The sequence below is a fragment of the Rhea pennata genome, chromosome 4, assembly GCF_028389875.1.
Source record: "Rhea pennata isolate bPtePen1 chromosome 4, bPtePen1.pri, whole genome shotgun sequence".
Taxonomy (NCBI): domain Eukaryota; kingdom Metazoa; phylum Chordata; class Aves; order Rheiformes; family Rheidae; genus Rhea; species Rhea pennata.
The window spans coordinates 10,021,283-10,165,461 of NC_084666.1; the positions used below are offsets into that span (position 1 = coordinate 10,021,283).

Here is a 144,179-nt window from a genome sequence, read left to right on the forward strand (position 1 = left end):
AAATTGGTCAGTGGATTAAAAAATTCTTAGCAGGGGTCTGAGAATCAGCTCAGCAGGCAAGGTGGCAGTCTAAGTGCTGGTTTCTTTTGCACACTAACTTAGAAACATAATTTTGCTTATAGAAATAAGCTTTTCTAGCTGCTTCAGTACTTAGTCTAATATGTTCTTCTACATCCAAGAACTCCATTCCAAACATGGGACATGTCTACTGCATGGTATAGGATGGTTCAGATTAATCTCTCCTCAGCAGCAAAAGCAGCAAAACTTTTTTGGGGGCCAAAGTGTGGGTTTCTGCCTTGTCCTGCACTGTGTCATGTAGCCATCTGGGTTGGTGCTAGGTCTCTGCACTACACCTGGTTGTTGAAAGAAGTCAGGCTTGTGGGTATTTGAGTCCATTCCTGTGCAGGACCTACAGCCTTTTGACAGACCTGTCTGCTCTAACACTCTGCTCAGAGTGGGTAAGGAAATAAGGACAGGCATATTTCAGAAAACCTGGGGAAGAGAGAGGCTGAGATCAAGAACTTGAAGCACCCAGGATTATTGGTCCTTGCTAGTCCGTCTGAACAAGGTGCCCTGGATTTGCCTTCCCGCTCCCTTGCAACTTCCAAAAAAGCAAGAGTGCCCTCACCTCCCTGCCGTTCCTTCTTTTCTTCTGGGCAGTCGTCTCCAGGGGAGCATTGATGTGCCTTTCATTCAATTAGCAGCAAAGCTGTCAAAACATGAAACAAAGAGGGAACATATTCCAGATGCATGAATTGACACGGGGCTTCCTGAAGCCGGTAGCAGATAACACACCGTGGCTTGGGTGCTCCAGCCTCCCGGCCTTGTACCACTAACCATGCTGTCTTCACCCACCAGGCAGGGGCATAGCCAGCACAGCTGGAGCTGCAGAAGTTAACAATATTTTAACAAGGAGGGTAATTTGCCTCCTGAGTTAAACTGCTTTAGTGGCCATGTATTCTCCATTACTCAGTATTTTTAAGTTGGGACCAAAGGTCTTTGTGAAAAATACACTGTTATTCAGCAACTAATTTGGGATCAGCTGAATAAGTGAAATTTTAAGAATGACACCAAAGATGGTCAGATATATTGGGCTTTTCTAGACTTGAAGTCTCTGACTGGACTGTTGAAAGGCCTGAGTTTTCCACTCCTTTCTGTCCAACCAGGACGGACAAAAGATGCTCCCTGCAATTGCTGCTAATTCACTAGTGTCCCGCTGGTGAAGTCATTCCCTTCTTGTACTGCCTCTGCTGCAGTCAGAGAAAGGTGGCAGGAGTACAAAAAGAGCCTTCTTGCTCTGGGTTCAGCTGCCCTACAAATGGCAATTAAAATTTATGAACTTGATTGCTTAGAGACTGCAGCAGTTTCTGGAGAAGGAGCAGAGAGAAAAAAATCCCTTTTCTCTGCAGGTTTTCTCAGACAGTGTGGGAAATGTGATGATCCATGAGCTCTGCTGAGCATCCTCATGTTATGAAGAGATCTGCTACTATAACCACAACTCTGCTGCATCATTTCTCAGTGACAGGAAAAAATAAACTCTTTGATAGAACTTCTGTTCTCACTGATGAGAATGTGAAGTGTTGAAATGCAGCTGACTATTCACTCCAGCACTGAATTCTACCTCTCGGTGTATTTTGAAGAAAAAGCTGATGGCAGAGCAGTGAGATGTTCTTTTTTTTTTCCACCTATGCTGATAAATTGAAAAGCCAAATAATAACAAAAAAGAGCTGTAAGGAAGATCCACAAACTGCATCGTTCATTTTAATAATGTGAAAAATTCAAGATCAATGAGTGCAAAAGCAGAATGTGCTTCCATCCCCACGCTTCAAAATTAAATTAGAGACGTGCTAGTAGGTGTTAATGGCTACCAGGATGCAGGTTCTGATCTTTCAGTAGTCATACTCTCATTTAAAACTCATGGATGTATTAAACACCTTTTAAAAGGTTAAATGAAAGGGTCGACAGAACCCTAAGCCCCTTTTATATAGCAGTAGCTGGAAACAGAAGAAAGACGACTTGAATAATTCTGACCTGACGGGGCCTGCACCAGAACAACCCCACAAGGCTGGGAGATCTCTCGGGGACTGGCTGCAAATGCTTCATTTGAAGGGTTATTTGGCAACCTGGGAGTGAGAGAGGCAGAAGGCAGAGGAAGAGAACAGGCTGTGGGGAGACCTCTCCACGCTCACTGGTCACAGGCTTCAGCAGAAGTGGAGAGCTTGAGCTCTCCGAGGCACAGACCCGGCTGCGAAGACAAGCTTGGAAACCGTGAACAAGGCAGCTGTTGCTCTTTGTTCCCACTGTGTTGAGACTTTGTGAATAAATAGGCTCAAACTACGGAAACGTCCCCTTCACTCCGCCAGCTCACCAGCAAGGCTCCGAACATGTTGGTTAACACCTGCAATGAAAGGTGGAAATTGGATTTTCTTCTGAAACTCTGGCTGTGAGAGTAAGCTTGATCCCCCTTGTGCTTTATTTTAAGGGTTGGGAAGCATCTGAGGGCAGACTTGTCCGAGCCAGTCTGTTTCATTTGGATCTGCTGCTGGTATCGCTAGAGGAGTTATCCTCCAGCTGTGTGCTGGCAGCCTGCAGGTATATGCCGCTTCCTATGCACCAGTATATGTTATGCTCTTATTAGTGTAAACTGCAATCAGTACAGACTCCTAACATCTTCTATCTTAGTCCTGATGTGCAAAACGCCTCTTTGTAACTGTGTTTTAATAGGCAATAAGGTAGAGCAATGTGGTTTTATAATGCAAAAAGGTACAATATTTCATTATGTAAACTGTCAGTTTGCTCAGAGCAACACTAAATGACATAACCCCATACATCCAGTGGCCAGATTTAAACAATGCCTTATAAAATGCAAGAGATGTTTCAGAAGACGTTCATCTGAACAGGCTGAAAGATATTTTCTCTGAGGAGGGGGAAATTAAGAATCAAAGGAGTATTGAGAAAAGGTACTGAATTAAAATAAATTTAATAGAAATGTAAGTTCTTGTATTCCTACTGTAAGAAACAAACTTTTGTCCAGTGTATTTACTGAGGCTTTCAGGGGCAAAGAATTAAATCACCTGCTTTTGTGCTTCTGTTTTTATTCAGGTTCAGCATAACACATAAGTCTTTCAGCACTGGCACTGTGCCAGTGGCACCCAGATATCACGCATCTTCTCAGCTACAGCAGGTACCCTGAGATAGGCTTCACTGAGATACTGTTCTCCAAGGTGGATACTTTTGAACAAATCCGACTTTCTGCAAGACCTCTCTGCTTACAGCATTAAAAAACACATTGTTTAAGGACCGGTGAAGAGTGCCTAGCAAAAATCCAATAAACATAAAGCCGCAAAGCTACTGGACTCAAGGTTCATTATACAACAGGTGAGATTTCTTTCATTTTGCTCTAAACCTTTTCAGCATTAGACAAAGTATTCTCAGCTGAGGCATCTGGCTGCGAAACAAATTCCAGAGGGGATTAACAGAAACAGAATTTGGCCATCTAAAGGAAAATCTGCAGTCCTATGCTTTCTAGCCTTGCTAGAAGAACAACACTGATGGCAACGTTCTTCAGCACACTCCAACCAAGCAACAAACCTCCCTCAACCAAAGACAATAAAGCAACAATCTTATCCCAAGAACATTCTTGTCTTTGAAAAGGAGGACATGCCTAGGACTCCCTGAAAGCCATCCACGAATTTGTTGTCAATATCTATTATATGCAAAAGCAGCTCAGGCCCTGGCAATGAGAATTGTCAATGTTGATTAAATGGCATTCAGTATAGACACATGCTGTGCTGCTGCTTCAGTGATCTACGTGACGTCCAGTAATCATGATGCTATTACTGTGTGACCACAGATAGACCTCTTCCATGAGGCCTCGGTGACTTCAAGGTGTTTTTCCAAAGACTGATGGGATTAAGTTTGGTTTGTTCATCATGGAGGGGGGGTCTCCCACTGTTACGATGATCCTCAAACCAGAGTGATAGAAACGCAAGGCTGGAAGAGACCCACCTCGTCCTTACGCTGGTCAAATATATTAGGTCACCTCAACCCAACGTGGGAAGAAGACACAGAAGCCTCTAGTGGTGAATGACCCAGTAATGTCACAGCCCTGTCAATAGTCATATGACAGGAAGTGTCTTGGGCTCAATAATTTCTAACTGTTTTTACTTGTGTGAGAATACATGCTTCCCTATAGACACACGTACACGTTCACTCTCCTGTAGAGAAGGCTTTTATAAAAGTAAAATTGCTCCTAACATGACAGCTTGTTGGACAGCAAAGACAAATTAGTGCTAGTTGCAGAATAATTACATTGACAAATTGCTTGAGTTGTGTAATATTAATTTCTATGAAAAGCCCCAGGTTCTCAACAAAACTGTACTAATCAGAGAAAAATGGAGAGAACATCAGGACCTAAAACTAAGTTTTGGAAATGTAAATTAAAAAATAGTTCTGTAAACTGGGTTAATTGGAGAACGGTGGAGAACAGAAGGACAGCTTTTAACTCTTAGAGCTGTCTTGCACATGCATTGCTCCTTTGACCTCAGTGTATTATTAATGTCACTAAGTAGCATCTGCAGAACTGGGATCTAAATCATTAAGTCAGTGCTCCTTGAAATTAAAGAAACCCTTAAATTTTAACCTCCTTGGCACAGAAACTATTATTTTAAGAATAGTAATGATTAGTAGACCTCTTATTTTTTAATTACAGTTATAACTACAAGTTCAGGGGTAAAATTCTTTAGATCATTGCGTGTACAACAGAGTCCAGCACAAATGTTCCAGGGAAGCAGTAAATCCATCCTGAGTCTTCCCAGGCACCTCTGAGTTTTGAAAGCAAAACCTGAAGGTAACTGTGACCTGCAGAACTCTTCAGGCAGCCTTTCTTTGAATTTCTGCCTCATAGATGAAGCTACAATGCTACCAAAGCCTTGCTGGTTCAAAGGAAGGCCATTTGAATGCACTGCAGTGTTCTGCACTGCTCACGCAATGAATTTTTATAATTTATTGTTCCTAGAAAATTTGAAAAAATTTAGCTGTGTAAGTAATTTCTCCCCTCTGGTCCCAAAGGATGTTGAACTATAATGCCATGCTTATAAATGAACAATGAGGCAAATTAAAGCTCCTTCGCTCAAATGACTGAGTTTATTTTCTTAGAGATGGAGGAACACTTTAAGTAATTTGATTCAAGCAAGGGCAAGAAACTTAGCTGTAGGTCTTCACAGCAGTCAGATTAATTTCCTCTCCCTTTCGCTCTGGTTCATGTAAATGTTTGAACCTACCACCAAACTGGCAAGTTCATTTCTAAAACAACCTCCTGGCTCAGCGGTTAACTGCTGGTCAAAAATAAGGGGTGCTGGCTGAGCTCTGCTCAAAACCACGGAGACACTTCATTTATCCTGAGTACTGGTATTTACTTGCAGTTTTAGAAGGCGGCCCTGATCCAGACAGTTTATAAAAATTTACCACCGTGCACTGGGAATTGTCATTAATATTGCAAATTGAACTTAAAGGACGACCTGGATGACACTTGTTTTCTGAAGAGCAAAAGGAAAACCTCGATGTTCCTACGAAGAGAGAACTGGAATTAAAACGCTGTCAGTTCAGAGCAAGCAGTACTACTTTAGCCGCTGCGCAGTTGAGCGATTTTACCGTAGCCCTTCCTCACAACAAGGCTTTTTATCTGTAGCGCCCAGGGCACGGGGAGCCTGCCCGAGCCGTAACCTTCCATCTGAGACCGCGGCCTCGTGTAATCCGGGGGGCAGACAAAGCCGGCTCCGCGCAACCCTGAGGCGAGGCGCGCCGCCATTTCAGGGGGGAGGCGCGAGCTCCGCGGGCAACGCCGCCCGCCGGGCCGCTTCGCCGAGTCAGCGCAGGTTCGTGCCCCGAGGCCCCGCGTTCGCGCCTCGGAGCAAACGGCCGCCGCGCCGCCGTCGCTTGCTCACTCAGCGGCGCCGCGCGCTGCCCCACGGCGAGGGCCCTGCCCCGACCCCCCACGCCCTCCCGGCCCACGCGCGGAGCTAACGCGCGCCCCCGTCACGGCTGCCCCCGCTCCCGACACCCCGGGGCGGCCGCGGCCCTTCACGCGGGGCCGCCCGCGGCTCCGGGGAGGGGCCGCTCGCGGCGACGCTGCGCCTTTAAGGCGCGGGCGCGCGCGTCACGCGGTGCGCGCCGGCTCCCGGGCGGCGGTGTAGTCCCTTGACCAGGGTGGCAACGTCGGTCAGCGGGGCTCACGGCGGCGCGGAAAACTACCACTCCCAGGGGCCCCCGCGCGGCGGGCGGACGTTACCGGCCGCGCCCAGGTGCCGCTCGCGGGGCACGCCGGGAGCTGTAGTCCGCCGGCCGGCAGGGCGGCGGGCGGCGGCGCCGCAGCACGGCGGCGTGGCAACTACGCCTCCCGGCGTGCCCCGCGGGGCGGGTTCCCGTCAGCGCCAGGGGGAGCCCCCCGACGTAAGGGGGGATCACTTTCCCCTTGTGTCCGCCATATTGGACGGTAACTCTGGTCAGCGGCGCTGGGGCCGAGGGAGTCCCCGTTGCCGTGACAGTTGGTGCGCTCCGCTCCTCGGCGCCCGCGGCGGCCCGCGCCCCGGCCCCGCCCGGCCCCTCCGCTCGCGGCGGCCCCGCGCCCTGCTCCCTTCCTCCTCCTCCCTCTCCTCCCCCCCCCCGCGCCCTCCCCCTGCCCGGGTGTCAGGCGCGATGAGTCCGGCCGACGCCAAGCGCGGAGCCAAGCGCCGGAAGAACAAGCGGGGCGGCGGCCTCGGCAGCACCGGCGGCCCGGGACCCAGCGGCGGCGCCGGCGGCCTCGGCAAGGCCGGGGCGGCGGCGGCGGGAGCGGCCCCTGTGCGGGCTGCGAGCCAGGCGGCGGCCGCGCCGCCGAGCGCGGTGAGCGGCCTGCTGACAGCGCCGGCAACGGCCGCCGGCAGCGGAGCGCTGGGCGCCGGCGGCGGCGGGGCCGCGGCGGGACACGGAGAGGTGAGGGGGGGCGGGGCGGGGCGGGGGGCGGCGGCGGTGACACGGCGCTGCGGCGGGCCCGGCGGACGCGGAGCCGGGCGGGCGGGCGGCGCCCCGGGCCCTTTGTGGGGGAAGGGCCGGGGCGGCGCGGGGTTGCTCCCGGCGGCGCGGCAGGAGGAGGCCGCGGGGGTCTCCGCCCGGCCCCGGCGCGGGAGCGGCGGGAGATGGGCGGCCAGGCCTTGGGAAAGCAAAACGTGCGTTTATCCCCCCTCCGCCTTAGCATCGGAGCCCTCGTATGCACTGGGCAACTTCATCGAGCACAGGCGGCTCATTAGCGCTGGGATGCGGCTTGCATTCTGCTGCCTCAAAATAACGTAGAGCTGTTGCTGTATTTCATAATATAATTCATTGTGAGCTGGTTTTTAGGTACCACAAGTCCCCCATTTTTTTTTTCCTTTTTTCCCCCCCCAAGAAATTACGCAAGGATTAGCCTTTAGGAGGTATCCTGCTGGCTCAGGTGACAAAGGAGCAGCTAAGTTTACCTCCCTTTCTCTCATAAAGGTTGTCCTGAATTTTTTGCTGGTTTTACACAAAGGATGTGTTTAGGTATCATATTTGTAAAAGGATTTCCTGCTGACAGCATGTTCTCTTCAGATTTCCATGTGTATGTCAAACAGCCTGCTCTGTTTTCTCCGTTGCTCTCACAAACTTGTTGTACACATGAGGGGAAATAGAAGAAATGTCTTTTGTGGTGTGGGGTATTTGAAATACCATGATGTAATGAATGGGATATTTGCTCTCCATGTAATTTTGTGCCTGTTGTTTTGCTAGGTTAACAAGCAATTTGGTAATTGTAGATTTACTTACTTTTTTTTCCTTTTTTATTCCTTTTTTTTCCTTTAAAGCTTGTCTTTCTACTCTCTTAAATTTGTTTACCCAGAAATCTAATGTGATTTAGATTAATCGTTTTTGTATGTCAGTTTGCTAATCTGACAGAATTTTCCATTTGGGACAGTCGCACTAACATGATGAGACATCTAGAAGAGTGATATGCACGATGGTGAAGAGATACGGAATATGCTACTTGTAACTTGGCAAATCATCACCAAACTCTATTCTAGTGTTAAAATCTAGCAGAAAGATGTGTGTGTGTATACATATATATATATATTTTTTTTTTCCACTTCTTCTTGAAATGTCTTACATTGCAGGCCCTTCCAGGCTCAAGTTCCTATGTATTGTTGGAATAAACATGATAATAGGAAGGGAAATAAGACAAGCAGAAGAGTGATATGCAGAATGGTAAACTGATGTGGTTCAAGTAGGAGAGGCACTACTATCCTTGATATTTTGAGCTGCTTGTCTTGTGGTTAAGTATAGTCCAGGAATTTGATTTTAAACTAAGCACAGTCTATCAGATAATATTCTGAAATTCATCTTAGAAGATCACATTTATAGTTCTTTCTGCTTAGTGGTTCTTTTTTCTTTTAGATAGTTTTAACAGAAAGTTACTAGTATTCGGGAGTCTTTATTTGAAGAGGGTAAGTCATATATTCAAAATTAAATAGTCTTTCAGCCCTAAATTCCTGGAAAATAGTTTTGTATCTAATTTGCAGTGATATATTGTTCATAATTCAATAATCATGTACATATTATTTTGATTGCATTTATAAAATTATCTTAATTTGTCATTTTCCTGTACTCTTAGATGCATAGGCAATTTATCAATTCTTTCCGTGTGTTACTCAACAGCATAATATTAAGGATTCTGAAGACTGATTGAGAAACACAGAATTAAGATATCTGTCAAATAGACCAGTTAGATAAGACAGAATAAACCCTGAGACAGACCTTATTTAATCAAAGCAGTAAACACATTAGAATTGGATCATAACAAGGACCAATAAATCCCTGTGCTCAGTTTCCAAAAGGTAAATAACAACAATTTAGAGGGGCTTTTGTAGGTAACTTTCTTCGTACTGGATTCAGTGACCTTTTTCTTGATGTTTTCAATTCTTCTCCAACAGTGGCGATATATGAAAGTTGCCAGTACTTAAAAAGTTGAATGATGATCTTGTTTCAAAGATGAAATACTCGAGCATAATTAAATGACAATTACCAGTTCTAAAATATGATATCCGTAATAGTTAATCATTTGCTAGTTAAGGATACGTGGTCAAAACAAGACTCCGTTCTTTGAGCAAAAGACTAGCATATGTTGCTTCTGGACAAAGTTGAGAAAGAAGTCTGTGTGTTTTACATGACTGATCGCTTCTAAATTGGGCGCAATATTTGTTTTGGCTGGATAGAGAATAAGCAATGCACTAATAGCTGTAAAGTAGTAACCAGACTTGCTTTACTTTCATCTTTGCACAGAATATTGTGAAGTTCCCGTTAGTGGTGTTGGCCAGACATTCTCTGCTGGACAAACTTGAAAGATTTTTATCTTTTTAGAAGATACGGTATAAAAATGAAAGTAGAATCTCATATGTGCTGCACAACATCGTATGTTTTCCCTTTGTTAGCATGCCTTCTGTGTCCAGCTTCTGTCACTAGCCTGGTATTAGCACATCAATTCTAGATGTTATGGGCACATCCTCCTATTAACGTTTAGATGCTTCTTTCAAAATTTGTTTAAAATATACAGAATGAGACAAGAAGTTTAAGGAATGATCCCTTACGTGCTCTGCATTCTTGTGTGTAAATAATTGTTTAGACTGTAGAGGTATATTTTCAAAATATTTTGTAAATAGATTGGACTGAGTTTTAAAATGGCTATATATGTATATATATATTTATATATATATTCCCAAGCAAAAAGCCGTTGTACCAGTGTTGAAATTCTAGCTGAGTGTGTTATGACTAACAACTATATTGTAATTGAGGTTTTTGTCTTATCTGAAGGGGGTTTTGTTTGTTTGTTTGTTTTTTAATGGCCGATAGGCTGAATTCTGCTTTAAGTACATGCTATGTCTTGTTCTGGGATGCAAGGGGGCAACTTCTAATGGAATCTTCCTGGAAGCTGCATTGCCCCGTGCACATCAGGATTCCTGCTTTGTAATGCTGTCAGATGTTTTAAAGTGCTAGTGAAAACAAGGACGCTTTGGCTAGGTTTCAGTGAAAGAGGGTATCTCTATTTCCAAAAACTGTAGCTATATCTAATTTAACTAGCATTGGTGCTACTGCAAGACTTCCCCAGGTCTTTTTCAGGTATATTTCCTCTTTACAGAACTAACTACAGCAGTGTTAGGAATTGGAGAGTCCAGTATCCTATTAATGACAGTAATTTGTAATCTGCAAATTAAGTATACATTTTTAAGCTTAATGTATATGTTTCTTTCTAGTTTGGTTTTTAAATTCAGCACTGCATTGCATTGGGCCTTCATAACTCATCATTGTGAGTTTTTCATTGATAGTTAGGCTCTTGATGCTTTAAGATTATTTTTATCCACAACTGCACAACTCAAAGGCATAGTGTAGTAAAGCTGGCTGTTAAGTAACATACTTGGGTAGTTTTCAGGGAACAGTTGTAGCTGGTCAGCCATTGACACACAATAGTTTTGTTCTACAGGCCTGGCTGAATTTGTATTATTAACGTAGATAATTTAGTAGCCGTTTTACATGTCTCTTACTTGCAGGTTTTCAGAGCATTGTTTGTTTGTAATGTGTAATTTATTAAATCTTCCTGAATTTGTGAACTGTATCTCAACAACTGTGTTGTTGAGAACAGCAGACATCTAGCTTTTGTACTTCGATGTAGCTTAACGAGAAAAAAAAAAAAGCAAACATTATTTTGGTTAATTCCTGTCAAGGCTAAGGTAAACTCGATAAATGCCAATAAATAAGATTGTTACTTTTGCTCTTCAGGCTGAATAAACAATTCCAAGTATTTTTAAACACTCACATAACAGTTATTTTATGAAAGAGAAGTCTTTTAGTCCAGTAGTACATTTGTTCGTCTGACTAAATACAGTTTGCTTTTTTTTTTAATATAGGTGCAGTCCCTACCCTGAAGAATTTAGCTAACTTTTTTTTTTTTTTTTTTTTTTTTTTTTTTATGATAAAAGGAGATGTAACAGAATAGGATTGAGTTTAGCTGGTATGGTTGAGTTGAGTTGCTAATTTAGAAAGAATCTATTTTGACTTAAATGAATCTAACACTTGACTTTAAAACAAGCTTAATGGTTGCATAACATTCACATTAAAAGTTCTTTCTTAGCTTCTTCCTGTGATCAATTAAGGCGTTGTTTAGCTGATAGATCCGAGACCACAGGCACATGTATTAGTGGTTCCTTCAGCTCTTGCAGTGCTGCTCTTGGGAAGTGTGTGCCTGTGCGTACTCATGACCTTGATATGTTCCGAATCCCTGATCGCTCCGTTTCTCCCCCACCTCCTGCACCTGCTGTATTATGGTCAATTGATAACAAGAATAATCGTTTGTGAATTGTTAAATGAAACATGCAGAAACTGTATCCCCCAAAAAAATTGTATCTGGTTCAACCGTGTACTTATGTTCATTGTACTGGATAAATATCCTACTATAGTTTTGCTAGGAGACATTTGGTTCTAAGTATGAAGGCAGAGAATTTTTTTTTCTTGCCGTTTTGGTTGCAAAACAATTGAGAGAGATTAAAAAGTAATTCTGACTCTTTAAAAACTATCATGTCATCTTCTGCTCTAAACTTCTATTTCCTAATTGTGGAGGATGAAGCATTTTGAATTTAATTTAGTACTATATTAACGTGAAAAGTTACATCTGAAATAGGTGAATACCAATGAGGATATTCAGAGTTTTGTCCAGTTCAATTTTTTGATTGAGAGCAGTACCTGAAGTCTCATTTGGGTTCAATACTGCGTTTTTTTTTGTTATGGCACTTACTCTTTTGTAGCAGCATCCCATTTTGAGGGGATCCCATCTCCTTTCCTGTCTGTATTTGGAAGAGATCCAGGGCTGTCTGTTTTTCTGTGTTTGGAAAAGAGAGCTGAGTGGATGTGGAAATTCAGTTTGCTGGTTTTCGGTGCTTACAAGACAAATCTTTAGCAAGAGGTGGTCCTTAACAAATACAGGTCTGCTGAAGATGTGTTGTTGAGAAGTTATTAGGAGAACTAGCTGGGAAACAAATTTGCTTTCCTTATGGTGTGAGGAGTTCGTGGATGTGCTAGGCAGTGTTCCATGATGTACATGGATCCAGGTAAACAAAGAAGATTAAATATTTGTTGGGGCTCCAAAACTTGTGGTAAAGGAGGTCATTTATCTTTTATTAAGGTGATGCAAACAGGTTCTACATCCATCTTTCTTGTGGTAATTTTTTATTTTACTAGGGACCTGGGTAGCTTTGGACAGCTCCATTTTTGAGAAAGAGTATTCTGCATGTGAAATTTTTCTAGAATAATTAAGTAGAGGTAAATATTTTAGTTAAATGGATAAAATAATGGTGCAGTTTAATTATTTCTCTGTTAATATCCTAATTTACAAGTTCTAAATTTCTTCTGCTGCAAATGAAGAGTTCAGCCGGGAAGTGACATTTATAATGCTGCTCTCAATATTGTTATCAGAACTGCCAAATTTGAGTCTTGCCTGAGAAAGCAATAAACTAAGTATGCCTTTTTTGATATGAGTTATTTAATTTTATATTGTAAGAATTCAAGCCAAACTGTGACATTACTGACCTTCGTTTCATGTGAGGAAATACACCAGAAATAGTATTAAAGGTATGTCTGAGCAAGGCAGTAATTCTCCTGAACTGTTTATATTCTTAGGGTAAGTAAGTTTGATATGATATACAGCATCTTACTGGTGTAGATATTAATCTGAGCAATGTTATAGAAAGTGCATTTCAGGGGAAAAAAATTAATTGGATTGCTTGTGAGCCTGTTTGAAGCTGTTGAACTGAAGCTCTTGATGTTGAGCTGGTAGTAGTGCTGGAGAAAAACTTTCTTGGAGTATGAAATTTAATCATACTCTTAAATAACTTTAGAAGATCGGACTTGTCTTCTGTTGTACAAGCTGTATAGCTTAGGAAAATATAGTTCTTTACATCTCAAAAATTTTAGCAATAGTAAGATGTATGTACATGTCTGAGAGGGGAACACTTCTGTTCTGCGTTGCTGTAGAAGAACCATCTCTTTCCACCTTTTATTATTGGAAGCCTTAGGGGACTTTGTTACCAAGCTGGGAACCTAAAGTTGGCTAGTATAAAAATCTCTGTAGGAGGCCAGGTTTAACTTCTACTTGCTTATTCAATTATGACTATTTCTTAAAAAAAAAAAAAAAAAGTTGGAGCACAAAAGCAACAAAAGCATAGAGATGATTGACCCCTTGGGTCATTTCTTAAAACTGAAGTAGTAGCTTTGCTTGTTAATAGGAGGAAAACAAAAAAATTGACTCTACTGTGCATTTCTTGGAAGAAAAACTCTGGGTACTTCTGTAAAATATTGCTGTTCCTATCATCTTTTCTCAAATCTACAGAAATAGAAGAGGCTGCAGATGAATCTATAACGTTACTTCTAGTAGAACATCGTGAAATAAGTCCTCATGTACAGTAGATCTTTATAATAGTAATTCTTTAACACACTGATCTGTTGAACTGGTTTGCAGTAGCCTTGACAAATGTTTACTTCTGAAGGAACTTCAGAAAGATGAAACCGCAGAGATCCGGTTAGATAACAAAGTCTTTGCTGGTTTGCAAAAGTCATTATTCTGGATCCCAGAGCTTTGGACTGCCTTGATGTAGAGCAGACTTGTCAGCTGTGGCATCTAGCTTTGGGACTTATATTCTTCTCCCAGCCTCAAAACATGTCTGAGGGATTTGAATTGCTGTAGCAGGAGGGCCAGGAGCCCCTCTGCTACAAAAAGGAGTGAGGAATAATTTCTGGGAGTGTGCATGGGTGGTAGTTGCTCTTAGAAAAAGCTGCTGTTTTTTTTTTTTTTTTTTTTTTTTTTTTTAACTGCTTTGGCAGCAGCTCAGTGGTCTGTGTTGAGCTGTGAACAGATGGAGGATGTGATCAGCTGTTGGGGCAGTGTTTGCTGCTCTAAATAGCTGTTCCTTGTCTTCTCCAGGGAAAGGTAGCAAGCTGGCTAGAAGTGTCCAGCTGGCAGCCCAGGGGACTTCACTGTTCTAGATCTAAATTTTCAGATACTCATCTTTCCTCTACTAGATATTAATTATGCCTATGCTATCAAAAGTGTTAATTGATCATGACTTGCATCATAATATGAGTTTATTTCCAAAATGAACAATTACTGATTTAGAGATGAAAGTGAACTAACAGCTTCTCTGTTTAAAAATTAAAGCAAAAACAAACATGCAGAGAACTGGTTGGTTGTTGGTTTATGTCCAAAATTTGGGATTATGTTGAAAAGGTAAGCTTTCTAAATACATATAAATACATGTATCATTGAAATATACAACTCCTGTGGCTGATAACTGTTTACTTAATATTCTATGATTGATTATGTTTTTTTTTTCTATGTTAAATAAATCCAGTGGTTGCTCTGTGAATCTGGAAGGGGCTCCACATTCACAGAACTGTAGCTTTCTGAATTAAGGCTAAACACTGGTGACTTAAATCTTCACTGAGGTTTTTTTGATACTTAGACCTCTGGGGAACACACTGAGAATAACTGTGTGAGAGGTGTCTGTTTGGGTGTTTTTTTTCTCTCCACTTTAAGATCTACTCATTCACGCAAAAGTGGAGCGGAAGTATCTGCTGAAATTATTCCCCGAAGAGGATTTTGGAGAGTAAAACGTAGGGTAGTTGGCACATTTCTCCACAGCATCAGAAGCTGAAGAAGGGTTACAGTGGTGGGAATCCTATTGAGTTATAGCACTTAGCTGCTAGGAAGGGGGGGAAAAATACACATGGCATGCTGTGTTAGCGCCATCCATCTTGTGAGCCAGCTTTCATCTGAAGTTGCTCATCTAAGCTAATATATGATCTGAATCCATGATAATAAACTGCCTTTCGAGTGAACATTGTGCAGTTCTGTGCTGTGGCTGTCCAGCTTGTGCCTGAGCTGGGGTGTGATTGCTGGTCAGCCACATCCACCAAACACTCTCCTTGTTTCTCCACTGAGAACTCCTTAGGAGCTGTGAATCTGGTACCTACCAAGGCCCAGGAGCAGCATCTTTGTGATTTATATGTAGCAAAATCTTCTGTTCTTGGGGATTGGTATGCATCTTATCTTTCGGTCTATTTATTTTTTTCCCCTCCTACCTGTCAGAAGAAACAGATGATGTGTTTTTGGCAATTAAGGATCTGGTTTGCTCAAAGATGTGAGGGTCTGTTTTGTGGTTACTGAATGAGGATGGGCGTCTTTGGAAGGATGGTGAGGTAAGACTAAAAGGGCTTTTTACTTGCTGTTGGGTGATGCAGAAGAAGAGTTAACATGGATGAGGGCAGGAGGAGGCAAAAAAGAGCGAACATTACTGGTATTATATGAAGAGATGCTTAGCCTTTTGAGATAGGTGAGCGAGCTGATTATAGCCAGGATAGAAAAGACCTTCTAATACACTAACTTGTCAATGCAGCTTTCCTTCCAGGAAGGGGAGAGGTCTGTGTATGACATTATACAACAGATCCTTTTTCCTTTTCTTTTTTATCTTTAGTAGTAAGTTTTGGTTGTGTCCTTTGTAGGTTTTGAGTGTCTGTCATCAGTGATATATCTAAAATAAGCTTAATTATATTAAGTAAGATAAGGCATTGTAAGGTGAGGGAAATAAGAGGAGTTGAATCTCACTTATCTCACTTCTGTAAGAATTTATCTTTAATGGAAGCTGCAAGTCTTTAAAAATTATGTATTTCTTTATTAGGGCTTCTCTTGTGTGTGGCACTGAGTTTATTGGCAATTATGTTATGTAATGTACACATAATGTTCTGCAAAGTGCTCTAAGTCTCTGCCTTGACTCCTGTTCTGCCTTAAGCTTTGTACTGTCAGAATACATCAATGACAGTTCATTGCAAACAAAAGAAGCGGCTTTGCACGGAGGTGCCAGACTTGAATGCTCTCTGTCACCCGCTTCTTGACTTTGATGTCTTCTTCAAAGAGAGAAAACTAGTGCAAACAGCTGTATGTTGATGTGCTTTGAGTCAGTAAACTAACTGTGTTCATTACGAACTTTTGGCTTGCTTCTGTATTTTGGGACTAAAGCAATCTGGCTTAAAATTTTTTTTTCTTTTTTTTTTTTTTTTTTAGAAAGCCAAAGTACTTGGTTTTTGGTCTTCTACATGCAGAGAAATACGAGGTTTTGCTCTCAAAGCAGAACTCTCTGCAAGCTAAGAAGGTGGTTCTACAGCAAAGTAATACAAAAAATAGTTCAACTATTTATTAGTATTTAGTGTATTCCTCTTCCCCCCCCCCCCCCCATCTAGGTGCAACAAACTAACAGTAACTGCCTGATCTAGGATACACTGAGCAAATGAAGTTTTCTTAGCAGACTTTTAGTTTGTGACTGTTACAAGAAGTTCAGGAACTCTCTTTTAAAGTTTAAAAAGCACTTTAAACCCAACAGTTGATTGTTTCAGAACTGTAGGTACTATTTCACTGAGGTGGATGTGAGGCTCTATATTTGGATAACAATGTTGACATAAGCCCAGATACTTTTGTGGGCAGATCTGTGAGTGAGACTGTGTATATGTATGCTCACACACGTGTGTCCGTGTATCCAAGTTTTTTTTTTTTTTTTGAGCATTCTTGAGTGTGAGTTAATGACACTGCTATGTAGGTATAGGCATACAGTAAATACTTGGTATGTGTGCATGTTGATCTTTAAATGTTAAGGTTGCTCATAGACAAAGTTGATGAAACGCCTAAGTAAATGTTTGGAAGTTCTTCTTTACACTGGATCTCGCAGTGCCACTGTTCTTTGGATACAGGATAGTTCGCCTTATACAGCAGGTTTGAGCCACAGTACAATTCTGCCAGCCTTTAGTGTTTAATTGGTGTGGAGTTAATGACCAAAAGATTTCTTAATTGCCGTAATGCTTTCAGGCTGCTTATCTTCAATAAGCTGCTGCCACAACAGATGGCAAGTTAGTGATTTAGCTGAGGTTCACTAGAAGTTTTTCATCACTTTGTTTTAATGACCATAACTTAAGTGGCTATAGATAATGTATACTGGGGGAACAATCTTCATCCAAACAGGCTTCAGATAATTTAAGATGTTTTATTTTGTCACTGTGCAAGAGCTCGAACATTTCTTTGCTGTCAGAAGAAACTTCGCAGTATTGTGTGTGATCATCTTTATTTTACCTTTACTTCTTTTTCCTGGCTGTTCCCTAAGATTCATCTCCACTATACTGTCACTCTCCTGTTCTTTTGAGGAGTCCACAGGGAGTTGTACTGGTGTCTGCTGTGATTTGAGGCAGCTCGGAAGAGTAGGCTGTAGCTGACTGCTTTTTGTTAGTGTAATAAATGCCTAAGAGCCTGAGACGCAAGAATAAGGGTGGACAAAATAAAGTTTCTGTAATTTTAGATAATCTGTTGCTTTAAAACAACTTGTGCTTTTAGTGAAAAAAAAAAAAAAGATTTTTTTTTTCTTTTCTGCACTGAAAGCAGGCTACCATACTTGTGCAGTGTTCTCCCACTGGTTTTCAATTTGAAGCCTTATGCAGGAAGGAAAAGAACTTTTTATTGAGGAACATTACATAGTAATTAAGTTAAATATTAATTATTAATGTTTATTTAATATTTTAGGAAATAGTTCCATTGGCTGCCTAGTTTATTGTCTTTTAGAATTAGGTGAAAAGCAGGGCACCACTGCACATACTTTGAATATTTTGTAGACTGCTTGTTGGACTTTTAAACTTGACTGACACATCTTATGTCTTCATAACAAAAAAGGAAGAGAAACAGTCTTTTGCCTCTATTGCAAGTCATTCTGAGCTTTTTTTTGTTTTTTGTTTTTCTTAAAATCAAGTGAAAATTGTTACTGCATAAGGTTTAGTGGGTTGTTTTGGTCTAAGAAATTTATTAATTACTAGTAGCATCCTATTGAAATTTATTCTTTGATATAAATAAATCTTTCAAATAAAAACTTAAACCTTTTTGTCATAAAATAAAGAAGCAAGTGAACGTACTCAATCATTTGAATATGTGCTTGCCTTTTTGGCTTTTGACTAATGAAGTAAAGTGAGGATCTGTCTACATTTGAAGACATATTTTAGTTCTCAAGTCAGCAGGTTGCCCCTAATAATGCTACCTGTTAGTGAACTTGGCTCATTTTCTCTGTCAAAAAGGTATTTCTGACAATTTGGTGGCTAAGCTGGAAATCTGTGGTAGTCCGTGCTAAAGCCTAGGGAATCCTAACCGACATTACACCTCTCGCATACTGAAGATAGGATTAAAAACAAAAACAAACAAAAAGGTCATATAAAGATATTCACAACTCAGTTAACATTTCTGATAATCCTGAGAAAATAAACATACTCATCAATTTTTTTTTCCATAAAATACTGTCTTGGCAAAATGATTCATATAGGGTGTACTGTTACAGTATGAGGATATTTGAGCTGTTGCCCTAATATTAAATAATCTATTCCAGAATAAATGAGCTTTTATATTTTAATTATTTTTTCCCCAAATTAGGAATGAATCCTTCTGATGAAAAGATGATTTTCTAGGTTTTTGTGACTTATGTATTTCCTTTTTTTGTAATAGCAGGAAGTTTTTGTCATCACCGTTCTACTTTTCTTGTATTGTATTGTCCTGTCTCATAGACACTTCTACCACAAATGCAGTCTTCTGTGCAGCTTTCTTGGGCAACTTAACTTTTTCAAATTGAATATGAAGGTTTTTTTGCTCATATGAACTCCACTGCCACAAAAAGACAAGATGGTTTCCGCCTTTATGAATGCTTTAAATGCATCTAAAGGGAGGGTGTCAAGGGGATGGGGCCGAACTCTTTTCAGTTGTCCTGTGTCACAGGACAAGAGGCAATGGGCAGAAATTGAAGCACAGGAAGTTCCGCCTGAACGTGAGCGGGAATTTCTTCCCTGTGAGAGTGACGGAGCACTGGAGCAGGTTGCCCAGAGAGGTGGTGGAGTCTCCTTCTCTGGAGATCTTCAAGGCCCGCCTGGATGCAACCCTGTCTAACATGCTCTAGGTGACCCTGCTGAGCAGGGGGCTTGGACTCGATCTCCAGAGGTCCCTTCCAACCTTACTGATTCTGTGATTAGCTGATTTTTATCTATTGATGTCCTTGTCTTCATCTCTTCCAAGAAAATGAAAATTTGTAGGACTTAGGGCAGACTGTCTGTAACATGAGAGAGTTTGGATAAGCAAAGGGATTATATTGGTAGGGGTGTGTACACAGTCAAGGAGGTGTTGTCTGGTGTTTTTCTCTTCTCTTGTAGGCCTCCCTGTTTAGGGAGGCTTACTGGGGTTCAGTAGAGGAGGAATACCTTCAATAAAACATGAGAGGATCATTGGAGGACGATGTCTTTCTGGCAGCTGCTGCATCTGCCCCCACAATATGTTCACTTGTGATTCCTCCTGTCCTCCTAAACAACATCTTGATCAACACCAGTAACCAGGAACGGTGAAGATTTTCAACTGGAGATGACTGAGTGTAGCTCCTCTCTTCCTAGAGAGGGCTTCCAGCCCTCCTTGTGATGAGCTGACATCGCTGGTCTAGTTGGTCTATTTATAATGAAGTTACATTGGATAGGCTTATAACTCCCTGAGAAAATAGGGGTGGCAAAGGCATAAAGGATGACTCAGTTTCCTACTGCTACTTTGTATATGTTATTCGTATGATTAGGTTGTCTTTTTCCTATCTTTCTAATCATGCTTTTATTTGTTTTACATTTAGGAGAGAGCATGAATTGGGTAAGTGATAAGAGGGCACCGAGCTAGACGGCCAGTCTGAACACAGTGATATATCATGAGTTGGGCAGTTAGCAAGGAAGCTGAGCTGAGCTATGGCCCTGTTTTCTCCTCATAGTCTTTATTAAGTTACTCTGCTGACACTAGAGCTCTTTGTCTCTTAAAATACTAATGGACACCAGTACTGGTAAATATCTACCTTGATATTTATTAGAAGATGGATGATTCTTCTGGATGAATACCATTCATGTATCTTAAGGTTGATAATTTTACAGTTGCCATCTAGGAAGCAGAATAAGTCTAAAGATCTATGTTCTATAATACTGCTCATAACCGTAGTAACTTTAACTCTGCATACTTTACTTTTTAAATCTCATTATACGCAAATATTCAAACTTGCTAATGGTCTACAGTGGTTGCTTACTCCGTCTAAAAATGCTTTGCTGTGATCAGATTGAAATCCTTAGGTTCAGCCTGTAACAAAGGTATCCTTGCTGAATGATGTGAATAAGCACTGGCTGTTGCTTTTTTTATTTTATTTTTAAGTGTCGTTAGAACCTGTTGTTTTTCTTGCAAAGATATTTCTTTATTATAACTGAATTACCCCTCAACTTTTTCATGATCTAAACTCACTAAACTCTCAATCACCGCAAGTGTGTGCTCTGTCTCTTGGGTGGTTCTTGTGGTGCCTTTTGCAATTAAGTATCTATCTCCTTACGTTTGATACCAGAAATGAACATAATATTCCAGAATCTCTTATCAGTGTTGTAAAATCTTAGAAAACAAGGATGGAATGAACCTTGAAGTTATTTCATTCATTTATCCCCCCTTCTTGCCTGTGGACACAGGATTGGTTATACTTTTGTCAACTGTTCGTCTAACCTGCTCTGATAATAACCTCATTGACAGAGGCTCCACAGCCCCACTGCACTGCCTGTTTTTGTCCTGCGATACTTTGCTGTTAGTTTTATACTGTATAGTCTGCATCTCCTGTGCTGCAATTTTGAACACTTTATTACTTGTCCTTTTTGCTGTGGATACAGAACTGACTGTTCCTTCCCTCAATATTCTGATCTGTAAGCTCAGTGTCCCTAGTTGTTCAGTATTTCCTGGTAGGTCGTGTTGTCTAGATCTGATAGTCGTTCTCGTGTGGCTTTTCTCCAGTTGGTTCATATCTGACTTGAAGAACTGTGCTCAGAATGAGCTGCAGTTCTCCACTTAAGACTTAACTGTGTAACATTAGACGGAAGGATTATATCATGTGTCACCATAAGCTTTACATCCCAATGTAGCATTAGCCTTTTTTCCAACAGTATGACCTTGTTGACGCCTCTTTTGCATGTAGCCACTTAAACCTATTTGGAAACTCATAATAGTTTTATCTAGATCTTGTTTTTCAGTTTGGCTGTGAGAAAGTCCTATGAGTAAGCCTGTCAAAAACCTTACTGAAGTAGATTACCACCTCCCCAATGAAACTCAGTCGTGGAAGAAAGTTGCAGTGGTTTGATACAGCTTGTTTTTGACAAAACCGTGTTGGCTGCTCCTTCTTTCCGTATCTTCAAAGTGCTTAAACGTAATTGTTTGAATATGTTTGACTATAATTTATTTAAAGAAAATGAGTGTGTTCATCTTTTTCCAAGTTTCTGATATCGGCCATGGGTTTTCAGAGATAGGGCTATTGATCTGGGGACCCTCTGAGAAACTTTGCTGAATGTCATCAGATCTAGCCATCTTGAAAAAATATAAGTATGGCTGTTTCCAATGCTAGGCTGAGAATGGTTAGATATTTTTACTACTTTGGTGCTAATTGTGCCAATAACCTGCTTGTAGTCAATTATTCTAGTGAAGACTTTATTTCATAAATCTATCTTTGTTCTTCACTGAATAATAGACTAATTCTTGGTATCAGTAATATTTTTGCAGAATATTTTCTTAGTAGCCTCAAACTTTTGAGAATTACTTCATTTTGTGCCTTTCTGATTTGTCTCCTGTATTCTCTTGCCGTTCAGTTTGGTATGTTGCTCACTTTCTGTATGCTTTTTTGAGGTTAATGGACAATTTGATGTATCCTGTATTCTCTTGCTATGTTTTGCTTTGCTTGAGTTTACTTATATCTTCAATGCCATTTATTTAAGAAACTTATAGCTCTTTAGCTCTTCCTTACCTTCTGTGAGCTCTTATTTACTGATGTTCAATTTGTCTGTCTCTCTATTAATATTCTTCCTTTTTCCTTGTTAATAATCATTAACTCTCTGGTCCCTGTCAACCAAAACTGTCTTGCCTTTTACTGTGAACCACTTCTTACTTGCTGAGCACAGCTAGAGCCTAGAAGAGTCTCTGGTTGCTTTCTACATTTTTTTAAAAAAGGTCTGTAAGTTCCTTGAAGACCTGCTGGAGGCCCTGTGTTTTGCTGTGTTCCATTCCCAGTAGATGCCTCAGTTTTAGATATCTCCCTGTAACAAGAAGCCTCGTGCTTTTCATGGTTCTGCCAGCTGCTCAGAAGAAGCATCATCTGTGCTGTCCACTGTATGTGATGGTCTCTAGCAAACTTACTGCATGATAGTGCTCACGTGCTTTCCTACTTCCACTGTCTGTGGACTGCCAACATCTTTGTCTATGCATTTGTGATGTTTACATCCTTTATATAGAAAGCATAACACTCTTGGCTTTTTTTCTCTCTTTTATCCATGAACTAGCTATAGCCTCCTTCTGTTAGTGTTCCAGTTGGATGTGGACTCAAGCAATTGATCACAATCTTGATTGCATAGTAAAAAGTTTAGGTCTTTTACTCATGCTTTGTATGTTAGTATACGTACCTCTAAGACTGATGGTCTGAATGCTGGTTTCATACAAACTGTGTATGAAAAATTATTTTCTCTAGTCTTTAGACTCTTATCAGGTTGTCCTGGCTTGTGGTCTTTGGGCTCTTAATAGTGTAACTCAAATTAGCATCAAAGAAGGGCAACTTTTACACATTCATTCCTTGAAATCTGTTATGTTTTTGCCTACCAGCTTGTAGAACCTCATGGCATGATCAGAGAAAGCCAAAGCTGTCCTGTGGTACTGTGTTCAAAGACGTAGTTATCTACAAGATGAATTAGTTACATGGTGGATTAACTGGGAGCTTTTCACTTGTTCACCTCCTGCTTTCTGCAGAGAGCTGTAACTGCTTCTGATCCATTCATAGCTGTTGTTGATGGTGTAATTAGTACCTGCATGGATGAGCAGCAATGAACAGCAGTGGATGGGCTGAATGAACATTGGACAACTTCGTGTAAAATCATGCGGGTAATGCACATTTGCATACTGGTTAGATGTGATACCCAGGCTATCAGTTCTTCTCGGAGGTGGCTGCAGGCAGCCGCTTCTTTGATTTCTAGTGGGAGTGATGGCTGCAAATCTCATGGCCTGACACCATGTGACTTTTCCATCCCTCTCACTGGGCTGCAATTCTTACTTTTCAGTAGAGCAGCTGTACTTTTGTTCAGAGCAGTGGCTGCCCTCTGCATGGAGGGCAGCAGAGAGCACCTGGAGCGGTGTGCATCTCTGGGTCGGGTGACCAGACAGCTCACTCCGTAGAGTGGCTGCTTTTCCCTTTGATCCTGCTGTTCAGCTGCTTTTGTCTTCGGCAGTCTCTCCTCATGGATCCCTGCAAAGACATCGCAGTCACAGATGTCTCGGCTTGGCTGTCTCTTGCTTCTCTCTCTCTCTCTTTCTCTCTCTCTCTCTCTCTCTCTCTCAGTCTCTCTCTCTTTTATATATATATTCACATGTAAAAACACCCCACAAGTGCAGAGGGTTTATATGCATGTCTGGATGTCTTCATCATGATCTTCACCAGCAGAGGAAATGTAAGAACAATTGTTCTTGCAAGTCTAGTCCAGAGCTTAGGCTGGGCTCACTGTCCAGCTATAACCCTTACATTTTGGGGTCAAAGAATGCTTAAGAGTAGGATTTTGATAATGCCGCTTTTCCTTTTTGTTCTTGTTGTGTATGTTGGGATCCTGGTTGGCATCCTTCCTGTTTTTTCCCTTCCCCCATTCTTGAACTACCTCAAGCAGTTTTTTTCTGGCTTCTGATGAATAGACTCCTCTGGACTATCTGATATATGCTGCTTAAGTTGCCACAGTAAATCAGATGTGCTTAGGTCAAAGGACTTCAAGCTGTACATGTTTACTCAATTAGGTAAGCAAATTTCTGGTCCTTCCCATAGTGGCGGGTGAAGGACATAATGTGTTCTGCTTCAGTAGTGTATTTCATGTGTCCATAAAGAATTTAATACATGAAATAATGCATGCAATGTACAGTGGGTGTCTAGAGCTGGGCAGTTTTGAATAATGAGGCGTGAGAGCTGAGGTATGCTGATATGGATGTTAGTTTAACCTGTAATTTTTAGCCTGTAATTTGTTATCATTTTAGTGATTTGTTACAAAGAACTTTGAATGTAATTCTGACATTTTAAAGAGCCATGTTGCAGTTCCTTCCCCAGTAATTTTGCTGACTGCTTCTAATTCTACCCACTGAATTAGGGCTCTGCTGGTGTTACAGAGCTGAAGGGGTTTAGACCTGGAGAATTCTTTTCTCTTCCTTGCATTATGTGTGTCATGTCTGAGGACAGTATGTCCAATTTGGCTGAAATTTCTATTTCTCCGTTGTGGAAAAAAAACGTAAGTAGTTATAGTGATTCTATTTGGTGGGTCCTTCTGAAAATATCCTCTCACATGCACTGCTTCGCTGATATCTCAATAGCTTTTCTGTTCAGAGTGAGTGTGCTTAACCCTTTACCTGTTTGTCTCATTAAACAGATGAGGCCAGTTTCTTGTAACATCATTTCTGTAATACAACATCTAAAATCAAATCTTTAAAGCTTGTTCAAATTGTTCATCAATGACCTGGGTGAGGGGACAGAGTGCCTCCTCAGCATGTCCCCATGATACCAAGGTGGGAGGAGTGGCTGACACACCCGAGGGCTGTGCTGCCATTCAGGGAGATCTGGACAGGCTGGAGAGCTGGGTGAAGAGGAATGTCCTGAGGTTCAACAAGGGCAAGTGCAGAGTCCTGCACCAAGGGAGAAATAACCTAGGCACCAGTACAAGCTGGGGGCTGACCTGCTGGAGAGCAGCTCTGCAGAGAAGGACCTGGCAGTGCTGGCGGATGACAGATTGACCATGAGCCAGCAATGTGCCCCTGTGGCCAAGAAGGCCAATGGTCTCCTGGGGTGCATTGGGAAGAGTGTTGCCAGCAGGTCGAGGGAGGTGATCCTGCCCCTCTCCTCAGCCCTGGGGAGGCCTCCTCTCGAGTACTGTGTCCAGTTCTGGGCTCCCCAAGACAAGAGAGACGTGGAGCTGCTGGAGAGGGTCCAGCATAGGGCTACGACGACGATCAGAGGGCTGGAGCACCTGCCCTAGGAGGAACGGCTGCGAGAGCTGGGCCTCTTCAGCCTGGGGAAGAGAAGACTGAGGGGGGATCTTATCCATGTGTTCAAGTACCTGAAGGGAGGGTGTCAGGGGGACGGGGCCAAACTCTTTTCAGTTGCCCCATGTGACAGGACAAGAGGCAACGGGCAGAAATTGAAGCACTGGAAGTTCCGCTGGACCATGAGAGGGAATTTCTTCCCTGTGAGAGTGACGGGGCACTGGAGCAGGTTGCCCAGAGAGGTGGTGGAGTCTCCTTCTCTGGAGATCTTCAAGACCCGCCTGGATGCAACCCTGTCTAACATGCTCTAGGTGACCCTGCTGAGCAGGGGGGGGTTGGACTCGATGATCTCCAGAGGTCCCTTCCAGCCTTACTGATTCTGTGATTCTATAATTTTTTTCAAGTAATTGTTTATTCAAGTAATTCATTCCTAAATATTTTTTTCTTATGTGTCCTACGCTTGCCTTTGAGCGCTACTTACTATTTCATGCAAAAATGCTGGCATGCTCTAGGGTTTCTCATTTTGCATGTATCTTATTAACTTTGCATATTTCTGTTTGTGATTGAAGTATAAACAACAGATTCGATCTCTGACAAATCTGTACTAAGAAAAAAATGTAGATGCCAGGCTTTTACCTGTTAGGGCTAGCAGAGAGAATTTGGGGGCGTTTTTACTAGCTGCTCAGAAGGATTTTGGCCATCACACTAGGGAAAAGAAGTGCTTGAGCCATCTTGATGATTGGCTCGTGGTGTTTCTTAGCAAATGCAGCTGCATAATTGCTGCAATACTGCTGAGCATCTTTCTAGTGCAGGAAAGGCCGAATCCTGGTAGGAGGTAGATGGACTCTGTTCTGCTGTGTCATATTTGGCTACATCGGAGGGAAGTATTGCATGTGGGGTATGTTCTCATAAAGAATTTGTAAATGTGTATATTTAAAATAGAATCTTCTTCCCTCCTTTTTTTCCCCTGGAGAGCTTAGTGGTTGCACATCTAAATACTGCAGACCCAAATCTTTTTCACTCAAGTCTAAGCTTGTCCATACTTATATTCTGTTGTTTTGGATACCTGCTGCCATTTCACTTGCAAAGTAGAGAACAGCATTTTATGCTGTGCAGAAAACTCTTTAATTAATTACTATACTTTAAACAGTAAAAGACATGATTTTTTTTCCTCTTCTCTTGTGACTTAGTATTAAATCTAATTTTAATTTGGCTTCAGGCTTAGTTATCTTGCAAACTGAATGCTTTTACACAAAACTTAGCATTTTAAGTTTTTTTTATATTCTAAATAAAATATTAAATGACATAAGAGCCTTATTAAAAAAAAAAAAAAAAAAAAAGGAAAGGAAAAACTCAAACTATTGTAGGCAAATTTCCTTCTGTGCTCCCACCCCAACCAAATGGCAAAAAACCCCACCAAAACTAACAAAAAACAAACATTAGAAAAAAATAAGAAAATACCCAGAAGACACAAACATCTTGTAAATTATGGTTGAATTGCAAACATTTGGGTAGCTACAAAGCTTTTTTCCACATTAATAGGAATAAAAATTTGAAGGGATCTGGGCAATTTTTTGTTCCTTCGTATCTATAGAACTGTCATTAAAATCCATTTCATAAATTGATTAAACTTCATTTTGAAATGGATCTTCACTATCAGTCTTCAAGACTGTGTTAGATCCTTGATGCTGTCATCGATAGTTTTTTTTTTTTTTTTTTTTTCACTTAAACCTGCAGTTATTCCTGGATATTTTACAGTATTTCCCCATCCTTCATTTAATTCTTCTTTCTTCCACCCTCAGTGTATGCACCGAGTGCATTGCGGTGCTCGGTAGGCTGAAGGAACCAGGCTGCTTTGCCTGCTATCCCGTTTGGCTGTCACTGCACCTGTTCCAGTTGGTCACTTCTTGAAGGTGGTTGACCAAATGAGATCTCCTTCAGGACCCTGTGAAGCATCCATACTTGCCAGCATCCTTTGAAAATAGAGATACATCTTGGAATCATGATTCCTTTTAGTTATCTTAAAATTACTGTAACGACTGTAAGCTGTTGATGTAACCAAATCCTTCTCTCTAGTCGCTTCCAGACTAAAATATCCAAAATCTTGATGGAGGACTATTCTCAGAAAGGTGTTCAGGATTTCTAACTGCTGTGATTTTGCAAATTTAGCACAAGATACTTGTCAGGCCTTGGACTCATTTTTTTAAAAAATGCTCCATTGAGGTGTGAAACTTCTTGATTTGGAGCTGGAGATGGAGGAATTCTGATAATTGTAGATGTGAAGTGTGAAAGCTTACTTGAATAACTTAAGATGAAAGGATGGAAAGCAGTTACAAAAGTCTCAGTATAAATCATTAAATATGCATGTGCGGAAGTGATACTTAAAAATTAACTGATTTCTGATACATGTTTCGAATTTATGTGTGGAATCTCAGATCCATATGATGCAAAATACAAGTGAAATAAGGGTATGAGTTGCTGCTGACTTTTAAAACTAAAGTACTGGAAGCTTAAGGTGAATTAATGTTCTTATTAAGCTATATAATTGTTCACATAGCTATAAGCTTGCTGTAGCTTCTGGCTAGGCATAATTTAAGATGAGCTGAGAGATTTATACTTAATTGATTGCAATTTTTTCTCTCCTCATTAAATAAGTGTTTTTTTCCTAGAATAACAGCTAACAACAAGATGAGCACAGGCTTATGTCATAGTTTGCAGGCTTCTGATTTATATTTTATTTTTAATTCAGAATGTAGGTTTTTGCTTCTCCTCCTGTTCACCTCTGTCATGTCTTTACAGTGAGATATCTCTGTTTTACTAAGCTAAACACGATGCAACATTTTATGTTAAATCTCATTTTTACTCTCCTTCCCTTAGAAACTTTAGCATACACTCCTATGACCAAAACTAGTAAATTGTTATTCTCTTTGCAATGCTGTGAGGAAACCGCTTGTCTGTGAAGCGTGGCAATTTGTACAAAAAGTGGCTCTCTAGTTTACAAAATGAAGTTGGGCAAATATATAAAACTTCAGATGCAGACTTTTCTTCAAAGGCTGTGTTTTTCATTCATTGCAATACGGTATGGAATTTCAGTGCAGCAGGTAATATGTATTTCTTTATTCATTTATAGATTTAAATGTGGTGTAAATTGTGGCTCTGAGAATTTTAGCTTTTTGTAAGATGAAGACAGATGCATTTGAGTCCAGAGCAGATAAAATGACAAGATCAGACTTGCAAACATAGACACTTTTCACTGAATCTTGGATCGTTTGCTCTCTCCTGTAGCTCCGCTTCTGCACTGGAAGGCAATTAACCATTAACTACAAGAGACTTTTGTTCAGGCAGTGCAGGTTAACTATAGCATTAATAATCGTTGCTAGTAAGCCTACTTTTTTCCTTGAAAAAAGTTGTATTCAGGGCTGTGAGGACAGCTGGAGAATTTTATCTTTGGATTTGGGGTAATACTGCCTTTGAAAATTGCCTTTGAAAAAAAGTAAGAATGGCTGCAGTTTATTAAGACAGCTTTTGTGTGTGATAGAAATATTTTGTCCACAGATTATGCAGGTCTTCCATCTGTTTGTCTTTAGAGACCTTCAGTTATTAATTGGCACTCTTAAGTGGTATATATCTAGTGGGTTACAGAAAATGCTGGGTTTTTTTATTGTTGATTTGGAAAAAAAATATGAAATTTTATTGATAAAGCTTCCAGAGGATACAATGACTTGGAAAGCAATAAAAAGAGCACTCAGTTTGTATAGGAAAAAACAGTGTTTGATGATATGCTTGCTACAAATGGTATTCATGCAAGTGCAACTAAACTTAAAGTGATCTACCTAGAAGCAAAGAGCATTGCGCTTTCAGAAAGCTGTTTCTTTGAAAAAAGCCGGGGAAAGCTGTTCCTTTGTGGTTGCTGTGCTATCGGCTTGTGCTTAGCTGCATATTATTATGTATAAAAAAGGCTGGCAAAGTCCTTGAATATATTCATAACAATTTCAAATGGAGGAGTTGAGGGAGGTTATTTTGTATCTGGCATTGAATTCCTCTGGAATACTGTTTCCAGTTCTTGTGGCTACTTCTTAGGAAAGCTCATGATAATTTCCCTTTACTTTTTGACTTAAAGGCCTATTTTCTTACTCTTTTCAGTTTCTCTCTTCTTTTAAAGGCAAGATGATGTGCAAGATTCTCACACAGAAGTGTCTGCGTATAGAGCAGAATAGAAGTGATAAGGGAGGGTGAACAGATACATGATGAAATCTGATAGGTGATTCTGAAATTAGATGAATTCAATTTTGGATGATTTATCACTGGCAATCCTTAAATAGAGATTATGCTAGATCATATCATCTTGAAAAAACATCTGAGCAGGAATTAATTCAGGAAGATGTTTGGTCTTTATTATACAAACTACATCAAATCATGTGACAAGTATTCTTCTTCAGCACAGTTTACGTAGGTTTGGGTTGGGGCAGGGGACTTGTTTCTTTGGATTTGTTTGTTTATTTTAAAGACTGGTCTTATCTGGCCTTAAATATAAGAGTATTAAAAATAGTGGATTTATCTGCAACTCCTGTTTGTGCCTCTGGAAAAGCAATTATCAATACCTAAAACTAGATTTTGGAACTGCTTTAATTAAGAAATCACTGCAGAGATTATTCCAAAGGTCATGCCTGAGCTTGTGAATCGAGTGTTCCCAAAGCCCTGTGCCCACTTCCTTTCTTCTTTTTAGGCTGAGTACAGTTCATGTAAAGCTCTTCGGAACCAAGGGTTTGTATGTAAGTGGAACTTGCACTTGTTGGATTTGGATGCTTATTAGTTTAACTAACGTTACTAAATTACTCAAACCCTATCCAGAGCATCCTGGCATAGTAGTGAAATTGTAGTCCTACTAAAATCTGTAGGAAAATTGACTAAATCTCATTGCAAACAGCATTCAACACTAAAATGTCTACAGAGGTCTTATAGGACTTCTGTTGTGATCTGGACATTTCATTTTATGAAACAACTATGTATTTCTTATGATATTTTCTAATATTAATTGGTTTCTTTATTGTGTCAGAATCAAGTAAACTGTAGGTACAAGGTGGAGTTTTATTGACTTTAGAGGCAGGAATGAATATTCCCATCCTGAAGTTTCATAGAATTAATACTTGAAGTCAGCATCGGTCAAATTAATTCCAAGGAAGTCACTCTTTTGTCCATGTTTGATAAATCAAGAGATTAAAAAAACTCTTCTTTGGGTGTAACCTGACTCTTTCTTCTGGTTTGTAAGTTAGACGATTATAGATGATTTTGTCTTTTAATGGGATACAGATCTGAGTTTCGTCTTAATTTTGTTCTTTGAATTTTTTTAATTTCTTAAATAACTTGTTTTGTCTAGTTGTTGTAGAAATGGATAGAAATGTAGTTTTTTGATTATTTTTGTACTAATGCTTTCATATTGTTGGCACTATAACCAGTGAACTACTTATTTCCTGAAAGATGGTTCGGCTACAAGAGCTATTGAAATATGCACAGGGGGAAGAGCATAGAGTATAGAAGTTGCTCCTTAAAGCTCATTACAGGATAACAAAAACAAATCTGTTTTCTTTTGGAAGTACTACTACAAAGTATATTTAAGTATATGCAGTATATAAATATAAAGTATATTTAAGTATAGCTAAACCGTTTTCATAGGATAGTTTCAGACACTTTTAGTTGCAGTGTATCTCATTTAATTTAAGATTGCTGTTCCTGAACATAGGAGTGGTTTTTTTCATCTGAGATTTGATGGCTTTGTGGTTTGTGAATTTTAGTAGCATTTAGAATTTAATCTATTCTTGTTACTGTGTTGGAATAGGATTGTTCTGTCTGAGCTCTGAGGACCCAAAGGAAAAAAAGATAGTTGCCAAAAAAGCAGGTCTGAGTAATTTCATAGAAGTGTTGCTTATTTTCAGAGGACCTGCATCTTTAAAAAGTTTGAAGTAGAAAGAATATTGGTTTTCTTCTGAGTCTGCTGCTGCTGTTCGATGCTGTCTGATTTCCTTCCTCCCTGCTTTCCTTCCTCCCTGCTCTATTTCCGAGGCTTTTGTGTGTTGAGACATACTTAAAAACAAAACAAAACCTTCATTCCGTGTACTTTTAAAACAAACCTAAAGCTCTCTGTGCATTTGGTCTGGCAGATGCTAAGAGTGAATGACTAGCCCGTGATCCAGTAATGGGGAAAAAAATGCTTTAAGTCTTCCAGCTACTTATATTATGTCTATATTGGAAAACAGGGTTTGTACAGGTGATTTGTTGCCCTCGTCCCCCCAGACCTCGACGGTGGTCTTGGAAATGCTCAAGTCTTAAGAATTCTTTGGCACAAGATCTTCTTGGCCAGATAACTAAGACCTGAGCTTTGGCAGGGGTTAGTAGAGACGTTATCAGTAGTCTTGGTTTTGCTTTCAGGTATTTCACAAGCAGGGTGAGTCAGGGACAGCTGCTTCCACACAACCACCACTCACATAACCTTACTTTTAACCTATAGTTTTCTTTAAACCGGTACCTATTGGTCTTTTTGAACAAGCCCAGTGTTCATTTAATACTCAAAATTAGCATTCATCTGCCTAGATTGAACAATATAATGAGAAATGATTCCTTTGGAAAATACGTCCTTTGAAATAACTTCAGCTTTTACTGAAAACTATTCTGAAGTTATGACTTAGTATCAAAAGTCCTTAAAAATTTCATTGCTGGAAAAGAAGCAAGTCATTTTTGGGGGATCTGAGAAGGGAGGAAGCTATCATTTTCTACATGTGTGTGTGAGCTTTCTAGTGTAAGCTTCTCCACTGCCAACTCAGTTGACACACGCAATTTATTTTAGGCACACCTTTTACTAAGCTATAGAGATACAGCGTTGTGTTTACTTAAACTCAAGTGTTAATATAATCCTTGAAAACATTAAGAAACACAAGATAGTTTTTTAGTAATGTGACAATAATAAAGTTGACTCGTTTAAGGAGGAGAGCCTTCAAAGATTCAATCTTGCAGGTAGAGAAAACACTGTGGAAGTCCATATTACTGCATTAAATAGATTAGTGACATTTCCATTTTATATTTAATATTACTGAAGTCTTTGATTGTATGTGAATACTGAGCATCTCCCAGGAAATCACAAACAAGAAAAGCATTTGTTGCCTAAAAGCAGCTTACCTGGGATCTGACAAACTTTGTTTTAGGAGTAGCACAAGTCAAACCAAGTATAAACCATTTTGCTTATAAGCATTTTCTGTGAAGATGTTCAGATAGTGAATGTATAGTTTTGGATTACAGTGACTGTCTATTTTACCAAGTATGTATTAAAAGCTTTTAATAGATTTATGTTGTTCCTAATAGGTTGACGTAACATCACAGTTCACCTTTTGGAGGGCTAAATGAGTGACCTACTTGGCAACGGCCTGTTGGCTTCTGGAACTAGTACTTGATTTAGTAATTGAGCGTGATGCTAGTGCTGTGTGCTCAGCATTTTCTTATCTCTCGCTTATCTTCACAAACAAAGCAAGTGCAAATTCTCTCGAGTCAGATGAGTCAGCCTTTCCTGCTGCCAGCATTGTTTCTTTTCCTCCTTCCCCCTTTATAGGTTATATTTCCTGTATTTAGCCATTGAGTGCGTGTTTCCTGCTGGCTAAGCGTCACGGGGGGGGGGACGTGATGTGACGAGGTAGCTTGCTTTACAGTGATAAGATTTTTGAACCTATCCACACGTGTACACACAGGATCTTACAGAAATCAGTTCTAGTAACATACTGTTGGTTTATCGTAGCTGCCTGGAACACTTCACGGCATATTGTGTTTGGTGGTAGATGCGGTTTCAGTTCCTCCTCTTGGTGGAGTTTTGGCTGTTTTTCCCTCAGAGCAGTGTGGCAAAGTTAAATATTGGACTGTGTGCTTCCTGGTGTGATACTAATGATTTCTGCAAGTATTATGGCTATTTAACATAAATGTACCGTGTTTTAGTTACCAGCATAACTAAGGATTGAATCAACACATTTGCTGTGTTGATGGGAAATGGTTTCTGTCCTCTGGAGCCTCTGCCAGATTTCTCACTAATGCTTTACTCTTGGCTGTTGCTCAACTTCTGGCAACTTCTGCTACTTAATTACCTTGGATCAAAACTGGGAATTTATCTGTAATTATTGCAAGTAATGTTCAGATTCTGTATTGAAATTCTGGATATCACAAGTCACAAAAGCGTTGTGATATTTCTTGGAATGCTTTTTCTTCCACAGATTTAATTGTGTGTGTGTGTGTGTATATGTATCACCCTGTTAATTGATGTAAGGAGTTAAAGGTTGTCTGGAATTGTGTGTGGTTCAGTAGCTCTTGAAGAAGTACCAAGGGCAATACTTGTATCGCAGACTTGCTCATGGATGTGTTTTTCTCATCCTGAGAATTTGGACTATGCTAGAATAATAAAAACCAGGCTGGGAAAGGGTAACAACACTCACAAACGCGTTAAGTTCTCAAAATGGCATGTTTGGTAAAGTGGATTAATAGCCTGCGAAATTTATCAGGTGATCAGGTTGTGTGTTGGCTGACTTAATACAGACCTTTGAATTTAAATTATTTATCACCTTCTCTGTGCTTTTCCTGGCTTCTGTTTGGACCTCTGAAATGCCTGCAAGAACAGAGAGCTCTCCTTGCAGGAACCCCTCGGAGCTTACGCTGTTGTAGTGTCTTTCGGTTGGTGACATTTGCGGCTGGTAAATATTCACTTTTTCTGCCGGTGCCTCCTAGAATACTCGGAGCGTTCCTGGCAAGCAAGTGTGCATTAGCCAGTGTAACTGCCTTCTGGGCAGTGCCACTGGAGGGGTGTAATTGTCACACAAAACATAAGGTTCTTAACATCATTTTCTTAAGCCAAATGCTACTGATTCCGAATGAGAATTTCGTGGTATATTTTGTTCATCTTTTATCTCTGTAACTACTAAAACTATTTGGAGGTTTGGATTTGTATGTAGCCCTTCTCTAAAAGTTACGTGGTGTTTCAGTATTGTGTTACATTAAACTGCCATTATGTTTGGAAGTAGGGACCTCCAGGCCTTGCACCAATGCAAATCAAACATTTACTAGTTTACCAGTAATCACTTAAAAACAACTATGGGATTAAACTTTGCATCACTGATGACCAAAGGATTTTTCTTTTTTTAATGAAACAACAGTGATAAACTATAATAGTTTTTTGAGTTTCTTGAGCACTGCTGTGCCTGTGCACCTGGGAGTGTGTCAAGTATTGCTGATTGTTTTCTTGCCTGTTTTTTGGGCACCCGAGTGTTACTTTCTCCATATTGTAGTGCTAGAAAGAAAGCTCTTCATTTAATCTTTTTAAAATACGATTTTAGTGTGCTCTTTGAAATCAGCATGTCTTTCTCTATAAAACATTTAGTATTATTTGGGGTTATTTAACAATGCAAAATAAGAAATTTCTATACTTCTATTTTATCCTCTATTAAAAAAAAAAGTCCTATTCAACTGCCGCTTTGTCTTCAAATTTTCATGACCATGGACAGTGACTTTTAGTAATCTTACAGCAGGCTGCTGTTAACTGACTGCAGTAGGCCCTGATGCGATGAGTCCGTGACCTCTCTTACATTTCTCGAGCCTGTTGCTATTGACAGTAAATATTCCTGACAACTTCCTGTGGCGGCAGTAGTAGTGGTGTCATCATCTTTGAGAGGTTTCCAAAATGTCGTTCTGGATGACCATTCATCTGATCCAAAAATGTCCCAGGACAGTTCCTTTCAGTGTTAGATCTTCAAAAAAGGACCTTTTTTTTTTTTTTTTTTTTTCTCCCCAATAATGCAGGTAATACTGTGCTTTATCTGGCATGTGTTTTGTTTGGCTTTGTTTTTGCAGTAGTTGGTATCTTGGTATGTTACAGTGTTTTGGTAGGTGAATTTTTTATTTTATTTTTTTTATTTTATTTTTTTATTTCATGGAGTACACAGAATTGATCTGTCCAGAATGTAGGAAGCTTTTCTAAGCAACTACTTAATAAGTGTGAAGACAACTATTTCACTCAGAAAACTGACACTACTTTCTGTAGCATTTTGGATGGGTGTTTTCAGTGCCTCCAAAACTGATCATAAGTTTCCTAAAATACAGCGGGGGAGGGGGGAACTGAATGTTAAAATTTCTGAAATCACATAGGCAAGAGTGGGAAAGCTGTCAACTAGCTTTGTTTCGGTTTGCTGCTCTTCTGAAAATTTGTACTAAAGAAGATACTAACCATTTGGACTCCTGGAGACACTAAGGAAGGGATAAGTGTTGCGTTGATGTTTTACTGTTGGGTTTTGCATTTTAATGTCTCTTTTTGCATGGTAATATCGTTAGCTGCAGAGGCTGCTCTAGTCAATGCTGATAATGTTCAGGAACAATTTAAAAACTGCTGTACTAAAGGCCTGACCAGCCTGTCCTGTTTGGTGCTTGCCGTTGGACTCATGGAGGAGGGAAGAGCTACGGGCCGTGTGTGGACTGATCCTTTTGCTGTGTACGCTTTACCAGGTCTTGAAAATCAAGGGGCGCCACACTGGGATTTGTGTTTGATATGTGCTGTAGAACTTCTCTCCCTATGCATTTCTGTAATCGTTCTTTGAGCTCAGCTGTGTGTTTGGCTTTGAGCACCCTGTATCTGCGGAGGGCAGGATCCTAGCCTTTCGCTCATTGAAATCAGGTGATGTCCTGTCTCTTGACCTGAAAGAGTAAAGCATATCTTTCTCATTATCTTAATATCATGTACGATTTTGTAAGCTTCGTTTTCTGCCAGCAGTGGTTCTGTGGATTGACTTGGGTATGACCAGAAAATGAAAATCATAGCTCAGGCTCTGCTTGGTCGGGACAAGTCAGCAGTGTCTCTGCCTGCTGAGCAGGCGGCCAGCAGTGGCAGGGCTCGAGTCTGCGGTGCTGTGACATGTCCCGCCAGAGCATGGGGCCCTGTCTGGAGGCACCCAGAGGGGCTCAGCACAGCACAGTCATGCTAAATGCCATTTGGCACCAAAAGTGGTAGCAGGAGAGCAAGTAGCATAGGTAAGGTTTGGGGAGGGGAGGTGTCAGGGTTAAGTGCAGTCGGTTCCTTTAGTATGAATCAGATACTTGCAGAAGATGTGCTGCTTTCTTATTTCAGGTGTTTCAACAAACTTAGCCAAAAAAATGTATATAAAAATAAATGAATTAAATGATAATTAAGTGAAAATAAGTGAATTAAGTGATGCAGAATATCTTCATTACATTAGGACCTTATAGAACAGTGCTACATGACTTACATTAGCCTTAACCTATGCTTGGTGACATGCATAATGTTGTGGTATGTACCTTCCCTAACACGTTGAGATAATCGGTACAATTTTTCGTAAGAAGTAAGAAATTTGATTTAATATTGTGTTATTTTCAGCACTACATTTCTGTTGAACTCTTTAGGGTGCTGTCAGATTTTAATTGAGTTTGGATTTTCCTGTGCTTTTCTTATTTTCCTGAACTTTGTGAGATGCTGTTGTGTCATGCTGGCTCTCTTGCATGGTGTTGAATGTGGCTTAACCAGCTGTTTTGCATCTAGGAAATTATCACTCGGCCCACTGAAGCTCTGATTTTAATTGTGCTGGGCTCTTACCAGTCAGCAATTTATGACCTGTCTTTTAGTGTTTATCTTCTAATTGCTCAACTGATTCTCCAAGGTCATTCAAGTAAAATAAAGGATTTTGTTTATAGCTGTGATTGTCACTTTCTTGGTACTTTTTGGTGCAGGAACTACCACATGCTAAGAGGATGATACGTTTCCTAATATCTTTATTCTTTACAAAATTGAGGTTTTAGATAGGAAGAGTTACTGTGGCAGTACCCTGCAAGAAAAAAGTTTTTTTTGTTTTTTTTTTTATTGTGAATAAGACTTAAAGAACAGTTCCCCTGCCTCCATTTCAATTACATTTAAGTGCTGTATGCACAGATTTCTATTCCCTTGATCCATGTCAATATTCATTCTGGTGCTTGTCTTCACAAAATTTTTTAAAAGTTTTTTAAACTTTTAAACATTTTTTTAAAAGACAAAATTTTAAAATCATGAAAAGGATAATCAAGAATGTTTTAAAAAAAATCGAGTTTCTTTTTTTTTGGGGGGGGGGAGGGGGAAGGTTATAATTGTCTGGTTTGTGTGCATCACTTTAATGTTATGCACCCGGAATTATATGTTTCAACTTACGGTGCAGGAATTAGCTCTTGTTATGTCCTTCTGCCATTCTCTGGTCTCTTGTGTCTCGTAACCAGAAGAGTTTAGTGTGTTACCTTGGTCATCTTGGACACTTCCTTGCTTCACACTGTCATTTCCTGGATCTCCCATGAAAGCTTAAATACACATATATGTATGTGTGTGTGTGTGTGTATTTTTAATCTTCTGTTCATCTGATACCAAAGGAGTGTAAAGCAAGTGTCTCATGCTGTAATGATCAGTGTAGCTATTTCGTCCTTGAGCTGCTTTAGATCTCTTGGGTGAATGTCATCTGCTCTTGGTGACTTGTTAACGTTTGTGTTGTCCATCTGCTCTGAAAGTGATCTTCCAATGCAGCCTCCGCAGAGGCAGCTTTCACTGGGAGAGCATCTTTAAACTCTTCCACAGTGAACGTGAAAATGCAAAAAATACATTTATATTTCTGCTATGACCCTAGTTTGTTTCAGCACTTTTTTTATGCATCTGTTTACTTATTTTAATCTTACAGATCCTGTCAGGCTACATACTCCTCATGTCCCTTGAAATAGGATTTAATAGTACTTCTTATGCATTTTTCCACATTTTCTGAAATTATTGAGGCTATTGAATTGTTTGGGGGAGTGTTTACTTTGTTTTTTAACTTGTCATTGAACCTCATTTGGACAACTACAAAATTCTTTTAATATTCTCTCTAATTCACTGTTTAACTATCTCCTTCCCTTGCCCTCTGGTTCTTAAGTCCTCTTTGCGATTTCTGTGTTTACTCTATGCCTAACATACAATGTCTTAAATCTCCTTATTCCCATAGATGTTTTATTCCTGATGACTCCTTTCTTATCTAATTCCTATTTTTTACCCCCCTCAGTTCTTTCCTTTTTGTTGCTCCTGAGGATATTATGCTCACTATTATATTTTGGATTTCTGATGGAAGTATTTTTGACCTGGATTCTGCCCACTGCTCAGGATCAGGAGGCCTTTCCTTTTGGAAAGCCAGCAGGACTGGCTGTTCCAGGAAGCAGGTACTCCTGGTGTTCCAGTAGTTTGGCTTGGCATCATATGATATTGCTGGATAACAGAAGACTCTCATTATTACAGATTTTGGCTTTGCAACTTTTGTGACTGCCTTCAGCATGATCACTCAACATCTGCCCACTTCAGTGCTACATAAGTAGCTATGTTCATTCTCTCTCACTTCTGTGTGCGTGTTTGTGTTTCTTGGAGGTTTCTTTGACTGTTCTTGCATGTATATGCATCCCAATAACCACTGAACCTCCCACTCCGTATATTCCCTTTCCTTAAAGGAGATTATTTTCTTCTTTAGAAGGACTACATTTTCTTCTTTCTGCTTTATGGAAAGCGACTAGATAAAAGTGGTGAAGTTGTTCCACATCTGTGTTTTTGCAGATCATAGATGCTTTTGGATCATCGGTGCTTGATTTGCATATGAGGGTTTTAAATACCCACTCTTCCGAGTTAGTCTAGGATATATAAGTGAAGCTGTGTAGCTTCTTGTTTGTATCTTCTCTAGCAGAGAATTGCAAATTCTTTTTCACCTACTACTCTGCCTTTGAAAAATCCTGCTGAAGACGGTGGCTTTGCAGTAATCCAGCTGGGACAGTAAGCCAGCTAATCAGTTATCCTGTGGCTGTGTACAGCTGAAGGGTCTTCCTACTCCTTAATACTGGAGGAGGTTTCATTTGGAATTTCTGGTTTGGTAGCAGCAAAAATATACTTTCTGAACCTAGCAGATCTAATACAAGAGATGTAGGGGACTTCAAGTTAAGTCAAATGGTCTACTTCTTATTCTTGTCTTTAAAGTAATCTTAACATAATAATATGAGATAACAGTATGACAAAACTGGGGCACAAAGAAGGTAGCAAAAAATGTGAGAAGGGTAGAACAGCAGCGTATCTGAAATAAAGTGAAAGAAAAAATATCTCTGAAAATCAAGAGAAGAATCAGTACTCAAGAAGAGCGAAATTTGGGAATAAAAAGAATTGATTTTATACTTGCCTCTCCTCTCCCCCTCCCCCTCCTCTATTAAATGCTTTTAAATTCCTTTTCAAATAAGTTTGTAATGACTGTAGTCATTGACTGAAATTTGTTTACTGTCTTAACTTTATTCTCGGTTTAGTGTTCTCAAATACTGTACAGAAACACTTGTGGCTGTTAGAGGCACTTCAGTGATATCTAGAGTAGCATCTGTAACATACAGAGAAACAGGATAGAGAAGAAATCTGAGACTTCTGTATGAATTATAACCTGGGACCGGAGGAGGACTGATGCAGTGGGATAGCTGAATGCGATTCAGTGCACTGCTGGGGGAGAGTCTTCCTGGTTAACACAATGCATTTTTCCAAGCAATATTGTGTTCAACTTTCAAAAGACAGGAATCTATTGAGACAATTACCAAAGAAATTTTAAAAGCTAAATGTAAACAATGAAATGCAGAGGGAAACCTTGGTTTCACCCATGTTTCTTTTTCCTGTATCAGTTTTCTCCAATTTGAGATGCATTGTTGGTAAAACAGCTATACTGCAAAAGTTTATAACATCTAAATTACTAACTTTTGCATCTAAAAGAGTCTTAGTACAAAAGATTTTTTCCATCTCTGCAGTCAGTCATTGAAAGCTTGAAAGCTATTTTCTCAGTCCTTAGGCGGGAAGAAGACTTTATTTTTTTTTATTACTATTATTTTATTGCTGCTAATACTGTTTTTAGAATCAACATTAAACTCAACTGTTGTAACTTTTTTCCAGGTTTCACTAAATGGTACCCAGTTTACAGACAGTTCTGTTGGATCAGAGTTCACAGGTGTTTCTCAGGTATGTGTGGCCAAGTTTAGTAGATACATATGCCAGCTGAATCCATTAGTAATAGATTTGGACTTAAACATCTGATGTACAGTGGAAAACTTTAATCAGCATTCTTGAGTTTAGGATTTGCCTGGCGGAAGTCAGTGATGAAGACTCTGATAACTTAACTACTTGAAAAAGCAGTGACATTTACACTTCTTGAGGTAAAACTTTATTGAACTAGTAAGCTTGGAATTGGACCCTGATAGAAAATAAAGCTTTGTAATTACTTTCAGATGAAGTTATTTAAATTTTTTTAGATACTGGTAATAAAAATATTCTTGGAGATAAATCTAAATAGATATTAGAGATGCCATTATTTCTCTTTTGGCTTGCCCTGCTTGAAGTTTCATGAATGTTATAGCTGAACATATTTTAGAGAGGGAGATTGGATGTTTTCTTGCTGAGATCCATGACAGATTTTGAAGCTTGATTAGTGGAAAAATTCTCAAAATGTACACTTTGCTCTGAGTATACACTCAAAAATATAAATATATATGATCTAAATCCAAGTTCATCTAATCCAGGAAGAGGTTACAACTGTTGTTGAAATGTTTGCATGAATTCATAATTTCAAAAATAAGTAAAGAAGGAAACTGCGATTTGTAGTTTCATATTAATTTGACAGAGCTGTAACAGGAATCTGCCATCCTTATGGTCTCCATTTTCAAGGTTCTAAATATCAGTTTTGTTAGAAATAAGAAATTAGTTAAAGGCAATGATTGCATGTATCATCACCTTGCTTTTCTTCTTAACAGTGGACTTTTGCCTTATTTTAGGAACAAAACACTTCACTTGAATTTCAAATCTATGTTGTAAATATAGACCCAGTTGGGAGACTGGGGTTTTATCAAGTCTCTGAGTTGGCCAGTCTTTTAAGATTGTTATTCCTGCTCTGTTTGCCGTTGCTCTTTTTAGATGATAATAATACAGCTTTAAACTAATTATACAAGTTTGTGCTTCTACAAATCCTTGCAGCATGGCTGGGGTACACTTGCCCTGAACCTTTCCTTTCCAGAAGAGCAAAGGTCACGTTGTATTAACTTCCGAACTTTCACGTTTTTGTCCTCCTGCTTTTTTTGCTTACCAGAGGAAGCCATGCCGCTGGTGTCCAAAAGGATTTGTCTGCAATAACTGTGAACATGTCTTCATCATGCCAATAGAGACTCAGTCTGTGTACATGAAAAATGTATTTTAACAGGGTAACTTTCTGGGCTAGGGGGATGTGCAGCCATGGCTACTTGCTGTGAAGAATTTTAACTATTTTGGGGCTTGTATACAGGGTGTTAGACTAATTAAGGGAAAGCTAGTAGCTCTAGCTTCATCAGACCTATCCGAGATTCTGCCATACAGGATGTCTTGTTCCACTGGGTATGACTTTGCTCAGCTCTTGCTGGTTCTCTTTGGTTGTTCTGCTTGACATGTTTTGACATGAGTGGTCAGCATTTCATGGCTGAACCATGATTTCATGCTGGCATCTTGGAAGAGAAAGTAAGTTTCAAACATCCTCTGTCCCTGTAAGTCACCAGACCTATGTTATTCAATAGCTGACATTGAATTTTAAGAGCCTTATTGATTTTTTTTTATTATTATTAAAACTAAGTTATCATTTATTTTGTAACAAGCTTAGTTGAAAGTGTCTTTGTTTCAACAGATACTGAAAAGGGAGGTAAGATAACTTCAAGCAGCTGATAGTTTCCTTCTTATTTCTGAGAATGACAACAGTAAAAGAAGTTGTACTTTCCCTTTGTGTATTTTATTTATTAGACTTTTTTTTTTTAACATCTAGGGTAAACTATTTCTGAGGGCAAGGCCATAGTCCATGCTTCCTCAAATGTTACTTTTTAAGATGGCATTTACAGTTTTTCATAGTCTGACAGAACCACTGCTATGGATATTAGGCAACTTTGTATGATCTTGGGCACTCTGGATATTCTGGATAATACTGGATTTAATGAGGACTGTTATATATTTTTTTTAAAAAAATGAAAATAAGCTTTTCTGGTATATAGCCTGTAAATAACCAGGTATCTATCAAAAATTTATTTGTAGACACCATTTACCTTTGGCTTGGGCCAGAGGGCCCCATATACAACTGGCGAGCACTGTCTTCTTTGTAGAAGCGAACGAAAAGATACTTCGCTTTCAGAGAGCGGGATAAAAAATTCCAGCAAAACAGCACTTTCCACATCTCCAAAAGCAAACAGTATGCTGCATCTTCCACTGTGGGTGTGTCCAGACTGTCGGCGAACAGTCGAAAAGGAGGAGAGGCATGCTACAATAGAGCAATCGCTGGTGGTGAGTTAAAGTACCCGAATTCAATAACCTAAGATGATGTGTTATAACGGGCTGGATGCGGCTTGGTGCTTTGGAGCTGTTAAATTTTAAGTGTCAGGAATTATTTTAAGGGATTTTGAGATGTGTTTTTCTACTCTCACTAAAGCTACTTTGATCCCTATATTTTCTCCTACTCTATATCTGCTCGTACATACGTCTCCCCCTGTTCTGTGCTGTCACGTAACCTATGTGAATTTGCCTTTTTTCTTAAATTCTGTGCTCACTGCTACTTTCCTTTATGCATTATGTCTGTGTGTTTTTTCTGTACTAAGGTTTTTTTATAAAGGAGCAGAAGTTTTGCACAACATACTTTGTAAAAAAATTACTTTTTTTGCACAGCAAACACTGGGTTAACGCATGGTGATATTTCAAGTTTTGACTTTTTAAATAAATACTGAAATATATTTTGAAACGAGAATTCAGCTTCACTGAAGAGCTGTGCTCTTTGTAAGAGCAATTTACAAAAAGTTCAATGAAGGGTCCTGCAGAGCTCCATAAGAAGTGCATTTTAGACTTAATGCACTAACACAGAACCAGGTCTTCACAACTGATCTAGGAAACCACGCGCTTTCAATAGTTAGAAGCATTATAGGTTCCAGCTGACGTGTCTCTGCACAGAGCTAAGAGACTGCACATGCCCATAGGCATATACAGATTTTTTTTTTTCCAGTAAACAGTTCTGTCTGGAGAAGGATTGTATAGAGTATGTTGTTAAACTCATGTTAATAACACAATTGATGTAGCTTTTTGAAAGGAAGATTTAAGAATATTTCACTCATTTAACATAGCAAACATATCACTAAACATTAGCTATTATTAAGGGCTAGTAAAATTAATCTAAATTGGTTATATCAAAAAGGATTTATATTGGTAACCTGATATTAAACACATCTTAGAGATTTCAGAGAATAGCAGCATTGTTGTTCAATTGAGTCAAAAGTTTTGAAAGCTTTAAGCACGGGTTTAGTGAATTAGTAGAGAATGAAAAAATTCAAGTGCAAGGAAGGCACGATTTGCTTTCAGCTTGCTGGATGTCTTGTTAAGTTTTTCATACTCCAGAGAAAATCAAAATATGACAATATTCTTTTTTCATTTTAAGAGAAATTTTTTAAAAACAAACAGGAAAGGGATTCTGTAAGTTGGGGAGCTTGATTTTTAAAAAAGCAAGGATTAGGTTACTAGACAAATCAGAGCAACCAGCTGGGAAAAAACACAATGAGCTCAAAAATCAGTCACTGTGAGCCCAAGTGTAGGTGGCTTGGTGCAGATGCTCCCGTGATAAGGCTGCTGTTAGTCTCATTACGTAGCTGTGCTGACGCTCGGTTTGCCTCAGCACCAGCCCCTGCAGCTGCTCCTGTTGCTGGCAGTGGATCTGTGCAGGCGTGGTTCAGCTGTGTCTGCATCCTACTCCAGAGTCAAGAGAGCAGCACAAAAAATTCAGTCCCACAGCTTACGTGGACAGGTCCCACCCTAACACCAGAAAGCTAGTGGCCAGCTGGGGAGGACACAGGGTGCTGGAGGTGAGGCTACGGGGAGAAAGAGCACCATAAAACCAAAATACCAGCAGCCTTCAGAGAGATGTGTCATCTAGTATTGAGCAACATTGTACACCAGAGAAGGCATTAGTTCCCCAGAATGGCAGCTTTCTAACAACCATTACTATTTGAAAGATAAACTCTTCAAGAAGAGTTTCCACTTTGTGCCTGGTTGAGTGTTGGCCCAAAATATATCTACTACTAAGAATCACCACGTTAATATTTGCCTACTTACAGATATTCCATGCTTATATCTTACAAACCAAAGTTGCTACCTCTGTTTTTCCTCTCAGAGCCAAGATTTTCTTTTGCACATGCCTCTCGGTAACAGTGGATCACAGCAAGAATCTGTAGGAGGAGGAAGAATAACTGTTGGCGCACAGAATGTGCCTGCTGCAGATCTTAGCAATTCCTCTCCTTCAGACATAGCTTGCAACTGTGAGGCCTGTAATGAGCGCAGGTAAGAGATGAATTCAAACTCTGTAGCTTGATGCCAGTAGTCAAACTGCCTTTAGTATTGTAACTCATTTGTTAGCTTGTGCTTAAGCTACTTAAACAGGGTTATTTAAGAATAGTAGAAATTAGCACACCTGTGTGATACACAAACTGAAAGTAATCTTTGTCATTGTTTGCAGAGAAATTTCAGCAGAGACTGAACGTGAATCTCAGCAGCTTCAAAATTACTGGTCAGAAGTAAGATACATGGTTCGGTGTATATATCGCCAAGCTGGGACCCCTTTGGCAGATGACCAAGACCAATCTTTGGTACCAGATAAAGAAGGAATGAAAGAGCTGGTGGATAGGTATAGCACTTTGAAAAATGTCTATTAATTACTAAGAGGATTTTTAAATGAGTTTTAAGTAATAGAAAATATTGCTTGCTTTAATAGAATGTTAAATTTAACACCTGTAATCTGTAAGCCTGCTTGCTTAAAATGATTGCCCTTTCACTAGCAGGAGGAGAGAGAACAGTCAACTGTGTTTCATGCAGGATTTTTAAACACTAGTTAGAATGCATAGGAAATCATTAATTCACATGCTAGTTGCAGTAGAGATATTAGTGCATAATTCTGTGTGTGTGCCAAAATCTTATTCTTCAAAAGACTCTGAAGATTATTATTAATAATGATGCACAGTTTAACTTAGATTTCCATGCGTGGGAATTTTGCCTTGTTGAATTAACTTGGGTTATAATAATGCTTGAATATTAAAGTAGTTGTTACAACTAGAAGAGCCTTCTTTTCAAAAGAAGAAATTAATATTGACTGTTGATCATTAGATGGAGCAGATTTTGAGAGAACTTCATTCCTGTTTCAAAACTGGAATTTTTGCTGTTCTAGGTATGAAGCCAGTAAAGGTGATTTGTTTCAGGAGATCCTCAGTTGTGTTTGGTTTTCTTCCTTTTGATACTAGTATGGCTGTCTTTAAACTGCTTCAGTGTATTGGATGTCCATCTCAGTTTCTCTCTATGTGAAACTGTGGTCATAGTTTCTCTCACAGGTTCTGTACACACTTAATTTACTGGGGTCTGACTAGTCTTAACTAATTCTTATGTGGAGATTTTCTAGTTGAAACTAAACTCTGTCAAGATGGAAAAACTTTTGAAAGACTATCATCTAATACTGCTCTCTATACGACTATGCTTCTGAATTAGCCTTAATAGATAATTAAATTGTCTAATTGTGCCTTTCTCTTGTAAAGACAGAGTACTTGGTTTTGAACACGAGTCGGGTAAATGTAGGGTAACAGAGTATGCCTCCGTATTAGTCATGCTTTGTTTATATAAATTAGGTGATCAAAACGTACAATATATGTTTTGAAATCAGAGATTCTTAAATAGAGCATAAGTATGTAGGTAGTTGAATCACAGCTAAAATGATTGGTTTTGTACAGTTTCTTTTTAATGAAAAAATTTTAGAAATTTAGACACATACTATGTACCTTTTGTCATATACTTCAAAGCTTTGATTTCTGTGGAACTGAGAGACTTCATTAAAATACAAAAGCAGAAACAGAGCCTCAAAAAGAAGGAAGCCTTGAATGTCAATATGATGATTTTGTGCTTTTGTTGAGTTCCTTTTGGTCTCCAAAATATGAGATAAAATTAAGATACTGGGTTTCTGCAACCTGTGCGGATACTTGAGAGTCCAGTCAGCTGTGCAAATGTCATGATAAAATAAACTTTCAATGCCTTCTGTGGCTAATTCTGCTACTTTTTTTTTCTTAAAATAAAATAAAAAAAAAAAACATGCAGGTAGTAACATGTCAAAGTTCATGCTGTGGCCAAGTAAATTTAGCTTTAAAAGGCAGCAATTCCTTATTTCTCATTCCATGCTCAGCTCTGTTAGGTATAGCTAGCAAGAAACAGTCTGGTTTGCTTTCTTGAAAATAGGTAGTGGTGCCCAGTATTGTCCCTGTTGTGTGCTGGAGCATTTCCTGACAATCTGACAGTACTCCTGTACTCCTGTTTTATGAGTAAGGAGGAAAGAGCAGGGACTAGATAGCAGCAGACTTCAATTCATGTAATTCCCAAGTATTTGTCCCTTTCTTCTTCCCCACCTCCGTGGGCTCCCAGATCCTGCAGTAAGTGCTTGAACTCCAGGCACAGTTTCCCTCTGAAGTACTTCAAAGCAGCCGTCATGTACAGTGACTCGTCCTAAGTATTGCCTCAGTAGGAGGCATGGTGGTGGCTGACTGAAATCCTGTTCCTCCTTTTGCCTTAGGTGCCCTCTGCCCACTGAAGATTATGGGCTGTGAGATCCTTTTGAGAGCTGGGTGCTGAACCTTCCTGTTAAATAACTGAGTGCTCTCTCTTGAAGTGTGACTGGAGATGAGTGATGGTAGTGATGCTGCCTCTCTTATGGGAGCTTTGCACAGAAATTCCCACGTTTATCTTAAGCTCAGATGTTATTTCCACCACTGGGAGTTGCGCCCAGATGGGCACATCAGCGGGCGGCAGCCCTCAATTTCTCGGGCAGTGTTTGTAAACTGCATCAAGTGTATCAAAATTCCTGCATGTGGGAACGCCTAGGGTACTGCCAGAGCACCTGCCCAGGAACTTGAAACCAGTTTTCCTCTGGGTGAGTGAGTTCAAAGAAGCATCTCCTTTCCAGGAGAGTATCAGACCTAGCCAGCTGTCTGCTGTCCTTAGCAAGAAGCCCTCAACCCCTTTGAACCTGTGCTGCCACATGATGCACATACTGAGTGGCTGGAGGAGTGACAGTGTACTTCCCAGGGGAAAATGAGTCCCAGATTCTGGTCCCGGCTCTACGTAAAAATACACCAGTCGTTTCTAGTGATCGCAGCTCAGGCACTGCCAAAGTAGAGTGCCTTAATCACAAAGCCGTAGGTGTATTGCTAGAAGGTGTTTTTGTTGGCCTTGTGTATCCCGCACCTCCGCTGTGCAGTGACCCAGCTTTAACAAAAGGTGCAGAGAATGTCTCTCTACAAAAGATTTGCTACCTGGGGCAAGAAATGCACAGTGAAGGTGAGAGAAAGTTTCCTGAATAACTGTCAAGTGTTAAGCTTGGTAATTATACGAACAATCGTCTTTCTGTTGAGCTTAACAACAGAAATCTCCCTCGAAGCAGTCGATGTTGAGACCTGTCTTGTTAGTACGTATGTAGATATGGGCTGGCTGCCTAGTAGATCCAGCTCCTCCAATGGCTTTAAGTGAAGGGCTGTCCTTCTACAGGATGTTAGTCAGGCTTAGATCTGGCTACTGCGACGGGGACATCTATTAGGGCCCTACATGGAGAAATGGTGCAGAAGCATGTCTGTAGGGTTGTGTGCCAATTGAGTAAGTGCTCACAAGGTGAACTGAGGTAGTGAAGTCTTAAATTAATTCGTTCTTCAGGTGCCAAAGTCTGTTGCTGGACCCAGTCCTAAAGCTATGCAGGAGCTCAGCCACAGTTAAAAAGTACAGAATGGGACTGTCTTCTCCTAAATTTAAGGTAGTTCTGTAAATCTTGGCCATCGCTTCTCTGTAATAATAAAAATGCTGATTGCTAAGTATTTCTAGGAGAATAAAAATTTTGTTGATTACATGCATATTTTGATCACAAATATTCTAATACTACAGGCTTTGTGAAAGAGATCCGTATCAGCTTTACCAACGGTTGGAACAGCAAGCTAGAGAATATGTACTTGAAATGAAGGTTCGTCTCCTCAGACACTTGTCCCTGGGATCTAAAGTTGCATCAACGTTAGCAATACAAGGGCCACCCCAGGCACATCAGTTCATCTCACTCCTACTTGAGGAATACAGTGCACTCTGTCAGGCGGCATGCACAATCAGCGCCTTCCTTGTCACTCTGGTAAGCTTAAAAACAAACAAAAAGATGCTATATGCTTTTAATCTGTGTGGGTAATGCAAGCGGGGCTGTCCTGGGTTCTTTCAGAAATCTTCAATGACTTGTAAAGTGTAAGGTAGTGGTTTGGGGTTTGTTTGTTTGTTTTTTGCTTTTGGGGTTTTTTTTCCCCCTTCTGTGTGTATGCCCAGAGACAGGGATGTTCTGAAAATTCAAGATAACCTAGATTTCTGAAGAATGAAAGTTAGGCATCACTTATAATGAATTATTGGAATTACCTTTGTTTGTAAAGAAAAAGGTGGGAGTGTTTGTGGTAGTTACTCTGAAACAAGCTAAGCAAATTACTGCAAAATTTTAGGTAGAAAAATCTAAAAAAATATTTAGATTCTCAAGAATGGGTGAAGCATTCCTCTGTTTACTTGCAGTGATCTCTTGAAAACCATGCCTAAATGTCATAGAAACTTTACTGTGTAGCACTAGCTCAGAAATTGTGTTCTTTTTTGTTTTTCTTTTCCTGTATGAGCAAGTATGGTTTCTTGAAAAGATGATCTCTTACCTAGGAATTAATCTGCTATTATTTATTATTTCTAAAATTGTTGCTCTGTTGTCAACCTGTTGTGGTATTAGACCTGGGATTATGTTGTCAGGGAGAGAACAAGCAATAGCCTTAAATCTGTTCTTGAGTAAATGTCCATCATCAACAAATTATATGGTAAACAAATTTACAGCAAAACAAACTTTATTTATGGCGATTTCCCTGTTTTGTTAAGTGCTTTTTTTTGTACAAACTTTGCACAAGCATAAAAAAATCTGGGTAAACAGATGCACTTGTTTTTTCTGCTGTTTGGCTAGAAGTGGCTGCTTACACAGATATGTAAAGAAAGGGAAAGAGCGAGCAGGAAGGAGATGATAATGGTTGCAGGTGGGAAGGGAAGCTGAGTCCCACTGCTAGGGTAGAGGTGTCAGGAAAATTAAACTGTCAAACCAGGAAGCTGTTTCTGTCAAGATACTTGAGCTTTTCGCCTGTGGTCATTGAACATCTTCGCTGGTCCCTATAGTCTTTCCCAGCCTTATTGCTTAAGTTCAGATGAGCTGTAGTTCCCATCTCCAGTTCGTTGGCTGCTTTTAGCGGTCATCAGGTCTATAACAGAGTGCTTGAGAGAGGATGGCTCTCAAAGCTGAACCATGTTGGTGCTTATAAATGTGTTTAGCTCCAAGGCTGATGGTTTCTTGTACAACAGTTGTCCTTCTCACAGTAGATCCCCTAATAATGAATCCAGAAATACTTATCTCATAAGAAGCAGAGTGTTAGAATGTCACATTTTTTCCCCCGCCTTTTTTTCTCGTGGTTATTTTTAGGAACTAGTAGTTGTGAAACTTTTGCATGTATAAGAAATCAAAATAATGGCCATGCTGAGACAAAAATGCTTTAACTCCCCAGTCTACCTCCTTTTCTGACAAAATTCAGAGTAAAATAAAAATCCTTTTCTCTTAAAACAAAAAAAATTTTCCTTCAGCAGCCTTATAAGCACTGAAACAAGTTACTTTTTTCTAATAAACTGCAACATTCAGAAACTGAATTGTTAAGAGAATTAGAAATGTAAGATCGTAGTTTCTTGGCATGCTTTTCTTAGGTTACTAGATAACCTTTATATAAAACAGACCACTGTGGTGCACAATATTAGCACAGGTAGTAGGCTCAATAGCTTTTTCAGTGTGCGTGGATGTTTTCTGTCAAGATACTAGTGCACTGTGGCAGAAGAATACTGTCAGTTAAAATGCATGAAAGGGAGCCAGAATCTTTATACACTTTTTTTTTCCTTCCCTGCGGCCTTTCTTTGAAAGGTCAAGCCTTCCTATTTAGCCTGCTGTAAGATGACGTTAAATGCCTCGAACCTCCAAGTGAACTTGTAGTACAAGTGAAATTGTGATTGATGAGCTGGGTTCCTCTGAAAGGAGGAATAATTGGAGAGGTTCAAGAGCAGGAACTAAAGCCTTTTTTGCCCCACCAGGGCATGAGACACCATGCTAAGATCAACCTGGGAGGACAGTGGTCAGTACAGAAAAGCCCTGGAATGTGCAGAAGAGAGCTCTAGAAGGGAAAACATCCCCGGTGTTTCTTTGAGTGAGAAATATCGTGCTGTGCATAATTGGAAATGCGAGATTTTTCTCGATACGTGTTGACAATTCACAACATAATGTGGAATTGCTTAGGAAAACCACTTTTTTCAGGCTGAACACGTGGAAAATTACTAGTAACTAACAGGAGTCATGAATATTTGGAAGACAGTATTTAAAGGAGTACATAGTGAAACAAAAAGAACACTTTTTTTGCAAATCTTGTTAATATTAAAGTAGCATTTTAAGGTTTTTTAATTCAGATAATTTAGTGTTTAGGTCAGATATATTTCTAACACAGAATGCTTAGCAAAATTTTGAATTTTATAGGTATTTTTCTATTTCTGGTTACTCAGTGTTACAGTGCTTATGGCTCCATTGCTGATCTTAAAGCCAGCATGCCTGCAGTTAATTTTGCTCTGTGTGGGAATCTTGATATAAAAACATGGGGAAAAAGTTACCGACTTGAAAAACTAGATGCTATATTTCTGTTGGATTCTGATGTTTTGATAATATTAGATTTAGGTTTTAGGCCTTGAAATGAAGTATAGTTGAGTGGTAAATTACCTCAATTAAAAACACATTCTGCTTATTAGCAAGATGAGCAGCCATGATTTCTTGGCTATTTTAAAAACCTTTATCTTTGAAGTTGCTGTATCTGGAGAGACACCTCTATTTGATTTGTGTTAACTTTGAGTTAAGGTCATAGCTTGCCTGTGTATCAGTCATACATGTGCTGATTACTAGGTAATGTCAAAGAACTGAACAATAATCAGGGACAGATTTCACAGCTGTTTTCCAAGAAAACCTGAGAACAGACTGGTTTGAATCATAACATACATCTTTCAGAGCAGAAATAAACAGAAACTTCTGAAAACTGTTAAACAACGTACTTTTTTTTCCTCCCTAATTCTTGAAAGCTTAGAAAAATAAGGAATGAAGCAAAATTTATTTGCATCATTACAGAAGTGTTTCAGAGTATTAAAAATGGTTAATACCTGAGCTGGATAGTTCAGCCTGTAGGTTGGTGAGTTTAATAGAAACTAGCTAAAATTTTTCCATCTTCAGATGGTTCTTTGTATTTCTCTGAATCTAACTTATTTCTGTGCCTTTTTTTAAATAGGAAAATGAACATTTGAAGAAATTTCAGGTGACATGGGAATTGCACAATAAACATCTGTTTGAAAATCTGGTATTTTCTGAGCCACTTCTGCAGAATAGCTTGCCAACGCTGGTGTCACAGCTAAGGTAAAGAGCTAAACTTTTTTCTTCATAATTTAAAGGAGAAGTTAAATCCTATGTTTGCAGCTAGAACTACTGCTTTTCCAGTTTCCAGTTTAATAAATAAAAGCCCCACTGATCTGTTTTAAAAATGGTGCTGTTGGTTGTGCAGACTGTTGTCATAACTAGCTTGACAGAAGAATCACTACCCTAATCTGTGTGCCTATATATTACCTAGTAAAATCACAGTGTCCTATGAAAATGCTGAGGGCATGACTTTGGGTAGTGCTGTCTTTATTTCTTCATCAGGCATTGGTACTTTTAACAACTATGAAAGCAAGATAAAACCTCAGTGTCTTCCCACAGTCCATAAGGAACTTTAGTTTGGAGTTTTGAGCAGCGTAGTCATTGGCAAAATCAAAATCCCTGGCTATGTACTTGTAGAGCTGATGGCATGTTGCACTTCCTGGGACTTTAAAGTGTTACATGTTATGTTCAATGTTACATGTTGTTAGCAAGTTTTTTCTGCTTGCAATTTGTGCACCTCCAAAGTGCTGCTTCCTAAGGAAGAGGTTTTAGTTCCTAGAAATTTTATTTTCTTAATCCTTTCAAAGCACAAATGGCTCCTGTTGACCTCAAACTTGTTTGTGAAGATGATTGTTCTTTGTATGTGTCTTGAAGATAGTGTCTTGGGCATCTTTCCATGTTACAAGAACAACTTGATGAAGTGTCTTAGTTACGAGTGATGTTACTCACAGAGAATAACGAAACATCTGCCAGATTACCCTTCTGCTAGCAGTTATTAGGAAGGCAAGAAAGCTTAGTTGTCACTGGGCTGAGCTCAGCAGGGAGGCTAAGGTCCCTCAGAATAACTTGTCTGATTTGCTTGCTTGAAAGTAGGTTGGTACTGAGCTTTTTTTTTTCAGGCTGGTAGTTCTGTTATATTCAATAGCATGTTATTCTGTAGTATACCCCCTGTCATCTGCTTGACTTCCCAGTACTGTTGTCATTGCTTTATCCCTAAGTCACCAGCATGCTTTCTGACAAGGCTTCTCTGGAGACTGCCTCTCTTATTTCAGCAATCCTGGGTAATATCAAAACTGTTTATCGCCTTCCTCTGCTGAGATCAAAATGATTTTTTTGTGAATCTTATGATCATTCTCCAACAAAAATACTATTTTCCTGTACCTGTTGTTCTTGGCTACTGCTGGAGTTAAAGCCTGAGCAACAGAAGGAGATTCTTTCTAAAGCTTTGTTGTATTGATGGCTATCTTCAAGGCTTAAATACAGTGAAGCCAGAATCTCTTTCTGAAGGAATTTCTTTTCCAGTAGATTCATGTTTTCTAGGTAACTTCAGGGGCTTTTCTCTTAAGAGATCTGTGGCTTTGCCAAGTCTAATTCATGTGAGCCTTTTGAAAGGAGAGGTTCAGCACAAGCTTCCTGTTCCAGGATTTCTAGTTTCTATAGCATGTGCACCTTTTTCTCTGGGAAGCACAGAATATTCCTGTTGCCCTTCATAGAACCACAAACTTTTTTTCATGAGTTCCTTGGGTCTTGAAGTGATGGAATTAGGTAGCCTCTAGTAAGCATTTTTCTGGAGACTAATCTACCTTCCCTTGGGGATTGGTACCGTGTGGATTGGAGGGACATTTTCAGAGATGTGTCGCAGTGGAGAAGTGAAAAGATCAAATAAAGTTCTCTGACCATGGGGTCATGAACGGCGGCTTAAAGTATCTGCTGCTGATTTGGGGCCTTTCAGGACTTTTTTTAAAAGGAGTGCTATGCATTTTGCAGATCACTGCGTGAGAGTACACTTTTTGTTATCATTTTTTCTGAAAGGCACATTCTTGAGATTGCCAAGAACGTGCGAGAGGCTCAACCATCTCTGAGAGGGAAGATTTCACTTACTCAGTGGTTGGTCTCTAACAGGTGAATGTACATTAATGTTCACTATAAAACTTAGGACTGAAAATACTTGTTTATACACTGGTCTACCAATTTTTGATAGTACTGAGATTTCTTAGTCTGATTGTTGGACTCCTTGTCTTTAGGTATTGTATCTATAAATGCTAAAAGAATGAAGTCTTGCTATTCTGCTAGCTTGCAGATGAGTAGAAAGCTCTGCTGGTTAGGAGCGGGCAGTAGAACAAGACTTTTCAGTTGCTGAAAAAATATCCTTAAGTTCAGATGTTGAGAATAATAGCTTTAGAAGGTCTATTTAGGATAATATAATTACAAGAAATATTCATGTTTTAATTCTTTCTGTAGTCATTAAGATATCATCCTGTCTGAAACTTTCAGAAATATGAGAACTGTTTTGGGGCTTTTATTAAAGCTCAGGCCACTGATGGAAATACTGTCTTTAAAGATGTATGGTCCATTTTAACTCCAGAGAAGTAGGACTATAATCTTTGAAGGATCCATGAAGATAATTTGTTGCATCTGTACTTTTTTTTTAATAATTCATACAAGATGGTGTTTTTGGCTACTATTCCACATGTTAGTTGTAAGAGTAAGCACCTGCTTGCTTGTTTATTATTTTTTAATAATATTTTAAATATTATTAAATATTAATAATAATAATTTTTTAATTTTTTATAAAAAGGCTGCAGAGCAGACTTTTTTTCTTGTATAGGCAGACCCTTTCCCTCTTCCTTTCGCCAACAGATACATGGCTATAGAGTTGTCTGAAGGAGGTGTTCTCTCCAGTGGTAACCTTCTATTAATACATTACCCCCTCTTCAGTTTTTATTTTCTGTGATTAAAGACTTTTGCTTGTATACCTTACAGGAGGTGTTACCAGAGTTACATGATGAAAGTGCATTGGCTTCATATTGTTTTCTCTTCATGGAGAAATATGTGATAGTGTTGATCTGGCATCTTGGCTTCACTTAAATTTTGGATGGTCACCCTTTTCCTCATCCCTTACTTAAATTGCTAAACCCTTTGTGCATCTCTGGCTTTTTCCAAATATATACTTGTGATCTGGTAATAGAAATTAACAATGTTTGCATGAGTAATGAGGCAGTGTTGTGAAAAATTTAAATCACTGCATTTTTTTTTTTAAGTACTTTTTGTGCTCTACCAAATATGGACTTCCCAGGACTTTTTCAGTGTGTAGAAATGTCTGCATAAACATCTAAAGTATTTGCGTTGGAAATTCTGGGCAAAAATGACAAAACAAACCTGAGTTCCTTGGCAAAGTGCTACTAATGGCTGTAACTTCATCCTCAGTAAGAGCTGTTTGTCTGTTCAGCTCTTGGTTCTTCTTAATTATTACATTAAAATAAAGACTTAGTGCTTTAGCAGGTGGTGGGTGGTACGATGGAGTTCTTGGGCTGGATTAGCAACCTGTTGCAACGGAAATCCATAGCTAACCTCCAGCTGAAAGTGTTAGGCCTGGGCTTTTACCTAAAGTGTTGAGATGCTTGGATTTTTATTTTGACACCGGCTTTGTCAATGCTTTGACCGATGGCTTAGCCTCGGTGCCTAGTTAAGTGTTAACCTATTTCTTCTAATTACCGAATAGGCAAAGTATTGAGAAGCTTTGGTTTAATTGCATTAACTTGCAGGTCATAATAATTCAGTGTTTTTTAAAAAAATACACTGTCTGATATGATTTTGTCTTTTTGTGTATTTTGGAAGTCTAGATTTATGGAGCTTGCTTAGTTATTTCAGAACCATTACAATGTGCTCTAAGAGGTTTCTACAGAATTGCCTGTGCAGAGATGAAGTTCTCGAGAGGAAAGTTAAAAATCTTGCTTCTATTTCTGAGGCTACTTGCAGAGACTTATCAGTGAACAGCATACCACATTTTGAACTTTTTGTCCCTCAGGTGACAGTGGATTGCTGCGTATAACCAGATTATTTTACTTGGACTTTCAGCAGGGGAGATTGCTACCAGTCTACGAATGAGACAACTAATCTTGCAATCTTTTTAGCATTGATCACGAGAGTTCTGATTAAGATCCTAGCTTTATTTTTACTACCGAGCTCTTTAGTAAATAGCCATCATGTATATTTAGTGTGTAGAATTTGGAAGGATAAATATATCAAGCAACAAAATTTGAATAAGCATGGCTCAGTTGGGTTGACATCTGGTTGCCTGTGGGAAAGAGGCTCTAGAAATGTTACACTTCCCACATGCTCACTATTATTGGTTACAGAACATTGGAACAAGCAGTTGTTAGATGTTTTTTGGAAAGGAAAAAAAGACTAAAAATATTCATTTGGGGATACTAGCAGCTACATGGCCTAGGTGTATCAGTAGTTGCACTTTGAGAACAATATTTGGGCAGGCAGAACTTAAAAGCTGTATTTTTCAGCGAATTGTCTCTTATAACAAATGCTATTTGAACTTTTAGGCTTGGAACAACACACGATTCCTGTAGTGAAGATATGTATAGTACCTTGCTACAAAGGTATCATCAGCTGGAACAGGAAATGGGTCAAGTTGCTGAAGCATGGCTTGAATGCCAGAAAAGAATAGATGATTATGTTGATGAACAGGTAAGATTCATATGAACAGTCTCACAGCCAGCTGAGCAGGGAGCTGTCAACACAAGATTGTACTGCCAGGGAAGAGGGTATTATCTGGAGCTTTGAAACCCCAAAGTGTAATTTCCGCCCCCCTCCAGCCCCTCCTCACCACTGATTTCAGACTGTCTTTTGAGAATAGAAAAGAACACTAACATGTCACTATGTAACAGAGATGATACAGAAGCATCTTCAACTTGTTGAAACAGATTTTTATGCTATTGTTTGGAGATAATATTTGGATATTTCTAAATGGCTTAGGCTGTACATTACTTATAGCACAGTAATCTGAAACTTTCTTCTGTAGAAGTCACTAGGAAAAGGGGAGGAGGAGAAAAGTTTCCAAAAGAATTGCACTGAATGAAATTCAGAGAAAGAAATGACTTCTTAAAACATTTTAAATTCTTTATACATGCTATCCAGTGTGGTGATAAGAACATATTTGTATGATTTTAGAAAACAGAACAACTTTAAAATCTCACAGCATAAATACTGAAGACCTCTGAAGTTATCTGTTTTGAAGTTAAGTGTATGTTCTGATAACTACTCTTCTGAGTTTGCTTTGTATTTCAGAAAAAAAATTATGCTGTACTGACTGCTACAGTGTAAAGAGTTCATTGTTGGAAAAGTAGTAGTTATTTTGAGAAATAGGTTGTTTATGCTCTTTGTTTTACTGACTGACTTTTTATCTTTTGTTTAAGGAACTTACACTTTTTATAATACCTTAGGATAAGGCTTTGAACAGTCATTAGTACAATCTTAAAAATTCTCTCCTCTGATATAGTTATCTTGAACTTAATTGAAAATAAGGATTTTTTTTGAAGACTGTTCTATATATGGAGCCTGCACCTTTGAGCTATGACCTGTAATTTTTTCTCTTGATTTGGCTTTTTTTGTACAGTTAAGCTCAGTAAAATTTTGTCATCTCACATTTTGTGCTACTTGAAGTTGTTCTCTTGTATCAGGCAGTCATGGCACTGATAACACTGCCTCTGCAGTAAGGAGGAGAGCCCTATTCATTTCTTGGTGGGTTTTTTTTGTTGTCTTTTTTTGTTTAACTCATGTTTTCAAAGATGGAACTTCTGTACAATCACATTCACATCAGGCATATGAGTTACTGATCTTCCAGCCCTTAAAAATCCATTCTTGAAATGATTTTTTTCTGTATCTAAGTGACTATAAAACACCCACAGTGACTATATTATGGCACTTATTCATGTGCTCAGTGAAGCTTGTATCCTGACCCAAACTGAAACCTTTTTTTCCATTCAGTGAAACCTAATGTAATGTCTTTTATTTCCTAAAGACCAAGAAAAAATAAAAACTGCAAAAGGAGGAACAAATCTAAAATTTGAATAATCAAATTTTAAAGGAGATACTGGTGTTTATATGTAAAAATCATTTTTCACAGTCCCACCTTAAGCTCTGTGGTGATGATAGCTGTAATTACGTTCCCTTGATCAAACTTGCCTCATTCACTGTGACTTTCTTGAGTTTGCTGTATTATTTGTGTTACCACTGTAGAAATTGGGACGCCCAAGTACTATGGATACAGCTCATAGAATCAGTAAGGTTGGAAGGGACCTCTGGAGATCACCTGGTCCAACCCCCCTGCTCAGCAGGGTCGCCTAGAGCATGGCAGACAGGGTTGCATCCAGGCGGGCCTTGAAGATCTCCAGAGAAGGAGAGTCCACCACCTCTCTGGGCAACCTGCTCCAGTGCTCCGTCACTCTTGCAGTGAAGAAATTCCCCCTCACGGTCAGGCGGAACTTCCTGTGCTTCAATTTCTGCCTGTTGCCTCTTGTCCTGTCACACGGGACAACTGAAAAGAGTCCAGCCCTGTCCCCTTGACACCATCCCTTAAAATATTTGTACACATGGATAAGATCCCCCCTCAGTCTTCTCTTCCCCAGGCTGAAGAGGCCCAGCTCTCGCAGCTGTCCCTCATAGGGCAGATGCTTCAGTCCTCTGATCATCTTCATAGCCCTATGCTGGACTCTCTCCAGTAGCTCCATGTCTCTCTTCTACTGGGGAGCCCAGAACTGGACACAGCACTCCAGATGAGGCCTCCCCAGGGCTGAGTAGAGGGGCAGGATCACCTCCCTCGACCTGCTGGCAACAGTCTTCCCAATGCAGCCCAGGAGACCCTTGGCCTTCTTGGCCACAAGGGCACATTGCTGGCTCATGGTCAACCTGTCATCCACCAGCACTGCCAGGTCCTTCTCTGCAGAGCTGCTCTCCAGCAGGTCAGCCCCCAGCTTGTACTGGTGCCTAGGGTTAGTTTTCCCTAGGTGCAGAACTCTGTACTTGCGCTTGTTGAACCTCATGAGGTTCCTCTCTGCCCAGCTCTCCAGCCTGTCCAGATCTCTCTGAATGGCAGCACAGCCCTCAGGTGTGTCAGCCACTCCTCCCAGCTTGGTATCATCAGCAAACATCATACAACAGCTGTTGTACTATGGATCTTAACTGTGACTCAACTTTATTGATAATCTAGGAAAAGTTAGAACATGCTGACTAGCATGGATAAGAGCTTAAAATTGGCCTTCTTATCTGCTGTGGAGCTATATCCAGAACTGCAGACAAACCATCAACAAAGATAGTTGATGTACCTTCCTGCAGTGTCCCACAGTAGACTATTGTTTTTTCTTATAAAGAAATATGAACAGCTTTGTAATATAAATGCCACTTTTTTTTTGGAAAATGTATAAGGCAGTTGTCTCGCACAAACTTTGTACCTCTACTACTATGCTGTGTCACATGTATGGCGTAATAAAATTTATTTTTCCAGTGAAAGGATTAATTCATTATCAACGCTTTTATTCATATATGATCTGAGAAGGGTTTAGGATATCTTGAAAGTAGTAGAGGTTAAAAACATGTAGTTTCTACTTCCAAGTCTTAATTTTTTTCTTACCAAATGTCGACTACATTTAGCTTAGGTCTTAAATGTATCTGGATCGCTTCCATGAGCAATGTGGAAGCAATAGTTAAAATAGTTGTATGTACTTTGAGTGCAAGGGTTTTTTCTTTTTATTGCTCCCACAAATCTAACAGAAGAGAAGAAATAGAGAAATACCTTTGCTCAGTTCCATAAACATGCAGGAAGAGCTTCTTGCTTGTCTCTCCATTGTGGTGTGTGATTTGCTACAATTCTGATTAAAATAGTAGAAAAAAATAGTATAGTACAAGCATAATTACTTTGTGTCTTTATAGCACCTATGTCAATAAATGGCTGTCTCAGCATTTCTGGGTGCTGAGAGTTTGTGGTGAGAATTGTTTCACTTGTAGTGAAACAGGAGAATGGATTAGGTTTGCAGGTGGATTTTGGAGCACAAATGTGCTATTAGATGCTGAGTGTAAGATACGGACACAGCTAGCGTTCTCCCCAGTACAGCTGTAAGCGTCTGAGTTCCCCCAGAGCTCCACTGCTGCGTGTCAGTTCTGACCAAACCATTATTTTTGTGTCACGATTAAATCAATTTCAGAATGGGAGGAGAAGTGCTCATCTGCCTGTCTTGCTTTATAGTATCTGGTCTGACAGATCACAAATACAATTTAGCCTCAAATAAACAGGGTAGAAGGAAGAGGTGGTGTGGAGGACCTCTCTTTACCACTGAGCAGCAGTGCTACTATAGTCATGTCAAATGTGCAGAACTGAGGTATAAGTTTTTCCTTCTGAAGGCATTTGAGTTTGCATCTCCTATTTCCCAAAAGAGTTCCTAGGCACAAATCACATGAAGGTGCTTTGTTCTGCTGGAATAACTATTCACCGGGAAAAAAAAGAAGTTATTTAGTTATTTCCTATTATTTATGGTTAATAAGTTAAGATACTTGCAGACAGGAGATATGGAAAAGAGTTGGAAGTAGGAAGTAATTTCATTTCCAGTCCCTGCTTCCATTAATACTCAAGAGTTTTGGGGCTTAAATGATGCTGTTTTCCTTGACAGGCTTGAAAGGGCAGCTCCCAGTTCATGCACTGGCTGTTCTAAACTTCATTCTTCGGCATTAAAGCCTTCCCATGTGATGTACAGTGAATTGGCGGTGAGGGTCCCGCTACGTGGCAGGGCACCTAAAACACTGGCTGCTGCTGCATTTAGTATAGCTTAAGGGTGAACGGAAGCTGCAAGTGGATCATTTTTGGCTACAGGCTCTTCAGTACTTATTAGTGCTTTCAAGAAATGGTATTAATGGTTCAAGAATATTTCATGCTTGCTGTTTTGTTTTAAAAAAATACATACACCCCTGTGCACGCACACTCCTGTATTTTTTTATATATTTATATATAATCTATACACGTGTGTGTATACATATGCACATCTATGTACACACATGCACGTACTGCAACCTGACAAACTCTTTTAGTGTTAACATAAACTCACTGTTTATGTTATCAAAATTCTCAATAGTAATCAGAATTACATGCTGATGTTTCAGAAATTCTTTAGGCAAGACTTTACCACTTAACACTGTTTCAAATACCCATCTTAGAATTTCAATTACCCAAGTTAAACAATGGTAATAGCAATAATAATACATTTATATCAGTTATAAAACTTCCAAGTGATCATCTGAGTTTTTGAAGGCATATCTTAATTTAAAAAAAGCTAGTGCCATAACTTGCTAGCACATCTCTTTGAAACAATTTCCTGTATTACATAAGGTGTTAGATTTCTATTTATTAATAAGACAAATGACAAAATAAGTATAAAAACCTAGGTAACTGATTTGTTCCCCTGCCACGATGAATTAGTGCTCTTAAAATGCTGTAAGCTACAGCAGGAGAAGTGTTGCTATGTTTTGCTTTGTTAAAGTTCACTGAGGCTTCTGCGTTCTGTCAAAGTGAGTTTGTTCACTAGATCAGGAAACTATCACTTGTTACGGGATCCAGTAGTGCATTTACAGTAATGTAGGTAGATTCTAGTGGGTCTGAGATTTTGCAGATTTCGTGACCGGCTCATTAAATGTTATCAAAAATACTTTGAAAATATATAACGAAAAGAAAATATAAAGAATAGCAATGGAAGACTGAAAAATAGTATAACTAAATATAAAATTTTAAGTGATTTAAATCAAAGGGTTAGCAAACAAAATAAACTTCATATTGAATAATATGTGTTAAAACTTTCAAAATAATATGGACAAGCTTAGGTTAAAGGAAGCTTGAATAGACCAGTTGAATGCGGCATAGGATAGACCAGTTGAATGTGGCATAGGATTCCTATGATTAAACCAATGAGTTTTCCTTAAATTTTGTTTTAGATGGCAATGAAAACAAAACAACGCATGCTAAAAGAAGACTGGGAGTTCTTTAAACAGAGACGTTTTATTGAAGAGCAGGTAGGATATATTTTTTAATACCATACTAAGTAACATTAATGCTTCCTGCATATTTGTAAGATGCAAAAATTTTAGTATATTGTATTAGTTATATTTAGTCTAATTCTGCAACCATGCCAGACATGAAACTCAGTTAAAATACAGAAATCAAGGTCCAAGAAGCTATATAAGAATAAGTTAGCTAACTACTAAGGGATTAAGATATTAGCACTACAGTCTTAGGATGGAGCACCTAGTGTTAAAATCCTTTATATAATAAAAGGGGAGTGTTTAGTGCCTCGGGGTGGGATTGTAAACAGCCAGCACATTGAGCATGGAGCTGCCTTGATGTGTGTGACGGGGAATGTCGTGCGCAAGAGTAAATCAAACTCCTTTGTCCGTGCAGATTTGGGGAGCATGAGCCTGGACAGCAGGGTAGGTGCTTCTCTCTGTTAGGAGTCCAGAGCTTGGCACCCTGGAGATAGCACCTGTGTCACTTGTGGGCGGAAGGCTGGGCAGAGCTCCCTGCTTGACCCTGAGATGGAGCCAGAGAGGAGCCAGTAGTAGTGCCCACCTTCTTATAAAACTAATTAACACATACTATTTTCTTGTTTAGCCTTGAAGTGTTCAAGCATATATCATGCTCTCCATAGAGTGTAGTCACTCAAGTAAAGACTGGATATAGGAGCTCTCTATTCCTGTGCTGCTTTATTCCTGTACCACTAGGCAGAAAGCAGTGCTAGAGGCATGAGCCAGAGAAAAAGATGGAGCATGATAGTACACATTTTAATAAACTTAATCTGGCAGTGTCTCAAAAAAGTCCTCAGTATCCTTTTTATCCTTTTTTCTCCCCGCCTCCCCCCCGTGAAGAGCGACACCACTTGTGTTAACCACATCTTTATTACATCTAGTAAATAAGGTGTCTTAGAGCTGAGGAAGAATCCCATCTTTCCCCAGTCCTAAATGGGCTTAAGCGAGCCATAAGCACCTGGCTGCCTGGGATAAGGATCAGGTCCAGACTTCCACAGAAGTGGAGATTTAGGCACATCTTTGTTTTGCCTAAAGTTTGTAGGTATCTAGTGGAATTAGGTGCTTATATCATCAGGTCTCTGCCAGCTTGGTGGTGGTTTGGATTCTGTTTTTCATCCTATACTTCTTCCTTTTTTGAATCTGTCCCAGTGTGGCTACAGAACTGATCCTAACTTTTTCCCCCTCTTTTTGGTAAGCTGGGAGTGAATTTGTGTTTTTTCCACTTGTCAGTAGTGTCCTCATGTGCATATCCGTGACAAAAAAACTACTGAAGTTCAGATTACATTAGCAGAGAAAATGTACATGATGCAAACTTACGAATGAGTCAAGAAGATCGGCTTACCCACTTTACTATTTTATTTTAGAAACATACTTTCTTTGAATAATTAAAATGTCAAATACTTGTTGCTCCTATCTTTAAACTTTTTTTTAAACTCATGATCAGAACACTACCTTCCTGAAATTATTCTAAATACTTATTTTGAAATACATTGCCCAGAGAACCCCATTTTTGGTTATGTAATTAGCTAATCATGATGTGCCATTGAATTGTTAATGGAAAGACTTGCACTACTAAAACACTGCCTTTATAATCTACTTCAGCTTAATAACAAGAAAGCACTAGCTGGGGAGAACAACTTCACAGACACAATGAGACACATGCTGTCATCACGTTTGAGCATGCCTGACTGTCCCAACTGTAATTATAGAAGAAGGTGAGCTGATGTTTTTAATATGAAATCATAAGTCATTAATCTGTTAGAAGGAAAAAGGAAATACATTTTTCCAAAAAAAAAATATAGTTTCTTTAAATGAATGTTACTTAAATGAAGTTTTAAAAATCTGTAATCTTAATTCTTGAACAGATGTACTTGTGATGACTGCAGTCTTTCACACATTCTAACATGTGGCATCATGGATTCTCCTATAACTGATGATATTCACATTAACCAGTTACCACTACAAATTGATTCTGCTCCGGATTATCTATCTGAGATCCGCCCACCTAGTATGTCTTCAGCAAGTTCAGGATCAGGTTCCAGCTCGCCTATTACAATTCAGCAACATCCTAGACTGATTCTTGCAGATAATGGCTCTGCACCAACTTTGTAAGTTCTTTTCTATTTTAAATACTTTTGAACTCTTGAAAGCAAGTTACATAGGCTGATCACCGCTATGTAGTACTTGTTTTGCCTCAAGAGCTTATTTAATGTTGATACTGATTTCAGAATAGCAGAAGTCTGGTGCTATGTGCTGTGCAAGCCTAAGTGTTTGTTTTTAATTCCTGTGAAGTTCTTAAAAATTTCCAACAATGTTGGAAGATTGCTGAATGTGTATATAGTGTGCTTTTTTTTTTTTTCTTTTTTTTTTTTTGCTTTGAGGTTACAAGCACATCACATACTGATCTACTTTAGATCATCAGTTTAGAATGTCATGTGCTCTCTTAGTCTGAGCAGGAGAAATGGTGATCTTTTCTTTGAGAGATTGTTATTTTGAAAGAATTGGTCTAGTTTCTAAAAAGCCTTTACTAACATTGTTGAAATCATGTAAACTCAAGGCTTGACTCAAAGATTATTCTCCTATAGGAAATATCCTCTGCCCTTTTTGTTGGGTTCAGATTGCAGTGACCCTCAAATTTAACTAATGATAGATTTTTCTCCCGTAAGTCCGGGGAGTAGGTGACTTCTGCACATGGTTAGGTTGCAGCTAACCAGACATCTGGTATTTTGGAAGACTTCAGTGCTCTTGGGAACACTAATGAAATTAGTGATATCAATACAGTCAAGGGAATCATCACTAGAATTCTACATTACTATTACAGTGAGATGACTGTTGCTAACAATACAGTGAGGTGAATGAGGCAGTACAAAGGTGTAGGAAGTTTCTCATGAATTTCACTTCACTAACCTCAATCTTCTTTAAATGCTTGTGTTTGCAGCTACTAGGATCAGTGGTTTAAAAATATAACTTTAGTCCCTGAACCAATCTGGGAAACTCCTTGAAAATAGGTTATGTGACAGTATGTATAGCTATGTGTTCTTAAATATATGGTTTCCAGTTACTGTAAGCTCTCAATTAGTTTTGGAACTTAATGTGCAAAATTGTTTCATTTATCACTTCAAAAGCTAATTTAGTTATATCTCAGTATTATTTACTGAAAGAAGTCTACTTTTTGGTAAATACCACAGCTCTTATGGAAAGAAGTGTTTTATTTCTCATATTGGATCCATGTCTGCTGTATTTTCTTTTTCTGTTGCACATATGAAATATGCCTAAACATACTTCATGTATACATAATAATATAATTGAACTTTTGCAAAGTATCTCTTGGTATGCAGAAAGATGTAATGCATGGTTTAAGAGTTTGTGTGCCTTGCTGTAAAAACGTGAACTAATCAGTCTTTGCAACACTTCCCTGAAGCATTAAGCATGCGTGTTTTTTTACTAGCGTGTGTAAGGAAAGCCTTTTATTAAGTATATTAGAGCAGATTTGTAAAAACTCCTAGCTATGGGATCATCAAAGAACTAATTGTCATGCAGAAACTTAGAAGTGACTATGATTAACAATACAATTACATGTTCAGTGTTCATCCATATCCTGTCATTATTAAGTTAATGGATTTCTTGGTTAGAAAACACTGATGGAAAAACATTTTGTGCAGAAATAATAGAGAATCTTATTTTCAGTCCAGATTTTCTATGCAGACGTGCAGCTAATATATAGTAGGATTAGATGACAGATTGCTCTATTTTATTTGCTTCAAAGACTAAATGCAGTTAAACAACTTGAGACAGTGCTTCTAATTGGAATATTTTTGCAAATGATCTCAAGTTCATTTCATCTTGATGTTCTGCTTGCTTTCACAATAACTGAGAAGTTACTGAGCATTGTCATTTATAAGTCTTATTTCCCACCCAGTGGTAGTGATGATGAAGATGTTGCACCATTATCAGCAAAGTTTGCTGATATCTACCCACTGAATAATTATGATGATGCAGAGGTGGTAGCCAACATGAATGGAATTCACAGTGAGCTCAATGGCGGAGGTGAAAACATGGCATTGAAAGAAGAGGTACAACATTTACAGTGTCTTATCTCTGGTAAATGGGGGTGCTCACTGGAGAATGGTCCATCCTTCACTCTGATGAATTAACGGTTAATGTTGTCCAGTCCCCTCAGGTGAGCAGTACTAGCAGCAGTTCCTCAGAAGCAGATGATGAAGAAGCAGATGGGGAGAGCAGTGGTGAACCACCAGGAACTCAAAAGGAAGAAATGCCTTTAGGAAAAAGGGCATTAAGGAAAGATGAAGCAAAAATGGATAGTCCTCCACCTTCTTACCCCAGTCAGCAGGTATAGAAATCTGAACAGACCCTTTTTGTAAGCGTGGCTATGTAAATGGTAGTGCGTTTATATTTTCAACTTTAAATATTTAATTTCTTTTAATGTATGACATTATCAGTAAGTGGTTATGGTACCTAAAATATTTTTCAGCTGTCATGACTAATATCTTCCTTCAGTTGAAATCTGAAATATGTTAGTTACATTGAATGTGTTTTCAGTAAAAGAAAAAACACTTCTTCCTGCTGATAAGAGCAAGAAACAAACTAAGAGATATTTCCCCTTGGAATTTTGAGATCGTTCTTTGTCAAACGTTTAAGTTATTTTAAATTACTTTCGGGGAGGAATGATAGGATAGTTAATGGGCAATTTTTAATATTGCATCTGAGGACTAACTTTTTATATGAAAATCCTGTATAGTTAAATCTATTGCATGTTCAGTGGCATAGGTTTTGCAGATATTTTGGTTAGTTGGTTTTGTTTTTCGTTTCAGACTTTGAACCTCTGTATACCGTTGGACATCTTTTTTCATTTGTAATAGGTTAATACTGAATTCTTGATAATACTTCTTTTCTTATGAGAAAGTTACTTTTGCTTTTTATGCAGCTAACTGATTTGGTCATTATACTTAGTTTATGAAATCTTCAAATTTTAAAATATACTGTGTCAAAGGCTGTAATGCTTTTAAGTGGTAGTGAAGTCTGGAAGAAAGGCTTATCAGATAAGAACACCACCTGTAAATTCTATTCTAGAAAGCTAAGAAGTAAATAATATTGCCCTTTGGAGCAGTATGTACAGTCACATTATCAAGAGGAGATAGTAGTTAGGAAGTGTTCCTGGCATTGCTTCTGGTAAGAATTCTCTTTTGGTGAAATGTCAGATGACAAGGTAGGAAAAAGTACTGAATTGAGAGGGATTAGAGCTCTTCTTTCTTGGGCTGCTTTGCGGTGAATCCCCTTGAAATGACAGAGGCAAATGATACCTTGATCAGTAGAAAGTTCTGTTAAGGCATTGATTTCACATGGTTGACATGTTTGTAAAACTTATCCCAAGAACTGTTTCACAGGATCATCAGATTTGGAAGGGAGCTCTGGATCTAATCCACCTACTCTGCTCGAAGCAGGGTACCTAGAGCAGCTTGCTCAGTGTCATGATTAGTTGGGTTTTGAGTATCTCCTAGGAAGAGGAGACTACAAACTGAGCACCTGCTCTATCACCCTAACAGTAAAAAAGCTTTTTCTTATCTTCATATGGAATTTCCTGTATTTCAACTTCTGTCCATTGCATCTTGTCCTTTCACTGGGCATCAGTGTAAAGAACCTGGCTTCATCATCTTTACCCCTCCTCACCCCAAAATAAGATATTTATATACATTGGTAAGATTTCCCCCTAAACCTACTCTCTTGAGGCTGAACAGCCTCAGCCCTCTCAGTCTCTCCTTATACTCAGATGCTCCAATCCCTTCATCACCTTTGTGGCCCTTAGCTGGACTCGCTCCAGTATATCCGTGTCTGTCTTGTCCTGGGGAGCCCAGCACTGAACCCAGCACTCCAGGAATGTCTCACCAGTGCTGAGGAGAAGGGAAGGATCACCTCGCTTGACTTGCTGGCAGCATACTTCCTGTTGCAGATTCAGACTTATTCAGACTCTCAGCCCTTCCAGCTAATAAGCCCTTTATTACTACTTTCTGTACATACTTGTTTTTTTCATATACTGGAAAAATTTTGAAAATAACCATCTGCCCTTCTTCCTCCCCACCCCCCTTTTTTTCTGGGGGGTAACAGAGTGGCCTAGTAGTCATCTATCACTGTCAAGGTTCCTAGTCCTATCTGTTTCGATTATTTAAATCGATATCTTGCTTGTTGTCACTGATACTAGACATTCAAAATCTGTCAGGTATCAAATGCCATCTCTCCTCAAGGCACTCCATTCTTAACTAAGATAAAGATCCTCTGTTAGTGCTTTTGCTTAAATATTAGATCTGCCATTGGTATTAGCTGAAGTAATTCCATGGATGCTCAGAGTATATTGCTGTATACAAAGCTAAATAATGCTTATGCTTATTACAGAAAGAGGATGGGGGCAACTCTCTGCTTTTATTGTCTGTCAAGTAGAGTGACCTTTTTTTTGCTTACAGGCTGACCAAGGTCCAACTGCTTGTGAATGTCATGTTTGCAAACAGGAAGCTTCAGGTCTAACAGCCTCTGCACTTGCAACTGGACGCCTGCCTGCTGGCCATCAGTTTATGAATCCTGAAAAGCCTGCACATCCTGCACTTCATCTTTATCCTCACATCCATGGACATATACCATTGCATACAATTCCCCACCTGCCTCGTCCACTTATCCATCCCACCTTGTATACAGCTTCTCCCTTTACACACAATAAGGTAAGCCTCCCAGAGGAACTGCATTCTGCTCCCAGGAAAAATATTGTATGGTTGCATGAACGAGCCTGACTGAGCATCAATGAAACCATAAAGTTGCTTTAAATTCCTGTCTTTTTTTATAGTAGGTCTTTGGAAAGGGTTTGTGAGAGGTAGGGAATAGCACAGATTTAGAACTGGTGGAAGGTTCATACTGCAGGTCTAGTAGTAGCTTTTGTCAGAATGACTGCTGATTTCCTTGCCATTGTAAGAAAGAATTTGGAGTTAAAAAGTCATGAATGGTGGAAAAAAGTAGTGGGACTTTGGTCAGTGTAACAGGACTAATGAAATCTTCATATAGGGGTCAAAATTTACTATTTCGTTTTGGCAATGATATGGTGGGGTTTCTAATTCAAAATTTGGGTTGAGGGGGTGGTTTGTTTTGAGGAGAATTGAGGTTTAGGATCTACTTACAGCTGGTTTTATGCTTTGAGGGAATGTAAGTTCTGCAAAATTCTTTCACCCAAAGCATGCAAGTAACAAACAGGAGGAAGGTAGGGAACAAGGACTGCGACCAGGTGATTGCTTTTTCAGGAGATCTGTAAGTCAAAGGCAAGAATTCACATTATGTAGTTTTGTTCAGTCAAACTGTAGGCTGCTGCTGGAAGGGGCAAAGACTTTGTCATTAGGTACATATTCCTTTCATCTCCCTTGTGCCTGGTCCAGTGATCCGGTGGTTGCAAGGAGAGTAATTAGCTTACTGATGTGACTATTTTGCTTCTTCTTATCCTTCTTCCTAATACTTTTTCTGTTTCTCTGCCTTATTAGTGTCCCTTTCTTATCTCTGCTGCAGTACACTGGCTCCTTAACTGTAGTTCTCCAGCCTGCTGTTTCTCAACCACACACTGCCATTCTTAAAAAAGAAAATCCCTATTTGTTGTACCCCCACCTGCTGCTGTCCTTGCAGCCTTTGTTTCCCACCCATATAAAGCAGTCTGCTGAAGCTCCCACTTGTGCAGTGCCCAGATCTCCTCTGTCTTTCCTTTCAAAAGACCTTTGTGAGGAGGAACATCTGCAGCACAGTGTCAAGGGCTACACTGTAAGCCCCAAGCCAAGCAGCAGGCAGGTACCACTGAACAGATCCATTAGCTCTGGCGCAGCACCTGAACCAGCTGGGCTCTATGTATTTATGTTGTGCTGGAACTGAAAAGACGTATGTTGAAGCTGAAGCTTTAGGGAACTTTCACCCTTGAAGAGCCAGCTCAGTTCAGCAGAGATGGTAGTGAAAGGGCCAATAAGCCTTACTGGATCAGGCTTGGTTCATTGCAAATTGGCTGTTCTGTCCATGTGAAGTGTTTCTTTGTACCTACTTTAGACAGGTGGTGGGTTTTTTATTTATTATTCAAGATATTCCAGCCCCTCCCACCTTTACCTTTAGCCAGATAATGAAGGTCCTCCTGCACAGAAAAAGGAGTCTGAGCATATAAGAAACTTTTGTGACCATGGGTGTTTTGACATTAGTGTTTGAAATGTTATTGGACTCAGCTGATGTTTTTAATAGCAGAACCTACATCTCTGTAGCTTTGCATTGCATCAAATATCGTGCAAGAATAGGAAAAAAAAGCTTTTCCTTGGCTTTGTTAAAGGTGACAGGAATTTAACGTTGTACAATGCAATCAGGTCTTCAGAAGAAAACTACATTTTAGAATGCAAATAAACAGCTGCAGCCAAAAGAAATAGGATGAGGTAGAAGAACTTACCTGTATAAAACAACAGTAAAAAAGTGTATTCTTCCTCTTTTTCTTGGTTGCTTGTTAGAATAAAATGGCATACTCATTGTCTGGTAAGTTAGGGACTTGTTCATACATGGAGGCAAAACAAGTAGGCAAATATAAACTACTAGAGAATGATATTCTGAACTAATGCACATTTTATGTTGTTTTTTACTGTGCTTATTTCTATAATCCTGGAATGATTGTAATCCCTTTATCACAATTGCTTACTGTGGTAATGATTATGTCACAGAGGATTGTTTTTGTCATTTTAGGCTTTGAAAGTAATAACTCCTTACAAGTTCAATGTTCATATAAACACTGGTTTTAATTTAAAAATGAAGACCTACCAATATATATTAGCATAAGTACTTTTGTAGGATTTATCTGTTAGCTGAATTTAATGTGTGTGATTTTAAATACGTATACATTAAACAGATATATTACAAGGATTTTTTATATATATATATATATATATTCTTATTGTTCTGGAAAATATTTTTTTTTTTTTACTATTCTTTGTTTTTTTTTATAATGCATTTCACAGTTGGAACACTTTATGATTTGAATATTGCTGTTGGAGTGACTGTGTAAGCAAACAGAATATTAATGAGGAAAATACTCTTTATTTTTGTAGGCATTACCGCCAGCTCCAGTTCAGAATCATACAAACAAGCATCAAGTATTCAATGCATCTCTCCAAGATCATATTTATCCAAGCTGTTTTGGGAGCACTCCAGATTGGAATAGCTCTAAATTTATAAGTCTTTGGGGATCAGAAATGATGAATGACAAGAACTGGAATCCTGCTACTTTTTTGCCTGATACAATTCCTGGTGAGAGTTTGTTATTACTTCACACTGACTAGTTGAGCCTATGTTTTGAAATGGAGTATGACACTTTTTCCAGGAATGGTAGGTTTCTTCATCGTGCTCTTGTAAGAGGAGTTCTGGCAGAGATTTGCTGCCATTTCTACTTTAGTGAGGCTGAAAATCGAAAAGGAAATTCTTCAGTGTTGGAGAGAGGAAGTCAGAGGCAAAAGAATGGTATGCTGTATTTCACCTAGGGTCATTGCAGAGGATTCAAAAGTTCAAAGTTGCAAAGAAATGGAAATTTAGGGGAAACTAAATAACTTTTAGTATTCTGCCATGAAGGCCTGCTCTCTTTCTATGAGATTGTAAGAGCACTGGTGATACTGTACTACATCCCACTTCGACCTGTAGTGGACCAGGGATAATTACATTTTCATTCATAAAGAAAAAGACATTAATTTAGCAAGGTAAATTTAAGCTGGTAAGCATTTGGAAATATTAATGGTTAAAATGAAATAGAATATGTTAATAAATAGTAAAATGGCAACATGTGCATGTATTTTTCTATTCACGTGATAGCAAATACAATTTTTTACATTATTTTTATGAAAAGGGAAGTTTTGGTCTTGTGTATTAGCTTTTGTTTGATCTGATATGCTACTAACTTGTGTCAGGCTACTGAAGTGACAGTTAAAGAAAAGGCAAAAAAAAATTACCAAAAACCTCCACAGTAGAACAGCTTATCCATATCCGAATGTAGTTATTAGCAACTGTTCCAACAGCTGGTTTCTAGTGCCACGTTTCTGTGGAAGGTCAGCTCACAAAGGCATTCCTGTAGTTAGCTGGAGTTAGTGATAAGTGCAAATCAGATTTATAACTTTGTATTGATAGAAGGATATATAGTTCCTACCTGTGTTATAATTGTTGCATGGCTATGCTTCACTGCAGATAATGGAGCTTATATACATAGCATTTAGAAAGATATCCAAATTAAAAATTTAGAAGTATGAATCGATGTAGGTATCTGTAGCATCTTTGCTGCTTGTTACCACAACACGTTTAACAGTGTTTTTCAAACTAGTATTTGTGGCTTTGGGTCTGAGAGTTATTAGTATTTTTAATTAAAGCTGTGTTTATTGAAAAAAAAAATGTTACTGCACTAATCCTGACAAGCCAGTGCCAACCATATATCCTTGCTTATCTTATAGTATTGCATCTAAATTATTGAATGTTTAATTCTAAATGCCATAAAAAGAGTTCTGTAAATCTAAGTCTTAATTGCTATGTGTGTTTCAATTAAAGGGAGTGATATATTAGCACCAGCACTCTCAGAAATAAGACCTGAAGCACTTCCTACTACATCTAGCAGTGAAGCAACTGCAGTTACTGACAGCAAAGAGAAAAAAAATGCTGCAAAGAAGAAATGTCTGTACAACTTCCAGGATGCCTTTATGGAAGCTAATAAAGTTGTCATGGCAACCTCTTCTGCCACTTCTTCTGTCTCCTGCACAGCTACTACAGTGCAGTCAAGCAGCAACCAATTTAAAGTATCATCCAAGAGACCTTCATCGATAGGTAAGGATTTGTAATTTGCATTCAGCTTGTAACTGAATTCAAATACATTTGACTAAGATGTATAAAGATCTGTGTGTTCATTTAAGTAATATGTATCTTTAGTCAGCATTCTTGTTACTCTTGAATTGTAGCCTCTTTACTTCTGGCTTAAAAAGCTTTCCACAGAAAGATCCTCAAGATCTTTTGCAAACCTAATAGAAAATGGGCCAGTAATAAAGAAGTGTTGAAATACTCCCTGAATTTTATAGAAGCTGAGAACATCCAGCAATTTGAGTGATTTTGGGGAGTAGTTAATGGAGACTTTTTTTTAAAAAAAATATTTTAACGGTTTCTTATTTTTCCCAATGTAGGTGAGGTGTTCCACAATATTAATAAAGAGGACCATAGACATTCTGCACCAGTTGCGCCACGAAATAGTCCAACTAGTTTAGCATCGCTTCCTTCGCTCTCTCCTGCTGCACTGTCTCCAGCTTCTACACCACATCTCCCAAATCTTGCTGCTCCTTCTTTTCCCAAAACTGCTGCAACAGCCCCTGGATTTGTGGATCCTCATTCAGGTCTTTGCCCGACTACGGTTGCACCTCCTACTTCAACCACAGACAGTTCTGTAAGTGCCCCACCAAGTGTCTGCAGGTAAGTTTGATTACTATTCTATCATAAATAAGAAGACAACTAAAATTCTATTACTTTGCTCATGGTTGTAGTGAGAGAAGAACATCTCCTGTCTGCTCAGCAAATGAACTGAGATCCATTCCCCAGTATGCAGCTTGGTGTGAGACTTGACAATAATAATTTCCATTGAAGAATTGGCTTACTGAAGTTGGAGGCTTGAAAACGAATGTTTGCTCACTCTGTTAGTAATGTGGCCTGGGATAAATAAGTCAAGCTGTATTGTTCCTTACTCTGTCATTTGCATTAACGAGGGCTGTTGATGACACACAAACCTGTTACATAATACATCTTTTTTCTGTGATTCTGGCATCACATGGCAAACAGGAAGGAAAAAGCTGGGAAAACATGAGTGTTACAGATTTCTCTCAAACAATAAAAAGGTCATGTAGTCTTGAAGGTGCCACATACTAACACTCTTTTCTGACTTAACTTTAGGTGTCAGTCTCAGCATTTAGAGTGGCTATAGTGTGGAAGGATATTCTAATTTCTAAAGGTTTCCAAAAGTCTGGGGCAGAGAATTTGGCGGAGCTGTGTTCTGGGAGTGTTGTGCGTGGTGGCAGTCTGACTCGTGCACGGTTTCAGCTCTCCCATATGTCTGAAGAGTGTAGGCACAACAGAAAAGCAGTTGAGTCATGGCTCTGAATGCTCCATCGCCTGTTGGGCTGTGGCAATGGTTGCTATGAATGTAGCTTCCTGGCTGCTGCAGTAGTTTTCAGATCATGTGAGATTTAGGCAGAGTTAGATAACTCCATACCTGAATTGCTTCTAAAAATACCCTTATTTCCATTATCAACTGTTTTTTATTGATGATATCACAAAATAAGTAACTGTTCTTTCATGCCAGAGAAATTATTGCAACTTTGTAAAGAAACTCTTACCTAATGCAGGAAGAAAATTGAAATACAGATTATTTAATGCGATAGATCCCAACTGTTATCATTCTCTCTAGGTGCTACTATGATGAAGTATTTTTAGGACGTAAGGAATGAACTGGGGGAGAACCCAAAAACAGTCACTGCCAGCTGTGAGAATTGGGAGTGTGCTATCACTGTAAAAACTACGTTGTACCCTAGTTGCTCAATCTAGCAATTGTCCTGCAGAGCAGTAAAATTAATGAAGTTGCATTTTCTGTGGAATTGTATCCATTATCCCCTGACATGTGCTATCCCATTTATTTTTCCAGCAGGCATTGTCCCAACAGGCAAGAAACAGCACTGCCGGGGCTGGTCAGGTTGGCGAGCCAAAATGTTCCTGCTGACCAGCAATCTGCCGAGCAGAAACATAATAGATTTCTGCCTGTCTTTTCCCACACTAGGATACTTAATTTGAACTGAATTTGAACTTTTTACTTTCTGTCCTGGTCACTAATTTTTTGTGAAACTTTTCTGGAACTCCATTACAATTAGAAATGGGTCAGTGAGCTCCGAAAAGAGGGTTAAGGGAAGGAGGAGTTGAGAGCTGAGGAACTGGGAGATATCAGGGAAGGAAGAAGTGTAGTGAACTTCTGTTAAAAAACAAAAAAGTGAGCTGCTTAGAAAAACGTGAACATATGAATCTTTTTTCTAAGATAAGAACAGAGAACTACAAATGCTGATTAAGTGAGTTGGGGGGGTGCTTTTCAGAGAGATTTTTTAGTATTTTGTACAATTAAAGGAAGATCATGTTCAGTTCTCCCAGAACTGTGATAGTAGATATGTTGGACACAGGTATGCAGAGTTTTGGCAGTAATAAGCTACTAGGTATCTGCTTATTGAAGAGGAATACTAGTATTTTTTTCTTGAAAATAGAGGTGTGAACAGTAGCTTCCTGCTTTTAGCTGGCCCTGAAGCTTTGGTTAAAGTTAAGAGCTTCCAAATCTGATTAAAATCAGGGGATTTTAGAAATAAGTTCAGTACTTTGCAACTGCAGAGTTCTTGCAGACTTCAAGTGGTCATGTGGGCTGCAGTTTTAAAACTATTTCACTGTAAAAACTAAAATGACTGCTTTTAAAATTATTTTACCTGTTTAAAGCCAAGAACAGTTCCAAAACTCATTCTCTAGGCTAATCATTCACTAAGTCGCTTAATGAGTTTTTCATAAGTCATTTTCCCATGCATCCCCTTAGCTTGCTGCTTGATTTTGAGCCACTCTGTTTGCAACCTACTCGCTGAAGCTTAGGATTTGCTGCATCACTGGTGGCTGATAACCAGTTTGAGTCATTGTTCTGACAGACGTGCATAAGCTGTATGCATACATTTTTTTGAAATATTTTATGTAATGTAATCTAGAATTTTCATAAGCTTTTTCTTAAATTAATATAGTGATCCAGATTGTGAGGGCCATCGCTGTGAGAACAGTAACACATACGATCACCAACAGTATGATGGAGAGGAGAGCCAAGATGAAGATAGCTGTTCAGAGCATAGTTCCAGTACCTCAACATCCACGAATCAGAAAGAAGGAAAATACTGTGACTGCTGTTACTGTGAGTTCTTCGGCCATGGAGGAGTAAGTTGCTGGATTTTCTTTTCTTTTTTTTTTTTTTTTTTTTTTTGTCACTTATTCATCATCTGTTGCATGTATCAGACTGTACCTCCAGAGGGAGCATTGAAACCTGTCCTAGAGATAGGAAGTATAAGGAAGCTAGAAGCCTAGGTAGAAAGTCATTTTCCTCTTTGAACTGAACAAATAAAACAAACCTTTCCAGCTGAAAGTACTTGAAGAGCAATGAAAATGAGTAGAAGATTTAGGAAGCAACTGACTTGGATAACAGATACCATGTTTGGACGTGAAACTGCAAGCAAGGGCATTCCACACAAAAAAATTAATGGGCTCATCTGTAACAGTATACTTACAATTTGATGAATTTGGGTAAAAGTACACTTAATATAGGGTATTTTAATAATGTTCTTGGCAATTTGTCAAGCATTTTTGTGTTTTTAAAAATCTGAATTCTCAAAGTATTCACTTTAACTTGATTACAAAAACAAAAGAGAAAAACTATTCTTGCCACAATTTAGACAGTGTTGATTTAAATATACTCTTATCAAGAGGAAACACACACTGCTTTTTCCTTGTTTTCTGTGTTACAAACAATTTTCTTTACTGGTGCATTTTGATAGGTACTGACTTGGTTTTGGCATTTAAAATGTGCTTTGTAGAAAATAAAGTTCCAAAACATAGGTTACATGAATTCTTTATTTAAATATATTCTTTATTTACAGTTTTGTTTGAAGCATCTTTACATTAAATTCATACTCATAACTAGTTAAATTCATTCTCATAACTAGCAAATTCTTATGTTCCTGTCTGTTCATTTTCACAAACGAAATGCTAAAAGTTGTCATTTTTTTTTTCTGAACTTAAAATGATATTTTGCTGTTAGCCAATTGCACTTTAAGTTTGTTTCAGTGATCAGGTCACTACTGGAATTTGGTCTCTGACATTTTTTTCTATTTGAAATAAAAGTATTGACACACCTGAAGTGATTGACATTTAAACAGTCATTAGTTTTTGCATAGTAAGTTATTCATTTTGCTGAAGTGCCAGAATGCTAAAAGGTTGTTTTTTGTTTTGGATTTTTCTTTTTTTAAGTTAATAGACTTTGTTTTCTTGGTTTAGTGAGTTGAACTGTTCTAACTTCCAAACAGTTGGGTGCCAGTCTAGGGCCAGAGGGGTAGGCAGACAGGAGGCAGGAGGAACGAGGAGTTGGGAGGCAGAAGCAGGAATGGGAATACGGAGAAGTGGAACATGAAGCAAGATTTCATACTGTAGCAGCAGTAACCAGTTATTGATGCAGCTCTGCTGGACGTATGTTTGCTCATGCACTTCACCGCAGGGTGATGAAGCCTTCACAGTTACAGCCCACAGCCCCAGGTAGCCCAAGTTCAGGAAGTGACTTGATAGAAAATGGAAACAACAGCAAATGACTGCTGCTTTCAAATTGTCATGGGGTACAGTGATCACAGGAAAGCTCCCCTCTTGCTTTAAAGGCCTCCCTCTTATCTTCTCACTTGAGCACTTCCGCTGCAAGATCAGTCACTCTTCTGGTTGGAAAGCCTGGTTCATGAGGGAGCCCCAAATCTGGCAGCTCTGTTGCCTGGTAAATGTACTTTAAATACACCTGCAAATAGTATAGCATTTGGTATTCAAGTTCAGATCTTCAAAATTATTTGAACACTTCTGAAATTTCAAAATCTCAGACGTATTCAGTGAAATTTTTTGCATCTGGTCAATAAGTGTTGTGTGTCGTGTCCTTCAGCCACCAGCTGCACCAACCAGTAGAAATTATGCAGAGATGCGGGAAAAGCTTCGTTTACGTCTAACAAAAAGGAAAGAGGAACAGCCGAAGAAACCAGATCAGATATCTGAAAGGGAAAGTGTTGTCGACCATCGAAAGGTGGAGGACTTGCTACAATTTATAAACAGCTCTGAAACCAAACCAGTAAGCAGCTCTCGAGCAGCCAAGCGAGCGAGACATAAGCAAAGAAAGGTAAGATACAGAAATATGTTTGCCCTAGAATCTTTTCAATTTTCTTGAATTTGTAAGTGTTTTGTGCACTCTCCACAAGTATACCGACATATACTGACTATATGATAATGATTCAAACTTTTTCTTATGTAGTTAGTGTTACACTGCCTGTTTGCACATACACAGCTAGTTTACCCGTTATACATTGTTTTTTAGAAGCTGTGTAGAATGGGAAGATTCCTCACAATGTTGTTGTCATGTTTTGTTGCAGGTCAGCTTTATACGGCAATTTCCCACACCTTAGAAAATTATTTCTAAATTTCAAAAATATTAAGAGTGATTGTTTTGCAGAATGGACATATAAAAATATGAGGATATTTAAAAACTAGCATTTATTTATTGAAGTATTAGTTATGGTAAACGATCTCTGCAGGAAGCCAGGGAACATAAGCACAGTGGACTCGTGATGGTGGAAAAAATCAAGATTTGTTTTTGGAATGATGGTGCTGGGCACCTTGCTGCCCGGACTCAGACAGGTTAAATGCTGTGCCACCTGATGACACGAGGGGTGAATCCAAGCCAAAATGTAGTGGTAAGCTGCAGAGAAGAGCGGAGGGGGAAAAAAAGTTAAGGGTTCTTTTCAAATAGAAATTGGCAAGACCATTTAAAAAAATTAAAATGTGGCACTGAAATCAGTTTTGAAAACTGTATTTACCAAGTTAATGCAAAAAAGTTGCTTTGTTTTGCTGAACAAGCAGGAAGTCTCTTTTTCTTACTGAAATTAAAATATAAAGTCCAAGGTATAAGCAGAATGGTTGCTGAATGTTTTTGAATTCCGGTAAATAAATTCTGTGATCTCACTTTGTTTGTGCATTTGTTTGGCACTAATTCTCTGTTCTTTAAGTAGCTCCATGGGTTTGGAAGATGTAATGTTTACAAGTTTTATCCTTTATGTTCATGTTGTAGCACTAGTCAGCAACTTGGGGATTTAGTGTGTGTTCTTTTTTTTTTTTTTTTTTTTTTTTTAATATAGAAGCAAAATTCACTTTTCTCAAGCAATACAGTTTGAGTGCAAAATGAAAAACAAGTGGAAGTTTTTCTATAGTTCTTTTGCGTGACTTCTGTAACTGTGAAAAAGAAATCCCATACAGGCACTTTGCATGATTATTCTTAGTCTTTGACTATAATTTTACTGGTGGTGTAAGTAAATCAATGATGCACAGCAACGTTTTAGGCATTTGTAATAATGACTTGGAGAAATCTCTTGAATGATTATGAACTTATGGCTGAAAGCATAAGCTCCATAATATTTACTATTTTTGATGACTTTAATATAGCTTTAATGTGCTTTGTAACTTACAGGTAAAATTGACAGTTGTTAAAAATATTGTTGCCTGTGAATAATTTATGGTAATACAAATTTTAATATAGAGATTGTATTTTCATACTAAATTAGTAATTTATCAGTAGATTTTGACCTTTTAAAATGCCAATTAAAACTGTACTATGGATTGATCAAATTTTTAGTGAAAGTGCATAATGTTTTGCTGTCAAATGTTTTGACAGCTGCTTTTGCTGATGTTTGAGTATTGAAACAGCAACTCTGCTACCATTGCATCTCCCTGTTTCATGCTACGTGTGTCGCAAGCAAACTCAAGGCACCTTGGTGATGCACACAAACTTGTGAGAGTGAAGTTGAATGTTGCGTCTTCAACAGGTCTTTGTGGTTGTGGAAGACTTTCATCCCGGTTGTATGAACCAAGCTGCAGACTTACAAATGTAAAATGCTCTGTAACTCCTGGAATGGTATTTTCCTTTCTGCATACGTATTTATATGGAGCTATGCTTAAGAGTAGCAAAGAGAAGATCAGCGATTGTTTTTTGACAACATTCAAACATGTTACAGAAAATAGAAATACAATATTTTAATGTACTTCAAAGGGCAGCTTTTGTACAAATAGTTATTTGCTTGCTGTGGCAAGTCTCTTAAGTGTGTTGGTATGTTAACATCCTAGGACTTGCAGCATTTATAGAGAAAAGTAGTAATAATCCCTAAAATTCTAATTTCCAAAATCCTTGTCACTTCTCTTATACTTGTTGTTATTTTGCAGCTTGAGGAAAAGGCTCGACTTGAAGCAGAAGCCAGAGAAAGGGAGCATCACCAGTTACTTGAGGAACAGAGGCGGCGAGAGGAAGAGGAGGAAGAGAGACTGAAACAAGAATTACAGCGGCTTCAAGAGCTTCAGCAGTTGCGGGCTGTAAAGAAAAAGAAGAAAGAACGAACGAGTAAGGAATGTCAGAAGGTGGATGTGCTGACTCGGAACTGCCAAGCTGTGAAGGAGTCTGTCCCAAATGCACCCGAAGACATTCAGAACGGTACGCTCGAGCAATCAGAAAAGATTGAAACCTCCCCGGCTTCACTGTCGAGACAGGTGAATCATACAGAACAGAGGCCAGTTTCTGAGTCGGGCTGTGAACTATCCAACCCTGTAAACACTAGAGACTCGAAGCTGCTTTATCAGAAAGAGGGGAGTGTAAAACAGCATGAGCCCCTCTCTTTTCTCCTTGATATTATGCATCAACATAAAGAAGGAAACAGCAAGCAGAAACTAAAGCAGATAAACAAACCATGCGCAGAACCAGTGAAAAAGTCTGTTGAATCCCTCAAAGCAGCAGAGGTCCAGACTAAAACCAGAAACCAAATAGAATCCAAAGCAAAAGCAGCAGAGCTCCCAGCACTTGCAGAACCTAAAAAAGAGGAGAAGAAATTGAACAACAACAATAATAACAAAAAACAGCTGAACCATGTAAAAGAAGAGAAAGCCCCCATAACGAGCGAGTCCCCTTCACCAAGTGAACAGCAGCAGTACAATAAGCTAATACTTGCCGATTCCCCTCAGCCAAAAGGCAAGAACAAGAAAAACAAGAAGAAAAAAGGAGACAAAGTCAACAATTCCATTGGTAAGTGCATAAAAAACTTGGGTTTTGTTTATTGTTACCATTTGAGTCCAAAACTTTGGCTGGATTGACTGAAGATTAAGATTTCAATGTACATTAGAAACAGAAAAAATCGTGTCAGGAAAACTTAAGTAACTAATGAAGTCTTTAGTTTGCTTTCCAGTGCACTCATAATCTGAAGTTACTTAGGTGCTTTTAGGAGATAGTTTTAGTAAAGATTCACAGTGCTTTAAAATGGGAATAAACTAGTATATGCTATTATTTTTTCCATGCTTTTTTATGAAACAGTTAATTTAAAAAGCCAGGCTCTTCTGTATACTATCTCTTGCTTAAACACATACTTAAAATAATTCAATAGTATGCTGAAATCCATTTTAAATTTCCTTTAAAAGCAGGGTCATTTCTCCCATAATGTTAAGCGTATAGTGTCTAAAATTGGTCTCACTCATTTTGCACAGGGAAAATACGGGGAATCTGCAGCCAAATACTTATTGATTGTTCATGTGAAAATACGATTTTTTTTCTCAGCGGAACTAATTCTTTTTACACTAATTTCATTTACAGGTGAAGTAAATACAAAAGCTAGTTTACTAGTTTTCTTTATCATTTGCCAAAGCAAGACCTTCTTAGGGAATGTTGTTTAAGTAGTAACATTTAGCCTTTTCTCCATGCGAGCGTAAGTCTGGGCTAATGTAACAGATTTTTGTTTGTTTATTTGATAGGAGCTCAAACAAGTCGCAGTTGCGGAGTTTTTACTTCCTGAAGTACTTTCTTTGCTTTCCTAAAATCACCTAGCAGGGCTAATACCAAAGCAGGGAAGCTGTGCAGTGCTAGCTGGTTTGCTGTCAGCTTGCTAATCCAGCTCCTTTTCCAGGCACCAGTTTATTCTCGCGGCCGCCTGGTCCGTGGGGGGCCGCCGGTGGGGACGTGCACGGGCGTCCGCTCGGAGCGGCAGCCCCCTGCGCAGCCGTAGCCGCGCGGCCGCGGCCCGCGCGCTTAGCGCGCGTTCCCCAGGGGCGCTTCGTGCTGCCGCTCGCGCCGCCCTCCCGCCTGGCGGCCACGTAACTTTGCGAGACTCTTTGATGGCAGTCTTTGCCTGCGTTTAGCGTATGTGTATTAAGCGTCATCACAAAAATGTGAGCAAAATTCCTGGCTGTTGCACGCACTAGGTGGAGAGCCTAATCTTGCTCTTGTGGCTTCACCGTCGGATCGACTCAACCTCCCATTCTCTGTTTTTAAAAACTCATTTTCGTGTTTTCCACTTTGCATCAATCAAGCTGTGATACCACACTGAGGCTTTCTCTCTGATGCCTTAGCCCTTGCGCGTACTGTATTTTGTTTTCCCATAAACTTACCAAGAAGGATGTGCTCCAGGCACGTCTTATCTTTCTCCTAATTCTAGAGCCGTTTGAAGGGAACTATTGAATAGGAAAGCGTGTGTTTTGGGGGGAGACTCTTACAAGAGGAGGAACTTATGAAATGTTTGTTTTCTATTTTTTTTTCTTTTCCTTCCCTCTTTCTTCCCCCTGCCCCCTCCATGTTTTCTCTTGCCTAAATCCAATAGTACTTACACTTTCTGAAAACTAATGTTTAATTGTAAAACCCTACAGGGACATGTGTCTCAATTTGTAAAGAAGTAACAGTGTTGCTCTTTGATGGAGTCTGATCTGGATAGCTGCTTTGCTTTAAGTAGTTCTGCCTTTGGAACAAAAAGTAGGATACTATAATATACCATTTTTCAAGAAGCCTTGATTTCTTAAATACACAGCTTTGCTGTACTGAATTAGCACACACAGAATTATTTTAACTGAGAAGGAAGAATCTAGAACTAGGGTAGTATTAAGAGCCTGAGAGTTGCAAAGCTGCTTTTTGACTAAGCTTGAAAATGAAATGTTAGGGCAGGAAGCATTGTGGCATCTGGTGTGATCTCTGTTTCTTAAAGAATTTTATTCTAGCAGAGTGTTCCACCTCCTCATTGTCGGGAGCGCAAAGACAATTATGGCTATAGGGAGCCCTGTGTTTCCAGGGCTTTCCAGTTTCCTAGCAGGAAGTTGCGCGACAAAAGATTTGTCTAATTTTTTTGAATTGTCAGCAGCATCTTTAGGAAAGAGCCATTCGTTCCCGGACTCGCAAGGCTTCTGGAGCGCCCTGGTACATATGCGGTGTTTGCAGTTAGTTTGAGTCTCTCGCTTTCTGGCATGTGTTCCAAAATGACTACAAAAATAAGGTTGGAGTATGTTTATGGAGTATTTTTAGGAAGGGAGGCTACAAGAAAAAAAGTCTCAAAATGGTTTCTGCAAGATTTAGTGCTTTTTCAAGCTTTTTATAGAAAGTATATTTAAAAGAAGACGACCATCCGCTGAGGCAGTATAATATGCTAACAGACTTTAAGGAGACTTGGTTTTTATAGCTGAGGGCCTAAATTTAGACCATGTTAAAATATATTGAAGAACATGTGTTTTTTTTAAAAAAAATCCCAATTGGAAGTAGCACGACTTAGACTTTCACAGACGCAGCCTGATGGTAAACCTCCCTGAGGGAGTACAGCAGCTCTACAGACCCCTAACTCCTGATTTATTTTACTTTATAAATACCATTTTAAAATCATTTCTAAAGCTGTCTTTTTAGTAGCAAGGTAAACAAATTTCAGGCAGCCAAACACTGTTCATTCATGCTTGTTCATGGTAGTTCGTGCTACCTGATACACTGAGCCCCTTCGTATAGTTTGACCTTTTTTCACATGTGATCCAAGCTCATGGCATCTTTTGCAGCCCGTGTGCTCTGCAGGTTTCTATTGATTCTTCTCTTGCTCGTTGCCTTAAAAATTGAACAGGGATACTGGGTGTAGGGTTTCCTCAAAGTGTCTCTTTAAATATACATCCATAGTAGTTTAAGTAAAATATAGTTGTTTTTAATCGGCAGCCTGTGAAGTTCAGGCAGTTCTCCAAAAATGTATTTAATGCAGCTTATTCAAGGTTTTTCCTCTGTTTTCCTCCTGCCCCCATGGAATCTAACGTAGTGTAATGCTTTTCCCTTTGTAGATGACGTGTTTCTACCCAAAGATATTGATCTAGACAGTGTGGAAATGGATGAAACGGAGCGAGAAGTGGAGTATTTTAAAAGGTAAAGTGCTGTAATGCTTACACATGCAGCTGTTGTGCTTCTTCCTAAATGCCATGATTTCAAAAGAATAGGCTCAATAACTAACTCCAAGCATAAAAGCTTGTGTTGTAACATCTTGAATCTGTTGCAGCTGACATTATGCATACTGTAAAAAGGGGACAGAGCTGTAAATTTATGGGCATAGATCATAGCTGAGTAGTATGAATACAGAAGTGCCAGAATCATCTCTTTGTACCCCAAGTTCTCATGAAGGCTTTCAGAATATCCTCAACTATTATTTTTTGTTTTCTGTAGCAAAATTTGCATGAATATTTCATTTATTATCCACAGAGACCAAATACTGGCTGGCTAGTATTTAAAAAAAATATTAAGTATGAAAAATACTATGTTAGGTGTAAGAATTTTGCAAATAAAACTTCACCTTTTAAGTTTTGAGATGTATGTTTCAGAAAGGTTATTTCATGAATGGTTTTTTTAGCTTTTTATCCTTATAGAGGCTATGACTCGGGAACTTTATTCTGTACATGAAGTAGAGAGAAAAAACTGTAGATACTAGCTTGCACTAATCATAAAAAGAGGGTGGTTATGCTAGTGCAAGGACACTAAAACAATAAAATGAGTTGATGCTTTTTCTTATGTGCATTTCAGTTGCTTTTGGTGTTTATGCACCACATACTAGTTGTCTTAAGTTTTCAAATATGAGCAGACAGCTCATGTTTACATAATGTAGCACATGTTCTCCCATAACACCAAAATCTTGTATTCTTCACTGGTGGCTGCATGTCCTACTTTGCCATGAATATCCAACATGATATCCAAAACTTCTGAAATGTTACAAACAAACCAGTTTTCTGTAGTTGAATATTGGATTGAATCATACTGTATTTCACAAAAAACTTAAAGCATTTACTTAATGGATGGGATTTTCTTTTAAGATCAGATTTTCATTAAAGTATGGATTTCAAGCTTCTTTAATTTTATCTTAAAAATGTTTTTTCTGAGTAAGACTTGGAAAGTTGCACCAGTTAAAGGATGTTTTTAAATTCTAAATATAGATATTTATAGGTGAAATGTGTCATATACTAAATAGTGCTAGTGTTGATATAACATAAGCACTTTTTGTTACAGGTTTTATTTAATATTCGTAGGTTCATTTGAGTTTGTGGTATCTGTAGTAATAAAACTGAAAAAAATGCTTTTACCAGCTTTCTTCCTCTACTTCTTAATAGGATGAATGAAGCAAAGTGTCTTAGCTGTAGGAATTCAGTTGAAGTTTGGGCATTAATTCATCAGGCATTATTCCAAATGAGCAATTAAAAGTTTTAGCAGTACTATTTTGTAATCAATTCATTATGATTGATCTACTCCTTTAGCTTATCTGTTAAAAAACATGCATAGCTCTGTCCATTTTTTTATGACTACCTGAACAGAAGAAATATCTGAAATGCATGATAGATTCTGTTGCAGGGGAGGAAAAACAACTGCTTATGCCATGAAGATGCCCTTAGCATGAACACTTTCTATAGTTTGATAATTTTCCAATGTAATCATAGAGTGCTAGCAACCCCGCTTGTTCTAATAGGCCACCGCAACAGAGAGCTGTTCAGGTGTACTGAGTTGTACAATTCATGCTTTTTCCTGATACTTTGTTAATTCATCATCTTTTCTTGCTTGTAGCAGGTTAATAGATGGATACATTAATTACAGCCTGACTTCAGAGTGAATTTAGCAAGCTACATCTAACTGTAGCACAGAAAGAGGGAAATAAAGTCTTGTTCTTCTAGTCTTTCACTATACTTTCTCTAATTTTCTCCTCTCTGCTTTCCTTTTTCGACTTTTTTTTTTTTTTTTTTTTTAATGGAAGCTGTATAACCTTCCAGAGGGGTGTCACATGGTTGTTAATTTGATGCTGTTGTGGAACTTCTTAGCTTGAAGAGGTGACACCTTTCCTCGATAAAGGACTTTCGCATGAATTAATAATCACTGAAATAACCTGCTTCTTACGACACACCAGTCTTCTTTCAAATATTGTTCCATAAATGTGCATTGTGTCCAGTGAAAGCTGCTGAGTGGGGTTTTTTGTTCTAAAGATGTTTTTTATGGACTGCAGACTATTTATCTGCTGTATTATAAGCAACCCTCCTTTTCCTAGCTCTTTGCTAGGACTTTGCTGCAGTCAGAAGAATGGTATGAGAAGGAGCAGTGTCACAGGCCTCTGGTGCTTCTGCTTTACATACTGCCTGCTGTTCATTCTTACTGTTACAGGGTTTTTGGTAAATACAGCAGTGTCAGCTGTTGCTAGTTAGCATTCAGCTAAATTCTGTTAAATGTGTTCTTTGCTATTTCTCTCAGTTACTCTTGGTAATACATTTAGTGTTTAAAATGACTGGTTCATAATCTAGTTTGAACAAAGCAATTTTTTTAGATACGATTTTTTTAAAGAGGTTTTGCCCTTTTGAATGGGAGCTGTTATTCCAAAAATTGATAATATCTGTGGTTTGATTTAGAGTGTTTCTTTCATTTTATTGCTTCCTTCTTTTTTTCCTTTCAGATTTTGCTTGGATTCTGCCAGACAGACAAGGCAGAGACTTTCCATCAACTGGTCCAATTTTAGCTTGAAAAAAACCACTTTTGCTGCACATTGAAATGACACAATATGGGGAGGGAACCCTGCAGGAATCAATGAACGACAACTCCACTTACCTGTCCTGCTGTGCTGAGAGCTTACCTGGTCTTGAGCCAGTGCTGCCTTGCCTTGTCCCCAGTGCTGTGTGGATCTGCACTGAACCCTTTGGCCTGATAATTCTTGCGGACTGAAAAATTGCCACTTTCTACCTGAATTTGTTAGCTTGTGTGCTTGTAGTCTGTGAGTGAGACTTACTTGATTGTAGCTGTATGCTGTTGGAGTTGGAGCAGTAGCTCCTCTCCATCTCCTTCTGAATGCCTTGGCCTCAGAGACTTTAAATTGCTTAGGCTTGGGTGGAGGCCAAAATACTAGTTTGCATCATCTGCAGTGGCTCCTGTCACTTCTGCATCTAGCTATGTTTTGTCATTCTGACTCCTGACAAAGGAATGGACCTAGTCAGTTGTGCTTTCATCTGCTCCAGATTTCTCCTGACATGACTTCATGAAAAAGAGGCTCTTATGGGACAAGTATCTCCTCAGTTCTTTCACAATCTACTGTTTAAGAGTGTACAAGTTACGCTATTTGTGTTTTGATTTTTTTTTTCCTGACTTGTAGCCAGCTTGTGTAAGAATACTTGCAGAATGAGAAAATTTAAAAAAGAACAGTACTCACACTATCAAATCTGTTATAGAGTGTATAATTGTATTAACACTGAAGCCTATCTGGCTACTTTTTTAACATATTGTTAAGTAATATTAAAATCATGTCTTTCTTTTTGAAAGATGGAATACATTAGTATGGCAGAAGACCTGTGTCTTGCTTTTTTCTGCTTGGGTGTGGGGGGAAGGGAACAAAGAAACAGAGATGGAAAAAAGCAATGGTGTTCTAAACTAAACTTAATCTGGTGTTAGAACTGGTCAGTGAATGATGCTTAACTTAGCATGTTCCTCTATGAACATTTGTATGAAGCTCATCTGATGGGGGGGGAGAGCACTACTTGCTATCATGAGAAAGACTCCTGCTAAATGCTGGAATTAAGTTTGTTAATTCTGTGAATTATTGCAATGCTTCTATTTCGATAGATAACTTGTGATAAAAAAAATATATAGAAATTTCCAATTTAATGTCAGTGTAGAAAAAAGTAGGTAGATTCAATGCTATCATGTAAATATTTAACAAAAATATAGTAATGTCTTAAGTTGCAAAGTTTTGTCTAGCATGGAGAAACTGGTAATTTAGGGCTTTGATCTATGAAAAGATACTGTGCTTACAGAAATTTTTCTGATAATGTGCTATTTATTCAGAATAGAGACAATCTTTTATTTCCAGGTGGCCATATTTACCAAAATTATAAAACAGTCTTCCTCTTTTTTTTAAAGCAAATAAAACTACCACTGAGCATATGTGTAAAAGGATGATACAGCTTCAGAGCCCACTAACTCTTCCTCCAGAGCTGTTCCATGTTCTTCTGCTGTCTCCTCATTAGAGACCCTGCTCATGGTACGCAGGTACTAGGCTTGGGACCCCTTTGCAAGATGCAGTCTGACGGTAATGGTCTTTCTGGCTTTGGACTTGAGCAGGGTTAGTGGACGGTAGCTTCGGTGTCCCCTGGAAGGCCCGTGTGTAGCAGGAGGCTTGGGTTGGCTACAGACCACTGTGAGGCCTACAACCCCGAATCCCACTTTGCTGGGACCTGCTGTTCTAAAATGTGCTGCAGGCTCAGCTTGTACCCAGCTACTGTAGGTAAATCAGCCCTCAGTCTTCCTCTTACAGGACAGATAGAGTATGCGTACCCATTCCCAAAATACAGCCCAGGGATGTGAAGGGGATAACTTACTCTTTTTTTTTTTTTTTTTTTTTTTCCCCCCGCCTTCTAGATCCAGTTGAGGAAGGGGGAAGTAGCTTAGCCTCACCTTTTTTTGTCAGCACATGTGTATTTATTTGCCTGTGCTGGAGGAATAGCATCTCAAATCTAAGAGGTAATATCTCTGCCACTCAGCACTAACTTTCTCAGCAAAAACTGTCCCCCGTTCAAAATGTCTGAGTGAATCAGTGGAGGAAAAAAGTTTATAATTTCTTGGGGCCATGGAGGGCTTGCATCTGTAGTAACCTGAGCTAGATCGTGCACAGTTATGCAAAAGTGAAGAGGCTGATTATATGGAACAGTGGCTTTAAAAAGCTATTAAAACACCCCTGAAGTTGGATGTGTGTGGGAAATCTAATTTTCCGAACCTTTTCAGTTCTAAACCATAACACAAGGTGGCACTGTATGTCATGACTAGTAATTTCTACATCAGTGCTTTTACTAAATGAAGGCATTGAATGGAATAACTGCGTGATACTACATGACCAAGCCGTGGGGCAGATTCCTCCTTCTCTAAAGAAGGAAAACTCTGAAGAGTTTTGAGGTAACTCCTTTCATACTATTTGTTTTAATAAAGCTGACTTTCTTACCTATGTATGTATGTTTTTAAAAAAAAGAAAAAGCTAGTCAAATAATGATACATGAATATAACATGCTTTTCCTTATTTTGAAATCCTGGGTTAAGAAAACAGAAGAAATCCTTTTGCATTTGGGAAATATATGTATATATTTATCCTGTTCATTTGCCTTATGCTCCATCATGATATGTCAATAAAGCCGGCATGATTCCAGGTATTCCATGGAAAGCATGAAGAATGGGGTGTGAGTGGATCTCCTATTCCACCTTGATGAGAACTTAAAGGCAAATTGTACTTTTGTAAATTCATAATTAAGTGAAGGTAAGTGTGGAGCAGGCTGGGAACCAGGAGATTTGGAAGTACTAAACTTAATTCTACCAATTGTGTTGCCTTGGACAAATGAGTTAATTACTGTCATTCCATCCATTGACTGGTTATACTAAGGCTTTGCTGAATTATGAGCTTTTTTAGTAATACCTAAATAAATAGTGATGTTAAGCATGTTAAAGTGCAACGCAGTAAACTGCTATTAAAAGCACAGTTGTTCTACACTAGTGTTTGTGTGTAGTTCAGATGTGTTCAGTCCAGATACACATTCAAATCTAACCTCCAATAGAGGAGACCTTGTAATACATCCTGATGGATTAAATCTCTGTCTTTTGCTAGATTGAAAAGAAATCTACTTTTGATGATGTGGACTACTTTGAGAACTCTAGTGTAAGCTGGCCTACTATTCATGTCTGTTCTTAAATTGTATGAAAGTTGAATGTCTCAGCTCTGGAGGTGACCAACAGCCTGTCTGTGCTAGGTCTATCTGCTGATATTGGTGCTCTTGAAACTTTCAGGTGTTCCCACAATGGAAAAGGACATAGTTGTACAAAATATTTAAATTTTCAGTGGTTTTGAACAGTGTTGATACTGAATTTCAACGGCTCTTCCTGATCAGGAGTCTTGCATCTGTGCTTTGCAATCACTGTTGCAGCTTTCTGAGGCAATGCAGCTAGGAGCTTAAAACTCTTCTGCGCACTTATTGATGTAGCATCACTGGTACTTAAAATTGTAAAGCTGAGGTTCAGCGTGCTGGAAACTCAAATCTTACCATAACCTGAGAAGAAGATTGAGTCACATGGTGACTGCTGAAGCCATAGGAGTTCAGTGTACTCTTCGTGCTCCATATGCCATTGCTGTTCAAAAAGGCTTTGCAATGTTTTCTACTTCAGTTAAAGGGCTGTTCATCTTTATTTTAGTGTGTCCTGTATGTTGAGATGGGGAGCTAATGCTTAATTGTTACTGTAGTAAATTGTTACACTAATATTCACATCTTCAAACATCTCCCAGTTACTAATGGAAGAGCATTCTACATTGTATTCTAGAGCATTCTAGATTGTAGAAACTATTCATCTATGTTTTTATATATATAAATATATATATGTACTTTCTATATTATATTATGACATACCTGTGAGCAAGATTAGGTGTATAGTATTTTTATTGTCCTTGGTTCTTGCCTCTGTATTTAGACCTTCAGGACAATTTGTCTGTCCTTGAATACCTCATTTAGCATTAATTGAAAAGGTTAAATAGTCTTCATAATGTGTCTCTTACTGATGGTGCAGTTTTACAGGCAGCTGAGCTGACTTCAGTGAACTGTTGCTGAAAGGAGGATGTCTTTCTCTTCCCTTCTGTCTTCCCCCATTGAACACAGAAGCAGCAATGCCAGACCTCTGGGCTTCGCTTCTGTTCTTTCTCTTCACATCTGTGTGTTTAGTTTCAGCTTTGCTGCTGCTTTTAGCTGCACCGTTGAGCCTCTTCCAGCTCCGTGCTTAGAGGTGGAAGAACATCTACCTATTGATACACTCTGAATCTACATAAACTGTTGAAAAATGTGCCAGGTAAGCTTATATTTTTCTGTAATTGTGCTCTCAGAGAAAAATTTTGCTGATTTGCTTGTAATGATGATAGATACAAGCGGGATTTTGAAGTGGATGGTATCCACTTTCTATCAGTGTGGCTTGAAGAAGACATGCAGGAAGGTACTCAATTTCCTCTTCTCTGATATGTTTTTCTTAATATTTTTATTTGAGGGAGAGGAGTTGTTTCATAAATCTTTTACCAGTTTGTTTTGTCTTAGGATGACTCAGAGTTTGTTTTCATGCTTGAATCCTGGCTCTGTAAGTTTGTTTCTTCCACCAGATAAAATTTGATCAGAGGTAGGTCATGTTTGTTAGCCTCTTAGGCAGTGTTACCAAGAGGGTGGATTGTAAATACTCTAGAAGGCTTGTCTAACCTAAATATTTCTTCCAGTAGGTCTGGTGGTGCAGAAGTACCACCAGAATCCACTGATGCATGTGGACTCAGTGTGTCCATGGGGGTAGTCCTTTTCTAAAAATTGCCAAGAGGCAAACCTCAGCCAGTCCTGAGCGCTCAGGAGTCCTCTACCGTCACTTACCCCTCAGCTTTTTTCGCCAGCTTTCCTGGAAGTTGGACAGACAAGTAAAGCTAACATCTCTTTGACGGGGCCATGATAGCCTTGAGCTGACATTTTGGATATGTTAACTGGCAAGGCATATGAGAGGCTTATGCTTTTCCTGTAAGAGATAGTTGTATGTCTCCATCTACGAAAATAGAAGAGACAGTAGGCAGATATATTAGTCCATGGGGAAAAAGAAGTTCATGGTATGACATGGAAGAATAAATAAAATCCTATTCCAATGTACCGATAACTTTCTACAGTTTATCCTGCATAAACTAGTGTGCATTCCACACCAAGTGTGTCACTCAGCTAGCTTATACAAGCGTGATTCTTCCGAGGGAAAGATGTCTAGACTTGCTTTCCCATCCTAGTTTCCTTTAAACAGGCTGTTGACTCAAGTTAGTACAATGTGTTTTCTCTCTGTGTGCAAAAAATGTGTTGTTCTCTGAGGCTGTTCTTGCTTATGCCTGGAATAAAGGATTTAAATCCAGCTCTCAAAAGAGTGGAAAAGCAGTATGCTGAACTCATCAGACTAGAGAGCTGTATTGCATCAGAGCAGATGGGGATATTGCTACCTGCTGCCTCTTCAACAGTGTTGAAGCTGCGAAGCGTTCATCTCCATCAGCTCATTGGAAAATGGCTCCGTATTAACTGGAAATACACAATCATCAAAGCTCTTCCAAAAGAAAAAAGGCGTGAATAAAATCACTTGAATTCTGACGTTTAGTACATACAATACGTCTGCTGTACTCTGTTCTCATGTCCTTGTACAAATTTTTGTCCATCTGTTGCTTGATGGCTGACTGGATTCTACAGCCTTATTAAAGGTTTTCAGGTTTTCTTTTTCTTTTAAGTTGAGGGCAAATTAGAAGTAGCCAGGAATAGGTCTCGTATACACTTTTGCTCCTTATACTGTAAGGGATTCTGTTTATCACCTAGCAAAACAGTCTTTCACTTCAAAGAACAAGCTACTAAAGAAAGTCTTAAATACATCACTCAACGTCTCAGGATTGTGGATTCGTTTATAGAGTAGTACAAAATGTAATTGGTAGTTGAACGCTGATAAAGGAGCTTAGTAAATGTACATGGGAAGTCCTAGGAGGTTTCAGATGTTACTGAAATTCTCTGCTAAGCTGGGAAGGTAATGCTAGGTAGTGCCAGGAGCGAGTGGCAAGGCAAGAATTAAGCAGGCCAGTGTATGACTGTGCAAAGTGAGAAATATTGCCATGCCAGCAACGTTACTCTCTTCCAAAATATTTCTTAAGTTTGGGTCATTCAGAGACCACCAGTTGGGATCCTTACTGTAAAGGCTCTTCCGAAATCCATTTTTAACTCATCTGAACAATTGGGCAATCAGAGTTGGCCACAGCAGAGTAACAGGGAAGAGCTGGCGTGTTCTCGTGTAGTCTGAACTTGCAGTCTCTTGCTTTTGTTAGTGTTGGCCAGTACAGCCTGATTGTTTTTTCTCTTTCCTTGTGCAAATGCTTTTTTGGACATTGATCTGCGTTTGTATAATAAGAGCGTCATCTCTCCGTGCCTAGGAACATCTTAGTCATAGGAGCGAGGGGCTTGAATTGATTAGGTCTTGGCAGGCAGAGAGAGATTTTGGCAGCGCCTTGAACTAGGATACAGCGTTGCGTGTGATACAAGTAACTAAACATGCAAGAGGAGGTTTGAAGTGTTGAAGTCTTTACCCATCCAAAGGTAGGTTTATCCTTGCATTCTTTAAACGATGCAGTAAAACACAGAATACGGGTGTGCCCTGCTACCCATATCCTCTCTTCATACCAACAGTACATGACGATGAAAAGGGGAGAAGCAATCTTAAAAACAGCTGGGACCCAAATTCGGTTTTAAATCACAGTTTCTAGGCTGGTTCTCTGAATTCTACTCATTACTTAGTTCCTTGCTTAAAAAAAAGATACATATGTATTTAAGCTGGGAGACTGTCATCTATACGCTGGATCTGTTTTTGATACCAGTCGTTATAATGTTTGGCCGTTGGTGACTTAAGCAATTTTGGATGTTGCTGTAATTCAGAATCACCCAAACAAAAGTAGCCCAATGAGGAAACAGTGCAGCTGGTTGAGAAATTGTGGAAGTGATAGTGTTTTGAAATGACTGAGAGGAAAAAAAATAAAAAACAAACTTAGTTCTTTTTGAGTTTACTCTGGAATATATTCTGTTTGTTGGATTGCGCTGGATAATGCAGCATAAGTAACATGCTTGTTTTTTCCATACGTATTTCAATTACGTGTTAAAATGGATGTTTTGTTTTAATGTCTAATTAAAGAGTCTTGAAGAAAATACTGTTTTAAATGTTTCAGGTTTAAACATTGCACAGATAATGACTTCTTTAAATCCCACTTCCTCTTTACTCTTTGTAGATGTGGTAACATTTTGATAGGCCAAAAGCTTTATAAAATGTGTAGTTTCATGGCCATGCTAAGCAAATACTGTGCTGTGCTCAACTTTATCTTGTATGATAATAAAAATTAGATAGTTTTGGGTCAACACAGAAAGGAGAAAGTTTCTTTAAAAATTTTTTCCCTTCATCCTCATGTCTCTAGCAATTCTTTTTTGCTGTATAACTTAATTTATAAAGCATGTCAAAGTTTACTGTAAACTTTGAGTACAAGCTTTTGTGACCTATGATGCTTAAGAAGAGTGTTCCTCTCTGCTAATAATGGACTCTAATTAAATCCACTTACTTTCTCACACAGCTATCATTTCAGCCTCCCCCCAGGATTTCTGGTCTGCAGTTATCCATGCTTTTCTTTTCCTTTCTCAGCTCCAGTTCAGTAACTAATCACTGAACTAAGAACTGATCTTTCCTTATTATTATTAATGAATATCTGAACTGTGATTAAAATGTTTCCGAACTAATGCTGGTATCCCAAAGAATATACTACTGGAATAGGTGACACAGAACAGAGGTGTGACGACTGAGAGTCGATTCTGTTTTATAGAAGAAGCAGGGGCAGACGTGACACAGAGTGGCCCAAATTGCACTCGAAGCCTGACATGGATGGGATTTGATCCTCGTTTCTAGAGTGCTAATCCGTGACTGAATCACAGGTCTGACGAGCATTTATCAAGAACTCATACAAGAATTATCGCTGGATTAAAAAAAGAGGAGAGTTTGCACAGTAAAATATTTTATATGCATATATGTGTGTGTGTGTGTGTGTGTGTGTGTATATATATATATATATAAAAATGTGTGTGTTCCCTTCCTTATCTGTTTACTCCCACCACCTCCTAGACTATCTCAAAAATAATCTGTTTTGCTTTTTTACAGGGCTTGTGGCTGAGGTTCCCTGAAAATACTTGAGAAGTAATTCAGATGTATAAGTGGTAACGCGCTCTGGAGGCTTTGTGACAGTAAAACTTAGGAATTAATACTATATGTATTTTACAGTCAGTTAAACTGTTACCTCATGCATGCCTGAAATGCCCCACTCTTTCCATATTGTTTCTGATCATCTGTGGACACCTATTTGGCTAAAAAGAAATGAAGCACCCTGTAGTCAGACCATGTTAGAAGTAAGCTGATGAGGACAAAATGAAGTAAGTCCTAGCTGTTTGGGTTTTTTTGTTTGTTTGTTTGTTTTTTAAGGAGGGGGCATTAAATGAGAGAAATGGGAGGGGTCTAATATTTCTTTTCTAGCTCATTAATTCTTAGCATAGCTACATTCTGTCCTGTGCTGCAAGAGCTACTTACTGGGATGGAGAGGAACTGCTTCCTTCCCCGTCTGTTGTAATCTCTCGTGGTAGATTTTCGTAAAGCTAGAAGCATGCATCTCACAGCTGTGGCCATACTGCAATCCAGAACCTTAATGTTCAATTCTTCAATGGCTCTGTTTCACCTTTTCCTCATGATTTTAGTAATTTTTCTGTTGAGTTGTGATGTCAGAGTTTCAGATTGATCTGGTTGCTGTTTTCTATCACACATGACCCACGTTTCCTCATAGGAGCAAGAACTATGAGGTGGTCGTAAACCTAAGTATCCCTTTGGTATGTCTGAAGGATGTTTAGTTATGATTAATAACCCTTGTATAACTGTGAAGGATACTCTGTCTTTAATGTGCAGAAAGCAGCTTAGGAATGGGGAAAGGTGTCACGTGAATGCAGAGGTTTTGGCAGCAGCTATTAAATGAGGTGATAGAAATGTTAAATGTTAATTAATAGTGTAGATATTTTGAGAGATCAGTGTTGCATGGTTTGCCTACCTGGTACAATCTCACCATCTTCAATATAAAGAAGTGAATCAGCTGTCCTACATATTTAATGCTTAAAAAACTCTAAAGGTACAGGGCTTTATACTGTAGCAAAACGGCATTAATGTGAGCTCCAGTGGTGATCGTCTACCGTACAGAACGACAATGTTTTCCACCCCTACAAGTGATCTTCCAGGAAAGCACGTGATTTATTTTGTTCACCTTAGTTACTCTGGCTAATAGAAAGAAACTGAGAGCCTCCATGGGAGGCAGCGAGTTTTGCATTGAGTGATCATCCTTGTCTGATAACAGATGTACTCATTTGCATGAAAGAGTGAGCTAGTTTCAAATTATCAGCTCAGAATGAGTTCATCTAATTCAGCTACTAAATCTGCCCCTTTCCTCTTAGAAGTGTGGGGAGAATTCAAGTAATCTGTCAGTATGTGAACTTCTATACACACGAGAAAGAGGCCAGATATATGTGAAGAGCTTGGCAAGTGTTTTTAGGCCTCGGGGTGTGATGGGATGGCTGAATTCCAACAGAATGAGAACTTGTCTGTGAAAGCTTTTTATTGAGAATTCACTGTGAAATTTGGCACTTCATTGCGGGGGGTGGGGAATGCTTTCCAGTGTCGTAGTCTTTAGAAAGTTGAGAAAATAATCTTCATTTTATCCAGTAGGACAAGATACTGGTTACTAGATTTCTGTGACGTGTATGTGGTGCTTTTAAGCAACTTAAGAGTTGACATAATCTGTGCAGGAGATGAAAACGTATTTGTTCCTGTGCTTCAGCCAAAGTGGAGTTGCCAAGATTGCAAAAGCTGTAAGTTTTTCAGTGCTGCTGAGACGCAGAAGGTTAAAGTGCCTTTTTAGGGTAATGTTCACTGAGGTGCTCTTGCATTGGCCGTTGTGTAAGCAAGGGAGCGTGGTTACACTGGAAGCCTAGGCTTACAAACATAGCAAGGCTGAATTTCACCTGTTGGATACCCGAAGTAGCGTGTGGATCCTGTCCTTTGGAGTCCAGAGGTGATGTGCTGGTTTTTGTCCCGGCTGAGCTGCCAGAACGCTCTTGCTTTCTCTTAAAGCGACGTTCTAGCAGTCCCTGGCTGTCAAGCTGGTCTGAAAAGGAAACACTCTACCTAGAGTGCGAGTGCTGTGGCCAGGATAGAGGTTTATGTGCTTTGTGGCCAGGTGAGCTTCCCTTTTACATTCAGTCTTGTTCCCCTGCCGTTTTCTGTTGCCAACAGTAGGTGCTTTCTCACATTTAGGGAGCAGCCTCAGGAATATGTCTGTGTTCTGGATAATTTCAGTTCTCTCTGTGCCTTACCTCACACACAAATGTCTCAGTGAGCCTGTCTCAAAGGGGAGAGAGCGGACGAGTTCTTCGAGCAGCACTGAACAGCTGCGCTCACCAGGGAAGACGAAAATCTCCAATTTCCAGGCAACAATAAAACCACCATTAGAAGTCGATACTATTCCCGTCAAAGTAAATGAGGCAGCCAGGTGGCCATCAAGGATGGTACTATAAATTCTGTCTGGTTCCTGAAGTCCCTTAGCCAGCGGCCCTGCTGGGCAGGGGTAGCCAGAGGAGACAGATGACTGAGTCACTTTATGGGTTTGGCAGCAATTTTAATAGTATTTCTCCCTGCATTCATCAAGAAAATGAGCGTTCAGCACAGATCGGTGAAGGCTCGTGGGATGTCGCAGAGAGCATTAGCTAGCGAGGCTCCTTGCGTTGAAGAGGACAGCGGGATGGGGCAAGGGCGAGCTGGCTGTGAGCGTGGCGGAGGCCGCGGCTGCACGGCCCGCGCTTCGTCGGCAGTGCGTCCCCAAAGTCGCAAGGTGGCGATGGGGGAAAGACTGCGCGCAGCCAAGGGCCGGCCGCGTTTGTGCGGCAATAATCAGGAAACGGGCATTTTACAGAGGTTTTTGGCTTCCTTTTCAAATTTTGAACTTGACTCAATCCTGCATGACTCAGTCTGGCTTGACGCTGCAAGGAGACGGGCTCGGGGCATGCCCGTCCAGACGGTGTCCCCTTGCGAGCCCTGTCTGCGGCGTTCCCACGCTGATTACAGGCATGAAGTACGAGCTGCAGTTTTTGGTGGTCGTAGTGTCCAGTGAGCCCTGAAACCCGGAGGCTAGTGAGATACGTTACACACGTGTCCACCTGCACGCTCCTTTTAGATGATGGCTGGCACCCACCCTGCGCAGCCCCTCTGGCTGATGCTGACTTTTTTGGTACAGCCTTAAAGCTGTCGTGTTACCTGGCAACAGACGATAACAGCACTGTTTCCATTTTACTGGGGAGGAGGGTTAGCGACTTGCTTACTCTCATACCGTGCGGGGATTTTTGCTGCACACGTCTGCGTTGCTTGGCTTGAAGGAGTTTCAATAGCTTGACGGTTTCTTTAGTCAACAGCTGGCGTCAGGAGGGCTGTAAAAGAACCCGCGATTAGGATGGTAGGATAGGATAAGTCAGGTTGCAAGGGACCCCTGGAGGTCTCGAATCCAATCTCCTGCTCCAAGTAGGGTCACCTCTGAGGTCAGACCAGGTCACACAAGGTTTTATCCAGCCTGCCCTTGAAGGATGGAGAATGTACAACCTCTTCTGGGCAACCTGTTTATTGATTGTAATACACTGGCAGTTCTGTTTGTTTGCTCTCTAGCTCTTAAGTTCATTTTTTCATGTCTTAAGTTTTCTGTCTGTATTCGTAAAAACAGTCTCATGATATCTAAGCTAGCTTGGGAAAAAGAGTGGGGGGTTAACCCGTGTATTTCAAGGATTTGTGAAAGAAGCAGCATTGTCATTCTCAATTCTCCATTTTCTTCAAGTATGTTCCCTTACTTTTAAAAAAATCCCCTATGGCTTTTCCTGCTTGTTTATCTGTACCTGGTTCCCCATTGACCCCTGTGATAGTGGCAGAGGAGGAAGAACTCTGCTTTCCATCTGTCTTGGGCTGCTGCTAGCTTCTTTGTAGTACCTTTCGTCTAAGTAGCTCAAAGCATTTGATGTTCCTTCTAGTGAACTAGACGCTACCTCAGTTCCTGAGGAACTGAAGGGTGGGGTGAGGTAAGAACAGGATCCAGATCTCCTGTTTCTGGGTATTCTTCACATTGCAGCAAGCATCTTTTCTCAACAATTTGTACTCAATTTTTTCCAAATATTTGACATTGATGGTTAATTAAGCGCCTGGCTTGCCTCTGCCTGGAGGTAGAGGTTCTGTCCTTGCAAGAGGTTGTTCTCTTCTATGACACTGTAGTGTTGTGAGCAAGTCCATGATAGTGTTTATTAATGGTGGAATGCTGTATTAACTGTGACATGCAATGTGATATGTCTGCTAAAGTTGCCTTGGTCGTCTTGTGTTGACAAGGAGTGTTGTTTCATTTTAGTTGCATCACGGTTGTTTCAGGCCTTTCCGTTTTCTAACCTACACAATCTAAGTTACATTAAGGAAATACTAAATGAATGGCATTGGGATTTCCCTGGCTGAAATTAGCTGTTGACCTTAGACTACCATAAGCTACATCTACAAAAAGCCCCCGCTGATTTTCCTGGTGGGCTTGAGGAAGCCTCCGAGCAGCTTTTTGTGAGTTAATGTTTGGAGGAGGAGTGGAAGGGATGGTGTGAATGTTTTGTGTTTTGCTGCACGGCCTGATGGTTGCTTGAATGAGTGGACTTCCTGATTCAGAGGTAAAGAATGAATGATCTCCCCTCGTAGTTTCAATTTTATAATAAAAGGTACTTTAACAGCTCAGTGGTGTCTGCAGCCCCACGCAAGAGCTGCCTAGACGATTGTTTCCACTGCTTGAGAAAAAGTCCATCTGACGCACCAATGGGAAGTCAGAACTTTCAGTTCATTAAAGTGAGCATCTACAAGCGTACGTACTCGGCTGAAAATGTTTCAGTCTCGAAGAACGCTCTGAAAAAGACTTGAACTTTAAAAGCTTCCATTGCCTGAAGCCTCACACTGTTCCAGCACAACTCCCTGCTGCTGGAGCACTGGAAGTATGCGTGTAGGTGCTATTTCATTTTTGCAGCAGCCGTATAAAAACCTTTGATCTTGCTTTATTTAAAATAATAATAAAAAAAACTATTGCTTCCTGTGTTTGCATATAAATTTGGAATACATAAGCAGTTGTCTGGCTGGCTCAGTGAAGAGGCCTTTAGAGAGAACTGATAAATCCATTGTGTTTTGCTCCTTTTTGTAGCATTTATATGTTTTGTTCTCTTCACAGAAGTACCTCCTTGTCTATATTGGCAGACAAGTTTCTTCAAATTGGACATTACTGTGATACGAGAAGTTCTGGAAGGTGACCCTGTGGGGTTTGTTTTCTTTTTTTTTTTTCTTTTTTTTTTTTTTTTTTCCTCTCTCCATTTCTTTTAATGGTCACTTTTACAGATGCTCGCCTTTAAAATTTGCATTGTGAAGGGATACTACACCAAAAGACTGCCATTTGACAATGCAGGAGGATACTCCTAACCCCTGGAAGACGTTTCTTAACACATTAACAATTGCATCCTATAAACAGACTTTAAAGGGCCTGGAATATCCCTGGAAAAGTTAGTAAACACAGGACTTGCGAGATAGTGTTTTCCAGTCCTGTATGTACCATTCACATGGAATTTGTCATTCCTATTTCTATCCTAAATGAGTTTACCTTTTGTACTGCTGAAGTTGTGGACAGCTTGCTCTAAGAATTTCTATGTGTTTGTCATTGCCCCCATCTTGTTCGCACCTAAAAGGGTGTTTGAAAGCATAATCCTAGCAATGTAAGTGTCTGTCAGTAAAATACATATGGATGGGAATTGTTAGTAAACTAAAATGATCATTTCTGGTATGTATTGCTATATTATGTTTTCTGTTCTCAAACACAACAGCTTTTTAGCTATGGGAGAGTCCTGGTGAAGACAGTAGGCTGAGATGACATTTCCAGTGACATTTCCACCTTGATTTTTTCCCCTCCTCCCACCCCTGTTTATAGAGCAAAAGAATTTACAGTGATCTTTGGGAATTTATAAGCAGAATAATTCAGGTTGGAAGGGATCTTTGCAGACCATCTAGTCCAATCTCCTGCTGCCTGTCCTGCTGTCTAGTTTGCCTAAGTTTGCCCTCTTTCTCTACTCTGGGTCACACTTCACTTGCACAGACTTTGCCACTGCAGATCTTGCACTGTACAGATCTTTCCAGCCAAAAAGGTATCGTCTACCCTGGCCTTTTTCTGTGCCTTTTAGCAGTGGGACGACATTTTTCTTGCTGTGATACCTTTTGTTTCCTTCTATACCTCTGCAAGTTCATCTCCAGCCAAGATTTCACTTAACTATCCCTGTGTGTGCTCAGGCACAGTCTGCATATTCCTCCCAAAGAGCCTGGGCCCCACTTCTACATCCCGCACGCTTCCTTTTTGTGTTTGAGCTCAGTCAGGAGTTCCCCCTTGGGCAGAGCTGGCCCCATGCCATGTTTGCTTGACTTCCTGCACATCAGAATGGACTGTTCTTCTACTCTGAGTGGTTGTTCTTGAAGATCAACTAGCTTTCTTAGGCCTCTTTGCCTCAGCCTCCCATGGGATCTTGGGTACCAGTTTCCTGAGCAAGCCAAAATCTGCTCTCTCAAAGTTCAAGATTGCTCTTCTGTTACATGCCTGCCTCAATTTGTTCAAGATCTTTAACATCATCTTATGGTTGCTGTAGCCAAGGCTGTGATCAACCTTGACATCTTTAACTGGTTTGTCTTGATTGATGATTGTCCTGGCTAAGCAGAGTGCCTTTCTTAATTGACTTGTCTATCACCTTTGTCAAAAAGTTGTCCCCAGATGCACAGGCCCCATGACCTGAGGTCCCTCCAGTTGCTACCACTTAAAACCACACTCGCTCCAGTTCCCCTTAATTCACTCACTCTAGTCCTCTCAGTAAATGGCACATTGAACACATGGGCTCTTGGTCTCGTGGGCCCTCCAGCTGTTGGCACCTAGTTCACTTGCTCTAGTCACTCCAGTTGCTGCTGTCTAAATCATCTCACAACGTTCACATGTAGGCTAGAAGGTGAGATTGCACAGAGATAGTTAAGAAAGATTTTAATAAGATAGGCTAGAGTGCAGTGATCAGATGCAAGGCTCCGACAACCGTATCGACCGGTGTCTGGGCTTGTTCCCGTTTTTTGCCTATTTGACTCCATAAGCATTCCTTAATAAGTTTTGCATGGTCCTATAGGCCCCCCCTCCTCAAATATCCATAATCCTCACGTTCATCTTGTCCCCCCCTTCTTTGCAGTTACAAAGTCCAGGTTAGTCCTCTCCAAAGTTATGCTTATAGTTTGTGAACGGCCCATCAATTATTGACTGAAGGATTTTGGTCTTTGCTATTGTCTCCATTATTGCTTGTCCATTTACCAGGTTTGTATGTCTGGTTTTGTTTATCACTTTCCCTGTTATTTGTTAATCTCTTTGAGCTGAAAAGGCTTTTGAGCTTATGACCTTAATGTAGCAGATGCTCTTACATCTCATATTGATTATTTTGATGATTATTTTGATACATTCTTTTGTGTTTTTCTGCATGTGCACAAGCATACATATGCATTCTGTCTCTATGATAACTTCTGTTCAGACTTCTTCGACAGATTTTGTTTTTCTTCAGGGTTTTTCCATGTGATGGATTCTGACTGTCGGACAGTTGATTTGATAAGGCACTCCCAATGAGGAAGGACAGAGGAAAACTTTCTTCCCCTCTCCAATGTAAAGGAGCAGAATCAGCTGGCATCTGTCCCATACTTCCTCCTCCTCTTCTCAGAAGCTGGAAGACTGCAGTTCCCTGCTCCCACATCCTCATCTCTACTCAGATGCATGCAACTGTTGATGGTTGTAAGAAAGATTTTTTGTTTGTTTATTTGTTTTTCATGTCCAGGGTTCTTCAGGTGAATTCCACCCAGGCTGTGATAGCTCCTAAACTATGCCCAAATATCTGAAGAGGAACCATCTTAGAACAATCATACTTCCTCTGAGCACTTCTCCATCGCTGTAGAAGTTGCTATGTACTCACCGCACTAAAGTACCTTAGTAACTTCTCTCTGGCCTTTCTCTTCAAGGGGTTCTGCTGTGCACAGACTTGCAGATTCTTTCAAAAGAGAAACTAGCCAGTCATTGTGATTTATGCCCCCCAAAAATTGTTCTGCCCACTGTCACATGAATTTGTCCTATAAATGCTGGTTAAAGCTGAAGAGCTGTCTGCATATTCCCTGCCTGTTTCACGTATTGTGAAATCCATGCTGCTGTAGCACGATACACTTACTGAGACGAATAGGAGTTGTAAATGTTTGGAATGGAGTGTCTTCGTGTGTCATTTCATTGCATCAGGTTTATCGCTGAACAAATGTGAGGATTAAAACAATGCCGTAATAACGGAGTCACTTCCAAGAACAGAACTCAGTCCTCACTGGCTTTGGCTGTACGGGAATATCTTACTGTGACTCCATATTTGGGAGTGTGTGTGTCTTGATGAATTCTTACAAACTTTTTTTCTTGTTTGTGCTGTTAAAGATTGCTACCAGAGTACTTATTTGAGTAACCTCATTCTTCTCTGTTCTGTGGTAGAAGGAGCACTCTATGCTCATTTACCAGTCTCGTAGTCCCTATGGGCTCTGAGACATTATATGCAAAAAAGTGTCATTTCCTTTCCCTTTCTTCTTTGATTAATGTTCTTCCCCCTGCCCAACTGTTTTATCAAACCTGGCTGCTTCTTGCCTGCAGGCTCTTTAAAGCATAACTTTTAAGTTATAAGTAAAGCAGTACATTAATGGTGACTATATGGTAAATATAGGGTATTTGGTCCAAAGTAACTTTAAATACCAAGCTCCCACCACAGGAGATCTGTCTTGCTTCTTGCCACGCTGCTGTTTTGTCCTGTTTTGTGACCACGCGTCAGGTTCACCTCGGGATGGGGAGAAGTTATATAAATATATAACACTATATATAGTAACAGCAGGCATAACACAAACAAGGTGATTTGATGCTGTGCAGGAGAAGCACTACTGAATGCTTATGTTTGCCACCCTAATAAACTTTTGCTGCAGTTTATATTAATAACTAAATACAAAGACTAGTGCTCCAATAAGATTATTTTGCACTTAGATTGCACTTAGCTTATACACGTTCATGCTGAGGACATGCGTGACCCTCGTAGGGTCAACAGAAGGCTAAACTGCAAAGTTAAATGACTCACTGAAGTGACTGTCAGAGCGTGGCGTGTCCCTGCCTTGTCCATTGAGTTCTCCTCATGTTCCAACCGCAGACCCCTTTAGACTCTGACTAAACAAATTTGTAGTGATAGTGAAACACCCGTTGAAGTCATTCATGCATCGACTGGCAGCTTCTGTGTGCGTTAGGAAGTATGGGCTAATCCTTGTTCCTCTTGTTCCTATGACGGGCTCTCCTGTTTGAGAAGAAAAGGTACTTTTCCTCCCCCCTCACCTTGACTGGTGTTTTCACTTAGAACAAAGGCCTTTTAAAGAGCAAGCTTTATCTTGCTACTGTAACATGTGCCAACAAATGTTTTTAAAAAATCCTTCTATTTAATGCAAAATGTGAATACATTTGGAACTACAAGTAAACAAGATTAGTGATTTGGCTGAAAGATTAGTGTTCAGAATAGCTATGTTGTAAGAAATGTGTTTATTATATGCTGAAAAATGCTCTGTACTTTATTTCCTGCAAAATAAGGTTGTTACCTGCTACAGGTATCCTCTGGATATTTTAACAATGATAGTAAGGGCAAAAGATTTTCTTTTATAATTACTCCAAAGCACTGTTTTGTCTTGATCAGATAAAGGTCTTTCAACCAGCTAATAATTCTCCATTTTTAGTGTTCGATTCTGGTCTAGTTCTTAGCAGAGCAATCATAATTTAAAAGCTTGTTAGGTAGTTTCCAGCAATGCAAATTTGTAATATATAAACGGAATTCAGCTTGATGAGTGCAGCTTTCAGTGTTTTCTTATGGCTCAAAAATGAATTTGAGCCATGAGGCAAAGCAGAGGGCAAGATCACTTTATTGCCATTTGAAAGCCATTAATCTGATACAAACACTTTTCATCTTCTAGCTCATCTTTTTCTTGAAAAGTTGCCCAGTTTTAAGCATCAAAAGCAGAGGAAGCAGATTAACTGTACTACCGCACTATTTCTGCCAAGCTACGTGTTTCTCAATCACAGCCTTTGAGCTGGAGCAAACACAGCAAGCCTGCGACAGGCAACATTGAGGCTAACCTCTGCTCTTGACCAGGAGGTTTTCAAGCCCTTGTGGTGAAGGCTAGTACTGCTAATGATGCAAACACAGTATCCCACTAACAATTTCCACTCCTCATTTGTCTTCCTACTAAGCAGAAGACCTCTTAAAATATCAGCATCCCTCAACCACAGTCTGGTTGTGGTGGCTTAACCTCGTAGTAGCTCTGGCCGGCTTGGTAATTCCAGCCCTCCGTTCATGTGTACTTTGCTCATCTAGGTAAGGGTATTCCCACGCTGCGCTACCACGCTGACAGCTGGTGTCCGTCCACGTTCCTCTCTGGAAGGATTTTCATCTTTGAGTGCAGTCCTGGCTCTGTAAAGCTGCTGATGAAATTCCCTTTGGCTTGGTATTCCCCGGTTGTTCTTCCCTTCGTGCCCATGTTTGCTCAGTGTGTATGCAGCTCTGCTTGCCTGCTCAGTGCTCTTCTCTAAGACTCCTCCTGTACTTTTGTCTCCTTAAAAGATGATAGAGGCACATAAATAGCAGATTCTGCAGTCTTTGGAGGGGTTATTTTGTGGTTTCCTGGAGAGTCTAGGCTTGCGTCTAGCTTGCTTGTCAGTCCTTTTTCTTTTTTTCCTTCTCTTGTGAAACTTGTATCTGCTGAAGGCCCAGCCTCACAGGAAACCATCTTTAACCAAACCACAGCGACAGAATTAGCACATATATCCCCCTGCCCAAAAGAGTCTGAAAGATCACATAGGTGGCACAGTTTCACAGCTCTAAGAAATTTTACTGCCTTGCAGCGGGAATGCACGTGCTGAAGAGGAAATCCCAAGACGTTCCACTGTGTCTGCCTCAAAGGACCAGCGTTCAGTGGGTCTCGCATTAACTCCTCTTAGGGGTTTTTTGCTGGGGGTGGCGGGAAGAGGGACAATGCTGCTTCTTTCATCACAATTAACTTCAAAAAACAGGAGCTCTTTGGAACTTCAAGTTATTTGCACGCTGGAGGGTTTTGCCTCTTTGAGGTCATGCTGGGTGCTAAATGGAGTTTTAACTAGACTGGGACTCAAATTAAGATGCTAGTTAGCTAGAACCTTTTTGAGGTTGCCATATTTTGTGTCCTCGGTCACGACCCTTTATTTCTTGCTAGTGCCTAATGTTTTTTATTTTTACTAAAATGTAAATTTGTCTCAGCATCAATACAGAATCAAAGTGATTCATTCATTTATGCTATTAATATTCTTCTAGTGCCCAATTTTGAGAACATGCACATCATTCAAAGTTAGGCACTATCTGTCTGTGTCCTCTGCGTGTCTTCACGGTCAGTTTTGTGTTTGCTGCAAAAAGGTAGTGCCATCTGTCAGAGTCCTGTAATAAGCCATCTCTGACTGTAGATAACGCTGTTACGTTGGCTAGTAACATACAGAGCATAAGATATTTTGGAAACTATCCTCCTCAGTAACGGTCAGCATGAGTCTTATGGGCTTGCTAGTTTAAAATACTACTTTTTACTAGGAAAAAGACAGTTCTATTGAGCGGTAACTCTCCATTGGCTAAGAAGCCAGGAAGTTCCGATTTTAACCATGCAGTAGCCGATTTTCTGAGCATGAAAAAAAAAATGTAAGCTGTGTCATATTCACGTATCAGGCTGCTAAGGGATGGTAATTGCTTGTTAGCACTATTTAGTGATATGAGGAATCATCTGAACAAAACCTAAGAGAAATCACATAATAAGTTAGCACAAAGTCAGAATTAGAAGTTGGAGTTTATGTTGAAAACTTTATACTTGTCTTGTCTAGAATTAATGCATATTTAAAACTCTTCCTATTTTCTATCTTATATCTAGGATTATTAGTACAGAAATTATAACATCCTAATAGATCATCATTGGAAGAATCTCTTCTTCCTGTGTTATTCCTTTTGTTTAATTTAGTCTCCTCAGACTTCTCAAGTTTGCCTGCTGTATCCAGCTCTTCTCTGACTGATCCAGCTTTTGCAGTTGATGGTCTGGATTAATTCTGTATCTCTCTCATTCTCCAGATTTTTAATAAAATACTAGAAGGCCAAATTCTTCTTCTAGTGCTGGTCAACTGCAGGAGCAATTGCTTTTTCTCCCCTTTTAATTTCCTATAAAAAATCATGCCTTTATTATTCTACATTTTTGTAGTATGCTGAATAAATCATAGCTGCATTAATTAGGCTTTTTTTTTTCCTTCAGTGTCTTTTCTGTGTTTGTCCATTTCTTCCTTGAAGTATGACTTTCTTGTCCTGTTATGGGAGGTAGGAAAGATGTGGGGAAAATCTAGGTGTTACAGGGCAGGGAAGCCTCGTCTAGGTGTCTTAACTAGTTACGTGCCAGAAGCAGCGTGGGTACGGCGTGGCTGCCTTCCCCAAGGCTCTCCTGCCGGTGGTTGTCACAGACTGCTGGGGGAGACGGATGTTTGGCCCACCTTCACTAGGCAGGAACAGGCAGTAAGTGGCGATGAGCTGCTGGGCAGAGCTTGCACGCTTGGAGATCTGCCTCAGTCCTTGCTGTTGGAGTAGGCCTGAAGACGGCCGGTCTCCGCCAGCAGCCGCCGCAGCCTCAGCTCCCGCAGTGCGTCGTGCCAGTGGGACAGCTCAGGGGTTGGCGGCAGCTTCTTCCACAAGTTCCCAAGCCTCATCCCCTTTCCTGCAGGCAAGGAGAAGGGAAAGGACCAGAAAATAGCTGGATTTAACACTTGCCAGCCGTTTGACAAAGAAAGAGGCTTTAGGGCTATTACGTGTGTAAGGAGATAATACAGACTTGCCCATTTTCTCTCCCTCATCCCCTGCCTTGAGTTTTTCCAAGGTTGGGGGTTGTTACTGTGTGCATTTCTGTCTTGGTGGCTCGTGCTACAGTGAAAAGAGAAATTGTTTAAAAGTATGTAGAGCTGCCCGGGGAATGAGAGAGAAGGGCTCTGCATGGGAGAAGGGTGATGTGCTGGAGTGAGCACAGCGGTTTGCGCAGTCGTCCTCTCTCCTTTCGGCCGTGCTCGGTGCTGCCTCGCCTCTCTGAAGCCTTTGCGCCTCCGTCTCTGGGGGCTCGGAAACGTGACCTGGAGAGCGATCTCGGTTCACCGCTCACCCGCCCCGACTGACTGCAGGAGCTGGTGTCTGTCTGTCTGTCTATCACAGTGTGCCTTGAGGACCGGGAGGCAGACGGCACGAGGGATCTGCGAAGGGTGGGCGACCCGAGCCAGCCGGCTGCGCGGCAGCGTGACTGCAAGATGACGGCTGGCCCTGGGCAGCTCTGACCGCAGGTACGGAGCTCCGTAGCGGAGGGGCAGAAGGGGGGAAAACCCAGAAGAATTTGAAGAACCGCCTGAAAGTTCTCGAGCTGCTGGCTGCAACGCTGCGCTGCAGCATGCTGCACGCGTAACACTGGAAGGAGCGGGCTCTGCCAGCAGCCACGCCGCGAGACGGAAGATGTCTTGACGTGCGGCGCCGGTGATGAAAACTGCGAGAGGACGCCGCGGCGTCGGGGAGGAATTTCCGTGGCGCTGCCCAGCCCTCTTGCAGAGGCAGAGTGACGCCAGCCCAGGCAGGGCTTGCTTTAGCCCGGGTGGTTTTGTAGCCGCGTTTTTAGCACCCAGCCGCTGCGTTTCGCGTTTGGCCCGAGTCCGTCCCGCAGGAGCGGACATCGGCGCTCCGTCTCGATGCCGCAGTGGCGGGAGCGTCTGGCGCGGCACAACCTGCGTGGCAGCTTGTTTGCTTTAAAGGTGGATGCCTCAAGACTTGCTCCGGTTCCGCTTCTGAGGCACCAGGCACGTGTTTAAAGCCGTTTAAATAACGAAAAGCAGACTTTCTCAGCCTTACCTTCAGGGTTCCTGACGTTACTGGAAGTTTTACAGGGAAAATCCTCAGATAGGTCACCTGAGGTTTGAAAAAAGAAAAGAAAAGAATCATCTATGAAGTTATAATAAAAACAAATTATTCATCATAGGCCTGAAATGCCCCCCCTTGGGGGGCTTTAGTAACATGGAGGTATTACGCTATCACAGCGGCTAGCGGGATCCTAACGCCTTCTGCCCTGTCTTCTCTGAATAGTTTGCAGACCTCTGGTCAAATGAAAGCTGAACTGGGCACAGTGAGTTTTCCCTCTCGCGGCAAGTTTTGTGGCACGGCAGGTTTGAAGAAACGCGCTGCTCTCTGCGAGGCTCGTGGCTGCAGCAGCCAGCGGTCCGCCTGCGCGCCGCCCGGGGCTCCCTGCCGAGCCGGCGCGCGCCTGCCGCTCACGCGTGCCTCCTGGTCGCGGCCGCTTGCAAAACTCGTTGGAATAAGCTGAAGCGCAGCGTGTTACCCTGCGCCGGGCAGCCGCGTTACCCTCTGGCTGTCGTCGGGTGGCCGCAGGCTCTGCGGCGGTGATGAAATCCGGGAATTTCAGCACGTTCAAGAGGGAAGTGGATGTTCTGTTCTCCTGCACGGGCGCGTTCAGAAGCACCCTGGCGGCACAGGGATGGGGAGAGGTCCTGGGGGTGGAGGGTGTTGGGGAAGGTACTAAAACCTCGAGTGCAGGTTCCTTTAGTCCACTCGAAGACTTTGCAAGAGACCTGTCGTGTGGGCGGAAGGGGATGTGGAGCACCACAGACATCTCTGAGACCTTTTGTCTTTTTTTAGCAGTGCCAAGATGTGTCGCAGATTGTGTTCAATCCTTTATCTGATCTCATTTAAAAGAAGTGGTAGACAACTGGAGTTCTTAGGCTACTTTCTTTGTATTGATGATGCAGAGTCTACTCTTACTGAATGGTAAACACCAAGCAAAATGCTTTCTCTTCTGTTGAGCTGCCCAGCAGCCTTTTGTGTGGGCTGCACAAAGAAAAAAAAATTCTATTTGATGATTTTTTTTTTGTGTGCGTGCTTAGTTATACTTAAAGGGAAGGAAGAAGGGTGGATGAATTGCCAGAAACTATTTCTGCTTCCTTTGTACCATAAGGATGTCCATCCTCTCAGCTGGGTCACTACCTGGGTTGGACCTTTTGGGTGCTCTTTTGCGGGAATAGGCATGCCTCCCCTGAGTAAAGAGGTACGTGGATGCAGAAGAGCACGATATAACGTCCACCGCTTAGCAAGTCTAGCGTTTCCTTCAAGTAGTTATGCTGCAGAAGTTGCATGCACCAGAAGATAATTTAGAGTCACCAAAATGATTATAATATCTACTGATGGGATTTCCTTTCTCTGCTATGTCAGCTTTGCAGATATTCGGGAAGACTTCTATGGGGGACCAAAATCAATTATATTGATTTTGGCATGGGCGTTTCATAGGAATCTCCAAGGAACAAGAGAAGGAGCAGAACTTTGTTCCCTTTCTGTACATGCTGCTGCAAGACTATAAAAATGACAGTTCTTGATAAGACGGTTGTCTGGGCTTCAGTCTTCAACAGAGGCCAGTAATGATGGCAAGGACTGGCTATTTGCCCTGTCTCTAGTGTAACTTCCTTAAGGATTCCCTGTGGGCTTTCATCACCTGGAGATTTAGGGACATCCTGTGCAGGTGCTGCATCCACATTTCTGTTTAAAAGCCAACAGACCTTTTTTTTCCCTTGAACTCATCTAAATATTTTTGAAATATTTTACCCTTTTGCATTCAAACCATCCTTTGGCAATGAGTTGCGAAACATGACTATATATTTTTGGCACAAAATAATTCTTTGTGTTTTGTTATACCTGATACTCAATTCTTGCATTCTGAAAAATAGTGAATAATAAATGCCCTGTTTGCATTCTTCCTGTTCACTCAGGATTTTGTAAACCTCAGGCAACAATCATTGTTTTCCTATCATTGTTTTCCTACCTAAAAAGCTTGAGCCTCCTTAATTTTTCCTTTAGGAAATCCCTTCTGTATCAGTGTTTATATCCTGTTCCCTTTCTATACTTTTTTCTATGTTGTCTGTATCTCATTTGTTAGAAGGTGACCCAACCTGTACAGTTATTGAAGAGAAGCAGATTTATAAACTAGCACAATATCTTTGATTTTTGCATCTAACCCTCTCCTAATACTCCCCAACTTCTTTTTTGTCTTTGTAGTGGCACCTGATTCCTGCATTGATATTTTCAGGGCATAACGTTTCCTGGATGCCTCACCAAAGGTACTTGTCCTTTATGTGGCAGTTCAGATTTTCTGTGGAAGGAAATGCCAATAAATATCTATCAAAGTATGGGTTTGTGATTTTTACACAATCTGACGTGCTGGAGAAGACGATGACTTTACAGTTATTTCAAGTTATAGTCACTGATCCTTTCGTTCTCTTCAAGGCCATGCCTGTTTCCCCCTTTTCCTCTCTCGACTCTCAAGTCATACAGTTCTTGCGAAATGGCAAGTAAAATCTTCACTAAAAATGGTTTGGTTCCTTTTCCGATTCCAAAGGAAAACACTTGAGTTATGCTTCCAGTAATTCCTGTGATTACGTAAAGCAAATCACTTTTTTTTTCGGAGGAAAAACAAAAGATTATAGTAAGAGGAGCTAAGAAGTGAACGGGGAGCAGAGTTCTGGCAGTCCGATCCTGTGCTGCGCGAGAAGAGTTAGATGCCAAAAGCCTTTTGGACTAAGGGATGCCACGTGCAGGGGTTGTTGAAGCAGCCGAGGAATTTAGTCACTGGCTTTATTGGTATGAGGGTTTCAGCTACACTCGTTTTTGCGGGAGAATAGAAGCATAAAGCAACAGAATCTGTTTGCACCTGATTTCTGTGATTTGTGCTGATACATCCTTGATCCTGCGGAGACTTTGAGCATCAGGTCTCTCTTGTATGTGTACGTGAGCGTACTTGAAGGCTGAAACGTGTGTTAAGGAAGTTAGGTGTTCTGAAAAGCCCTAGGAGTTAATATTGTGACAAAATTGCTGTAGTGCTATTGTTGAAGCTTGCCATGAACTTTTAAAGAATCCTAACCCCCTCTAAAAATGCTAGTCTGCTATTTTGAACCTGTTGATCTCATCTTTATTTGGAAAAATTGGAGAAAAAAAAGTGCAACTAACTTGTTCTTTGGGCTTACCACAAATAAGGCTACTGCTGAGATCAGCATGCCCCAGGAAGACGGGATTTATTGTGTGGAAAGGGATGAAATAAAATTTCAGGCCAGATCAGAAATAGTGGCTTAGCTGCTTTCCCAAGGTACTGGTTGGTCTAATGGAAGATACCACCTCTCTCCACAAGCCACTGCCTTGTAATGACAAGCGCCATCAGAAAAGACATTAGAGCTTTGTCTACAGCATTTAACTGTCGTTGCCGGCGGCTGTCACTGGTTTCACTCCAGCTGCTCCAGTGCGAGTGTCTGCAGAGTCATTTCGTACTCGGGCTGTGATGCAAAGGCAGCAGTAAGTGCATGTCGTGTCCTCTCTTGTTGCCCTTGTCTCACCTGCACCTTTTGTTCCAGGTGTTTTGGGGCAGCTTTTTTCTCCTCTTTGTCAGACAAAATCAGCTTTTCTTTCCCTGCTCTTTCTTTCCATCCCCAACCTCTTTTTATTCGTTTTTCTCAGCCCTCTCAAGTGTTCTCCTTTCCAGCAAAAGAGACGGCGCTGTGCTAGGTTTGGGGTATGTGGTACCTCCGTTTGTGAGGCCAGAGCACCAGGCTACGAGGCCTCCTCCTAGGTGGGCATCCCTGAGGTTGGTGGTGCTGTGGGTGCATCAGTGTCCTCCTAGCTCTGCACGAAGTGAAGGGGGAGCTGACGCCCAATGAGCAATTTCACCTGGGCTGCACAAGATTTGGTAGGAGCCCTTTCCTTATGTTTCTCCTTTTCAGCCCTTCCACACTTTCTGTTCTTCTTATCTATAATTTACTGCCTTTCCCTGGTGTCCTGTTTTTGCACCCCAGCAATGCTGGGCAGGGTGAATAGAAGAACTGAGGTTACTGTGAAGCCCTGAAGCTGACCTGAGTTCTGCCACTGCAGACCTGACCATGCGCATCGCAGCAGCAACAAAATTGGTGCGTGCTGCCACACGCTGACCCAATTCACCCACGCTGTGGGTGGCAAAACCTCATCACTGCTCTGCTGAGCCCTGCAGCACGCTGCGGTTCATGTTGCCCAGCCCGGTCTCAACGCTGAGCCGTGGGGGCTCCTCTTGAGGAGTCACGCTTGGGTGTTAAGTCACTCCAGTCTTGGTTGTGTTTCAAGACAACTGTAGGAGCGTTAACCACTGTGCATCTGAGAACAGAACTGCCCCGCTGCTGCCATGCCAACATCTAGAGAGAGGAGTCTGAGATGCCGGATTTGAGGCACTTTGGGCTCGGGGATTTTGTGACACGGAAACGGGGGATGGCACAGGGAGTGAACTTCCCCCCCTTTCTCCCTTGTTCTGTATTAGTCATCAGTGCTGATTAAAGCCCAGCCCAGATGTTAAGGTGACTCTGTTACCGTCGTCTCATGGCAAAGGCAGGTGAAAACTACAGAAGGACCCCATTGCTGGATCTGACGATGTATGTGAAAGCTGGGCTTATGCCAGGCATCCCCGCAGTGATGGAGGGGCTTGGCAAGAGCCAAGGAACAATAATTTGACCAAGAAAAAGAAATGAAAGGATAAACTCAGAAGAGTGGAGAGGGAAAGAGGTGTGCGCAAGAGGAAGTCAAGAGCAGAGATTCAGGAAGTAGGGAAAACGGCGGGTCCCTGCAGCGTAGAAATGACTTGGATCTGCACAGCTGCAGTTTTGGGGAAGAGGGAAAAACAAAAACTCCGAAGTCTTGCACAGTTTCAGGCAAATAAGGAAGTTTGTTTGCTGGAGGTCCAGATTAGTGCAGTGGGGGTGCGAGGTTGTTTTCTCTGTGTTTTGTGTCCTTGGGTCGGAGGAAGCATGTAACGATGCAGCTCACTGGTCTGCACCTGACAAAACATCTAAGTCATTTCCAAGTGTTAGTATTTGAGGAATAGATCAAAAAGGATGAGAAACTTGAAATAATTGAAAATATCAAGACTGAAGACATTCTTTGAGGTTTTGAAAAAGCTGTTCTTGGGTTGGAGAATGTTAACTTAGCAGAACCAAAACTTGTTTAACCTCAGTTAAGCTTTGCCGGGGGAGCTGTAGGAAGAGAGAGACCATCCAACCAGAACGCCAGGGTGGAGAGCGGGCCCAGCCGAAGGGCAGGAGCATCCACCTCAAGTTTGTCCTTCCCCGATGATCCTTCCATGCCCTGTTAGTGTTTACACGTGTAGTGGAAAATTTTCACCTAGACGAGGTGGGAAGGACACGGCCCTGAACAACCTGGTGATTAGAGTGCTGCCCTGGGGCAAGAAAGATTCGTGCCCTGCCAGCTTCGGAAAGGGGCTGTACGTTAGCCTGCTGGGAAGTGCAATAGCCTTAAAAAGTTACGAGGGCTTTTAGCTGCAATTTCAAGACAAGTCCCTGCATTTGAGTTATGGACTTTGCAGAGCCTGTGCGGCTGCCCAAAGAGGGACTTCTTTCCTTCCTCCTCCTCCTCCTCCGTCGCTGCGAACAGCAGGCTGGGCCGTGACTCTTACCAATACTCCGGGAAGTGCGTGTTTTAGAAGACATGCTAAATATGCTGGTTTTCTGAATGTCCAGCATGAGTTTCTGTGGTAACTGGGTCACTCCTTTGCCTAGAGCTTCAGCGGAGGTTTTAGGGGGCTCCTCTGTATTTCCAGAGTGCATTCGCCTGTAGGTTTTGAGTACTGTGAACTTGACAATAAGAAAAAAAACAAAGAGAGAGCGATTCCTTCTCATTTGGGGGGGGAGGAATTGGTCTATTTTTTAAAATCACAGTTATTCACCTAGTCAATTTATTTATGTATTTATTTATTTATTCCTTGACCTGCAACAAGGAGCTAATGTTGACTGTTCAGCCTGGTTACTTGTGGGTTTTGTTTTCCTGTGAGGGTGGTCAGACACCGGGACAGGTTGCCCAGAGAGGTGGTGGAGTCTCCTCACTTCACATCCTAGGAGATATTCCAAACCTGGCTGGACATGATGACACTGAGCAGCCTGCTCTAGCTGCCCTGCTTCGAGCAGGGGGCCTGGCTGGGCGATCTCCAGAGCTCCCTTCCAACCTCACTGATCCTGTGATTCTGCAATTGATTGTGACAGCTGTGAATTTGGTTTAGAAAAATAATTCATGCCTAGACCTGCTGCCTTCATACAAAATTTCCAGTAAATTTCCTTCTGTGCTTCCCTGAAGAATTGGCTCCATGCCTGTATGCTCTCTCTGTGAAGTTTAATTCCTATCAGTAGTCTTTCACGCATTCAGAATTTTCTATTAGTGGTATAACACATGCGTAGAAACTATTATGTTGTTTATTTCCTGAAGATCTCTTTTTTCATGGTCACTCTTGGCTTCTAGATCAGTAAACATTGTAGCCTTTTGATCTGTTTGTTATCTGCTTTTATATTTGACCTCTTACTTGCAAAAGACTTGAGTGGAAATCCCAGGTTCCAGACGCACGCACAAATGCAAGTTCAATTTTTTTTTTCAACTCACACTCTGCGGCTCTTGCTTCAAAGCGATTTTGGCTTTACAGATGTGATGGATCCGGCTGGGCTTACGCATGCCTCTGAGTCTCGGGTTCAGTGACTCGCAGCCTCTAACGTAGATCAGAGCCATCTCGATTCACGAGCGATTGCATCAGTAAGAGGAGTAGTTGTACCAGTGTACGTGGCTGTGTAGCTACAAGCGGTACTGGTTCGGCGCACTGAGGACGTGCGTGGCTGTCGCAGGTTGCCTTGCTTCTGGAAGTGTTCGCTGGGCTCTTCCGTAGCTGAGCTCTGGCTTTGCAAAGCAATGTATATTTGGAAATACAGGTTAATGCAAAACTGATAGAGAATAAGGGAGCCACGGCTCGTACATGGAAGTCGAGCAGTGGGGTGGTGCTGGAGAGACTCACTCGTTCTGTAGCTAGGATTTTCAGTAAATACAGATTTCAAAGGTTTTTAACATGCTTAAATGCTTCTCTGGGCAGAATGTTCATTTAGCCCACAGTGTAGTTATTCAAGTCTGTAACCACCAAATCTAGGTGGAGCTTTAAACTACGGTGGTACCTGGAGCCTCAGGATCAGCCTCTTCAAGCCAGGTGTGCAAAATCAGTGACCGCCTGAAGATGCGGTTGGATACCCTTAGCTGGAGCCTAGCAAAACCCAGCCGAGATGCCTCAGGTACTGGACTCGGCCTTACCGCTCGCTGGGTCCACATCAACTACGTGCCCCCGAGGTAAAAGCAATCCAGCGAGGCGAAAGAGGACAGCGCAGCACAGTCACCCCTCCGTGCCAAAGGAAAGCTAGCGCGCCGGGGCGTTTGCAGAGCCAGCTGGCTCTTGACAGCTCGGCCCCTTGCGTCCCGGCAGTGGCTTGGCTGCGGCGCGTGAGTGGGTCCATGCCCTTGTGCGGCTCCGTGTCCCCACGGCCCAAAGAGCAACGCAGCCAGGGTGGATCGAGCGCGGTTGCGGGAGATGTCTTTAAGTCAACGCAAGAAAGCTCAAAGAGTGGCACAGGACTGACACCAACACTTTGCAACGCGGTGGAGGCACTTGGCCCTCTCTGGGTGGTTAGGTCCCCCTATATCTGATTTTGAGCTTCTCTGTCTGAAATCTAAGAGAAGAAATTTGGGATCTTTTTACACAAAAGCGTTCAAATACCCAAGAATATTTGGTGATGAAAATCTAGCTCTAAATGAGATAGGTGATCAGTGGGGTTTGGGAGAGGGGAGAGGGAACGCTGCTCCATCACCACAGTGAACTTGCTGTGCAGTTTTTGCTGTCTTTTCCTCCCATCTCTTCCTTGAGTCGAAAGCTGCAAAGTAAAGGAGGAGATGGGGATTTGATTTTAAAAGTCTGGGCAAAGGTTAACTGCTTAATGTTAAGTCATGTACCACAGTAAACACAGTCTGGCAGATAAACTGCTTCAAGATTTGGAAGAGTCACTGAAGATGTACACAAAACCAGCTTCTTATTTATAAATCCTCATCTCTAGTTGCTGTGGACTTTATGTGCTCCTCTGAATAGGGAAGCAATATAATAACAGACCAATTTTGCAAAAATCTCTATTAGGAATTATATATCTGTTTCTACTATCTGTTTTTCTGTGGCCATTGCGGTGCAATAGCAATGCTTTCAAACGCTCGTGTGGACTGACTCAAAATCCTACAGTTGCTCAAACAGATACAAATTTTGAAGGCGGCAGGATTTAGGTTGTTTACAGGTGCCGTGAGGCAGCAAAACCGACTGTGGGAAAAATAAAAGGTGACGCTCGCCGACCTTTCCAAACTGTGAGAGCTGCGTTTACTGCTAAAGCATTGCCCAACCTTGTTGCTTCACGGGGGCTGTGACAGCTGCTATTAATGCGCACGAGAGAGCCCAGCGCCGGCGGAGGGGAGAGCGTCTTCACGCCGTTTTGCTACGTTGCACGTTTGAAGTTCCTCAGCTGCGCCGGGAGGAAGTGGTTATTCGGTTCTGCTGCCATTTCGCTAAGGATGAAGCTCCAGTAAACTTTCCCTGCAAGTGTCACCTGGAAACCACAGTGATAAAACCGAGTATTTGCCCACTGCCTCTGAGAGGAGATGCCACCATCATGAAACAGGAACTTAGAACGACGTGAGAGCAAACCCTGAGTTAAGCAGAAAGAAAAGACCGGTGCAATCCTGTCCTGCAGGACTTGCACCGGATCACACACACTGTTTTGCCCCCTCCCAGGTCTCCTTAGGAGCGAGGGAGAGTTGAGGTCCTGTAGGAGGGACACAGCGGCGTGTAGCTGCTGTGTAGGTGCAACGCACCGAAGCCTCAGAAGGGTTCACAAAGTAAGTCACTGCTGGTTCCTCGGGCGATGAGGTGGTTGTGCTCATCAGGTTTTTCCACCGTTGCCAAACCGCTGGGCGCGTTAGGGGATTCCATGTCTGGTTACCGACGGGCGGAGGTGGCGTGGGAGGGGAAAGCCTGCCTGCGCCCCGTGCTGCCTCCCGGGCTCAGCCACAGAGGTGCTTTGAGCAGAGTGACTTAGTGCACAAAGTGTCTTTAAAGCACCCCGGCCTGGGCCCTTTGCCTCAGCTCCTCCTCTTTGCCTTGAGGTAGCTCTCAAACATGTCCTACCTTGTTCTCCGTTGCAGACCTGCTCTGCTGCCCGGCACTGCGCTGCATGTAAGGAGAGACCACACCAGGCTGCTGCAGAGCCCTGCTCTCTGCAGTTGTCCCTGGTTTATGTGTATCACAAATCTTTCAGGTTGCCAGAGACCACCTTTCGTCCCCAGCGCACCACCTTGTGCAGCCTTCAGCTGCCCTCTGGGTTTGCTGCGTGCTTGGAAGCTCTCTCTTCCAAGAAGACTGGCCCTGCAGGGGTGTAAAGCCTTGCGGGTGACCTGGGGGAACATGGTGACATGATATCTGGATTTGAAGTGCCCTTTGATGACCACTGCTCTGCACGATACAAGAGGTACTCGAGGGAGCAAGAAGGTAAATCTTGTGGTGCTTGTGGCCTTGGCTCTCTCTTGTGGTTGTTGGAGCCACCCAGCTGGGGTGGCTGGTGTCACCAGCTCTGGTTCCTGCTCCAGGAACTGCTTTTGTGAATGTGAGTGATCAGCATAGACTGGAATAGGCAAAGCGCACTGACAGTGATCGGTAAAGTGCACGGTAAAGACAGAGTTTATCATGCATCCTTCATCCTCTAACAAAGGCTGAAATCCCTTCTCGTTTCGGCGAAGATAAGGACGTGCACATAGCTCGGGCACAAGCGTGTCCGTTGTCTGCTACACCCGCATTTCGAAATCCTTTGTATTGCTTTACCGCTCCCCTGCAGTGCCACGCTACCTTCATTTTATTCCTTAGCTTCCTTTCAGGGAATTGCTTTTCAAGTCTAATTTTAGGCCTGATCCTGCAGTTACTGGTACTGTGTGCTTCAGCTTCCTGTTTAAAACCTCATTCCAGGACACTGACCTGTAATGAGAAGACGAGTCTTCCGAACTATCGGCTCTATCACCGCATCACGCAGAATCCAGGAGACCATTAGCACATCACACAGAATCGTCGTGTGCTCTGGGCCCTCACACCTCTTCCCCGAACCTGCTCACCTGACACCCCTAACACGTCAATACTGCTGACTGGTAGACTGCTGTTTTAAGAGCAGTTCCTTCATTAAAATAGATCAGCATGGACTTTATCAGTTATGTAGTCCGTAACTATAGTAAATGAAAAGACTTCCACATCTTCCCACGCCTGCCGTTGATAGATGCACGTTTTAACAACCCTTAGGCCTCCCTCTAGGAATGCTGCCTCTGGGCAGCCGCCTCGGTGCGATGGCCCTCGTCTGCGTGCTGCAGCAGCAAGGCACAGAGGGATGGATGAATTTGCTGGCCTCATAGCGGGGGACGTGTGTTCCTGGAGAGCTATTACTGGGATGGAAATGCAGGATCCAGGTGAGCCTGCACAGAAGCACCTGAACATGGGGAAAGATGCCCCCCCACCTTGAAAACGCACGCTTTACTGCGCCCACGACACCGATCTGTAACGGGCACTGCTGCAGGGCACCATTTAACTGAATGGAAAGTATCGTGTGTTTTAGGGGTAACACCACGGCACGAATGAGGAGAAGAACTGGAAGATGCAGATTCTAGATGGAGTTGTGCCCCTGTTCACTTCTCTGTGCTGCTTTTCTCCTCCTGCTCTTTTTTTTACCATCCTGTCAAGCATCTGGGGGCTAGAGACAGGCTTTTGCAAGGTGCTTGGACAACAGATGTCAGCCAGGCTGGGAACCCCTCTAGATCTTGACTTCTAGGTGCTCTGTATGACGTCTCTTCAGGGACTTGCTTGGTGATTCTAGCAGTGCCAAGTGGGGTCAAGGAGCAGTTCCTTAAATGAACCCACTAGGTAAACCCCAGCTTTTCTCGTGGGCGACAGATGTTCCTAGTGGTAAGGATCAACCACTGCTTAAGCTTAGGGTTCAAACTAGGGCTGCTCTCGATGAAGGGAGCAGAGGCCCCTTGTCACACAGCCAGAACCAAAGAAGAGTTCCTCTCCCTTGGGAGCAGCTCGTTCCCACCTGCTAGCAAGTATTGAAGGTAGAGTTTGAGAAAGCTGCTTCTTCCATGTAGTGAGCTAAGAACAGGCCCTGCAGAAGATGGAGCTGTGCTGAGGCCAGAAGAGTGCTCAGAATCACTAAAGTAGATCTGTATCACCGAGGGCAAGCCCAGATGGTGGGAAAGGAGGAGTAGGATGCTATTTTTGCATGCATTCATGTGCGGTGTGCATGAGTCACCTCCCGCCCTGCCAAGTAGCCCTTTTTCATGATAGATGATGTACCTTTGCATGCCCTTTTGGTTACATGAACTTCCTTGAGATGTGGTGGTGATGGTCAGAAGTAGGGCTGGTTCCTCTGTGGGGCCTGAGCTCCCTTCTTTACAGCTTTGCCCCTCCTGTGCACTGGGGTCCCTTAGTCCAACAAGATCTAATGCCTGCTCCCCTCTGTCAGTGTGCATCAAAAGACCTAGAGAGATGGAGACCCTTTCTCGTGCTGCTGTCTATGACCTTTTTCCTACCTTGTACCTTGCAGAAAAAGCCTGAGGGCTTTGTGAGCGGACCTGGCTGTGCTGTCAGGTTGCTCCCGGAGCTGGCGTTTGTTTGCGTGCGCCCCGTGCTCTCGGCTACGTGTGCGCCCTCGTTTTCCTCCTGCTTCAGAGGCGCAGGTGCTGAGCGTGGCATGTGCACCAGCTGCAGCTGGGCTCGGCGCGGCCGAGGGGTGCGGGGCTGCAGCTGGAGCGAGGCCTTCTCTAAGGCCTTGCGAGCTTGGCAACCCTGCCACAGGTTTGGGCCCTCGCCCTCTCCCCAGCCAGCAATGGATATCTCCAACATGCACCCAACTGGAGGTTCATCCCTCACCCTGCGTGCCAGACCGTGTGTAATGAACCCTTGTGAGGGCTCGTATGTTGGAAGAGAGCACAAGGTTCCTCATAACCCACCGCCCGGTTCAGTGCTGTGCGCAGAGGGGCTCCGTGAGTTATGGAAACACCTCGAGTTCCCGACGAGGCTGTCGAGCTCTGCAGGCACATGTCGGGAAGAGAGTTCGGGCCCTGAGAGTTTCTTAGCAGCAAATCTAAAAAGAGCAGGAAAAGTGGATATAATAAACAGAAAGGGAAAAGCTGCAGCTAGTGCTTTGTATGCATTTCTTATACTTTAGATTTTTAGCTGAAACCTGCTGGCTAGCAGCTACTGGAGCATGGTACTAGGAAATATTACTATAGCATACTCTGAATTCACATTGATTTTGTAGAAAAAGAGCTTGAGACTTCCTTTTTTTTTTACAATGAGAAGCACTGCTGTTCTGAGTATAATAGGGTGGCATGTTGTCTGGAATTTCCCTTGCTTTCTATATATACACATGCATCGAAGCCACAGGAAATGGAAGTTTTTTAAAAAAAAAAGTACCATGAAACATAGGTATCTACTGCTTGAACAAGTTTTATTCTTGCAACTAGTTTTATTATTAGTGAGCACTTAATCTGTCGAGATCATTTAAGATGTGTTCTAAGATATATGATGTCCTAAATCACTGGAGAGGAAAGCAAACATTGCCCTAAAAGCTGCAGACGATTTGAAAAGCATTTTAGGCTGTAGGTCCTGTAGTTCTGTACTGCCTTTGCCATTACTATCGATATCCTCTTCTGCCATGGGGCTGAAGATAAGGACTAAATGATCTCCTGGGGTTTCTCCAAGTTGTATTTTCTTTAATTCAACAAGTCAATCTTGCCTGTAGCTGCTATCATGGTTATGTGCTACAGGCTTACTCCTATATGACAACCAGCATGTCTTGGCATTATTAATAAAAGGCATTTACTTTAAAATCCCAGTGGAAATATTGTATAATTACACACTGGAGTAATGAGAACCAGTTGGCCAGTGCCTGGACAAGATGTGGTCTGAAAATCTTTGCTGTTGGCAAGATAGCCAGTAGGGATTCCCTAAGCTTGTCTTGTCTCTGAAGTCGCACTATTTTAGAGAGCACAACTTCAGGAAGATAATTTAATGTGGAAGAACTTTTAGGAGAAAGATCGGACTAATCATGACGGTAATTGGACAAATACATCTTGGCATTTCTTAATATGCTAAGATATATTTCTGCAAGTCCCAGGAGAGACAGTTATTCTGCCTCCTTCCAGCCTCCCTGGACCTGCAGAGGAGACCTGCAGATTTACCTACTCTGTCTTTCCTTTAATATTGATGTGTCTCTCCAGCAAGGGCATTGCCAACCAGTAATGGGAGATTTACAAAAAAAAAAAAAAAAAAAAAGATCTAAATGGGCATTAACTTTGCCTCATAGCAGGACTCAGTTATTTTGGATGCCTTTTATTACTGGTACAGCAGATAAGGACCTCAGTCCTATACATGCACGCAGATTTTCTGTATGGTTTCAAGTTTCTTGTGTAAGGAAATATTTCTGCAATTGTACAGGTTATAATGTTATGTGTTTCCATGAACAGATGTGTTAAAAATGGGTAATGAACGTTCAAAAAGTTCGTGCTATAGAAGTCCCTTTCATTTTTTTGCCGTTACGTTCTTACATGCGTTTATTGCTTCCTTTTGGGAAAGGAGTTGGGTTGCTTTACCATTGAGCCAAAGACAAGAACTACTTAGGCCATCCACGTGGCAGAGAAAAAGTGTGAGACCAGAGGGCACTTTCCTTAATTTAAAGGGTTCAAAAAAATGTTGGAAACTCATGACTTATTTCACTTCAGGATTGGGGCGGTGAAGGTACAGCTGCTGGAGCTGACAGCATTTGAGGCACTCCAGGCTATAAGTGAAAGCAGCTGAATTGTTACTGTGGGTGTTGCTCGGGAGGTACACATGTGTGTTTTGCCTGGTCATGAGATGACAAGCAAATATTTTATAGTATTTTTGCAACAGAATTACCAGTGACTCTTGTATAAAAGCCAAAGCACTGGGTAATAGATATGTTTTTTAGGAGAAACAGTTTATGTCCTTTTTATATAGAAAAAACATTTGATGTAGAATATACTGACAATTCTTTCACAGTATATGTAACTGGTTTCTAAGTTAATGCAAAGACCATAAAGAACAGATAAGACTTTTTTACCAGCTGGAAAAAAGTCAGTGGGAAATGGTAGAGTAAAATAGTTCTAAAGCGAGGTATTTTTATAATGAAAAGCAGATGATCAGCCTGGATTTTTTCCACTGCATTCATCATTTATTACACAGCTTTAGAAATCAAGGTGATAGGGGATGTTTTACTCTGTGCTTGATCTGTAGCTTCACCAGCTTGTATTTGTTGGTCTAATATGGTGCTCTTTGCAGATCTAGCCAGTCTCCGTGCATTAAGGAAGCACCCTCCTTTCCCAAGATTTAGATTCTCATCTCTGCTTTGATAGGAGACTAATTCACAGCTCTTAAAACCAGAAGAATATCTTACTGTGAATTTGTGTGTAATGCAGATTTACCTACCTAATACTTGCATCTATTTCAAATGGTTTTAGGTCAGTCTGTCCAACTACACCCACAGGGATTAACATGTTTGCAAACCTACAGTAGGTTTGGGCTTCTGAATGACCTAAGTTGATCATCTCAAGGCAATAAAAAAAAGTGCACTGCCACGATCTAACTTACTTACTTTCTTGTTGTTTTTGTTTTGGTACCTGCTTTGTAATATGGGTAACTAAACTAAAAAAACTCTACATCGTATCAATTACTGACAATATAGTATTGATGTACATTAAAACTATAAACTAGAGTTGTCTAATGAGAATGGCCAGATGAAGTAAGCTAACCTTTGAGAGATTAGCTTATGCCACAGGAAGTTTAATCAGAAGTTTCTCAGCCTATGTTCTGTGGGCCACATCTGATTTGCAAGACCTTAAAAGGTGACACATTAAACCCTCACTAAAAAAAAGCAAAACAAACATGCATCTCTGCATGTTTAGGCATACTATGTTAGGAAAAGGAAACTAATAAATCACAGGTTTAGATTAATAACAATAATAAATCATTGTACCTACACATTGCATGCACTAGCCCCTGCACTTTTTTTTCTTTTCCTTTTTTTTTTTCCTTAAGTAAGTAGGTGTTAAGTTTTCCACCTAAGGGCCAGTGACATAAAGCATCTTTTTCCTTTGGGGCTGTAAAAAGATAATGAAATAGCAGAACTTTTGTTTAGGGGCAGATAGTTCTGTACCTAGTATTCATCATAGGAGTGCTCACAGGGCTGCCTGAAGGACTGGCTGTCGCCTATTGCTTTGACCTGAGCAAGCCCTAAGAAACAGGAAATCAATTTTCTTTTCATCCATGAAGAGTAGCTCTCCCTTGGGAAGGTTTAGCTCTTTCAGCTGGTTTGTAACCTTGCAGATGTGAATCACATGAATAGCACTACTGTGTTGCCTAGAGTTGCATATTTGGGGCGGGGGGGGGAGGATTGCACTACTTCTGCTAATCATTTTGTCAACCAAGAACACAGTCAAGAGTGCTGCCGTTGCTGATTTGTAACTGTTTGTTTGGAAATGGTGAAAGAAAAATCAGACACAACTCAGTGCTGTTTGGGAAAATCACTGAAAGGGGACAGTAGACTTTAGTCCTTCAGCAGGGTAGAAGATTCATGTTTAACAGGAGCAAATATTTTCTAAGGGGGAACCAAGTGCTGGGTGTATGCTGGAGCAAAATCATGGCAGAGGGGGTTTCTCCCTTTTTTGGGGAGGGTGGAGCAGTAGGGCGAGAAGGAAGGAGGCAGTTACAAATACAGAAAGATAAGTGAAGGAAAAATATCCACAATCATCTTTAAGGTAGATCTAGAATTGGAAAGTAAGTAAAGCAGGAAGGACTAAACTGTCGTTACAAAAAGTAAACGTTTTCTTTAAACTTAAAAGGTTGTGGTTACACTAGGCCTTTACTTTGTTTACATACCCTCCTTAACTCCAACTCTGACTTACTGAGAAACACCTGGAGGGTAGACAAGAGCTTGTACACTTTACCACTAATACTTCTCAAAATGATCCACTCCTCTTTCTTGAAGTTATTTCCATTGTAGATAGGACAAAAATATACTTAAGCTAGCTGTGGTATAGTCACAAACACCGTGTGGCAGGGTAGGGAGTTAAATGTGTTCTTGTTTATCTGAAAGGTCATTCTTCCTCTCATAACTGAGGAATGATTTTCACCATATTATTTGAAAATAGTCCGAGATTACTGAAGTAATGGAATAACTCATACCTGAAACCATGACATTTAGCTAACACTTGAGTATAGTTACTTGGATTATTTTCCATTTAAGTACTTCCACAAAAAGAAAGGTCTCTGACACTTTACTAATGCAGTAAAGCAACTGCACTGTCACTTTTATTATAAAAATAATCATTAGACCATTATAAAATTTGAATACAATCAATAATTACACAAATATACTTTTACAAATATGTAAAACATTTATGGCACAGAAAAAATAAATATCCCTGTACATTGTTTCTGTGCAAAAAAGACAGGGCAGTTTTAGTTGATAACCAGCCCTTTTACATTTCCTTCACCTCTCCTGCTTTCAGTTGAGAATGTTTACCCTCAACAATAAAGAAAATACTTTCAATTTTAATCCAGATAAAGCAAAATAATTTTTTTGCTATCTTCTGCCAAATTGCTCCTCCCCAAATTCTTCAGCCAACTTCTTTCCATCTTTGAAAAAGGTGTTATATTTCAAGTTCAGTGATTTTCACAAGCCTTCAGACTGCTGTAAAGAATTAGACTTGTATCTGAGTCAAACTGCACTCTAAAGCTAGCTACTCTGAGCTAGCTAGGTTTCTTCTTTCGTTTGTAGCACAATTTGCATTATGCTTTCTTCCCTTGTAGTTGTTGGAAAAAATATTTCTTTATAAAAGCCTTTGCTTTATCTTGAAGTTTTTCATGCAGTCCAAGAGAAAGTGAAATAAAATAAGAGGTAGATGCTGCTCATCCTCCTAATTCCTAAAAGCTGTCCATTTGAAATACTCTGTTTTAGGACTGTAGGAGATTATATAGAGAGCAAAGTTTTACTTCGTATAAAGTAGTGATTAACTTACTTACACTCCTCACATGAGGTGGTCACTGACAACATTCAGCAACGTGTTTGAGAAATTCATCACTAAGTTCATCATTGAAAAACCTCATACAGTGAGGGCATCTAAGTTCACCCTGTGCCCTGCCCTCCGATCCTGAGTTTCCATTGTCTACAGGTGGAGACGCTTGCTCAGACTGTGAAGCTGCTCTCCTCATGCCTGTTTGGCCTGGGCTGTTGCCTCGTAGATGTTCAACGTTTGTCTGTACATACATATGGTTCTGGTTACCAATGTGAACTCTGAAGTGACTAGATGTGTCCTAGAAAGAGAAAGAAGAGTTGTTGAAAAAAATGAGCAAAAAAATATATTTAACAGAATATTTTATCATCTTTAAATGGAACACTGATCATGTTTTTGTCTGAAGACTTAGAAGACATGCATCAGTTTTTGCAGATTTACTGAAAGTCATAAGCAGACTTGTAAAAGGATGGACAAGATGGATAGCTAGCAAGCTACTTTAAAGATGCCACGGTTACTGGACTCATAATTGTCCCCCTGTTCCTTCTGAGAACAATTTCTAACTATGTTGATCCAACATAGAGGGGAAACAGAATGGAAAAGGATATGTATGCATCTCCACTAGAACCCAGATTATGAAGTAATCTGAATCTTGTTGAGATTCTTTTATTTAAAACTACCGTTTTGCTTTTTTTTTTTTTTTTTTTTTTTTTTTTTTTACCTGTCTTCTTGTTAGCTGATGTTGCAGACACGCAACTTCTGCTTGAAGCTCTTGTATTTTACTCTGTGCTCGTTCTCTGTCTGATCTCTCGGATGTAAAATCATCTTTATAAACTAGGACCTGAAAATTAATTATGTTAGTATTTTACAAATAAAAGCATGGCAAGTTAAATTATAGTTGAAGCTGTAATTTCTGTTTGTAAATATTTACTCTGAGTCTCAATAGTATCTTGTCTATCATGTCTATGCTTTAAAAGTATTTCTACATCTTTTTTATATCTTTATATTTAATATTTTGTATTAGAAGACAGCAGAATCATACAAAATTCTTTAAGTACTCAAATTTCTTTTAATCCGTGATTTTAAATAGCTGTATAGCCACTGTGACAAAGGCAAGTGACAAAAAAAGAAAAAAGGCCAGGGTGGGGGAATAGCTTCATTTTCCCCCTTAGAGATCAGCATTTTAGGGGGGAAAAAAACCAAATAATTCCCATGTCTAGGAAAAAGAAACTTAATGACCTGTTGCTCCAGCATTTGTATGCGCTCATTATCTCCTTCACTAGCCTTCTTCACATTTTCTAATTCTTTCTTTGCTTTTATGCATTCATTCATTTTTTCTTCCAGTAGCTTGTTTAACCGGAGTATCTCCTTTTGCATCAGTTCGGAATTTGTTTGTGCTGAAGTTATGCCATGCTGTTGCTCCAGTTGTGACTTCAGTTCTTTTAGCTGCAAGTGGAGTCGCTTCACATACTCATCCCTACTAGCATCATATTTCTGCCATTTTGCATTCAAGTCTTCTACCTGAAAGATTACCCAGGAAAGTCACAACATGAAGTGATAACATGAAGTCATAACCTTTCAAGCTTCCACAGAATGTCTGTAGGGTCAGGACCAAGATTCTTTAACAAATATAACAGGATCCACTGAGTGCGAGTGAGCTAATTTATACGCAAGTGGAAGATTATCATACTGTAAACCTGTCTCTTCACTGGCAGCCCTCCCCATGTGCCAGGCCATAGGCAGAGTATCACATAATATGGAATGGGAGGGATTTGCAGTCATGCTAGACATAGTGCTCTTCTGGGTTAGGAAATTAAGTACAAAAACCAGTGGAGAAAAATCTTCATCTACCAATTTTCTTTTGCAGTGCATTATTAAGAACAACAAGAAAACATTAAAAAACATAAGCTGTTTTTACCCAGAAGTATGCAGAGATGTGCTCTCTTGAAAAGACAAATATTTTGGACTCCCATGAAGCTGCCATTTGATTAAATATGGCATTGATAAGGTCTGTTTAATCTAATGTAATTCAAATTACTCAATCAAATCTTAATCTTGCACAAAATGAAAGTACTCACGTGAGCCACTTTTTGTTTTAGCATCCTGTTTTCATCTTGTAGTTTGCAGATAAGGGCTTGAAGTGAAGCTTCATTGTCTGACGGCTGCAATTTTCAGATACAGAAAATACCATTTTAACATAAGAATCCCAAATATTACTTAACTATGCTATTAAGCTGAAAGTAGTCTTTGCTTTATTCATCTAAAATATATGCTATCGGTGAAACAAATATATCTAGATTTACCTGTTTCTACATAGTATAGGAATATGTTATACAGTATAGCATAGCCTGTAGCTAGGCTGATTTTTTTATTAATAATCAGAGTGGAAGTGTAACCAGGTTTTTACCACCGTGGTATTGCTTTTAAACACGTCTATGCAACATCATACAAGCATATCCTGGCCAAACTAAAGTTAACAAAAAATTATCACACATTTTACATGCACGAAAGTATGCATTGATGACAACGGCACTTGAGAGTTTACAAGAACTCCGAGGAAACTGCTTGTTTGGAGTGGAGGAAATACATGACAAAAATACAGATATGCCTTCATCTTGTTTTACTATTACTGTCTATAATTTTAGCCAGTGCTAGGAAGAAGTTAGTAAAAAGCCCTGCTTGCTAAATAATTGACTGAAAGAATACCTTAAAAAAAAAAAAAAAAAGTGACATCTGCTTAAAAAAAACCCAGGGTACATGAGTAATCTAGAACATTTTTGTACAAAATTCCCAAGAATCAGCTAGTAATTGCATCTGAAATTTCTGTTCTTCAAGAGGGAAGTCCCCACTGCACAAGGTTAGCTACTTATTACATATATCAAAGTCAATCAAGTTTCCTGTCTATCAAATACAATTAAAATATGATAATACTAAAAGTTTCAAGTCCCTTAAAAAGTCTTTTTTTCTTCTTCTATCTACTCAACCTCTACATACATCTTATAGGTAACTTTAATCTGGATATACCATCTTTCTTTGAAAATGTTCCTAAAATGTTTTCACAAAATCAAACGGACCCATGCATATAGTTCATCACAAAAATGTAAATGGGTAGTTATCTGAAACACAGCATTACTACTACATAGCAAAGGGCATAAGACTGACAATTCTTCTTTTCTGAGAGATCTGGTTACAGTACTCAGTACCTCTATCTAGTATTGGAGGCAGCACCTCTGATGTTACTTGCTTGTGACATTATCCTGAATTACATAGCTAAGGAAACATCACGATTTCTGGAACAATGGATTTCCTCATGAAAATATCTGTCTCTACCCTACACTGAAAAGCTTCAGCTAAGGTGATGGTGATGTAAAGCTACACAACCATTAGCAAGACAGGCCACCATCCTACTGTTTCTTGGTCCCCCTCAGTGGCATTTCTATCATTTTATTATCATGAAGCAATTTGTCTAACAGCCCTGTTGTAGGGAAACAGTATATTTCAGGGAGAGATCCTGGGGAGGGGTGAAGGGTGGACAAGGGACATGTAGAAACCACAAAGCAAAAAATTGGCAAAATTCCTTAGTCAGCTCTTTCCTAAACAGCTTTTCAGTAGGTCTATACTATGCATGCAAAACCAAATCAAAGCCAAGCGATGGCTTGTTTATAAGCCATCTAAGAGACGTCACCTTCAAAAGCACAGCACCATCTAGTGATGTACACAGGCATGCTACTGTCTGCAGTGTATGCAGAGAAGAGTTGCAATTGCTGTCTCTTCTGCAAGCTCTGATGCTAGAGATAAATGATGGCCAAAATGCAAGTGACTAACAACAACTTCCATTCTGAACTCTTAGTGTTCAAAATTACACAGAATTTGCCATATTAATCTTTTCACCATATGTGAAATTACTTAAAGGGATGTTTCTCACCATTCCTCATTTACAACTGTCATATTGTGATGAGCTCCTTAGAAATTAATAATTGCAAAAAGTGTAATAAGAGTACCTGGTTAGATCTTTCAGTAGGAATCTGATCATCTGAATTCCTCTTTTCTCTTCTTTGCTTCTCTTCTAGACATTTTGCCAGATGTTGACACATTTCTGCTGTGGATGCTAACTTGCGTTGAAGTTGGTGTGTTTCATCAGTAAGTGAACGGCACAAAACTTCACTGGTGGCCTGAGCCTTCTCTCTCTCTGCCAAGCTTTTCTGAAGCCGTAAGATTTCTCTCTCCTTTTCATACGGAGGCTGATTTATCATCTGCTGTATCTCCCCGTTTTTCTCCTCTAGTTGCTGATTTAACTGCTGCACTTCCTAAACATTAGGGGGAGAGGAAGTTATTCAACCCAAAGTTGAAATATTTTAAGACTGAATTCCATGTTGCACTAATTCCATGTTTCTCTTACACTCACTGCAAAGTACTTAAAGTAAAAATAAATCAAATTCATTTCTATATAACCGCTGAATTTTAGAACTGACAGATCAGCCAATCAAAATCAAGAAGCGCTCCAACAGCCATACAAACACTTACAAATCAGTAGTATCAAGAAATCAAAAAAAAAAAAAAAAACAACAAGTAAGAATTTAGGATGATTTTATGCAAAATATATTCAGCAGTTACCAGCTGAAGATGGAACTTACAGGAAACAACGCAGTTTGAGAGGAATGACTACAGAAGCTGAGAAATGCTTTCTAATCCTGCATTCCAAATTTCCAAGTAGTAGACCTCAAAAAATTGGAACTGAAAAATCATCCTATCAAAAACCTAATGAAGTGTTCTTCATTGCCTGGTACTGTGACAAGGCCAAATCAGAGATAGCAAACACAACAACTTTTCCACCTAGGAGAGGATGAGTGGTAATGACAAGCAAACAGAAAACAAAACCTCCGTGGCAGCAATAACTCTGTTCTGGCCGTAACTGTCTCCAAAATACAGGAGGGAATCTCACATATTCTTCAGGAAAGAGATGTATAGCTTACTGCAGCACATTCTCGTTGAACTGGAAGCTCTGTGGAATCATCTACTCTGCATCAAGATCTGATCTTTGTAGGTGTTTTGAGAAGAAGTCTGCTTATAAACTGATGCTCAATCATGCTGTAGTACCATGCCACAAAACAACACCTAGAATATTACAGTCCCAAGCTTGTCAAAAATAGCATGAGCTTCATGATCTCAAAGAGTAAAGGAAACTGGTAACAGAAACCTCTGTAGCACTGTTCCTCCAGAATTAGTGTTGCCCTGGATACTAGGATAGACAGTGAGATACAAGCTTGACTCTACCCTTCCAAATCTTGAGGAGTTTAAAATCATAATCCTTGGTCATTTCCTTGGAGCTGGAAATCACAGGAAGCAATCTTTGTCCAGCACACAGGTCTCTGACTTCAGAGCATCTTCTCTGGCATTGGGATTTTTTATTTTATTTTATTGACAACTATTTTATTTTTTTTTTTGATTGGTCATGAAACATTTATTTCTAAAACTATTAAAGTGATTAGCCCAACCTATAAAATAGTGCTTGTTCTTGTTACTGATGTTAAAGTTCTTTAACGTCTTGCTAAATGCTAGATTTCCCCTTTGCTATGCTTACAATTCCTGGGTAGATTAGAGATGTAACTTTCAGCGTCAGACTTCAGAACATCTTCAGATACCACAGGTTTGTTATCTGTCTGCAAAGTGTCCGTAAGATTATCTCTTATTACAAATTTCCAAACTTGAACTTATTTAAATGCATTTTAGGTGAGTGTCATATGTGGAAAGTGTTTTGTATAAGCATTAGGTCAAGAGATTACTTATGACAAAAATACTTGTTTCAATTTTAAGTACTACTTTTTGGTCTGGAAATTCCTTTTTGCAGCTTCATATAGAAAGAAATGCTTTAAAATTCTTTAAGTATTTCAGACTGAACACAGGAAAGTCTTAACGACAGTACCAAAAATAGCAGTTGTGGGGGATGGGAGAGGACACGGTTTTTAGGCTATTTTCTGTCACTGATACCCTACTCCCCCAATCTATTGCCTCACAACCTAGACTTGCCAGTAACCTCTCCAAGTATTAAAGTGCTATTTTAATGTCAATGTAAGACAGACATTTTTTTAAAAAGTGAACTATAAAAAGAAATACTTTAATAGAAAAAATGTAGGAAACAATTGTTTATCTTATGGAACAAAACTGTTACTGATAAAGAGGAAGGGTTTTTTTATATAATATAGAACTTCTGAATTTAGTCTTTACTGAATATTTTCTCCTGCTTGTGGAAAATAGTTGTGTAAAGATTTACAATGTCACACTTAGCTTTCATTTTATAGTTGCATAAAAAATACCATCCAGGCTCTTTTATCTTATTCAACTTAATGCAGTGGAAACTAATCTCTGATGCATATGGTTGAGCTGATTTGTGAACAGTTCTCTGGGCACACCGCGATAATGCAAGTTCTGCCAAAGGCATCAACATTTCAAGGAGAATAAGCATCATACTGTTCAAGACATTTGATTTCTTGTTCAGGCTCTGCCACCAGCTTGCTATGCCACCGTGGCAAGTCACTGAAGACTAAGTTTTCAGTGTTGGTGCCCATGAACCGAAATCTGTTTTTATGAACTCAAGCGAGCAGCTTGAATTTACTGCCTGTAATTGAGGTCATCACCAAACATATTTCAAGTCAGATGCTCCATTCAAGACAACAAATGCTGGAAATACTAAACTTAAACTAGTTATTTTTCTAGAAAGGAGTATAGAAATAAATCTCCTGAGGTAAATTCTGCTGCAAGTTCACAAGTACACGCAACCTTTTGGAAAGCAGAGTCAACGCTCAAGCTGCAAGTGCTGTTTGGGGGCATTTGGGGATTACCTGACTCAGAGTCTCCACTTTCTGTGCCGAGGTCCGCTCGCTGTCCCTGAGCTGCTGCCTGACCTGGCCGAGCTGCTCCAGGAGACTTTCCACCAGGGAGCGGGCGGGCTCGGCGCCCGCGGCCCCCGCCGCCGCCGCCTCGGCCGGGCCGGGCGGCTGCCGGGCCAGGCTGCTCCTCAGCTCCCGGATCGTCGCCTCCTTGGCGGCGAGCTGCAGCTGAAGGTGCTTCAGTTGCTGAGCCGACTCGTGGTACAAGGTGCAGAGCGCATTGTACCGAGGCACTTTGCTCTTCAGGCTCCTGTTCTCCCGGTGCAGCTTTTCCAGCGTTTCCTCCACCTGTTTGAACCGGGCCACCAAGGGATCTGTACTGCTACCCTCGCTTACCGAGCACATGGCTGAGGACGGCGAGTCTCGACCAGCCTGCGGCCCCTTCTCTTTCTTCTCCAGGGCGAGCAATAATCCGGCCAGATGCATATAAAACCAAAGAGGAGCCAGGCACGGCCGTAGCTGTTTCTCCGCTCTTCCGCCTCTCGGCGAGGGGACGATCTCTCTCCTTTAAGGGCTCGCAGGACCCGCCTACCGCGCTTCCCCGCCGCCGCCGCTTTTCTGCCGCGCGGGCCGGGCCGAGGGCCGCCTCCGCCGAGGCCGGGAAGGCCGGCTTGGGGCAGCGCAGAGCTTCCCCGCCGCTAGAAGCCGGCCCCGGGGGCAAGGCTAGCCGGGGAACCCCGGCGAGGGGCGGGCGGGCGGGACGGGGGCGAGCTGAAACCTGGGGCCGAGCGGAGGAGGGGGACGCGGGTGGAGGATGAGGCAGTGAGAGGCCATTGGGGGCGAGGGGCCGTTGGGGGGGGGGGGAAAGAGGGGTCTGGGGCGAGCCAGGGGGCCCAAGGCTGGGCGGGGGGCGCGAGGCGAGGGAAGGACGGTTGGGGAGTGGGGGGGGCGCGAGGCGAGCGAGGGGCCGTTGGGGAGTGGGGGGGGGGGCGCGAGGCGAGCGAGGGGCCGTTGGGGAGTGGGGGGGGGCGCGAGGCGAGCGAGGGGCCGTTGGGGAGTGGGGGGGGGGGCGCGAGGCGAGCGAGGGGCCGTTGGGGAGTGGGGGGGGGGCGCGAGGCGAGCGAGGGGCCGTTGGGGAGTGGGGGGGGGGGCGCGAGGCGAGCGAGGGGCCGTTGGGAGTGGGGGGGGGGCGCGAGGCGAGCGAGGGGCCGTTGGGGAGTGGGGGGGGGCGCGAGGCGAGCGAGGGGCCGTTGGGGAGTGGGGGGGGGGGGCGCGAGGCGAGCGAGGGGCCGTTGGGGAGCGGGGGGCAGGGGAGGCTCCTCTGAGGCGCTGCAAGCCGGGGCTCGCCCGGCGTTGCGAAAGCCCCGCGGCCCCGTGTCCCAGCGGGAGCCGCTCCGGGAATTTCCTGGCGCCGGGAGGGGAGGGGACCTTCCCTTCCCCCCCCACCCTTCACTTCCCGCCACGGCTCGCGCCGCCCCGCGGTGAGGGGAGGGAGGCGCGTGCGCCGTGGAAAGGGGCGGCCCCTCCCCCTTCCCCCCCAGCGGCCGTTTAACGGCCGCCGCCGCAGCGGCTGCCTGGCCGGTAGGGGGCGTCGTGCGTTGGGTTTTGAGGCACACCCTGCCCCCTTGCCCTGGAAAGCGGCTTCAGGAGCAATGGCCACCGCAGAGACTTGGCTCAGGAGCATGTGCGCACACTTGTTTTTCGGTGCAGGTCTCTCAGCGTTGAAACCCCGGCTGAGGCTTGTCTGTCTTGAGTCAGGCATGGGAGCAGGGTCTCCGCTATGGCTTGGCTGAGGTGAACTGATGCTTTGAGGCCAGTGCAGGCGGCAAATAAATGCCCAATAATCGCTGATAAAGTCTGTTGGATCAGCATCAATAAAGAGTAGGAAAGCTTTAGACTCGGGCATCTAGAGGAAAATCTGTTATGATAGTGCTGCAGCCTTTGAGGAGAAGCTCACCCTGGAGAGGAAAGCCCTTGAAGAGAATGGATCATCTTCCACTCATCAAAAAGTAACTTAGTCAGTTTGTGTCTATGCCTGTTTTTCCCAGACTCTGTGTGTTCATGTATGTGAAGACAGAGCACTGCTGGTATAAGTAAAAATAGTTGCCTCACACTAAGCAAGTACCTGTTGGCTACCCATGTGGTGGATAACTTTTCTATTAGTGGTATAGCTCTTGAAGAGCTTAACTCTGATACAGTAGTTCTCATTGGGGGGGCACGGACGATAAGCTGGACTGGTAGAATGTGCTTTTGGATTGATTTAATTGTACCACATTATCATCACATACTGGTAGAACACCAAGGGAGAGAAAATCACAACCCTGGTTGAAATGGTAAGAAACTAAAGCTCTTATTATTATCTGTAATAATTACAATGACGTAGTAACAAGGAGCTCTACATGTGAGCACAGCCTTGTTGCACTAAATTCTGTACAATCATGAAAGTCCTAGATCAAAAACCATACTTATCTAATACTACAACGAGTGAAAATGGTTGGATACCAGGGGTAGAGGGGGTGAAAGGGGAAGACTTCAGTCGGTATGAGCAAGAGTGGCCTCCCTGTGGTAGCATCTTAACCTCTAAGAGATGTCATAATAAAAGCTACAACAATGAGGAAAGTGTGAGAGAGTATAAAGTAATCAAAAAGTTATGAATGTAGAAGAATCTGTATTGCAAAGATAGCACACTAGCCCAGTTCCACTAATGAAAGGTCAGAATACTGGTGATTAACTGTGCGATGAAAGCGCGAGGTGTGAGATTTTGGCCTTTCACAAAAAGATAACAGGTGCAAGGTGAGACAAAAGAGGCTGTAGTTGGGTATAAGGAACCCTTTTTTACTTAAAGAACAGTCAACTCGTGGAACTACTTGCTCACAGAAGTTATGCCATCTCCACACTTGGAGATTTTTCAAGTTCCAACTACACAAAGCCCTGAGCAGCCTGGTCTGATCTCATAGCTGATCCTACTTTGAGGATAAGATTGGATTAGAGACCTGCTGGAGTCCCTTCCAACTTGAATTTTCCTATGATCCGGTTCAGCAGTAAAAGAGAGGTGGAAAGTCATTTTTTTGTCACCTCGATACTGCTAGAAAGGGTTTTGGAGTTCCCCAAAAGATCATACGTTCAAAATGCTCCATTGGTGTAGATATTATAAAAACATAGCTGAATTTTATGGCTTGACGACCTTATGTGACAGGAAAGGATAAAACACTTGCCTGAGATAATATTTTACAGTGTGTTTGTTACTTCATCTCATAAATAATTTAAATATTCCATGATTAAGGACACTGGAAAATCATGTGAGCAAAAGTTGAGGAAATTACAGTTTTTGACTGCCTACTTATAGCACAGAGTTAGCCTTAAGGCGTTGTTTTTACTAGGGAAAAAATAATTTTCGCATATGTTAGTAGGAAAATTTTATATTTTCAGTATCATTATACTACAGTTAGAGCTAGGTGAAAAAATTGCAGCAAAGTCACTTTTGCTGACTGTCTGAATATTTTGTAGAAATGTATGATAAAGCACTGGTTGGGGGACAGAGTTGTCTGGGTTCAAATAGCAATAGCTGGGAGGCTCAGAGATTCCAAGTGTCTACAGATGGGATGGCCATGTCCTGCTAACTGTTCTTTGACCAGACATCAGGGCATTTAGTTAGCTATCAAACAGAATAATTTGTAATACAGTTACATTTGTAATATAGTATCAGTATATTAAAGCATTACATCTGATTACTGAAAACTTGACATTATTAGTACTTTGGATAAGCAAGCACTCACCCAAGGAAAATACCACTGACTTAAGGGAAATTTGACCTGCGTAAGTCCTGAGTAAGAAATTGATCCTGCATGTTCTTGGGAATGCCCGTAGATGACTGTATCTTTTTTGTCAGTTCTGAAATGCGGAGGAATTCTTGGGAATTCAGCAACTAGAAGCTGGTGCCAAAGAATGAGTCAGATCTTAAGACATGTTTCTTATTGTACCTGGCTTTTCCTGGATTGCCTTCATTGTGTTGTTTATCAGATTCTCCAGCAAAGTAGATTGTCCAGCAATTTGCATGCTTGTGCTTTTTCAGTTTTAGACAATGAAATTATTGGATATGAATCACCGTAATTCTACTTAACAAAGAATTGCATGAACAACAACTATACTCTGTGTTACTTTATATAATGAAAGCCCTTTGTTTTCCGTACCTTACCAGCCTCAACTTAAAATTTGAGATGAATTTCACTTTAATTCTATCTCATGATATGGTGTAACATTATGTTAAAGCTACACAAGTAAATTCTAACCTAAAATTAGATTTTTGTAATAAAATCAGCCCTTTCAGAACTGTGGGAATGTTGCTACTTTGTTTTAAAAAAACTAGCAAGAAGTTCCTCTAAGTAATTCTTTGCATATCACACCCACTATTATTATGCATGAAAGTATCATACTGTGTATGAGAAACAAAAGTGATTAGATACTAGCTAGAAACAAAAAGGGTACTAAGCTGATCTTAAGAAACTGGGAAAAAGGAAAAGTAAACAGTATAGCTACAGTGAATTAAGCGTGCATAGACATAGCTTTTTTATAAATTCATTTTAAAATGAGTTATGTTGCAGTGTTAATATTAAAAAGAAACAATGAACCATTTTGAGTTTCATGTAGGTGAAAATTAAAAATAATTCCAATAACTGTAGTCATTATATCTCTGTAATGTTAGTGCAAATAGCAAAAGAATGAGTCTCTGTATTTATAGTTCTGTTTGGAAAATTCTGTAAAACAGATTTGAGGGTTTGGTCATTTTTCAGATAGTGAAGTACATTTTATTTGCAAGAAACTGTATTTCTTTGAGCTGTGAAGTCCAGAAAATTTTCAGGCAACCAAGCTGGATCTGTTCCCAACTTCCTTATTAGTCACCATTAATAATGTGGTGAATAATTAGTCCTGGAGGCTAAATTATAACCTAATGATACTGTTCAATTGCCTTGAGCTGATTTACATAAGAGTAACTAATTAGAGGTTAGTAAGTGATTCTCTTGTTACTCTGTGCTAAAAAATCAACAGCAGCTCACACTTTCTTAGCTTTTGACTCTATAGGGTTAACAGGAATAAAAATCAGTAATAGTTTATTTCCCTCATTGAGATCAGTTGCTATATCTTAAAATACTTGCAAATACAAAAGATGCCCAACTTAGAGCTCCACATAAGTATACATGAAGTATTAAATTGGATATTCTGATAGTTTAATTTAATTTAATAATATAATAAATATGAGTTATTATTAATGTACTACATTTTGTACAGTTGGGATAGGAAGCTCATGTAGAGGTTAGTTTGAGGTCATTCAGGAGTTCTGAAATCTGATTAACTCATTGCTATGACGTATGCCTCTAGCTGTCTGCCTACATTGAAGTTACAGCTTTGATCGCTACATTCCTGTTTCAATCTTGTTTGCAGTTTATATACTTGGTGATTAAGTCCTGTTTAGTGAATAACTCAGTAATGTAAGACTATTTTGCAGAAATAGCACAGACTGTTAATTTCTAATGTAAGCTTTTCCCCACATGTTTTATGCACTCTGAACTTTGGAGGATACCAAAACCAAAAGAGTTCCGATCCTTAAGGCAAAGTTCCAGGACCTGCTTTCTTAATTGCAGTAAGGCTGAAATAACCAGGAAGAAGAGTCATGACATTAGACAGATGCAAAGCAATCCTCTTGCTTTTATTTAAGGAATTTTTATTCTGCTTTTGTTCTATTTGGGCTGAGACAGTTCAGTCTCATTTTTATAGGTCTTGGCAGAGAAGTAGGATATACACTTGTACGTATCCTGCTCAAGTCTTTGATTAGTTCTGGCTTCTATTATGTTCTGTGGCCCTTTAATGCTTTAGATTGTTGCAGCAACTCACCTTTCTATGCAAGCCTGCTGTTTCCGTGTTGGATAGTCTTTCCCCCACCTCCCCAAGTGTTTAGCTGTTTCAAGCCCCGCTTGAGTTTCTTCTGGATATTTTTACCTTTTGCAAGTTCTTTTTTATTCACCCTTAGCTCAATAATAACGGTTCACTGTATTTTTTCCCTTGGAAACTAGAATTTATTTCTATTGCTGATACCATCAGTTGATCTGAGCAGTCAAGCAGTCTGCTTGGTCCTTTAGGCAACTCCATCATGGTATAACTGATTTTTGAACTGCGATTTTATTTACAGGAATGTAAAAAGCTTTCATGTTGCTGAAGACACGGGTTATCAGCAACTAGAGGCAGTTTCCACACTCACAGACTGAGTCTATTACAGCCACCACTCCTACTTAGAAGCAAGTTACTTCTTTCAGTTTATGAGAGGTGGAGGTTTGCCCAGATCTACTTATTCCCAGTGGCTAGTGCAGGAAACGTTGGCTTGTGTTTGTCATAGCAAACTTCTTCCTTAAAAACTGCTACTTCAGAATACTCCCAAGCAAGCGCTTTTCAGCTGAGAGGAAACGTTCTCCAACTCTGACATTTCTAACTTATGATCTGTATTACAGATTCTTTGGGAATTCTGTGTATGGTTATTTGTTTGGATGTTCTACTTTGATGAACGTAGAGAGCATTGAGTTTTCTGATTTCTCTCTGATTCACCCTTCCTCAAATACAAAGCAATTTTAAAGCTCACTTGGAAGAAAAGATGTGTTAAGTATGACAATGCTAAGCTTTGAGGTGCAAGATTGGAAGCAAAAGAACAGGGAATAGCATAGTTGTGCTGTGGATTTGTTTTACACGTAAATATTGTGCAACTAGTATAGACTCCAAAGTTTCTCTGATGCAGACCACTCACTCTAACTAGAACAAAATCATTCCACATTTCCACATTTCTGATCTTTAGGTTGTAACCATCAAACAGATCTATAGAGTGTTCAGAGAAGTGTTCAATTTAAATGTTTTACTTTTGATGCTCAAATTAGAAGGATGACTGGGAAAGGTGACTTCCTCAGACTGTCAGGAACTTCAGAAGAAATTTTAGTTGAGTAGATAATTCTATAGGTAAATCAGAAAAGAAATATTGAAGGCTTTTAAGTATCTCCCTTGTACTAGATAGTAAGAGAGTTTTCAGAAATAGACTTTTCTGAAAGAAATAGACTTTTCTTATAGAAGAAGTTTGGAAGATTCAAGTAAATAGATCAGGAAAATGGAAGTATCCTTGCCATACCTTTCACTTACCTCCCCCACACCATGCCATTTCTGCAGAAATAACAACATTTACCAAATGTTTAGGGTCAAGAGGCTGGAAACTGGACTGAAATGTTCCTGTGGAGGTCTATCTTCCAAGGCTCTGTAAAGCAGAAAATCCATCAACAATCTTGGCAGAAGAGAGAAAAGCAGTTTTCAGCAAAGAGTTTTAAATTCAAATCACTAATGTACTTTTTTGGAGGCTAAAGTGAAGAAGTAATACCATATAGATATCAACTGCAAACATTAGCTTTTGTTTGAATATGTATTTGTTTATAAGCAAGAGCAAGCATATTTTTAATTGTAGAAGGGTTAGTCATCACAGTTGAAGTATTTTGATACCGCTCTCCAAAGAACTTGTGAAACAAATCAAAAGATATTTCCTAGGAGTCTGCATACCAGGATCTGTTCAGGCTTACTGAGGATCGCAATAAGTAAGTCTAATGGGGACATGGAAATATATGTGAATTATAGAAGATTAAATCAGAAAAACATTAGAGACAATATGTTGTTTTGAAAGTGCTAACTCCTGAAAAATGCTGCAGATAGATACTTTTCCTAGGTAAATTTGTGTGAAGATATTGCCAGAAGTAGCATAAGAAAGGGCACTTGCAGTGTAGTAAAATTTACCATATTTGGCCATTTATTATTTTGGACCATTTTACCTCTCTGAAATGTCTGTGCACCAATGCACGCAGTATGGGCAATAAACAGGAAGAATAAGAGATCTGTGTGCAGTCGCAGGGCCATGATCTCAGGGCAATTACAGAGATATGGTGGGATAGCTCGCATGACTGCAATGTTGTCATGGACGGCTGCGTGATTCTTAGGAAAGGCGGGTTAGGAAGGCGAGGCGGTCGAGTTGCTCTTTATGTGAGAGAGCAACTGGAACATATTGAGCTGTGCCCAGGGGTGGATGAAGAATGAGTCAAGAGCTTATGGGTAAGGAATAAAGGGCAAGCTAATATGGGTGACACTGTTGTGTGTGTCTACTACAGGCCACCTGATCAGGAAGAGGAAGTCGATGAGGCCTTCCACAGACAGCTGGAGGTAGCCTCATGATCGCAGGCCCTGGTTCTCATGGGGGACTTCAACCACCCTGGTATCTGCTGAAAGGACAGCACAGCTAGATACAAACTGTCCAGGAGGCTCCTGCAGAGCACTGATGATAACTTTTTGATACAGGTGGTGAGAGAGCCAGTGAGAAGTGTGCTGCTAGACCTTGTACCAACAAACAAACAAGGACTGTTTGGAGATGTGAAGGTTGGGGGCAGCCTTGGCTCCAGTGACCATGAGATGGTAGAGTTCAGGATCCTACAAGGAGGAAGCAGGCAATAAGTAGGATCACAACCCTGGACTTCAGGAGAGCAAGCTTTGGCCGCTTCAGGGACCTGCTTGGAGGAAGCCCATGTGTTAGGCCCTAGCAGGAAGCAGAGGGCTCCTCTAGCTCCCAAGAGGGCTGGTTAATATTCAAGCATCACTTCCTCCAGACTCAAGAGCAGTGCATCCCTATAAGTGAGAAGCCCAGCAAAGGGGGCAGGAGACCTGCATGGATAAGCAAGGAGCAACTGGCAAATCTCTAACAGAAGAGGAAAGTACACAGAATGTGGAAGAGGGGACAGGCCACTTGGGAGGAGTATAGGAACACTGTCAAGGGATGCAAGGAGGAAGGTCAAGACCCATCTGGAATTAAATCTAGCACAGGTTGTCAAGGACAACAAGGACTTTTTCAGATACATCTGTAGCAAAGGGAAGACTAGGGAAAATGTGGGCCCACTGCTGAGGGGGGTGGGTGCCCTGGTGACGAAGGATGCAGAGAAGGCAGAGTTACTGAATACCACCTTTGCTTCTGTCTTCACTGCTAAGGGCAGCCCTCAGGAATCCCTGACCCTGGAGACAAGCAAGAAAGTCTGGAGAAAGGAAGACTTTCCCTTGGTTGAAGAGGATGGAGTTACAGATCATTTAGGCAAACTTGACATCCACAAATCCATGGGCCCTGCTGAGATGCACCCATGAGTGCTGAGGGAGCTGGCAGATGTTATTGCTAGGCCACTCTCCATCATCTTTGAAAAGTCGTGGAGAACAGGACTGAAGGACTGAGGACTGAAAGAAAGCCAGTGTCACTCCCGTCTTCAAAAAGGGGAAGGAGAAGCCTCACCTCCATCCCTGGAAAGGGGATGGAACAGCTCCTTCTGGATGTCATCTCTAAGCACGCAGAGGAAAAGGAGGTGATGAGGAGTACTCAGTATGGATTCACCAAGGGGAAATCCTGCTTAACCATTCTGATAGCCTTCTGTGATGGAATGGCTGGCTGGGTAGATGAGGGAAGAGCAGTGGAGTTGTCTGCCTTGACTTTAGGAGGGCTTTTGACACTGTCTCCCATAACATCCTCCTAGAGAAGCTCAGGAAGTGTGGGTTAGCTGAGTGGACAGTGAGGTGGATTGAGAACTGGCTGAAAGGCAGAGCTCAGAGGGCTGTGATCAGTGGTGCAAAGTCTACTGGAGGCTGGAGGCCTGTAGCTAGTGGTGTCCCCCGGGGGTTAGTACTGGGTCCAGTCTTATTCAGCTTATTCATCAGTGATTCAGCTTATTCATCAGGATGAGGGGACCAAGTACACCCTCAGCAAGTTTGTTGATGCTGCAAAACTGGGAGGAGTGGCTGATACAGCGGAAGGCTCTGCTGCCATTCAGAGAGAACTGGGCAGACTGGAGAGCTGGGCAGAGAGGAACTTCGTGAAGTTCAACAAAGGCAAGAGCAGGGTCCTGCACCTAGGGAGGAATAGCCCCATGCACCAGTACAGGCTGGGGCTGACCTGCTGGAAAGCAACTGTGCAGAGAAGGACCTGGGGATCCTGGTGGACAAGCTGACCGTGAGCCAGCAATGTGCCCTTGTGCCAAGAGGCCAATGGTATCCTGGGGTGCATTGGGAAGAGTGTTGCCAGCAGGTCGAGGGAGGTGATCCTGCCCCTCTACTCAGCCCTGGTGAGGTCGCGTGTAGAGTAGTACTGTGTGCAGTTCTGGCCTCCCTAGTACAAGAGAGACACAGAGCTACAGTCCCATGCAAGAGAGTCCAGATAAGGCTACAAAGATCATTAGGGGACTGGAGCATCTCTCTTCTGAGGCAATGCTATGAGAGCTGGGCCTGTTTCACCTGGAGAGGAGAAGACTGAGAGGTGATCTTATGAGTGTCTACAAATACCTGGAGGGAGGGTGTCAAAAGGGTGTGGCTAGACTCTTTCAAGTGATGCCCAGTGACAGGACAAGAGTCAACGGGCACAAACTGAAACAGAGGAAGTTCCACCTAAATATGAGGGAAAACTTCTTTACTGTGAGAGTGACAGAGCACTGGAGCAGGTTGCCCAGAGAGGTTGTGGAGTCTCTTTCTCTGGAGATATTCAAAACCTGCCTGGACATGATCCTGTCTAAAATGCTCTAGGTGACCCTGCTTGAGCAAGGGAGTTGGACTAAATGATCTCCAGAAGTCCCTTCCAGCCTTACTGATTCTGTAATTCTGTAATATGCTTTTTTCATCTAATTATTTAATATTTATGCAATAAATTGTAATTGTTGCTGGACTAACTTGTATTTTAGGGCAGATGGCTGTGTTTGCATGGCAAAATTATTTCACTATCTTTTTGCTCTAAACTTCAGAGGAAAGACCACAGGGAATCTTGGATGTATGGTTTTCATGAAAGTTTTGGCTGAGAATTACCACTTCATAATATATTTAACTAAACAAGTAGAGAGGATACCATCTGATGAATTGAGATTGAGAATACAAATTCAGAAATACTGCACTAATTTCTAATGCCTCTTCCCTGGAGCTTACTGCTTGACTTTGAGTAAGTCTTTTAATTTTTATGTTTGCATTTCCATTTGAATCTGGGGCTAATAGTAATGACTTATTGTTGTAGATGATTTAAAGTGAAAAAAAGGCTACAGAATATTATTTGGTCCATAGACTGATGATCACACTCAGTTTTCACTTAGCCTTACTTAATGATTAGACAAAACCTCAAAGTCTTGGTTTAAATCTAGTTAACAGAATGACATCAGTATCTGTTCCATTATTATTTTGTTGATAAACTTATCTGCTTATGACTGAAATGCTTAGAAGACAGCAGTGAGAAGGTTAATTGTGTTAGACCTTGCACAAACAAAATAATAAATAATCTCTGTTCTGATGTGCTGTACATATTGGCCTCTTTCAGAGTTAGTCTTGGGTAAATCATATTTAGTATCACTATGATATTCCATTTCAAGTGTATAAAGATACACAGAAGTCTTTAAAATGAGTAATTTCAGAAATGGTATATGAACTTTCATTACATTCATAGAAGTCATGGTTTCTATGTAATTTACTTAGGAAATATGCTAATTTCTCTGAGAGCTGTTTACAATATTGTTATAATCTCATATTTGCTGAAATTCTGCCATTTTATTAAACTTTGCAGATATTGTTACCTTTAAATAAGAGAGGCATGGCTTG

General features: G+C 40.7%; 2 protein-coding genes across 5 annotated transcripts; one reads left to right on the forward strand and one right to left on the reverse strand.

The window, feature by feature from the left end:
- Positions 1-6,961: 6,961 nt before the first annotated feature.
- On the forward strand, positions 6,962-87,118 carry FAM193A (family with sequence similarity 193 member A). Of its 3 annotated transcripts, XM_062575264.1 has the most exons (22): positions 6,962-6,972; positions 40,167-40,232; positions 42,315-42,560; positions 44,428-44,594; positions 44,770-44,937; positions 48,216-48,450; positions 51,686-51,810; positions 56,148-56,292; positions 61,579-61,656; positions 63,268-63,380; positions 63,531-63,773; positions 65,585-65,738; positions 65,837-66,016; positions 68,142-68,393; positions 70,779-70,977; positions 72,256-72,528; positions 72,879-73,161; positions 75,501-75,687; positions 77,441-77,671; positions 79,762-80,611; positions 83,650-83,731; positions 86,283-87,118. In XM_062575264.1, exons 3-22 carry the CDS (start codon positions 42,471-42,473, stop codon positions 86,374-86,376), a joined length of 4,149 nt encoding a protein of 1,382 aa, XP_062431248.1. In that variant the 5' UTR covers positions 6,962-6,972; positions 40,167-40,232; positions 42,315-42,470; the 3' UTR covers positions 86,377-87,118. The 3 variants fall into 3 exon arrangements, with proteins under 3 accessions (XP_062431248.1, XP_062431247.1, XP_062431249.1); XM_062575263.1 differs by lacking the exons at positions 6,962-6,972; positions 40,167-40,232; positions 44,428-44,594 and having other exon boundaries at positions 42,504-42,560; XM_062575265.1 differs by lacking the exons at positions 6,962-6,972; positions 40,167-40,232; positions 42,315-42,560; positions 44,428-44,594; positions 44,770-44,937 and adding an exon at positions 47,151-47,214.
- Positions 87,119-124,972: 37,854 nt separating this feature from the next.
- Positions 124,973-133,354, reverse strand: TNIP2 (TNFAIP3 interacting protein 2). 2 transcript variants are annotated; one of them, XM_062575267.1, is made up of 6 exons: positions 132,906-133,354; positions 129,684-129,989; positions 127,761-127,844; positions 126,922-127,203; positions 126,404-126,523; positions 124,973-125,983 (listed from the first exon to the last, which is right to left on the reverse strand). In XM_062575267.1, exons 1-6 carry the CDS (start codon positions 132,993-132,995, stop codon positions 125,711-125,713), a joined length of 1,155 nt encoding a protein of 384 aa, XP_062431251.1. In that variant the 5' UTR covers positions 132,996-133,354; the 3' UTR covers positions 124,973-125,710. The 2 variants fall into 2 exon arrangements, with proteins under 2 accessions (XP_062431251.1, XP_062431250.1); XM_062575266.1 differs by having other exon boundaries at positions 132,522-133,354.
- Between the last annotated feature and the right edge of the window lie 10,825 nt (positions 133,355-144,179).

Bases quoted from the DNA above. Each gene is read 5' to 3' on its own strand.
- FAM193A (XM_062575264.1), top strand. From the start codon at position 42,471: ATGCTGCATCTTCCACTGTGGGTGTGTCCAGACTGTCGGCGAACAGTC. The intron at 61,657-63,267 runs GTAGGATATATT...AATCTACTTCAG, and splicing joins GACGTTTTATTGAAGAGCAG to CTTAATAACAAGAAAGCACT. The intron at 72,529-72,878 runs GTAAGGATTTGT...TTCCCAATGTAG, and splicing joins CAAGAGACCTTCATCGATAG to GTGAGGTGTTCCACAATATT.
- TNIP2 (XM_062575266.1), bottom strand. From the start codon at position 132,995: ATGCATCTGGCCGGATTATTGCTCGCCCTGGAGAAGAAAGAGAAGGGG. The intron at 129,990-132,521 runs GTAATCCCCAAA...CCTAATGTTTAG, and splicing joins AAGTGGAGACTCTGAGTCAG to GAAGTGCAGCAGTTAAATCA. The intron at 126,524-126,921 runs GTCATTAAGTTT...ATTAATTTTCAG, and splicing joins TACAAATGCTGGAGCAACAG to GTCCTAGTTTATAAAGATGA.